Source organism: Colias croceus, chromosome 21 (genome assembly GCF_905220415.1).
Source record: "Colias croceus chromosome 21, ilColCroc2.1".
Lineage (NCBI taxonomy): Eukaryota > Metazoa > Arthropoda > Insecta > Lepidoptera > Pieridae > Colias > Colias croceus.
Window position 1 is genome coordinate 2,361,933 of NC_059557.1, and position 126,006 is coordinate 2,487,938.

The following is a 126,006-nucleotide window of genomic DNA, read 5'->3' on the forward strand; positions in this document are numbered from 1 at the left end:
TCCGACATTTCTTTAATGAATAAATTCTTGAATAAATGGTTCAATAATTCATACTAATCTATCTCATCTCATCAGATGATTTAGCATTAGAGCAATCAACATCCATTTTTCTATTCATGTAAATACAAAAACAATGGTTTGTAGTTATATTATATTAGGTTTGGTATATTTTAATTGAATCATAATAAATATTTAAGTGGTTAAAACTATTACAAATATATCTTAAAACAAAATATTTTTGGGTGGAAGATAAAGCCACTTATTGCTAGTTCAATAAAGATTAAAACTTTAGTTGTGTATTCAGCTTCATGAAAAATTATTTTTTTTTCTTGACGCTGTGAATAATAAGTATAATATGTAATCAAATTATTTCCCTAAATGGTAAAATGATGGTTTGGTTTGCCATGATACCTATTTCTTTTAGATAATCAAAGATATCAGATAACTAAAGATATCTTTAATGTGAAAGACAAACTAAATAAATGTTATGTATCAAGAAATTTTATCAAGTAATAATTGAATTTAATTATTCAATGTCATACAATTTTTCATGACTTTTTTGGGTGATTCTTTCATTTATTTAACCAAGGTAGACATAGTTATTGCCTAAAATATTGCCAACACTACATTGTAGTTGTCGCAATGCATTTATTTACCATGCCCACTAATATTTATACATAGAAACAAACGACATGCATTTTGATTTTGTAATTATACATATAGCTATTATTTTTTAATCAATGTTTAATACAGAAGCATATAATATAAATCATGATTTTAGATTTATACACACAACCGAACATAAGTAATGTGTGAAGCTTGCTAAATAGAGATATTAAAAATTAATTAAAACTTATTATTTAACTCTAAATAATAAATCTCAATAAAAACAAAATTTATAACATAAAAATGTAGGGTACTCACAATAAACTGAAGGGCGGAATGTTGATTGACAGGTGAGCTAAGCGATATTGAAGGATCGGTAGATACCTGCTTCATGATTAATCATTTCTTAAATTTCAATGTACATGATCTCACAGAGTGATGGGTCAAACCCTCTCGGAGCCCGTAACAGACAAGCAGTCGTCGACATGCCAAGACGCCCGCTACCTCGTGGGCTCCTCGTGCATGCAGGGGTGGCGAGTGTCTATGGACGACTCGCATACTCACATCTTGTCTCTGCCTGATGATCCAGGGACTGCGTTCTTTGCGGTTTATGATGGGCATGGGGGTATGATGAACTTTTGTACTGTTTATAAGAATTACTAGTTCTTCTTTATTAATATTTTGTTGCAAGATTTGATTGAATTGTTAAACACGGTACTCGGCAGAACGCGTTACTTTTATTTTTTAATGCATTATGAACGATTGATTATTTATTTATTATTATTTTAATATAAATTAATGTTTCAATCAACACAATGGATTGTGTATATTATAACATGTATAACATGATTGTGGATAGTTTTAATTATGTATTCTCGTTTTTTATTTATCTACTCGTTTTATTAAAGTCTATACATAAATACATAAAAACAATTATATATTTCAGGTTCAAACATAGCAGAATATGCGGGGAAACATTTGCACAAGTTCATCACAGCCAGGCCTGAATATCATTTGGGGAATATTGAAGAAGCCATGAAACAGGTAAGCTACCACTAAAACCTATTTTAAAAATAAAATAAAATGAAATTGTATGTAGAAGTATTTAATTTGCGTACATGTAAATATAAAAAAAACAGTAAAAAAGAAATTGAGTTTATTTGTTACATACAAAAATACATTTCTCTTTGTAATATTTTTGTAGAAATAACAATACAATAACACTTTAAAATATAATATCAGCGCTCCAGGAAAATGTGGCTAAATAACTACAATTTATTTCTGTCGTCTTTTAGCACATCTTCATTTTGAAAATATTTGAAGATTGTGTTGGTCATCTATCTATACCTTTTTACTTATATGGCATAATACAATTCCTTTCCAGGGCTTTCTAGACCTGGACCAAGCCATGCTAGAAGAGAACATGCAAGAGAAAGTCGCAGGCAGCACGGCTGTTGTGGTCCTCATAAAGGATAATACGCTGTACTGCGCTAATGTGGGCGATTCCAGGGCCGTGGCTAGTGTTGGCGGCGCGGTGAGTGATTAAATTTAATTTTGAATTATTTTTTTAACCGACTTGAAAAAAGGAGGTTCTCAATTTTTTTCAGAAGTTTATTTTGAACTGAAAGAAAATGGAAAACTGAATTTTGGTAGAAAAAAATTAGATGTTAATATATTGTTGTTTAAATTTATGTTCAAATTATAGAGCTGAAGAGTTTGTTTGATCGATGCGCTTAACGGACTTGCGGATATAAATAATAACATCATGCTACGACTAATAGAAGAACAGCAACAAAAATGTCACAAAAACTGAAACAATATCCCCACTGCGGGCTATCATAGTATATAGCGTTCCGCGCGCGGCTTCGCTCGCTTTGTAGAACTTAGCAAATTATATAACGTCCTCAAGAACCACGCTATCCATTTGTGAAAACAGATTGAAAATCGATGCAATAGTTTTTTGGGTTATCGCGAACAGAAAGACAGACAGACGTTACAGATGATTTTATTTTATAATACGTAGTGATATTATTCTCCAAATTTGTTACTTAATATTTTTATAACAGGTGGAGTCACTTTCCTACGACCACAAGCCGAACAACAAAGAGGAGCTAGAAAGGATCACCGCGGGAGGAGGCTGGGTCCAATTGAACAGGGTCAATGGGAACCTGGCCCTATCCAGGGCATTGGGGGATTATATATTCAAGAGGAATTATAGGATGTCGCCGCGGGATCAGATTGTTACTGGTTAGTGTCAGTTTTATTCCCATTTTTTTATATTTTGAAGTGGAATTTAAAGCTATAAAAATTGAACTCTACATCGAAAACATTTTTTTTGTAATTCTTGTAAGCTTTTGAGGCACTTAAAAATCGTATTTAATTATAACTATCATCTAATTAAATATTAGACATTTGTTATTACAGATCAGTCATACACAATACAATTTTAAGTGATTGTTTGTATCGACTATCCAATTCAAAGCAATTAAAAAAAGTCGATCGTCGGTTTTTTAATATTGCTTCATTAAAGCTGCGTTCTTCCTCAATGACAATGGTCAATTTTTTTAGTCTTTCTCGTGCCAAAGAGGAGACAGGGTTAGGTTGGAAAAAAAATTATAGATGAGTAATATTATCTATAAATTATCTAACTTTTTTTGTCTCAATCTAACAATTTAGATAACTAATTATTAATTATTATCTAACATTTTTTTTTGTTCTTCCAGCATATCCAGACGTTCAAGTGCGAACGCTGACCGACGATTGGGAATTTATCGTTATCGCCTGCGACGGTATCTGGGAGGTGTTGTCTAATGAAGTGAGTATCGTAGTTTATGTAGAAAGAAGCATTTATATTTTATACTAAATATACTAATTATGTGTGTATACCAATATTATAAAGCTGAAGAGTTCGTTTGTTTGTTTGTTTGAACGCGCTAATCTCGGCTATAGAGTATATATCATCACGCTACGACCAACAGGAGCGGAGCCACGGGGGTGCAACCGCGCGGAGCAGCTAGTATAATATAGAAAACGTTATTTATCATCCTTGTTACAAAGGGTGGTAATGGTATGACTACAATATTATAATGTAACGGACATTATATTGTTTGCTGCTATTGTAAATGGTGAACACTTTTTTTAATGATAGTTTAATCCATGAGTTATCTAGAAAGTCGTTTGATTCCCTCCTATAAGAGTTAGATACGCGTTATAACGCGTATTTCTCTTTCTTGTTACATTCTGTCTATATCCTTTTATCAAATCGTTCTATCTCATTGTCCAGGAAGTAGTATCATTTTGCCGCGCACGTCTCGTGGCTGGTTGGGAACCAGCCGCAGTATGCGAGGCATTAATGCAACGTTGCCTCGCGCCGAACTGCCTCACGGGCGGCATCGGGTGCGATAACATGACCGTTGTGATCGTTTGCCTCGTGCCCTTCCCCACTAAGGATAAGACGGTGAGTTTGTTTAGTAGTCGGTTAGTTTTATTTGGTATAAATTAATGTATTTTAATATAACACTTTTTGTATTTATTTATTTTGTAATTGGTGGTTTTGGCTAGTTGTTTATGCATCAATGTATGATGTTTATGAATATAAAATAAATTAACAATTCGCTCATGACCTACTAAAATTTCACTAACACCTTCACTCACTAACTTACATCTACTTACGCAGTTACACTCACTCATTGACCCACTCATTTTATTCTAGCTATTTATACCTAGGTAGGTATTGCTTTTATAATTGTCATTAATTTTTTTAATTGCACAAACTCAAACACAATATTTTACAATGAGTTTTTACTAGTTCAGTTATCTTAACGATTCGATAAATTGTAGGTTATTACAATTATGTTTCACTCAAAAATGTACTTTATATACAGTGTACTAACGTATAATTTTCAATGCAGACACCATACAAGTACCTCGACACTCAACGCCCCAACAAATATTGGACTCTGGGCTCGAGACGTTTTTCCTAATTGATAATAATCATATTATGTCAATATAAAATCGTTTTGTATGTTTGTCTGTGAGATTTTGGAACTGGGATTCATATTGTGATATTAAATTTAACTTGTTTTAAAAAATTCTGTAAGAGTGAGGTGTGGATGTGTGATCATTAATGTTATAAAAATTTAAAAGTTAGTTCATTGGTTTTGAAATAAATTGAACTGAGTTTGATCGAAATATACACGAAGCAAATGCGATTCGATGCGATTTTCACATGATTTTGTTACTTTTTCGATTGTCAAAATGACTTTAGTCTTAGTTTTTTATGGTATTGTTTTGAGTTATTATTTGTAATACTGTATTAAAATAGAAAATGTAACGATATAACAAACATTCATTTATTATTAGATTATAAATATTGAAGTGAAAAATAATTACTGTCTCGACGTTTTAACATGCATGTGACTAATTATTATTATTTTGCTAAATTAATTAATAATTTAAAGTGACTAAAATTCGCCTAATATGATAAAAACTGTACCAAAGACAATTCATTACTTTATAGTAGACAACATAGAGTATTAGTTTCTAATATTCTCTATGGTATAGAGAAAATAATGTTTGTCACAAATTTTTATAATTGTTATATTATACAGGTTTATAATATTTTTTTAAAACAGGCAAGATACAAAAAATTTAGTCACTTTAAACTTGTTTTCACTTTGTACACCCTTTTTAATTTATTAAACCGCTTGTAATGCATGGTAACACTACAATTTTGTAAATAAATTGCTTAAAAATCATTTGTTGTTTTTATTTGTGTCTTAGTTTCCTGTGCTTTTTATTGGTGTGGGTTAACGCTCGTTTTTAAATCAAATTTTAATTTTATTGAATGTCTTAGCTAAATATAATTAATAACTTGGTGTTGTGTGGTAATTACTTCTAACAATACTATTTGTGTTAAAATGAAAACCATAGAAGTTTCTACTCATGCTTTATATAAATGGATGTATTTTTCATTACGAAAGGTAAGATAATATGACAAGAAATTCTATCGATACAACCATTTTTTTAACTGGGAACATTTTCAACGCAAAGGTGAACAATATTCTGTTTACTTGTGTGTTTAAAATGTGATCAGTGGAACAGATGGATAAGAAATGTTATTCAGAAACAATATGTATTGACGTTAACAGATATTATACACATCAGGGTAGACCTTGTATGAAATCTTATTTTTTTTATGTAAGAGCAGGTAACTGAGCAGGTGGATCACCTAATGAAGTGACACCACCGCCCATGAGCACTGACAAAGTTACCTTTGTGAGGCTGTTACCGGCTGTCGAAGATGGATGTAGGCTCTCTTTTTAAAGGAATTTAAGTCATACACGTGCGGGAATACAGAATGGGGTAGACTGTTCCACAAGGTTCTTATTATCAAATAATAATAATTTATATCGTTTTTTATTGTACAAGTAAATTCAAAATCTGGCAACACAACGTCTGCTCGACGCCGTATTATATGATAATACATACTTAATAAGTCTTTTCTTTTAGGATGAAAGTACTTTATAAAATTATATTTTCAGAGCTCACTACCAGCAGAACAAATGTTAAACGACAAATTTATGGCGAACATGGAAGATCTCTTGTACGTGGAAGACGAAGAAGAAGATTTGAAGTAAATTAAATTATATATTTATAAACAATCGTCAATTATGGTGGACTTTTGTAGTAGTAAAGAATATTTGCCCTTCGTGTCTGTCTAGATAGATTCTGTAGTTCTAATTCTAGGCCCTGTTTATGGAAGTATTTCGATATCTATTGAGTCAGTATTGTTTCTTTCGCCTTCAACTAATTTAAGTAATTTTTCATTTCTTTCTAAAAGAAAATAAAGAGTTTATTTTATTCGGAAACCTAGTATATGAATAAAAGGAAAGGTACGATATTAAATGTCAAAACTTTTATGCCAATTATTGGCTGATATTACCCCGTCCGCCCAGTTCTCACGCACACAACGATAATAAACTCATCTAAGATAAAGCTGTGACGCACACATGCGTAGTTGTCGCTTTTTGGACACAGCTGTTACAGGGTACACTATCTATCTAGTCAGTATATTCAATCAATATTTTATGGCAGGAATATCATTAAAGGGTACATCATTATAGTCCTTTTCACGTAGGATGATTCCTGTGACACTTCGTCGTGTTCCGAATTACGTATTTTATGTTTAAAACGCAAAAATAATTTTAGTGCATAATATTTTTATTTTATGGCGGCATTATTACCAAAAATATAAAAATGAAACATCTTAAGCTTATAAATCAAAAACAGTATTGTTTATTTTAATATAATGAAAAATAAAATAAAATAACACAAAAATATAATACCTACGCAATTCGTGTACATGAAATGGATCGTTGAAAAATCATAGAGTTGGAAAACATAAAATCGGCGCCCATCTTGTGATCGTTTGTCAATCGAGTCAATCGTCTGTACGAGTGCCTCAGCCTTCTATATAAGTTGCATTTTTATATTGATACTTTACGTGGTATTCTGTTATTGTTACTAATTGTTATTGTTGACTTTTTTTTGCTGTTGTTTGCTAAGTTTCCTTAGTTAATTGTTGGCGAAATACCGAAAAAACTAATTTTGGTACTTTATTCAAATCGATTTCATTTCCATATAAAATATTATCGATTATCGGAAACAATTGATACGATTTCAGTATAGACATCTCTACACGTGTCAAAAATCGATGTGTCACAGAAATCATCTTAGGTGGAAAGGACTATAGTAGTGAAACTATTGGTAAGGGTAGTTGTAATTATTGCAAAGTAAAAGATATCATCATCAGTCCATATTTGTTATCACTGCAAGGAAACCTTGAAAGATTAAGTCGTAATGTATTTTTTATTTATTGGGTATAAAAATATACTTACTAAAAAGTATGAGTAGTAATGGTCATAGAAATGGCAAATAATTGATAATTTAAATACCTTCAAAGGACACTCGAGCCTTAGGCTGCAGAGCTTGACCGACCATCAGTGCGTACGTCAGTCGCGCTTGTCATATGTATGGAAATTCATAAAACCGTTCATAGCTAGACCGACCATACGCACGAGTATTGTCATGCGCATTAGTGTCATAGTCATACAATTGTTGATGCGTATCGTCAGGACCGACGCGGACAAGCTCTGCAACCAGCCTTAGGGAAGGCAGAAGTTATTAATTAAAAAATATTAATGAATGACATTTATTTTTTATTAATTGACGTTTAAATGTATTATTATTTTGGACAATTAAAATGAAATTAATCAAACCCACAATTTTATGGGAACAAAAACAATGTAAAGTAAAACAATGTAAGTGTAAATCATAAATTTTATCCTGAAGTAATTTATTATAAAGTTAAAAATGTAATATTGTATATTTTATAATGAAAGAACCTTTGTATTTTTATGATTTGAAAAAAGCGCGCCAAATCGAAACGAAGTGTTGCTACACTTCGTTTAAATGCAATAAACATATAAATAAAATTAAATAAATACTTGAAAAACAAAAGTTCACCATACCATCAGTCGCAAATAGTCAAGACATAAATTGCCTAGTCCATACTGATTTTATTTTTCCATATTTTAAGGCTGATATTCGATTTAATTTTCAGTTAAAGTGGTCCTAGTCCTTATACAGGTGAGAATATTAATTGATACTGGATAAGAATAATAATAATAATGCACAATGATATTTCAATATTTTAAAATTATAGTCATAGGTAAAAAAAAACAAATGAACATAGTCTATACTCTATGGTCATCATTAAACTCTATTCATTTTTTCATTGTCATGTGGTCATAATGTTGTAAAGATCATTAAGCTATGGTCAAAATGTTGTATGTATTAAAAATATGTTGTTATTGATTTGGTTATATTTAAAATGTTAAGCTTGTTTAAAATTTGGATTTGTAGTTGAAGTTAAGTGCATACCTTTTTTAAAAGCGATACAATCCTTTATATAAATTCGTAAATCATTTCAAAAACTGTATTATTATTAGTACAACAGTAAATACACGATATACTGATAAAATATTCTTAAAATAAAAATTATGTCGCTGCTCATAACGAATGTTTAACATACCTACTTTGAATAAATGAATTAATCTACCTCTACAGAAAATTAAAGACTTATTTTTTGTAGATTCAGTAGCAATATGGCATCATTATTTGTAAACAATATAAAAAATATATATTTTATTTTTTATTAAAACAACTGTTAACAATAAAGCAATAATTGTGAATTTACTTTTTCAATATATTAATACAATCAAATGATTTAAAATTAATGCAAGAATAATCCCTCTTTACGTATTAGAAGATATTCTTTTATAAGGCAAGTTTTTCAACAATATTTTTGTGATTTTCTGTATAGTAGTTTTATATTTGTACTGTAATGATGTCATATTATAGGAAGTTATTTTATTTGCATTTTCTCGTGCCAAATTGGTTTTTAATTTATATCATGTTTACTGTAGCAATTTTAATACTCAACCCTTTTATGATAGCCCTATGGCCTATAGCAATTTCTCCATATAATTCACCTAGTCAAATACTTTTAAAATAAGTAACTATAGTGGTTCCTAGAAGGTATTGCGGCATAACATGCATCACGTGGTGTCATGCATTAGATCGTTTAACGGTGCATTTACATCAAACGAACTATAATCTAGAGCAAGAGCATGCTTTCGTGATCTTTTAGTATAAACGAAAACTCGTATTCAGTGTTGTTCAGTATTAGAACTTCTTGCATAGAATCTTTTCGAACGCAATAAGAACAACAAAAAAAATGCGCTACGTCTATTTACACTAAAAGAGTTTGATATAGTGGGGGTAAGAATGAGCATTCGCTCGTTTGATATAAATGCACCGTAAGTCTATGATTGAAATCACTGAAATGAATGACATGCAAACTCTGGCAGCTGATTGATGAAATTAATCATGCGGCATGACAATTATTCAAGTATAAGAATGTCATGCTTGCATTGTCGTCTAGAAACCACTTTATATACAAGTCTCACTATTATCTAAATTCTACTATAGTCGAGCCTTAGATTACAAAATAAAAGACAGATGGAGCGTTGCCGAACTAAACCGAATAATTTATCGTCATTTTCAATAAAGCTATGTGTGCTGTCATTTCGCCGCTGCACTGTACGTACACGGTGCTTCTGTGTGCGTGTAATGTTGCCAGATATTGAAAAATTTCCCAAATTTTTCCCCGACTACGGAAAAAAGAGGGTTATGTTTTTCGAGTTTATGGATGTATGCATAATATTTCTTTGACACGCCCTGCAGTATAGACCGTTGGACCGATTTTGAGTTGTGAGGTTTCATTGCAATGATCTGAATTATTATGATAGTGGCGGTAGTGACGTAGGCTATATACATAAATGAGAAGTCAAGTTTTAATTTTTATTTAAATTCTTTTATTAGGGAAGTCAAGTTTTAATTTTTATTTAAATTCTTTTATTACATAAAGTACCTGCCTACTAAAGTTATATATGGACAAAATAATTGTATTCAATTTTTTATTAAATAAATTACATAAAAAAAGTTTCAATATTAACTATAATAATTATATTATTTTTTATTTTTCATAATATATGAATACGAATATCGGTAGTTTTTAGTCGAGAATACGGGACATCATATATCCATCATGGAGTTCACATAAATTAAATCGCTAGCGAAAACGACTATGACGTTTTTAAGCTTTATAAAGTAACAAAATAATTATTATGCTTATTAAAATAATCTAATAATTATCATGAACCTTTAGTGCACTATACAAATAATCACATTCACGATCGAAAAATCCAACAGCATTACCCTGAAGATCTTTTAACCATTTTACCGTTTTACCTATAAAAATGGCAAATTCATTTTCAAAATACTGGCAACATACGTTGAAGTTTTGTATTCCTTCATATCTGTAAAATTATTATTCGTATTAAAGAAATAAATCAGCCAAATAATCTACAGAAAACCTGTGAAACGATGTTTTATCTTTTTTTTTGTTTTCGGGAACAAATTTTACAGCGTTTTATTATCACAAGACGGCATTTTTTTACTAAAATTGCAAACCCTTTTTGACGTATTGCATGACACTTTATGCGCTATAGCACTGGTGCAGCGACGTATTTGTTTTTGATTTCGTATTTTCTTTGACAAGGGCGACGGGCGGTTGTCATGCTCCATCTGTACTTTATTTTGTAATCTAAGAGTCGAGCCAATTTAATAGGCAACATTTGACGTCTATCAATTTTATCTTCGAAGAGAGGTAACCTGCTTAAAAACATCGATTAAAGTGAATTAATCGATACGGATTTGAAACATTTGTCAATCGAATTTACTAATTTATGATGATTTTTATTCACAAGTAATCAATGCATTCGATTCTAGATCTAGATTTCGATTTTAAGAGTTACATCTCTGGTATTTAAAAAGAAAAAAGGTTTAATGACACAAAATTGTAGCGACGTCAGTTCTTCAAGTCAGAAATTGTTCATTATGTTTAGAATGGTTTATCAGTAAAATGAAATCTTAAAATTACTTCTATCGCTCATTATTATTATAAATATGTAATCATAATTGAAAAAAGTTAAGCAAATGTGCAGATCTAACAAAACGAAATATCATGTTATTCTATGTCGTCGTTACTAGGTTACGTTTTTGAATTTAGTTGAACTGTCAAATGTTGCCTATTAAAATGGCTCTACTATATTTATGATTATTGCATTTTATGTGTTAATTGTAAGGTTATTTTATTTATAAGTACCTAATTATAATTAGTGCAGATACTGTTACTAGTTACGTTGCTAAAAATTATATTGTTATTATGAAATTTATCGTTAGCTTATAAATTAATTTTCCTAGTAATAAGTCAATATTAAATAAGTATATGGAAATAATATAATAGATAATAGTAGAAAATATAATAATAGAATATAAGCATTAAGTATGTAATATTTCATGAATTGGCGCCCTTTGACTTATTATTCTTGGGTTATTTAAAATGTGGAAGAAATTCAGTTTTATAATTTACTAGCGGTCCGCCCCGGCTTCGCCCGTGGTACATATTAACGTTTTCTCTACATAAGAACCATCCTCGTACTTCAAGGAATATAATAAAAAAAGAATTATCGAAATCGGTTCAGCCGTTCTCGAGTTATGGAATTACAACGAAAAGTGGCATTGATTTTTATATATTAGAAGAAGAATAGTGTCGTCATGTCAACTTTTCCGAGTTCCTAGATTGAAATATTTTTTTTTGTTTTAAAAGCGAGTTTCTTTGTTTATAAGCCAAGTTTACAAGTATACAACGCAATATCAATTCAAAAAGTCGTATTTTCGACGTGGTTAGACCAAATAATCATCAATTAGGGAATAAAATAGGCATTAGTCAATAGTAAATGTTTATAATTAAGTGTCTAATTAATCAGTGTTAGTTAAAAGTGTGTACGTAAATAATGTAAAGGTGTGTAAATGGTTTTAAAATAAAGTTGTACATTTTGAGTGTTTGTTTTATTTCTTCTAATTGGTGCCTATTTAATTTTCAGTTGTATTCTATTACAATTCTTATAAATGAATGAAAAAAGAGCGTGTGTGCCGAGCACACGTGTCAGAAGTGAAACTTCTTTGGCAAGATTCAAAGATACCAAAATCGTTGCCTTATTTCATTACGCAACGGTATTGCCATGACGCAAACTTGCACTTCAAACAAAAATACCCAGTAAGTACATATTAAATTATTATGCTTAAAAATTGTCAAATCATTGGTCTCCGTTTGATACATTCTGTGTAAAATTATTCAGAAAACCATAATCGTACGCTACATAGTATTATGTTTATGTCATACATAATATTATCCTTTAAACTCATTAGACATTATCTGTATGATATTGAAATCGGATACACTTAATCCGTGAATAGAAGCGCACGTGAATATCACGCGACTATAAATATCTAAATACATTGGCTCAAATGTTATGAAAATGAACTTGGAGACTGTGTTTTAGCAATTTTATATGCCATCCTCTGCAAACTTGTGTTAAATAAATATAATTTGAATTTTGAATTTGTGGGGCCTGATTTGAATTTTGAATTTTGAATTTGTGGGGCCTGACGCTACAACCGCCCAAAAACATTTGCAGTTGGCGTCAGATCCATTGCAGACCTTACAAATGGATTGACGACGTAAAAAGGGAAGGGGGATACCTAATGAAAGGATTGACGAAAGTTATAAAATGAAGCATAAGGAAGAGTAAGGAAAAGGATACGGGATTCTGGAACTGGCCCAAGCACAGTACCTACCTAACATTCACATTTCACGTAGTTATTTAATCTGTGATTTCACGCCGATTTTCTGTGCGGGCGTGGTAGGTTCCTAACTTCCCTGGTTCGAGCTGGCTTATTTCGAGCCGAAACTAGCGCTTATGAGAAGCTTATCACTAATCAGGCTATGTAAGTACCTATTGATAAAATAATTTTCATGATCGCATTAGTAGTATCTACTTCTGATTTCTGAAGGTAATGCATTTTTCTTATAACGGAAAAGATGTTATAATAGATCATGTAGGTAGATTCAGATCATCCAATTCGAGATCGGTGTCTCAAGCGCGGATCCAGGGGGGGGGTCATGGGGTCATGACCCCCCCCTGGGCTAGGTCCACGACCTAAGTGGACCACTAATTTAATATTATCTTTTTTAAATTTACAACTTAATACTGTTCAACATAATGTTTTTATTGACTTTTGAGACATAAAAGTAATATAAAACAATTAGGTAAATCAATTACAAACAAAAGAGAATATAACAAAAATTAGAGGAAAAGTTAATTAGGGTCGACCTGTGGTCGTGATTAAAGGGCAAAAAACAGGTTTATCGATATTTGAAAAAACCTATAACTGCGGAATAAAGTTATAGTAGGTTATTAATTTTTTTACTACAACTTTTGCACACTTTTCACACAAAACCTCAAATATCGAAATATCCCAGTTCGTGGATAAGACATAAAATGGCATTTTTTTTTTTTTAATAAACAATAGAAAATTACGACAAAAAATCGGCCAAGTGTGAGTCGGACTCGCGCACCTAGGGCTCCGAGCAAACCTATTTTTTTAATAGGTTGTATCTTACAATTTTATTTAAAGGAATTTTTTCTTTATCTTGTGCTATAAGTCGTTGCTTTTATCCAAATTTCAAGACTGTGTTGACGGGAAGTACCTTGTAGGTTTTGATTCCCTTGCAAGTAGTTGCGAGTTACAGAATATGAGGCTCTATTTGCTTTTTCTTCAGATTGCGTTGACATAGAATTTGAATTAAATCACAGATTTAAGTTATTATAGACCTGAGTTCTGATGTGAATATCAATTTAATACATGTAGACCTTCATGAGTAAAGGGATTGTAAGTTTAAAATTATTTAAAAAAATATATTTTTATTTAATTTAATTAAATAATTAGGGTGTTTGCAGTTTTTCCTACATCTGTGCTATAAGACGATACTTTTTAACTCAATTTCAAGACTTTGTGTTTACGGGACAGGGTGCTCCCTGCAGGTATCCTTTGCTAATGTCGAAATCCTACGGTCTACGGTCCCTTGATGCTGTGAAAAATTCAAACGTATAAGCCAATGCAATCAAAAGATGCAGCTGTAAATGCTGAAATTTTTCGCAAAATTCGACATTATCGGCAAGGGAATCAAAACCTATATTGTAGTACTTCCCGTGAACACGAGTCTTGAAATTTATTGAAAGCAATGTCAGCACAGATGGATGAAAAATTGCTAAATAAATAATAAATAAATAATAATACATAAAATTCATTTAAATCAGGCCACATAGCCCATAAAGTGTGGCCACATAGCTAAAACATACATTTCATGCTTATCAACATTCTGAAGTGTCGCCAGGAATCAAAACCTACAGGGTACTTCCCGTGAACACAGAATCTTGATATTTTGTAGAAAGTTACGTCTTATATTACACAGATAAAGGAAAATTTGCAAAAAGCATAAATTTCAAATTAAAAATGTTTGTACGGAACTCTTGGTTCGCGAATCCGACTCGCACCTGACCGTTTTTTTTTTAATCTACGTATCAATTAAATTATCAAAATATAGCTTTTGTAAATTGACCACGACTATGTGACCCCCCCCTGGCACCAAGCGCGGATCCAGGGGGGGGGGTCATGGGGTCATGACCCCCCCCTGGGCTAGGTCCACGACCTAAGTGGACAACTAATTTAATATTAAATTAGTTGTTATTAATTTTTGAAACATAAAAGTAATATAGAACCATGAAACCAATTATAAATGGAAGAGAATATAACAAAAATTAGAGGAAAAGTTATTTACGGTCGATCTGGGGTCGGGATTTAAGGACAAAAATACAGATTTTCTCGATTTTCGAAAAAAACTTTAACTTCGGAATTATGTTTAATGGAAAAGTTGTAGGTAATTACTAATTACAATATTTTTTTTATAACTTTTGCTATTACATTTTTCTCACAAAACCTCAAATATCGACAATTTTTTTAACAAAACAAGGCTCAAGTTTAGATATCAGGTCAATAAATGGTTAATAACGATAGAAAATACAGTAAAATTAGGAAAAAAAACGGCCAAGTGCGAGTCGGACTCGCGCACCGAGGGCTACGAACAAACCTAATTTTTTATTATTTTGTGTCTTTAAATTTTGCTTTTAGCAATTTTTTCTTAATCAGTCCTATAAGACGTTGCTTTTAACCAAATTTCAAGACTACGTACCTTGTAGGCTTTGATTCCTTTGCGAAATTCAAAATTTGCGATAATTTACAGCATAAACGGCTGTATATTTTGATTGCGATGGCTTCAATGTTCGTGGATAAGATATAAAATAGTAAAATTTTTCTTACGAAATAAGGCTCAAGTTTAAATATCACGTTAATAGATGGTAAATAACGATAGAAAATTCGGTAAAATTAGGATAAAAAAACGGCCAATTGCGAGTTGGGCTCGCGCACCGAGGGCTCCGAATTGACCTATTTTTTTTATTATGCTGTACCTTAAAATTTTGCTTTTAGTAAATATTTCTATATCTGTGCTATAAGACGTTGCTTTTAACCCACTTTTAACCAAATTTCAAGACTCTGCGTTCACGGGAAATACCTTGTAGGTTTTGATTCTTGCAAGTAGTGCGAGTTTCAGAATATGCGGTTTTAATTGCTATTTCTTCTAATTGTGTTGACATAGAATTAAATTAAACTTACGTTAACGTACTTCCCATAAACACAGTCTTGAAACTACAGAATATCATCTTATACCACAGATATGGGAATAATTGCGAAAAAATGAATTTTCAATTACCTACATTATATAAACAATTTTTTTTTATAATTTTAAACCTGTAACCTCTTTACTCATGAACGCTGACATGTTTTAAATTGATATTCACATCAAACACTCAGGTCTATAATACCTTTAATTTGTAAAAAAAATAAAACTTCTTTGTCAACGCAATCAGAAGATACAGCCTTAAACGCTGAAATTTTTCGCAAATTTAGTTAATCGCAAAGTAATCAAAATTCAAAACCTACAAGGTAGGTACTTCCCGTGAACCTTGAAATTCAACAAGCAACATCTTATAGCACAGATAGAGGAATCATTTCAAAAAATAAAAAATATTAATTACATAATAATAATAATATGTATAAAAAAATATCTTTAATAACTTTAAAGTTTGTCTGTCTGTCAAGACCCTTTTTCTCAGGAACGCGTGGATACCTCCACGCTGAAATTTATATCAAATAAATTTAGGTACAGTCCCTCCAAGCTGTGAAAAACTCGAAACTGTTAAGCTAGCCCAGTCAAAAGATACAGCCGTTTATGCTGAAAATTATCGCAAATTTCGACATCCGCAAGGGAATCAAAACTTACATTGTACTTCCCGTGAACACAGAGTCTTGAAATTTGGTTAAAAGCAACGTCTCATAGCACAAATAAAGGAAAAATTGCTAAAACATACATTTAAGAGTTACAAGATAATAAAAAGTAGGTTTGTTCGGGGCCCTCGGTGCGCGAGTCCGATTCGCACTTGGCCGGTTTTATTTTCCAATGAATTTCATCCTTCTAACTATAGTATTTTTAAATGATTTTTTTTACAATTTCCAACGCTACCTGATCTGAACAGGAGTTAATTTTTTGAAGAGCCATGTTGGAAACCTAAAAATAATCGCTCAGAGGCAGCGTTAAATTAAAATTATCAATATTAATAGGTGGAAAAAGAGATCAATGTCAAGCGATTGATTTCGAAATTGCCTCCCTTTCTAGAACCATTTTTCTCATGAACGCGTGGAGGAGAATTTCATCTTGCTGAAATTCATTTTGAATATGTAGTAGGTACTCAACTCTATTGTCTCATGCAGTTGTGAATAAATCAAACTACTAGCAAACACGTTGAAAAAGATACAGCCGTTTCTGCTGAAAATTTCGACATTCGCCAGGAATCAAAACCTACAGGGTACTTCCATAATTTTGGAAGTTACGTCTTATAGCACAGATAAAGATTTAAAAATAAAAAATTGCAAAAGTCATAAATTTTAAGTTAAAACATATAAAAAATGTTTGTACGGAACTCTTGGTGCGCCAATCCGACTCGCACTTGGCCGTTTTTTTTATTCTACTATCTACGTATCAATTAAATTTATCAAAATATAGCTTTTGTTAGTCGACCACGACTATGCCAGGGGGGGGTCCTGGCACTAAAGCTGGATCCGCCCTTGCCTGGCACTAAAGCTGGATCCGCCCTTGCGGTGTCTTATGTACGCATATCTAACATGAAATATGTAGAAATGAACAAGAGAGAGTACAATGTACATAATACTGATAATACTAGATAAAATACCTACATTGTACATAATTCTACGTACAATTCGAAATCACCGGTATTTTCTAGCATTGGTGTGAAAATATATGACTTCATTGTTTGCGTGGGTTGATCTTGTCCTTTGATAAATAATATGTAAGTATCAAAACACGTGAATGTTTTTACGAATCAAACATAAAGCTTTAGTTAGTAATAGGATTATTGTATTTATATAAGTGACGGTTGCCGGTTCTAATGCAGGAGTAGTGTCGCGTCAGCCACAGCGATCGCGTCGTGAGTAGACAGCTTTTCATATTTTTGTTTTTAGAAAATTTTAAATTTCGTCGTTGTTTTGATTTCGGGAAATATTAAAAAAAGTTGGCACAGAAGTTAGTGCGAACAGTTACAACTTGTTTATTTTTACCAATGTAAACTTTTTTTTCGTATGGTCCAAAAACTTAAAATTCGGCAACTCTGTACTAAGAAAATCAATCTTGGGATCAGAGTACTGAGTATTAGCTTCAAACTTTTTTACAATCAACTTATTCCTATTTATTATTTATGTATTGAAATATAGCTAACTGACCATAAAAGACCAAGTAACAGCAGCAAATGGGTTTTCCATTTAGATATTTTTTTTTTTCTACGGTTTAACGGATGAGGATCGAATCCTGAACTACGTAGTTAATCATTTATGAATTTCCATCCTGAAACGTTAGCCAAAGTTAGGTTCTCTATTTACTATGAAGTTAAAACGGTAAATAATATACCTAATGCAGAAAATAAACTCAAACTCAAACTCAAATGCGGTAAATAGTAGGTTTCTATGCATATGCTATTAATATAATATAATTTCTATGCATAATGCTCATGTAAAACCAACAAGAAAAGATTAATCAATGAGCAATTAGGGAAATCCAGGTTCAGCGAGGGATTAGCTGTAATATAAAACCGTACGGTTAAACCAATTAACGAGGAATGCTAATAAATAGGTGATGTTAGGACAATCTTTGTATGGTTTCTTCTTCCATCACGTGCGTATCGATAATTCGGTCAGGTTTGTTTTGATATGAATACAATGTTTGTATCCATACTAGTTACTCAGTACATAGAATAAAAAAGTCGCTTTCTCTGTCCCTATTTCCCTGTGTCCCTTTGTCTGCTTATATCTTTAAAACTAAGCAACGGATTTTGATGCGGTTTATTTCAATAGATAGAGTGATTCAAGAGGAAGTTTTTAGTATATAATTTATGAGAATCTTATCATAATTTGTCGCATACTAAAATATACATATTACTTATCTAGTTACCTAATAAAATATAATGTTAAATATAAAAAATTGCAGAGTTCGTTTGCGGGGACGTATGCTGCTCCAATTACCTAATCATTCGAAATCAACATCATGGCAGATAAAACAGACGTAGAAAATGTGAGTAGGTACTTTAAAAATAATTGTTTTATTCTTAAAATAATTTTCCCATTTTACAATTATATTTGTACCGACTTTCCTCTGTTAATTAACTAATGTCTAAAAATAATCATTAGTTAATTTGTATTGGTAATGTTTGTTTTAACCATTGTTTTAATAAACATTATAACACAACAATCTTAGGGCGATGCCCTTGCGGAAAAAATGCGGCGACCCATCAAACTGCCGGTTCTGCCAAAGACGCTTAACATTGAAGAGAAGAAATACCTCATGGCTGTCGAAAGAGGGGACATGGCGAATGTGAGAAGGTGAGAAGCAAATAATAATTTGAATAAATAATAATTCGAAGCTGGATCTAGTATTTTTCGCTAAATATCAAAAGCTGCTTTTAAAAAGTAACAGTTTTAAGGTTTTCAAATTCTTTCAGTGATCGCGTTCATGGTTTGGATAAATATATAACAATTATTGAAATACATACACTTTTGATATTTTATTTATGTTAAAGATAGAGTTTAAAGGTATGAAATAACATAATCCCCAGGTTAATCCAAAAAGCACATCGCACGAAGCACGTAGACATAAACTGCGTAGATTCCCTTGGCCGGGGTGCTCTAACCCTCGCTATAGATGGTGAAAACCTGGAGATGGTGGAGCTCCTGGTGGTCCTGGGGGTGGAGACGAAGGATGCCCTGCTGCAGGCGATTAATGCGGAGTTCGTGGAAGCCGTGGAACTGCTTTTGGAGCATGAGGAACTGATTCATAAGCATCCGTCGCCTTATGTACGTATGAAATATTTTTCTAATCGACAAATCTGCAAAGAAACGCCTTTTAGAGCGGGAAAAAATTGATAATTACTAGGTATTTGTTATTGTAGTAAATATTTAGGCGAGAGAATAGTTTAAATAAAATGTACACAATACAGGTTGTGCTTTTCGATATTATGCAACACTGCACATTTTCAAAATATTATAATATAAACATGCATAAATTATTAAATTCTATTGTTTCATTGACATTTCATCCCACGAAATTTTTTGTGTATTTATTTTGTCATTTTCGAATCAATGATTTCAGGAAAATGACTTTGATTTAAACATCAAAATATAACTTTAACTTCTTTTATTAGAGCTGGCAGAAGGTGGACCCAACCACGGCAATGTTCACCCGCGACCTCACACCTTTGGTACTAGCTGCTCATAAGAATAACTACGAAATTATTAAACTTCTTTTGGATAGAGGAGCGACGTTGCCAGACCCTCATGATATACGGTAAATATAATATTTGAACCTGGAATGATTATTATTGCATTTGCATTTTAACTGGTTCATGAGGACCAACTCCGTTATTTTCGCTCCCTCGACTGTACGGAAATTTTATCAGTAGTTTATGTATCTATATTTTACCCAATGTGTAGTCTAGAGGGACTTGCAAATAATAATCAGCTTTTAATATTTATTAAACTACAAATGAAAACATTTGTTTATAATCACGATGCAGGATTCGAACCCGCGACTTGCATTTCCATTTAAAACATTATTAAATAACAAGGTCTACAAAGCTGTGCGTAATTCTATTTAGTTTTAAGTTCGGTAAGGTGTATTAATCTCCGATGGCCGTTATACATAACTGTCTTTCGTCAACACAACAATTCGAATTACTTTTTAATTCTGAAAATAAGGTAAACAAAATAGTACCTACTCTCTTCATATTATATCAATTATTAACCGAATTCAAAAAAGAGGATGTTCCCAATTCTACCTTATTTATTAATTATTATATATTGTTTTCAATCAGTTGCGGTTGCGACGAATGCATCACAGAGTCCACAGAGGACCCGCTCCGCCATTCGCTTGCTCGCTTGAACGCGTATCGCGCGCTCGCTTCGCCTTCGCTTATCGCCTTGTCGTCTAACGATCCCGTGCTCACTGCGTTTGAACTGTCTTGGGAATTACGGACTTTGGCTTTTGCTGAACAGGTAAAAGGAAAAATATTTAGAAAAAATCAGAAAATGAGATAAGCAATTGGTCGATATTTTAAACGATTATAATATTATGGACTCTTTCGTTACGAAAAGATATGATGCTTCATTTGGTAGAAATTTACAGTTAAAAGAGACTTATTCTATCTACAAATATTGTTATTACAAATTCAGATTGCTATATTACATCATCAAGGATATAGGATCAAATAATACATAGGAATAGCTTTCATGTTGCCTGGATAATTGGAATTATTTATTTCCCTCTAAGTAGCTTGTCATTATTCATAATTTACTCAAATATTATAAAAAAATGCCCTTCTCTTCATTTGATTCAAGACATTATTCTTCCTAATCTTTCCTTACGCAGGAGTGCAAAGCCGACTACTTAGAACTGCGTCGCCAAGTGCAAAGGTTCGCGGTGGATCTTCTAGATCAATCTAGAAGTTCCCAAGAGTTAGCCATCATGCTGAACTATGATCCCGAAGAACCACCCTTTGAAGAGGGGGAACCCATGAAATTGGCTAGGTTGGAACTCGCCGTGGACTTTAAGCAGAAGAAAGTGAGTTTGTCTTGCATTAGAACAGATTTTAGCGCTTTGTTTTTGGTGAATTTTGTTTTATTTTGTGATAATAAGATATAGAGAACTTATGTTTAAGTCATGTTCAGTTAAATTTACCATGGGTTTCTATTTGGAAGCGACACTATTTATATATTCTGACCTACACAGTCAGTAGGTAATAGAGCTTTTGCGATAAATTCATAAAATGTGGTGATTTTCTCAAACTCTACTCTAACAACTACAACTCAAACTCTAACTCAAATTCGTATCGTAATTTTAGGTACTATATACAAATATATTAACTTTTTTTTGATAGGCATAAATGCTTTCTAATCCAGTAGATTACTTTATTTATTATAATATTATAATATTGTTTGTTCATGTATCTTTTACATTATTTACTTTTAACAGTTCGTAGCGCATCCAAAAATCCAGCAGCTCCTTGCGTCAATATGGTACGAAGGTGTCCCCGGGTTCCGTAGGAAATCGAACCTGGAGAAAATGATGATAATCATCAGAGTAGCACTACTATTCCCATACTACTGCTGTTTGTACATGGTAGCACCGAATTGTGCTACTGGCAAACTCATGAGGAAGCCGTTCATGAAGTTTTTGATACATGCCTCTAGTTACCTGTTTTTCTTGTGTAAGTTGATTTTTACTAATTTTATGAATGCAATTAATACGTAACTACTAACTAGTGATTGATTTAACAAATATTAATGGTTTTATTATCAAACCCCATTATTTTCATGCGATGCGATACCTTCACGATACTCACAATAAAACTAAGCTCTGAAGTGGTATTCTCAATTTTCCGATATTACCTCACATCCGAAATTCCGCAAATGCACTAAGTATACCTATTTATATATCGTGTCAGCTATATATGTACTTATATTCAGATATCTGCTATATATATGTATTTGATGTTTTCATGAAATGAAAGTAAAAATGTTCTACTAATGAATTAAATAATACCTATTTCACAACTTCTAAAATTACATAAATTATCTAGGTAATGTTTTATGTGGCTGCTGTGTGATTATTTATCAATAAGATTGGAATTCATGTTATGAATTACGATTTTCGTCTCATTTAGACTCAAACTATTAAATTATAAGACCTATTCAAAAAAATATTATCTTCATAGACAAATATTGCGATTTAACCACGAGTATTTAGTTTCGTTACAAACACAACACACAAAAGATAAGATACAATAATTATTTATTTATTACAGTAATATTAATCCTGGTTTCCCAAAGAGCGGAGGTCCAAGTAGTGCAGTTATTTGGTCCAGATTGGATGGTGAAACAACTTCAAGAGGAATTAAAGAAACAGAGAGGCAATGGACCGACGGTTCTAGAAATTATTGTTCTTATATACGTAGTTGGTGAGTTTGTGCACTTTTGAGATATTGATGTTTGGTTGGAAATTAATTAAAATGAAAGTAATTTTGACAAAAAGTGTGTATTTTTTGAAAACGGTTGTTTTTTTTTCAATTAAATCAGACGAACCGCATAAAGTTTATTAAATCTTTATAATTGAAAAACCGCTAGCAAAATGAAAATGGAAAAATCAAACTCATCGAGCTTTGTCATAGCTTTTAAATATAAAAAAGTGAAATAGAAATCAATTGATAATGTTAACACGATTGACACTTCATTCTAAATTCAAATCTTAAAATCACAATCATCCTTCATTGCTTTTATTATTTTTCTTTCAAAATGTTATTTAATTTTTTTTTTATAAACAAGGTTTCATCTGGGAGGAAACGCAAGAAATGTACACAGAGGGTTTCCGCTCATACCTTCGCAACATGTGGAACTTTATAGATTTCACCCGGAATTCCCTGTACTTTGCTGTAGCAATACTACGTTTTGCTGCTTACTTGCAACAGTCGTCTGAAATACAGAAGGACCCGAAAGTCAGGTTTATACCTCGAGAACATTGGGATGACTTCGATCCTCAGTTGATCGCTGAGGGGCTGTTCGCCGCTGCAAATATTTTCAGGTGTTTTTTCTTTATGGTGACTTTGATGTGTAAAAATTTAAAAAAATAATAATGGCAGACACTTTCAATGTGCAAAAAATGTAAAAAAATACTATTTTTTTAACTAATGTAATGTAGGTACTAGTACTAATGTTTGTATGTGTGATTTATTAAGTATCCATGATTTTTATCGTATATGTACTTTCAGATTTTTAACTTGTGAAAGTCCTCTTAAGTGAAAATATTCGTTCATGATTGTGTACTTTTGGTAGTTCTACCTTAACCCATTGAGCCCCGAGTGGCCTGATCTGACCACGCCACAATAGATTTTCTAGTCTGTGATTCCGGGGGCTGAGTTATTAATTGTTTTAGTATCTTAATGAAAAAAAACAAAATACACATGGCAACTACTAGAAACAATATTAATTTTATTTTGTTTCAGTGCGCTAAAACTAATACACCTGTTTTCCATAAATCCACACTTGGGTCCTCTGCAGATCTCTCTGGGCAGGATGGTGATTGACATCGTTAAATTCTTCTTCATTTATAGTCTTGTGCTCTTTGCCTTCGCTTGCGGTAAGTTTTTATAGTTGGATTTTTCTAAGAGATGATAATTATAACATTTAACGGTACATTCGATATACTTTTATTATGTATTAGCACTGTGAAATCAATTTAAAATATAGGATTTTAATTTTTGGTCAAATATACTTTTTGAGCAGCAAAAGTAGTACTTGTATCAGGTGATATTTCACTATGTATTGGGAAATTATATTAGGCAAAAACCTGCGAAATGAGAACTTCTCTAACTTTATTTAAAAAGCTTTTACCACCAAAATCTATGAAGCCCATTATATCACAGCTTATTATTTAATAGTCTAACATGAATCCAACTTATTTTGTTGTTACTTGTACTAAAGAACACACAATAATTACCAGGTCTTAACCAATTGCTATGGTATTTCGCTGATCTGGAAAAGCAGAAATGCTATGTTTTACCCGGGGGTCTCCCTGATTGGGATAACGCCGGTGATTCTTGTTCAAAATGGCGGAGCTTCGGAAAGTGAGTCAGCGAATTAAGGCTAGAAAAGGGCTAGAAGGTAATTGCTAGAGTTGTAGAAAACATAATTCCTTCAAATATTAAAGATAAATCATATTGTTCATTTAATTTTGCTAATGCTATCTTTGTTGTATAGATGAGAGTGATACATGACATCTTAGAAATAATTTAAACATTAAATAATTTTTTCGTCTAATTTAAATAAAAAATAATAATAATGATATGCATACCTAATTATTCGTCCTGTCGTGATATAATACTGTATTATGTGGTATTAATGATAGCTACAGAAAACAATTTAATTTGTGATGAGAAATTAATAACTTAGCTATTTCCTATATAAAACTTTGAGCTTTAACTTTTGTTTGAACTAACAATAAAAATATTCACTGCAATTCATCAAATAAAACTCCATTACTGTGATTACTACATTGCAAAGTGATTTAAAACTGCAAACTTTTTGTTTGTTCGATATAAAGTTTAACCAAAGTTTAACCATCTGACCTAGTTGCCATGACAATAAACAGTTATGTCAATTTGTATAAACTATTCCACCTATTCCAGTGTCACATTTGTTCCGTGAAATCATAATTTTATAAGTTCTAAAATCAATAAAAATGGGAGAAGAACAGTTTGGTGTTCGTCATGTTATAGGAGCACCTATAGCGACTACAAGATTATCTGAACAGGCCATAGTATGTATGCCGCCAAGGTCTGCAAAGTTCACGTTAGCAGAATGGAAGCTGAGCAACGACATGCGCTGCAGAAATACCGAAGACCAGCAGCAGCTAGCAGATCGCGTGATCAGAGAATCAGAAAGAATAAGAGAAGAAACTGCCGAACGAGCTGACATCATGAAGGCAACATCAGATCGACGTATTGAAGAACGCATCGGTGATATTGAATTCAATAAGAATGAGCTGCAAATTCAAAGGAAAGAAATATGCCTTGAATTAGAAGCATTGAGCGTTTATAAAACTCGTCTGCAAGATTGTCTCGCTTCTCTACAGTCTAATGCTCTTACTATATGCCGTAAGTGTTTGATGCTGAGAGACGGCCGCATTGGTATCGATTTAGTCGTCGATGAGGTAGAACATGCTCTTCAGCAAGAGATTACTACAATTCTCGGTGGACAGAGTCTGCTGAAGCGAGCTTTGGAACAATTAAATGAACAAATGAGACGCCTTCGATCTACTAGATATCTTCTTGATCGAGACCTACAGTATAAACAAGCCGCGATAGATTTAGATCAAGGTTCGCTGTCTCTCAAGCCAACTAATCTGTGCCTATCTATTTACGAAGGCTACGCCAATCTCGATCCAGCGAATATATCAGCTGATGAATACAACGCGTATTCCGCAAAAAACATTCAGTTAGCTGCCAGAGAAGTGACCAGCGCTCGTCCGATTCGAGTCTTCATTGATACTCTGTTAAAACAAGTTATTGATGATCTTTGGGGAGCGTATAACAAGTGTAACCACGAATTCAATGAGCGTATAGAAGATACGAAACGTGCGAAGGCAAAACTCGAAGATATGCACAGAGAGACGACTCAGAAGATTTCTGATATGCAGAACAATATATTGCAGTTGCAAAAAGCTCTAGCTGACAAAGAAGGGAATACTGCATTAGCTCATACAAGACTGGGAAGAAGAGCACAGAGGGTTGGTGCTGAATTAGTACGTGATCCTCCTGGACAATCCCTGTACTATGAATGTGAAATGTTACGTCACAGCACAGAGCAACTGCAGCAGATGCTTCATGAAGCCAATGCTTCTCTACGTTACCTCCTACAAACACAAATCCAGCTCGAAGAAGACATAAATGTCAAAATGAATACGTTGAAAATTGATGAAGTGGATTGTATGACGCTACGCACTACGATGGATTATCATGCTTATTAATTTTGATATTGGGTTTTTAATATGTAGTATGAAAAATCAAGTTTTGCTTCTTTCTTTAATAAAATTTATATTCGATTGTACGTTACGTGTCTTATTTCGTATTGAAATAACGCATTAAAATATGAGTTTTGTTTTGTAAGCTAGATAAAGCTTGTATTTAATTCAAAATAATCGAAGATAATATTATCTACTGCTAATGCAATAGAAGCTAGGTGTCCATAATATGTATCATTAGTTTAAGAAAACATACCATCCCTAGATTAAAACATGTAAAAATGCATTTTAACTCATAATATTATACTTGACATCATTGTGTCTGTAAAAATTTATCAACTTTATGTATTGTCTAAGAACGTATGTTATTTCTTTATTATTTCAATATAGCATTTGTCTGTATTTAATTTCTTTTTTATTAAGATAAACCTGAAAATGTTAATGTTCATATACTGTTCTTGTATCTCTTCAATTAAAAACAGCCCAAAATTTATTTCACAAGCGTATTCGAAGCATCCCAATCACTATTCTGGGCGTCCTTCGGCATGGTTGGTCTGGAAAACTTTGAGCTGGCTGGCATCAAGAGCTACACCAGATTCTGGGGTCTGCTCATGTTCGGCTCTTACTCGGTGATCAATGTGATCGTTCTACTGAACCTCCTCATTGCCATGATGTCGAATTCTTATGCTCATATTGATGTGAGTACTTTTTGAAACTGTTTTTTATTTTATAGGTAACTACAAATTTAACTACAATCACAAGATTGTTCCATGATAAATTTTACTCAAACACCAATTTTTTTTTATCGAGTTACGGATAAAATATTCCCTTTCTGCGACATATTTTTAGTATCATTGATTGAATGTAGGACTTCTTGGTTATAATAGTCATGTTCTGCACTAAATGGTGCTCCAACTTGTTAGAAATGCAATGATATTTTGATTTATTTTGATGTTAAGATTATCATTAATTTTTTAGGATAAAAGTACATTGATTACATGCAACATAGCAGTTACCTACCTAAGTCCAACCTAATCTATGTAATTCAATTAAGGTAGTATCGATTTTAGTAAACGCATCACCCTTATTCCCTTCGGTAACCGTATCGCTGTTTTATCGATTTATAAAATAAATAAAAAATCATTAAAAGCAAAATTCTAACTATATAAAATATGTGAACAGTGCGAAATTATTGAAAACCAAATAGATATAGAAAGTGAATATAGATAAAGATGTGAGATAGAAAGTGGTAGCTTCTAACATGCCATCAATTAGTTTAGACTTCGTTTCCTAAATTTACCACCACAAAAAACCAATAATTTGAAAATATTCAAATCCATCACAAATATTATTTTGTGAGCTTAAAATCAACATTATTCTCATCATAATTTTCTTATAACAGGAACATTCAGACGTGGAATGGAAATTTGCTCGTACTCGTCTTTGGATGAGCTACTTCGAGGATAGTCCCACTCTCCCCCCACCGTTTAATATCTTCCCCACTCCCAAACGGGTCATGAAGCTGTTCAAATCAAAGGATAGTGATAAGAAAGTGAAAGTTAAGGTAAGAGATACTCCTCTGAAGGCCAATTTTTCAATATTTGTAATGATTAAAATTTATCCGTTCATATAAGTTTCAAGAAAGGTTTGAAAAATCAGCCCTTAGATTCTTACTATAATAATTGTATACATACATAAAATATAATGAGATATTATAAATTTATAAAGAAAAGAAAAATAATGAGAATTGTTGTAAAAAAATAAAGTTTGTCTTGTCGAATGCGAATATTTATTATGTAGTGCATAGGTACATACCTATTATCCAAAATTTGAAACATAAGTACAATAATTATTTTACGTCTACAATATTCGCCTAAAACATTTTGATTTGCTGTTATTTCAAGGTTCTATTGCAAAATATCCGAAAGGTAAACACTAAACAGTTAGCCCACGCACGTACCTATTATCACCGTAAAATTTACATTTTTACAGAACATGCTGACGCGCAAATGCGTTGAAAAACATTCCCTTTTAATAATATTCATTAAGTTTTAACACAGCATGTGTTCAAATGAAGCAAGCTATAGAATATCTGTTTGAACTAAAGTTTTCATAATCGTGTTATAGTCGCGATCATTAATCATATTTATGCCGTTAATTTAGGGAGCTTGATAATGATATATTTTGAAGCTCATATTGGGATATGATAGGACGTTTAAGGGTTTCAATTAACAAGAGGTTATTTATGCATGGAATAACTCAAGTAACTTTATGCGGTTTGAGTTAAGTTTTTGTTGCATAAATACAATTAATTCTTTGTTGTGTGAGTATAACATATTATAACTTTCTTATAGCACTTTTTAAAGTCTGTTTAAAAAAATGTGATGATTTAACCACGTTGAAGTAACTTGTTTCGACGTCACAGAGGAATCCAAGACTGGTTTTGTTTATTCGCGAGGAAAAAGAGCGCAACGCACAAGACTTCTTGTTTAGTCTATTCTAAAAATTATTACTACATTCGAAATAATACTAATTATTTCATCGGTTAAGATGACTTCTGCTTTCTGAATTCGAGTTCACAATTACTCCTTAAGGTTGACAAAGAAAAAGAGCACGACGTGCGTTACACAGCAGTAATCCGCGCGCTAGTATGGCGCTACGTATCTGCCATGCACAGGAAGCTAGATGATGATCCCGTTACCGAAGATGATATTAACGAGCTGAAGGGAGACGTGTCAGCTCTGAGATATGAACTGCTGGATGTGTTTGGAAGGAACGGCATGGATGTGAGCTTCACTGATCGGAAGGAAAAGAGTGAGTCGATTGTATTGTTTTTTTTTTGGTAGAGCAATGTAATTTTGTTATAATTGTTGGTAAATAATTGTAATTATTTAAGAGTGTTTATTTTATGATAAATTTGTTAATTTTGCAACTATTAGATTAGCCCAATAAATGACATTAACAAACATAGAGTCTTAATAGTATGTTAAAAATATAGAGTATGTTATTTAGTATCTACAATAAATGCTACAAAATCTAAATTTCTGTAATTTTATTAAAATGTTTATCACTTGTAGTCTGTATGACGAAAAAAAATATTCATAGTGGTTTGTAATGCCTCGATGTTTGTATAAGTTGGCCTAGTCAATTAGTCATATCTAATAACTTAATTTTTTTCCAAATAGCTGTTCTCGCAAAGCGCATGAAGATCTGGGAGCGGCGTTTGATGAAGGACTTCCAAGTGGCTCCCGTCTCCGTGATGGATGAGGAAGGTAGACCAGCTAACGAGGATGCTCTGGCGAGGTTCAGACGCATCGCAAGAATGGCTGCAGCAGCCAACAGCAATGACAAGTGGAAACAGGCGCTTGTTGCTACGGGAATGTCGTAAGTTGTTTGTTGATAGGGAATTGAAAAGAGTCCAGCTAATGAGGATGCTCTGGCGAGGTTCAGGCCTATCGCCGGGAAGACTTCAATATCAATGAATGAGCCAATAGCAATTACAAGTTGAGGCAGGCGTTAGCAGCTACGGAAGTGTCTTAAGTTTGTTTTTGATAGCTTTTTAAAACATTTTTTTGGAATTAAAGTGTATATTTTTTTGAGCGACAATTATATTCTTTTGATTTTGTTGGTGTTTTTTGATATGCAAATATAAGTTTTTTGATAAAAACTACATTGTAAGTACTTTCCAATGCGTTTACAATACAAGATCACTAAATAATGCTCTTCCTAAAATTATAGGGCAATAATAAAAACAATAATTTAGGTCTCAAATCGGCCGATGTCGAACTCGAGAATCATTTAGAAGTCAGCAGAAGCTACAGCAGGCCATGGACCACGCTAAGAGACTGGTTATGAGATCACCTTTACCAGGTGAATAGAATTTAACTTGATTTTGTATAAGTAAAAGATAATCATCATCATCGTCGTAGCCTTCATCATCATCATCGTCATCATTTAATACGTAATATCGACAACGTATAAAATTATTCATCGTTTTTCATTCAATATTGTTTATAATTCAAAAAAACTAATTAAAATCGAACAACGGCCCACAAATACAAGGTAAACTTAGTTCTATTCACATCGTCTATCTTTTACCTACAATCAATGAAAATCACCTCAAAACATTTAAAATACATTATTTTCGTCTAATATTTCAAAGCAGGTATTACCTACATATAATATATACATGCCAAAAACATACTAAAATCAATTTTCTTCTAACTTCCATTATATTTAACAGAAATGTCACGAAGTACAACGCCAATACAGATGCCGGTGTCTCCCGGCCATACCCTCATGGAGCTGATCAAGGATATGTCCGAGGATGTGGGAGCCAGTGTTGATTTGAGGACCCCTGTTATGCCGAGGACTGATGGTGAGGAATAAAAAAAAATATGCATACTTATATTATATTATACACATACATACATATTTATTTTATTTTATTTTATATGCCGGCTGCGAAGCTAGAGAAGAAAATATTATGGATTTTCAGGAAAAATTTAGCAAAAATTTTTTGACGTAATTTTGTTGTTTAAGTATTTTTTACGTGATCAGTGTATGCAAAACTACAAGTCCCTTCGCGCTTAGTATACCAATAGTGGGACACCCTGTATAAATACATAGTTGTATATTCTGTTGCCAGGAAATTATTTATCTGCAACAAGGGAGCTTCTTTCACCAACTCCAACGATGGAAGTTAAACACCAAACAAAGCTTACCTTCAAGGTAATAAAAAACTTCCAAAGTATTTATTTACGTTCATTCTGCTATTTGATTCTTAAGTTACAGTTTTTATAATTAATTTTTAATATTATAAATGCGAAAGTAACTCTGTCTGTCTGTCTGTTACTCAATCACGCCTTAACTACTGAACCAATTTGCATGAAATTTGGTATGGGGATATTTTGATACCCGAGAAAGGACATAGGATAGGTTTTATCCCGGAAATCCCACGGGAACGGGAACTATGCGGAATATTTTACATAGATTGCGCGGGCGAAGCCGCGGGTGGAAAGCTAGTTTTGAATAAAATAAGACCAAAAGCCTTAGTTATATTCGCTCTACATTTCATAACAGACCACAAAAGTACAACATTATAATATTGTCATTTATATTTCTAAACTAGCTGCGCTCCGCGGTTCCACCCGCAGTGCTCCGCTCGTGTTGGTCTGAGCGAGATGATATAATATAGCCTATAGCTTTCTTCGATGAAAGTTTTTTTTAAATCGGACCAGTAGTTCCCGAGATTAGCGCGTTCAATCAAACAAACAAACTCTTCAGCTTTATAATATTAGTATAGATATAACAATTATTTTTGTTTACTAGACTCCATCAAGAAACCCGTCACCTTGTGGAACTCGAAGCAGCAGCCCAGTTTCAGGACCGAGTAATCCTCTTGTTGAACAGAGATCAGGTAGGTAAATAAATACGTAAGTATGTAAAAGTATTAATTGTAATGTGTGCTTCTCTATATGTTCATTTTATCCACATCCTAGTATTACTTTTTATTTAAACTTTTTTTTTAATATTCTTGATCAAATTAATCTTTAATATGTGTCAAATTAAGTGTCGATCTCAAATTATCTAATTAAATCTCTAATATAATAATTTTCTCTATTTTTGACCGACTTCAAAAAAGGAGGAGGTTCTCAATTCGACCGTATATATGTTTATACCTTTTACAGGACATATTGTATGTACTTAAGGCATATAGATATTGTGTCCTGATATCATAAGATTTTGTACATACCTGTAATTTTAAAACAAAACATTGTTTTCATAACTTGTGTTGTGAAGTAATAATTTTTCGACTTTAACATTGTTTTGTAATTTATATACGTTTAAATGGCTTTTATTAGAACCCTGGGGTTGTTTAAAGCTAAGTTTTCTTAAACTAAATATACCTACTGGGATAATTTAAACTGCAAGTTTAGTATGGATGGCCATAATCACGTGGTAAATAAGTAATTTTTAGGTATTAACTTTTAAGGTATTTAATATCTCTATTCGTACAGGAATAATGCTGTCTAAAGGGTTTTTATAGGTTTGTGTTGAAAATATTATACTAATACATACAATAAAAAACATACCGACCGAATTGATAACCTCCTCCTTTTTTTTGAAGTCGGTTAAAAATCTACAACTTTACATTGGATTTATAGTTAAAATAAAAACTATAATACTTAATTATGTATTGTGAACGTAAATTTCATACTATTGAAGTGAAACTTCTTTATCGGGGTTGGAAAAAAATTTAGTGTAACATTTTTCCGTTAAGCGCCATCTTTTACCATGCGTGATTCGACGTATTTCTGTAAAGTTGCATATAGTAAATTATTTTTTGAAAAATAATGTCATTAGTATCTACTAATGACCTTATTTTTCAAAAAAACACGCACACATTTTTATATATATTATATTTCTTTTTTTACGTGTTTATTTTAGTTATATATGTATATTTTATTTCCTATTTTTTATGTATCTGTTTATTTATTTATTTCGTAGTGGATCCAAGCCCGCTGAAATCCAAACGTGTTACAGACCCAACAACCGTGCCAAAGGTTGTTAAAAGGAAACCGCCGACACCGCCGGGAGATTATCAAGTCAGTGCTTAATAATAATTATTAGTGGAGCATACATTATTAATTATTATCATTACTATTTGATACATATACAGATGATTGTATATTAATTATTTTTAGTAATTTTTTTTAACGATTCTAAGAGTCAGTATCTATATTTTTTTATTATTTCACACAACATGATTAGAATAAATGTATTAATTTCAATGAAAATAGAGCTGTTGTCTTGTATGAAATTCATTATTTGAAGTATTCCCAAATACAAAATTCAATTTATTTATATAGAGCTACACTTTTAAACGTTTTCCATAGAGATATAGATATCTAGGTTTATATTATTAACGGAAGAATTCTAATCAATACCCGCGGCCCCATCATTAAAGCGGCTCGACGGAACACAGTGGGGTTTTAGTCGGTAAGAATCCGACATAACCCACGGCTCCTTCCCCGGGGGCCGTGGGTATCTTTGGAAGATTTCCCCACTACAAAAAAAAGGTTTATATTATTAGAACAATTCTCGTAAATAATTTAATTCCATATAGCAGGATGCTTCAGATGTTAAGTCATCTGAAGACATAGCTGTGGCGAGGCCGGTGGCTGACGTCAAACCAAAGGGGTCATTGCCCCCTCCACCACCGTATTGTAAGGCTAAGGTAAGTTATACTCCAAACTCAATCCTATTCAATTTTTTGAAGTGAAACTTCCTTAGGCCCGTTGAGAGTAAAATTTTAAAGTTTCATGACAATACGGTCACGTCATGGAGTAAGGCGACGATTTTGCTATTTTTGAATCTTGCCAAAGAAGTTTCATTTCTGACATGTGTGCTCGGTACACATGCTCTTTATTTGTAATTGGATTATTACAGGTTTATGATAAAATTGAGATTAAAATGTGTCATCTTCCGGTTTTCGTCAAAAACTTAATTCTATGAAAAATCTGCGATATAAATAGATAATAATATGTTATTACAAATCGTATTCAAATCTGATTAAATATTTATCATCTATTCTGCCTCTTTCAGAGTGAAAAATATAATGATTGACCTGTAACTTTACCCACTAATACCTAATTTGTATGTGTACGGTTTTCATAAGTCATTCCTACTGTGTATAATATGACTAGGTATACAAATCTTTGAAAGAGTACAAATTGAAACTTGAATGTAAAAGAATATGAGAATTTTAAATTAATTAATGGCTTTTTTCAATTTAATTTTTATATACTTACCTTAATTTAACTTCATTTTGAAGTTAAGTGTCAGTAAAGTATGTCCCTGTCTGATTATTTTGATACATAATGGACATGTAGGTACCTATGTTATTAGGTAATGCTTTTACAAATTGGGTCAAATTTCGGTAAACTTACTTTTGAGGCGATTAAGTTTTCGTAATTTAGTTAAAGTGATAGATCAGAAAGACAGGTCAAGGCTAATAAACCTAATATCATTCAATATTGTCAATATTTATTTAATAGTTTTCAAAAGATTAAAATTTAAAAGTGATATTATCCTATAATTATATGAACATAACGATCAATATATATAACATACGAACAATATTACGATCGGAAGTTACTGCAGCTATCGCGGCACTTAAGATTAAAAAGGCACCTGGTTCTGACCATATTACCGCCGAAGTTCTTAAATCCCTCGGGGACAAAGGTATAGACTATATTCATTCCATCTGTAATCACATATGGCAACATGGTGATTGGCCAACTGATTGGTGTAAATCGATTATTTTACCTCTCCACAAAAAAGGCTCCACCAGAAACTGCGAAAACTACCGTACCTTGTCCCTCGTTTCACATAGTAGCAAAATATTACTACATATTATAAATAATCGAATTCGATATTATCTCGATTGGCAAATTCCTCAAGAACAGGCAGGTTTCGTGAAGGGCAAAGGCACACGCGAACAAATCCTAAACGTAAGACAGTTGGTCGAAAAAGCTTATGAATTCGATATCCCGCTAGTTTTGTGCTTTATCGACTATAGCAAAGCTTTCGATTGTGTTGACTGGAGCTGTCTCTGGAAGGTACTTGCTGAACTCGGTGTACCCCAGCACCTAATCTTCCTACTTCAATCACTATATTACAATAGCCAGGGAGTTGTAAGAGTTGACCATACTTTGTCCAAGCCATTTAAATTTGAAAAGGGAGTGAGGCAGGGATGCATTCTTTCACCCATTTTATTTAACATTTATGGTGAATACATCATGAGAAGAGTTTGTGAAGATTGGGATGGTGGAGTTAATATCGGCGGCACCAAAATCACCAATCTGCGTTATGCTGATGACACCACGCTTATAGCAAATGATAAAGTCGAAATGACTTCATTCCTAAACAGATTGGAAAGCATCAGCAATGAATTGGGACTAACTATTAACAAAACAAAGACCAAACTAATGGTTGTCGATCGTACAAACAAGATGGATGCGACAAACACGACCAACTTGGATACCGTCGATAGTTTTGTCTACTTAGGCTCCATTATTACTAACAATGGCTCATGTGAACCCGATATCCGAAGAAGAATAGGAATCGCCAAAAGCGCAATGTCTCAACTGCACAGAGTGTGGGCAGATAGAAATATTTCTCTTGTAACCAAACGGAAACTTGTCAATTCTTTAATCTTCTCCATCTTTCTATATGGCTCCGAAACCTGGACATTGCGTAAGGCAGACTACTCTCGGATAAATGCTTTTGAAATGTGGTGTTGGCGACGCATGCTTCGCATCCCATGGACGGCACGTAGAACGAATAAATCAATTCTCAAGGAGCTTGGCATTACCAAAAGACTGTCCTCCACATGCTTGCGACGAATTTTGGAATTCTTCGGTCATATTGCAAGGAGGAGGGGAGACAACCTGGAGAAAGTCCTTCTAACTGGCAAGGTAGAAGGAAAAAGGCCCCGAGGCCGCAGCCCAATGCGCTGGTCAGACCAAATTAAAACGACCGTAGAAACTAGCGTACCTGAAGCTATCCACATCGCTGAAGATCGAGACAAATGGCGTAAAATAGCTAGGAAATCACAACTCCAAAATGATCACGACCCTCAGCAGTGAGGATTTCGACTTAAGGAGGAGGATATGAACATATTAAGATGGCGTTTGTCTCTACGTAACTTTTTACACAAATGAAAAATGTTTCTTTGTGGGACAGTTATTTTGAAAAACACCAACACCAAACAAGTTAATGTCTATAGAACAATGCTATTGGCTGTTTTTCCCTAGTTATATCAGTATTTGTTCCGCTGTATGTGTTCCTATGAAAATATCTAAATATTAACATTCATTGCGGTTTGTACCGTGACTTTGTTGTCGAGGTATCTTGAATAAAGAGGTTTATTATGTTATTCCAGGCGATCATCTATTTTCGAAAAAAAATTTACTCTCACGCAAACATCGAATTCCTATTGATGTTATGAACGTCAAAGATTGTGAGGCCATCCTCATGTTTGTCAATCTTTTACATAAAAACAGCTGACATATTATATATAAACAATGCAATGAAGACGGCCTCTTCCGCATACAACATATTAGGTACATCTCGCTCGCATACGCGAATCGGGCAATTACCGGACTTTGTATAACTTTAAAAGCATCTGAGAAGAAGAATTATTTGATTGTATGTACTAAAATAAAGATATATGGGTATATGTAACAGGTTCAAGCACCGACGATGGAAATCACTCCATGCACTCCAGTGTGCCAACGGGCCTTCTCTCCCACTCAGGGAAAGGCAAAAGAACACACACCAGAACCTAAACGACCTGTACCGCAGGTATTTTTTTTATAATCACCTAATTGATAGTCATTTATGATTTATTGAATTCAAATTTTTGGAAATGGCAATCTTGGAATAAATATTTTATTCAAAATATACCTAAGTATGTATATTATATTATCTAATATTCTAATATCCTACTAATATTATAAATTCGAAAGTTTGTATGGATGTATGGATGTATGGATGTTTGTTACTCTTTCACGTAAAAACTACTGAACCGATTACAATGAAATTTAGCACACATATAGAGGGTAACTTGGATTAACACATAGGATAGTTTTTATCCCGGAAATCCCACGGGAACGGGAACTATGCAGGTTTTCCTTTGCAAACGCGGGCGAAGCCGCGGGCGGAAATCTAGATTATAAAGGCGAAAGTTTGTATGGATGTATGGATGTTTGTTACTCTTTCACGTAAAAACTACTGATCCGATTACAATGAAATTTAGCACACATATAGAGGGTAACTTGGATTAACACATAGGATAGTTTTTATCCCGGAAATCCCACGGGAACGGGAACTATGCGGGTTTTCCTTTGCAAACGCGGGCGAAGCCGCGGGCGGAAATCTAGTTACGTTATATTTTGCTAGTGAATAACTTTGATTTATTTGGTTCATTTCCGTATGTAATTTCATGATAGTAGATTTGGAATAATTTTAAGTTTTGTAGGTAACAAACCATTAAACATTTCTAATAATCCTTCTATATTAATTCTGAATAATTATTAATAATGATTACAGCCACAGTCACCAGTAGAATCTACAGTGTCAGCGAGTACAGAAAATCTGATACCGTCTCCAGATCCTCTGCAGCAGACCAACCTTGATGAAAACATTCGGAGTATCAAAAAGACGTCCAAAACTTGGCTATAAAGAAACTATGATTATCGAGACCTAAATAAATATAATGGAACATCAACTTTTAATAATCTCTTAAATAAATTTTATGGTACAGTAATTCTATCACTATGGTCACAAATATTATTTTTTAAATAACCAATTAAAGAAGATAAAAATAAAATAATTACTATAGGTACCTACCTTGGTACCTACCAAATTTGACAGGTATCAAAAATTACAAAAAAATATATTTAAAATTTTCCTTATTGAGTTATGTTCGATTTTTATTTCAGTTTTTCATATTTAGGTTTAGAGACATTTTTAAATATCTTATAATCTCTGAATTTTGGTTCCAGGAAAATATACCGTTTTACGCTTTATTGACGAAATTTCTAGTTTATTAACATCGCTAAAAATAGTTTCATCTAGTGGAATAAGATAAAATTATATTTTTAATATTGTATATTTCAAACTTGATTCCCTTATCAAGACCGTCCGAATCGCAACAACTATTTTATGACTCCGTATTTTAAATAGAATATTCTAATTATCTTAATATTAATTATAATCAATAATGTTTTAATTCTATTAAAAAAATATAATTATTTTTAGTATAGTTTTGGTGTGCTCTTTATTAGTTTTATGTTTATTTTCAATTAACGTTTTAAGGTAAGTCTTTCAATGCCCTACATAGATCAATTATTAGAGATATTTAGTAACACATATAATTTAAGTTTAATATAGGTCACGAAATATAGGTTTAATCTTACAAAAGTTATCCAACTTTATGTTTACCGACAGTTACCCGTTACGTCTAAAAGTTAATATCAAAAACATCGTCTAATGAAACTAGTTTTTAATCCTTTTAAATAATGCTTACAGCTATTCTAAAGTTTTCTTTATAATTTTAACGAGCAGCAAATGCGGTATATTTTATCATTAAAACTATATCTTGTTGGGTTGCGTGTTAGGGGTTTTGTTCACGAACGGTTTATTTTCTTTCAGCTTTTTTGTCATCAATACAATTAATGCGTAAAAACATGAAGACTAATCTATAAATTACCTTCTCACTATATTATATCGAAAGACTACTTTTAAACATACTCAAGAAGTATGTATTTGGCTTTTAAATAAAGTTTTTTTAATAAATACGGCACTAAAATACTGTTAAAACTACTCGTTTGTAAAGGCCTTAAGGATTTATTTGTACTAATGAAAGGATATTCTTCTGTAATCTGTTGATATTATTATAATTTATTGCATTAAACACTTGTGGAATCGTTAATTTGTTTATATGAATATATTGTAAACTTTTAAATAATCAGATACTTTCCATAAAATATAAACTATTGCATTGATTTTGTTTATCATATTTTTATTAATTATAAAGCCTGCTTGGCTTTCATTTTTGTCATTTTTATTAATATAAGATAAAAAATAAAACACAAAAAATAAGGTTTTTAAAAAGTATATAAACTATATAGTTAGTATAATATAGTGTCCAAACTTTCTCTAAATGTATATTTGAGATTTTATGAGAATAAAATTTCTTATGTCAACGAATTATCTTTATGTATTCGTATATTGGTAGATAACGCCAATAATCCCGAATCACTTTGTTAAAACAAGGGTTTGAAACAAATGAGATGGAATCTGATACAATATATCGTCGTAGTTTCAGAATCGAATTCATGACGTATATGAATGATATACCGTGATTTGATTCCATGCTATTTGTTATATGCCTTTTGGTACATAATAATATGTTACTTATCTGGTTAACATTGGTCTATTGAATTTTTTGTATTGTGTTTTTATTCATACTTGATCTTGATTATTTAATTTTGTGTTCTCTGTGTTGTTAACAATTAACGATAGAATATCTAACATTATATTTTATATTTTTAATGTCTTCTGACTAATAACTATAATTTTGTTATCTTAAGTTATATTTCTAACTAACTAATTGTAACTAATTACTATTCTGATGTAATGTATCAGGAAGGCACAGACTCCTGAAACACAGCGAAAGCTATATTGGGAGTCTGGGGTCTATATTCTGATGTAAGGAAGCTTGTTCAATAAATGATTTTTATTTTTTTTTATTTTATTATTTCTTAATAAATTTAATTTTAAATTTAAGAATACATAGCTTTTGTTAAAATAATTAGATGATATTGTTTCAATTTCCTATGTTGTATAAATAATTAATTATAAAACAGGTGTATGTAATTAATTTTATTTAAATATAGTTGATTGCAGTGTATTTTTAATCTCTCAATATAATATGCGTGATATAATAAGCGATACCTACTGTAATATCTATTTAATAAACACTTTTCCATAGTTTTGTGGTTTTATTTTTATCCTCAATCATATTTCGACTTTAATGTTCAACTAAACTTTAGTTACTAAAGCATAGTGTAGTCTGTAGAGAAGTGCGACTGGCAGATGAATCTCTTCAATTGGTAGATTTTTAAAGACAATCAGACATTTAGATGTGTTACAAAATGAAACATTTATTGTTAGTATCTACCTGGATCGACCCTTTGGTTTACGGCAATGCATTATGCATTGTACCAAGGTGTGAAAAAAATATTATCCTGCCAGATCAATACATTTTTTTCTTCGTCTACACCATGAATCGAACCCTCTCGAACACTCGAACACTCACGCGAATCAAGTTACCTTTCACACATTTTTATATTTTTATAATTTTTACGAATTAAATTATTAATAACACACGATTTAATTATTAATAATTTCTTAGTTATAATATTTATGCATTTTATAATGTAGTATTTTATTGAAGTAATTACATGATGAGCTTTATAAATCCTAATTAATTACTGCCTCCTTGGTACAAGGTTTTTTGTGGGTTCCATTCCCGTCAAAAACAAAAAAGAAACTACATCTATGTACAAAAAATCGATCAGTAAAACAGGAGGTTTTGTAAATCTGTGTGCATGTGCCCCATACCCCACAAGGGGACACTTAATTCATAGTACGGACTGCACTTTTTACTAACACTAGATGTCAATTATAGAAATATTTAGGATCTACATAATCGGCATAGTACCTAGTCAGGTCTGTAATTGCAGTTTAGTCATGAGCAGTATATTGACATAATACAATGGGTGTAACATTAACGATCGATTAATCGGTTACTATGAAATACGAGGCCTAAAATGAGTAAAATGTCTTTCATATCCATTCATTTACTTTAGTTGCTTTTTTTAAATGGTTCACCGTTAATATGTATGTTCAAAGTACGGTGGTTCACTGGTGATTTTAAGTATGATGTGTTGGATTATAATAATCAGTATATTTATTTATACTTTATTGTACATATATACCAGACAGAGAATAACAAGATACAATAATTAAAGAAAAGAAGTATAGTGTAGGAAAGGTGGTAGGTAAATAACTAGACAGTTTAATAAAATCAGCAAACATAAACAAGCTCTTTATTACTAATAAATAACATTAATTCATAATCAACAAAAATATAAACTAGTTGTATAATCACTGAAAATATGGCAATTATTCTATTTATACGAAATTAAGTTAGATCTATTATTTTTATCACTAGAACAAATGCATTCAATAATGTTTGGTGAAGTAACATATAGCTTCGTGCAATCTTAGAATTTATCTTTCGTTTTTACTGTTTTTGCTATTAAGGGTGCTAGCTAAACTATTCATATAACAATCCTTGAGTATAATAAAAGAAATCAGATTAAATGCAAAGTGTAAATAGCAGGCCTCGTGAATACCAAGTGACAAGTGAAATAACATAATAAAATTATCGCTTTAGACCATACAACGTTTAATAAATAGAACCAGTCACTAGAACGAGTATCAATCAAACTACAAACAAACAGTATATCATTGGGACATTCGTATTGACTAAAACAAATGTACTGAATTGAAAAAACGGCTTATTATAATTATTGCTATAACATTTATATCTCACTAATACGTCTATTCTAAAACAGTCACTTCACTTATAGCCAGCCGGAAACGATTTTTCCCGTGACTTTAGATTTTCCTTTATCTGTAACCATTTGTGGGCCGGGAGGGGGGGCCAGGGAGGAAGAAGGACTAGGTTTGGGTTTGGGAGGTTTGGGTTTAGGTTCTTTTGGCTCTTTGGGTTTTTCAGTTTCCTTTGGATCTGTCGTGGTCGTACTATCAGGTTTTGTTGCACTGTGATCTGCTTCTAAAGTGGCGGCTGATAGAATTTGTTCGGGTTTCTCTGATTTGGAATGTGCACTTGGTGTTGGTGTGATCGGTTTTTGCAGGTTTGAGTCCTCTTCTTTAGTTATGTAAAGGTTTTTGGTCGGTGACTCTGGTTCCTCTATCTGGATGATGTGCTCTTTTTGTTCGGGTTTGGCTTCTGCGGGTGCGGGTTTCGGTTCTTCTGGTTTTGGTTGTGGTGGGGATGGTTTCGGTTGGGACGGTCCTGATCCTGAACCTGGATATAAAATAAATATTATTATTTTTTATTCAAAGTTTGAAGTTTTCATGCAATCGATTGATTGTTGTTACTTTATTATTATATATTTGAAATTAATGGGAATTACAAAACGAAAATGATTATATTTGCACAATATTTTATATAAGCGATAGATTTAAGTCATATTTAGTAAAAAAAATTGTTACCACTGCCTTTATCTTCAATGTGAGCTTGGACTTTGATTTCGTTTTGTTTCAAACTTGGTTCATCTGATCCTTCTCGAGCTGGTGATTTAGGTTTAACTGGTGGGGCTGAAATAAATTAAAATACATAAGTAAAAATTTGGATCTACACGATTAATATATTTATATTTTAAGCGAGGTTACACATTAGAAAAACATAATTATAATACTTTATTGTATTTGATTTTACGCGAGTATACATTTACGGTGTTACTAATAAAATGTTACCCATTCGCTATACAATGGATTAGTTATTGCAATAACCTGTCTTGTTTTTATGATTGACGTTTCATGTGAGCAAGATCAGGACACATCTATGGTAGAAAATGGTAGAAATTTATCCATTGTTTAACTTTTTATTAGCAAGGCCGTTAGAAATTGACGGATAGACTTTAACGTACTTTCAGGATAAATAAATCGCGTTTCAAATGCGTTAAGATCTTTTAAATACATACATAACATTATTATTGTAATATTGCTTTGCCGTTGTACTCACTTTTAGGTTTAACTTTACCAGACGCAGTTTCATCTTCAATAGTGAAATCTTTCTCTGAAGTTCCAGATTTCTCTCTTTCACTAAAATCGGACTTTATCTTGCTTCTCATGAATTTGGCATACGCAACTCTTGTTGTTGGAGTTACTTCTGATAGTTTCGGATTGAATTCTGCGAAGAAAAAATTAATTGTGATGTTTTTGCTTTCAACGTCAACAAAACGCAAAAATATAGAAAAAATATGATACAAATTGGATTATTGGAAAGAATTGCAGTAAAAATTTCAAGTTAACAGTTGTATGCATCATTATGAATTGATTATTGGACTTCATACTTTATTAAGCTATTGCATAGCTTCTATCGCAGGCCTTGAGCGCGCTTTATTCTGTAGCCGTAACGTTAGACACGTTACGGCTACTTCTTATATTTTTGTTCGTTTTTGTATGAACAATATAGTTCATTCATACTTTTTTAAGGCCTGTCTCTGTATAATATTCATCTCATTCTAGTGATTAAAAAATTACACTTAAAATTGCTTTGAAATTATTGTTGTTAGTATAAATAACTATTTGTTATTTTGCAATACGATATTTTATCGTCACATTGTAAATTATTGTTAACTAGCTTACCGCCCGCGGCTTCGCCCTCTTTTTCTAAAAACTGATAAATTATATACTGAAACCTTCCTCTTGAAACGAACTATCTAAAAAAACCGCATCAAAATCCGTTGCGTAGTTTTAAAGAAATGCATACAAAGGGACATAGGGACAGAAAAGGCGACTTTGTTTTATTCGTGTTTTATATTATGTAATGATAATTATGATTATCTATTTATACTCACCCAACAATTTCTGTGGATCTATAGTCCTCTCTTTAACGTTATCAAGTATATGCGCTCTGAGGGATTGTCTGCTGCGTTTGGTTTCAGCCTCATTGGTGCTGCCGATCGGATCGCGGCGAATAGTGTTGGTTCGAACCGCGGCGTTCCAGTCGCGTTTTTTGCTTGAAATTATAATAAAAATAAAGTTTTTTAATACTCAATTATTGAACTTAAGGGAAATCATAATTTTAGTTAGGGTAAACGCAGCTATCAACGACCCATTGAAAATCTGAAGGTATTACCGACCTATAAAAGTAATTCGAAATTTAAACGTTTCCAGAACTATTCTAGCTATAGGTAGGCAAAGTTATACACGAATGTATTACTTGAGCATCGTATACTTTTACGATAGTGTGAGTAACTGTGCAAAAAAGAGTTAAAATACGTAAGTTGCTGCGGGGTAGCGTGGACGCAGGACGTTTCGTACTGTTCCGTTGTTCCTTCGGGTAAGTACTGTGATTTATCTTTTTAAGACATTTACAAACAAATGACATCTATACTTTATTTTATATTACTAAATGTCAATGCATTTAAGTGTCAACTTTTCATTTCTCACAACATTTTATTAATAGAAAGTAATTTGAAACGATAAAACTTTAAATTAAAATGGGACGGTGTTAGCTTCACCAGTTTAAGTCGTGGCAGGTATCAACGACCCATAAGTCGGCAATGGCAGCAACGTAACTTTTTGTTTTAATTTTCTTTTATGTTATTGTATCACACTAACACAAGTGGTTTTATAGACCAGTTTAAATCTAAGCTATGAGTCTTCATAAAAATCTATTAGCGACCTAAACTTTTTTGTCTAGTTTTTACCTTTTAGCGTTGTCAATTTATACAAAGTTATGATATTTTTCGAGGATCGATATCGAATAGTTGCAGTAGTAAATCATTGTTTTTTTGTTCAAACAATATGCATTTGTTCATATTTTGTGTGACATTAATCAATTATAATCTATTTTATAGTCTGATGGTCAAATGAATTAAAATAACCATTTTTTTTATGGGTCGGTAATACAATTTAGGTTTATACTTACATACTTTATTACCGACCCATGTGGGTCGGCAATAGCAACTATAGGAAGCTATTACCGATCGAATATAGATTGTTTAGTTTCTCATCTACAAATTCAAATTCAAATTGCTTTATTTGCAGAATGTAGAATAAAGATGTTTGTAGATAAAGATAATATTGATCCTTAAACATTCTGCTCGTAGTTGAGCGTGCAAATATATTTTTATTACTTTTATGAAATAATAGGTGCCTATTAAAAATTATATTTTTTTAGGTTAAATTAACATAAAACATATAATTATATTTTTTTCCAGAAATATGGAGCCACGAAAGCGGCGAAAAGTATACAGTAAGACACAACTCGCTGAAGCAATCAATCAAATAGCATAAGGAAATATCCTAGAGTTTGAAATCCTTAATTTAATATATGTACACTAGCGGTTCGCCCCGGCTTCGCCCGTGGTACCTACATGTTTACGTTTTTTTTTCATAAAAACTATCCTATCTCTCAAGTTGGATCGAATTGTACATGGTGTGCGAATTTTATTATGATCGGTTAACTGGTTTAGGAGTCCATTGAGGACAAACATTGTGACACGAGATTTATATACATATATTAAGATATATTATATTAATAGTATTATGTTGATTAATTTAAAAGTTTATAATTATTTTAGTTCATTACTAAGAAATACTCATTTGTTTTATTAAAAATAACTATACTAAAAAAAATACGAATATATTTGCATTTTTATTTCATTTTATTAAGATCGGTAATCATCATCATCACTAGCTTCTATACATTCCATTGCTGGAAAAGGCCTCCTCTCACATACGATCGGGAATAGCTGCATAAAAATCGTTAATAGCTTCACAGCCGTTTTTATGGGTCGGTAATAGCAACAATCGACTAAGTCACATTGTAAATTATTTTTTACAAGATAATCCTTTATTAGAATGTATTTTCTTCAATAAAAACATTTTTTAGACATAGCACTAGCATATAAAATGAAACTATAAATCTTTAGAAGAACCAGTATACTTAAAAAATATGGTTGATTTTGAAATTGCCTTAGAGGGGTCGTTAATACCTGCGTTTACCTTAAACGGGGCTATTAAGTATTTAATAAAATCTCCGGACTTCAATAGTTTGTTAATTTAGATTTTAGAGCATATCTTTCTAAGTTAAATTTGTCCTATACAATATAATTTGACAAGACTGATAAGTTATTTGAATCAAAATTAAGCAAAAAATATTTTTTTATGGGCATTAAGTCGATCAGTTTCTGAATTACGAATTGATTTGATTAAGGTTTGGGATAGCTTATGTTAGATATGAGAAAATATTTAACGAGAATTTAAATATGATTTGAGACATCTTTTAACTTAATATTTTGAAATGTTATTAAATACTTAATTCAAAAACCAGCCGTTTACCACCATACCACAGTTGACAGATATGTATTACTGATCTAATTTTTACCCAATGAAGGAAAAAGGTGACTTACTTTTCAGGGCTTCCTTTCCTAACAATAGCTTTAGCGATTTGACTGAACACATCCTTTGGTTTAGCCTCTCTCGATATAACATCATTTATTATACCCTCAACGATACCGATCTGGAAGTCCTTTAGAATCCTCCTTTCCATTACTTTACCTTTCTTGCCAGATACTAGAAAAATTATTAAATTTAGTACATTAAGGTTTTATTATAGAGAGGACACCACGAACAAAATCTGTGCAACAAGCGCGGCGAAGCGGGCCGGCTAGTGAGTCATACACTTTGTAGATATTCTGCCTCTTATCAAGTAAATTAAAACCAATCAATGTAACAAATAAATATTCTTTATCTTATAAAAAAATAAATAAAATTATCAATTAAAACCAATCAATGTAAAAAAAAAATGGTTTGAGACGATTGACTCTAACTCATGTTACAAATAGTTTAGTAGCGATGCCCTCTCTAGTACGTAGTACATTACACATTAGTATTATTATTTCATGAATGTTTAATAAAAATGAATTACATGGCAGCTGCAGATCTTGATGAAATTACTATGCTTTTTAAAATGCTATCATTAACTTGGCCTGGCTTGTCTAGAGAAAAAAATAGCCTATGATAAGTAAAAATAATTTTGAAAATCGATTTAGTACTTTTTGAGTTTATACGTTACATACAAAACTGTTTCCTCTTTATTAGTGCAGATGAAATTTCCAAAAAGTGTTCAATTTTTCATGTGCAGTATTATTATAAACAAAAACACGAACAAAAAAATATGATCATCAAACATACTAGTAGTTTCATTCATATTGATCCTGGGTGTCTTCATGCCATTATTAGCCAATATATCAATTAATTCGAATCGCAAAGTGGATATATCCTGTCTGATCTCCATAACGTCATCCTCAGTGACACCCACTTCGTCTCGGGCCCGCTGTTCTGCAGTAACGTAGCGACGGACTAACACACGCATCACTGCTTCGTGCTGGAGACGCGCTTTTTCGCGCGATTTGTTCTGGAATGGTTTTTTTAAGCTTTGTACAAATCATTGTATGAAACCCAATTATATAGATAAAACTATAACAATTATTTATAATTATTCGTCAGTTATATCTACGTGGTAGTGTTAACTGTTGAAATAATAGTATATTAAAAAGCAATAAGAAATAAATATAATTGAATCATGAAGTATATGACAATAGTGTTATTAAATAAAAGCTACTAGGAATTCATCACTATTCAGACTGAAATCAAACCCAAAGAAGACAAAACACAATTTTAACAATAACAACTAAGAAACTTTCAAAAACAAAACCGAAGATACTAACAATAATCGAACCCCGGTCCCGATCGCTGCAAATGCGGTTGATCCACCCAGAAACATGTTTGGGAGTGGGGATAATATTGAATGGTGGTGGGACAGTATCACCATCTTCGAAGTACGACATCCAAAGGTTACTGCGGGCGAACTTCCACTCGATGTCTGATCTTTCCTGAAGGGAATATAAAACGTAATAAAAGTAAAGGAAAAGGTTGGGGTGTGTACTTGATAATAATTAGTATAATTCATTAAGCATTTAATAAGTAATGGTAAAAACGGAAAGGTAAGAACAATATCTTTAAAGTAGAATGTTTGTAGAAATATCAAAAAGTAAATGAAGTGGTAAATGAAGAGGTAAATGAAGTGCTATATTGTAAAATAGATTTTAAAATTAAAAGCTATCTATCTTAAATTTTAATTTGCAAAAAAAGACAAATCCGATAAAAATATGCAAGTAAAAATTCAACCAACATGAAAATGCAAAATAACCATAACTTATTATGTTATTTTTTTATGATGAATAAAAACTATTGCTGTCTGCAATATTTTGTCTGACTTAATTAATAGACGACTTGACTGAAAATAACACAAATTAAACAAAATACAACAACAACTTACCGAAATAATCTGATAAGAATTCGACATCATAGCGATCAACATATTCAACAGGACGATAATATTGATAACGGAGTACGATCCAAATGTAAGCAGTGCCCAGAAACGAGTGAAGCTCTTGATGCCGGTTAATTCGAAACAGGTCAAGTCCACGAGACCGAAGGACGCCCAGAATAGAGATTGGGATGTTTCGAATAAGCTATAAAGGAAATTATAATCGAATATTTTGAAATAAATAGAAAAAAAATATGTGCGTGTACTAGTGTACACACGTAAGAAGTGAAACTTCTTTATGACCTTATTTTTCCAAAAATAATTTACTATATGCAACTTTACAGAAATACGTCGAATCATGCGTAGGTAGGGATAAGAAAAAGATGGCGTGTAACGGAAAAATGTCACGCGTAACGAAAAAATGTTACACTAAATTTTTTTCCAACCCCGATAAAAAAGTTTCACTTCAATAATTAGATACTGATAAGATAGTGTAAATAAAAATAATGTAAACTACATAAATGAACATATCAAAACTGATGAGAATAGTTTTAAAACTGATAAGAATGTCGTAAGTGTAAATAAAAGATTACTGTAATAACTGATAATGTAAACTAGCAGTCCATCATGGCTTTGTTAGTTGTAGAGAAATGTTCATATCAACGGTGAATTTTTGAAATCGGTCCAGTAGTTCCTGACATTCAACAACAACCACCAATTTTAAAATTAAATTATTAGTAAAGATAACATGGAGATTTGAAGATAATAGATAAAAGAAGTGTTTTGATTTATATTAATTTTTGTATAAGTCTGTGACTACAGGCCAAAGCAGAGCTAACAATAACTTGAATAATTTTGCAAAATCGAAACGAGGCTTGAGACATTATTTGTAAAATTATTCATCTGAATAATCTCCTCCTAACTCCTATCTAGGAGTGTACTAAATATGTATAATCTAATCTTACTTCGCATAACGTCTCCATATCGTACACGCTCGCTCCTGGTTGTCGAAATCCGGTAAATCCCCGTTTGGAAGATGGTAACATTTATTCTTTTCCAATTCCGCATAGTACCACATTAGTTGATTCAGACCTACGAACAGGTATTACGTTTGCAATGTAGAAACGTTTTTTAGTTATTTTTATGCAAGTTTTAAATGCATCTTAAAAGTCTCTCTCGTTGTAATAGTAGAGTAAAAGATGTAATCGATAGAAGATAAAAGATGTAATTTAGTATATCTAATAGTATATAAGTATCAAGATGTTTTTATAATTTTAACATCTATTGTTAAGAAATCAGCTAGGTTTTTTTAGAATACCTACATATTTTAAATACATATTACAATATATTGCATAGGTGACATATTATAGAGTAAAATAAAATACCTAAGAATAGCAATAGAGTTGCAGCTAAGTATATATTAATTCTTTAAATATTCCTCAATACGTATTCTCCTTTTAAAAGTTGTTTAATTCACGTTATACAGGTGAACTATATCTTACGACTGATTTTCGTAGTAAAATGTCTCCTACACACTAAAAGACACATTAATCAATTCGTTGTAAGCGATATAAACAATTTATGGACCATTGTATGAGCATAAATTGTTTGTTATACCTAGCCATTATTTAACGTTTGCGAGATTAATGTACTGTTACACGTATAGACTAAGGATTGAATTAAAATGAATCTTAAATGTGTGCAATGCATAGTAACAAATATTTCGTTAATGCATTTGTATAACTCACAAATTGTTTTTTAATATTTGCCTAACTGACTTATCTAAGTTCTAGTTCATTGAGACTTTCTTAGTAAGTTGGTAATATTAAACACTTAGAATTAAACAATAGTGTTTTGAACTAAAGCTAAGCCGAACTGACTTTCGTCTTTACGTGACAGCCGTTTCGAATATAATATTATAGAGCAAGCATAGAGTACGTTATATTCACTTTTAAGATACAATCTATTTAGAAATTAATAAAAGCAATAGAACAAGGTTACCTATTAGAATCAAACGTTTGTTTAAAAAACAAGTAAATCAACGGTTATTATTACACTTATGCAGCAAAATACATACCACATCCAAACGCGAACATCACCAACATATACACGAAGAAGAACTTCATGATATCCAGGATCATCCTGCCCAGGGACACTTGTAGCGGCCCCAGATGGGGGTTAATGGAGAAGATGTGCACCAGTTTTAGGAACGAGATGATATTCCAAGGGTCCTTGCCGCTTTTGTGCTAGCGCTAGAGGTGTAGTGTGTTGGTATTGTGACAAAATACTTACCACATCCAAACGCGAACAGCACCAACATATACACGAAGAAGAACTTCATGATATCCAGGATCATCCTCCCTAGGGACACTTGTAGTGGCCCCAGATGGGGGTTAATGGAGAAGATGTGCACCAGTTTTAGGAACGAGAAGATCATGCCAGCGGCAAACGCGCCTTCGGATAGAAGCATTGGGTCGAACGAGTCCCAGCGCTCGCGGGGGTACCAAGGGTCCTTGCCGCTTTTGTAGTCGCGCTATGTTATAAAATAAATAAATATTTTATAAATTTTATTATTGTCTATATAAGTATTTATTTAAAAAATTGTGAAAATTGTCCTGAAATATTTAAATAATAAATAAATATTTTAGGACAATTTTTGACACACGGCACGATCTGATCCCATACTAAGCTTTCGCTTGTGTTTTGGAAACCAGATGGCTAATAGACGTACATATATAATTTAAAATAAATAGTTATATAGATAATTTACACCCAGACATAGAGCAAACATCTATTGTTCATCACATAAATATTTGCCCCGGGTGGAAATGAAACCCACGGTCTCTGGCTTGGAAGGCAGGGCTACTAACTACCAACCAAGCCAACCGGTCAATCAAATGTGTCTTGATGTTGGTTTCCAGGACGAAAACTACCGTCAAGCTATTCGTAATTTTTTTTAATTTGATATTATTCAATATATGGCATTGCTTTATAAATATATTTTTTAAACAATTGAAAATAAAATAATTCGATCACGAGGCAGGATTCGAATCCGCGTCTTACGTGGCCCGCGGAATTTAAAAAAATATATTCTATAAAAATGTATAACAATTTTTTGTGTAATAGTGACGTCATGCTCTCGATGTTGATATGAATACTTTGACGATAGTTTTAGACACAAAATAAAATACATTAATTCAAGTTTCATAAATCTAAGCAATAATATTAGAATGAGTTATTGAGTGCAAGCAAAGTGCAAGTATTAAATTGAAATAAAAATAGGATAAAATAAAACAATTGTTACAATCTTTATTTAAAAATATATATATCAACACAACCTTACCTGTACAATGTACCACGAGGAAAACCGTAGGCAGATCCAAGCTATGTAAAACATGTTAGTGATGAAATCCACCATGTTCCAAAGGTCGCTGATGTATTCCATCAGACCTCCAGACCACAGTGACCGGATCTCACCCCATATTAAACCTAGGAGATTTTAATGTGATTATGTACTAATAGGCATACTATAGCCTATATGTTAGATATTAATATAATACATATATGTAATTTTATTTTATGTGCAAAATGCATGTTCGATAATGCATGCCGTTCATGGGTTCAAATTAACAATGACACAAGTAGTTTTTTTATCATATTTTACCACTAGCACTGCATCTTTTTTTATTATATTCCTTGAAGTACGAGGATGGTTCTTATGTAGAGAAAACGTGAATATGTACCACGGGCGAAGCCGGGGTGGACCGCTAGTGATTAATTAAAAATCGTATATGACTGAAAAGTAATGTTATTAACTCAATATACGCTCAAAGAAACGAAATGTGAAAAGCACAGCGAATAAGTATTTAATTTTTGTGTGGGAAATATTGCTCTGTGAATAAAATTGGTTTTGTAAATTTGTTTAATAGGTAAATGACTATGAAACTATGAAAATGAAATAATTTGAAAATGCAATATTAACAATTAAGAATGAAAACAACCAAAATGACCTCATACATAATATTTTTAATTTTTAATTGAGTATTTTAATATATAATTGAGCAGCATAGATAAACGAATGCACGGTTAACGGGACAGTTTTTAGCACTTTATATATTCATATTCAGTTTAAAACTGATATAAACTAAACCTTTTATGTCATTAAAAATACTATAAACGCGAATATAAATATTGACGAAACTAATTTAAAATTAGTGTAAACACGTATAATTTATACATCCACAATAAAATATAAATTATGCATGCCAATAAATTCAAATTTACTTGCTATGTAGACGATGACGCAAAATTCTATAAGTCCAGGCAGCGATCCCCGTTCATGCGCTTTCCAGTATTCCACTAACTCTTGCAACCAGGATATTCCAGAATATTCCAAAACAACGAATTCCGCTCTTTGTGACGCCAGTGATAGTAATGCTGTAAATAAACACAAGTTGTATTTTAACTGTATCTGTATTTGCGAATTGGCGCGCGAAAGTTTGCTCCTACGAAGGCGGTTTGAATAATTTGGAATAAGTTTTGGATTCTTTTTAATTTTTATTTTTTTGTTGAGTGCCAGTTCATTTCAATAATTGCATATTTTTTAGACTGGCAATAATAGATAGATATAAAGATTAAAAAAAATTAAATTGAAGTTATTGAATTTAATTTTTTTTTCGTTCAATTTGCTACCAACTTTTTAACACATTTTGCTTATTGTGGTTTGCCAGATAATTACAAATATACTTACATAAGAATAACATGTATGAGGAGCTGTGACAGATGAATTTGACGAAGGGTTTTTTCATAAATCTACCATATTCAGAATCGGGGGCCATCATGTAAATCGAACAATATATGGGGAACATAGCACCGAGTTTTGCAACCTAAAATAAAAATAAGATAGTATATTATTGAAAAATTGTGGTCTAGTTGTATCTAGTATTAAAATTGTGTCTTAAAAAAGTTTTCATATAAAATCGTTTATATTTTTCAAAGGAATTTTACCTGAACACATTGACCGACGATGTTTTTCCGTTTGAAACCAGGGAGACCTTCATACCAGATAGCGCCGAGTAATTGTTGTACGTTAGGATGTGCCACAAACTATAACAAATCAAGATTTATATAATCAAGTTTATAATATTGTGAATCAAAAAAGAGCCGTAATTAATAAGGAATGAAACATTTTTATTGCTTTTGAAATAAAAGTGAATATGGAGGTTATAAATTCAAACTTAGGTTATTTATGGAAGTTTAATAGGTCATATATTATTTCAGAATTATTTTTATTGTAGATAAATGCAAGTTTTAAATCAATTCTATTTCTCACAAGTTTTACATTGCATCAGGAAATTTAATCAATAAAAAAAAAAATTAAAAAAAAACACGCTTAAATTTATGAAATGATTGTAATTTTACCGATCCTTGATAAGTGAACTAAGTATGAATTCAAACTGTCCGTTTAAAGTGGGTCCAAATCGGGTCTGCGTCAGTTACATACAATTTATAAGATTCTTAACTAATTTTTGTCATCTTTTTTTAATCTCACCATTTTTTTGGACTTACCATTTTCTGCTTATACTTAATCGCCAGTTTCAACCGTCCCAAGGTCTGCCGCTCGCCCGGCTCCCAGCAGTCCACCTCCCACGGATTGTAGTTCAGCATGATCTCCAGCTCATGGGATGTTCTCGTGTGGTCCAAGAGGGATGTTGCGAACTCTTGTACTTGTTGTCTTAGAGCCTGGGTATAGACGTATGAAATGTATAATTTAGGATGTTTTGTTCGTTCTCAATCTATAATTTAAGTAAATCATTGTTTTACTACACGAGAATGAAGGAATTTGGAAGAACAAAAAGTTCAATTTATAGGTATAAAGAAAAACTTCGTTATACATTAGCATTATGATTGCAACGGATTTTGTATAGGTAGATAAAACACATAGGTACATTTTATGATAATTACCTTTTTATATACTTTTGAATAAATTCGATTGATACTACTCGTGTGTTACATTTTAACAGGAAAAACATTTGAGAGCGAACATTTTCAGATACAGGAAGAATTCCAATTCCACTTTTTACCACAACAAAAACCTTCACTGGTGAAAATGAAACTAGCTTTACATATATCTTAGTGTTATAAAAACTCAATTTGGTTGGAAAATGTATTTCCGTTATATTTTGTTTATTCTCACATTCATACTTCTTATATAAAGATGATGTTTGACCTACATTTAAAACAAAAACACCTATTTCAAAGAAATTCTGTTTATATGAAGTGTGAATACGTAATTCGATCCCTGAAACCTTAAAAACGTCGCACTTACTCACAATATCTATCAATAACATAACATAGTATAAAGTACAGCAGTCAACCATGAAAACAATTCGATTATATTTATTTATGTACTAATAAAAATAAGCTATGAACTAACCTACAAACCTTTAACCTATTTTACTACAATATGGTGATAGTGTACACTATTTGCGTAAAAAATATTCCGAATCTGGTCTGTGGTTTTTGGGTTCAGTCTATTAAAGGTAAAAATGTAAATATTTCTAGATATACTTGATACAGATATTACATATGAGATGATGACCTATTTCATAGTAGGTAGATTTTGTATAAAATTTTAAAAATATTTAAATTTCCGAGTTTGAAGAAATTTGCCTTGCGAATTGCTTTACTATACTATATTATGTACCTAACATGAAAATTCAATAACACGTAAAGTCTTTTTAAATAAATAAATGTTATTTGGTGGTCTATCTGGGGGCACGGCAGTGCCATCTTTTTCTCGAAGCAATTCGCAACAACCCTCTATCTAGTATCTAGTATATAATATTTAGGTTTATTTATACCTTGTACTCCACGCGGAACTCCGTCTCCATCCGGCTCAAGCTGTTCAGTTCCCATGACAACTGGAAGGCCGTGAGCACCGGGTCCGCGGAGGACAGCGCTATCAGGGAGGGCGAGCTGAGCGCCCGGTACGAGTTGATGCGGGCCTGCGAGTGCCGCAAGGAGTCCTCTTGAGATGATTTCACACACTCGTCGCAGCCGCATCTGTGTGGGCAGGCCTTTAGTTTTGCAGGAGTTAAAGATAACGGAATATTTCTTATTGTAATTGTGTCACGATTCACCAGAATTTAAAGCAAGCGTTACAATACTACTACAATATCATGTATAATAATTAATAGTCTTTTTAATACTCTAGCCCTATTTAACATCCATATTTACTTTAATAAAAAGTATCTAGTAATAATCTACAGTTTACTTATTTACGGTGTATGTGTGTTAATGACTAATTTAAATTTAAAGAAACAGACGTAACGATATAGAAAATTTAAGTTTCCTTGACTCGATTACGGTAGATACAAAATCCTAATTACAGCATAGTTTTCGTTGAACGACACGTGAACACGTTGAACAATATCATTCCTATCATTGTATACCAAGCAAATCATTTGACAACTCCATAGCTTTCTGTCCTCACAATCGCGCCTAGAAGCCCCTAACTAGGAATAATAATTGGAGTTCTGTACCTACTTGACGTCGTGAGGCACGGGCAGCGTGGCGCCCCTGTCCAGCAGCAGCTTCAGGATCTCGTAGTGGTTCCTGTGCGCAGCCAGGATCAGCGGCGTTATGTCTGACGTGAAGGTCGCTGATGAGGGGTCTACTGATTCCCAACTCTGGAGGATTTACATTCAGTTACACTTGGATAAAGTAAAATAATAGTCTAACACTTTACAAACACAAACGGCAACACGAATTGTTAATTTGTTTCAGTCATTTAACCTGTATAAACTTTTTAATGAACCCACACGAATTACACCTACTTCTGCAACCTGTATTGATAATATATACTGCGACTGCATCTGTTTAGAGAAAAATATTCTCAATACACTCACTTCGGATCACTGTGGCCAGAAAGTAGTTTTTGAATGGGATTGCTTACCTGAATTTAAAAGAACTAATGTTAGGCCTATAACTAAAAAAGGCATTAATAAATTTAGAGATAATATTAATAAAAACCTGCCCGTACTGAATGATCAATCCTGTCATAATAATCCTTGTGAAATGTTTAAAAATCTTTTTAATTTAGTTCATAGTGAATTTGAAAAAATATTTAAAGTTAAATCTTTAAATATTACCAAGGATTTACCATTTAGTAAATGGGCGACACCTAGCATACATAGGTGTAGGATTGTTCTTTATGAGTTATATGGTATGAAGCAATATAATAAAGATCCATCTTTTCTTAGTTATGTTAGAAATTACTCAAAAACTTTTAAAATTGTTTGTTTTACTGCGAAGCGTTTGTATATCAGGGATAAAATACGCGACTCGGATAATAAAGTTAAAACAGTTTGGTCTATTATTAATGGTGAAATGGGTAAAAGCAAATCAAGTAATACCATAAAACTTGTAAATAATGGCATGGTTATTGACAAAAATGCTGATGTTGCGCTTGCTTTTGAAGATTTCTTTAGTAGTGTCCCTGCTAGCATTACTAATAATTTAAATTCGTCTTCAATACTTGCAGAGACCTTTTTGAGGGACCATGTTGCGGGGTGCAGTACATTATTTGAATTGCGTCACGTAACTGCTAATGATATTGTTACAGCATTTAAGACACTTAATTTAAAAAATACTTGTGATCTTTGGGGAATGTCCGTAAATTTAGTTAATAATATAATAGAAAATATTGCAAACAATTTAGCTTTCATATTTAATAAGTGTTGTGACTATGGTACATTTCCTAATTTACTAAAGCTTAGTAAAGTTATACCTCTATTTAAAAAAGGTGATCAAGAAGACTGTAACAACTATAGACCTATCTCGATTTTACCAACATTAAGTAAAGTTTTCGAAAAGTTAATATTAAACCAATTGACTAGTCACTTTGCTTCTAATGATTTGCTGCACACCAAACAGTTTGGTTTCTCAAAGGGGCGCTCAACCACAGATGCTGGAGTTGCACTACTAACACATATATATAAGGCATGGGAAAACTCAAAAAATGCTTTGGGGATATTTTGTGACCTCTCCAAGGCATTTGACTGCGTTGAACATTGTACTTTATTGCGTAAACTTAATCACTATGGGATTAAAGGACAAGCTCAGAACCTCATAGCCTCATACCTTCATGATAGGATACAAACTGTAGTTGTTAATGGAGAACGTTCTAGCGGTGCGTCAATTAACATTGGTGTTCCACAAGGATCTATTTTAGGACCCTTCTTGTTCTTGGTATATATCAATGATCTACCTTATTATTTACAGGATAGGTGTGAAATAGTTCTGTTTGCAGATGATACCTCATTAATATTCAATGTGGATAGGCATGACCCAAATGTTGACGAAGTGAACAGTACTCTTTTACACATATCCGACTGGTTTACTGCTAATAATTTATTATTAAATGCCAAAAAAACAACTTGTGTTGAATTTTTACTACCTAACGTTAAAAAGTTGAGCAGAAATATTACCTTGAACGGGGAGGTATTACACCCTACAGAATCGACTGTATTTCTTGGGTTAACATTGGACGAGAAACTACAGTGGGGAGCCCATGTCAACACCGCTGCAGGTAAGCTCAGTTCAGCAGCATATGCAGTCCGAAAGGTAAGGCATCTCACCGATGAAGATACAGCTAGATTGGTTTATTTCAGCTACTTTCATAGTATTATGTCCTATGGAATTCTACTATGGGGCAGGGCAGCAGATATTGAAACTATATTTATCTTACAGAAAAGAGCCATTCGCTCTATATATAATTTACGTGCTCGGGACTCACTAAGAGATCTCTTTAAGAATACTGGTATACTTACTCTACCATCACAGTATATATTTAATAATATTTTGCATGTACACAAAAACGCCGACTTACACACAAGAGTAGGAGATAGACACTGTTATGGCACAAGGAACAGAAATAGAATTGAAATGCCATTTTTCCGATTAGCTAAAGTTAAAAATTCATTTATGGGTCAAGGTATACGCTTTTACAATAGAATTCCTCATAATATTAGAGAGTTTAGTAGTTCTAAATTTAAAACTTATATAAAAAATGTACTAGTTCAGAGAGCGTACTACAGTATTCAGGAATATATGGACGATAAAAACCCATGGAGGGTTGTCGCGTAAAAACCACAGGACAGTTCTTTGTATATTATGATATAATATTATGTATTTAGATATAAGTTACATATTATGTAATATCGACATGATTTTAAAAGAGCAACTATGGAGTTTCTTGCCGATTCTTCTCCATAGATCACTGCTTTCCGAATCGGTGGTAAATGTTAAAATAATTATGTAATGACGATTCGAAAGTGCTACTAAATAGTAGTCTAATTGAATAAATAAATGTTTGAGTTTGAGTTTGAGTTAACAGTTGTATATTTTATACATTTGGGCGGCCATATCACAGTTTCAGATAGCCTTTTAAAATAATACCAGACTAAAAAAAATTCGTTATTCAATGTGTGATTGTATCATTAAATAGAACTAGAAATTAAATGACAGAACATTAGGTACTATTTTTATGAATAGCTGCACAGTGCACACCCTACTCAACCGGGTTGTTTTGTTTCGTAAGAATTTAAAATTTTAATAGTTACTACTTTTAATACCTACTACAATAGGAGATAAATCGAAAAGCTGTAACTTATTATCCATAACTGTATTTCAAATAGAAACTTTAGAGTTCTAGCAATAAAATTACTGATAATAGTTTTATTCTTAATTTATGAACATTCTAGGAACTAACGTAGTTAAGTATAAAGTAAGGCAATTATTAGTCATAGGTAGGTTTTATCTATTTTTATGAATATCCTGGGTGCATTTTAAAAATATTGTTAGTATTTAAATTCTTACATTTATAAGTAAAACATATCATAACTTTATTATACGGAAAGATTTACTTAGATAGATAATATGGAAAGACTATGGAATATGGAAGTAACGTAAATATTTTCCTAGTTGTAGAATATAGAAATAACATAAAGAGGCGAAACTGTAGTCTAGTAGTTTATTTAGAAAAGTATTTCTCAATTTTTAGCAAGTCTTATAATATTCACTTTCAATTCGATACAGTTCTGAAACTCAAACCATCAAAAAGCTCCAGTTTAAGAATATTACACAAATAAAGTTTGCTTACATAGGGTTCTCCAGCAACGTGATGCTCCTCCTCCCACTGCAGCAGCATCTCCACAGCCTCCACGTATTCTTCTTTGATGGCATGAAGTAGTGCATCCTGAACAAATGATTCTGGTTAATAGTTTTATTTCTAAGGAAGAGCAAGTATAATAATAAGAGGAATAAATTCAAAAACAACACGGATGTTTTAGGTGCTTTGCCAGCTTTTTGATAGCATTAAATTTGGCTCTTCTTGAAGGCTCCAATGTCGTCATAGTTTGTTACTGCCATTTTCTTCTATTAAAACTATTTTGATAAGTTTAGTTTGAGTTAAATGTTACAAACAAGGTAACGATTTCTTTACGTAATTCAAATGTTCATAATATTATGGCAATGTGATATTTACTGTAACTAAACACAATTCCATATAAAATTAAAATCCTTCACCGTAGAGTAAAATTGCTCTTAAAAAGTTATTAATCATACTCATATACAATCAAATACACCTTAATGTAATTAATTACGTCTACATGTATGGTATTTTAATAAACAGTAATTTAAGGGACTAGACAGTCCCATGTTCACATTACAATTCCCATTATCATTGTGGCGTGACCGCAGCTACAATTACTAATTAACTAAGTGTTGATTTCTGCATTCGACTGGACCTAGTAAAGTCAGCAGCGATGGCAAATAAATTAAGATTTTTGGACATAAAAAATTGATACTTATAACTCACTCTACTACGCTTGGTACATAAAAAGAATTTACGTAATATTATGTTGATACGTAGAATAGCGAAAAATATTCATTTTTAACGAAGTGTTTTCTCAAAATGAACATTAGGTAGGTACCTACATATTATCATCAATTGTACCTACCTAATTACTAATGAAAATAATATCCTTCAAAAATATTGTTTAAGAGAATACTAACTGACAGAAAAAAAAAATATTTATGTACATATTTTAGCAGCTATAATAAAGTTTTAGTACAGAGTCATTGAACTTTGTATTATATTTAAATACAATGTTGACGTTGCCGACTCTACACGGACTCGTAAATGCAAAGCATATTGCATTTTAATTCTTTAGAGAATACAAGCATTTCCTAATATATTTAAAAGCAACATGATAAAGATATTAAATTAATTTCAAGTATGTTAAACGAACGTTTTATAGCTCTTCTGAAGCGAACTTTAATTTTTCATCGTTTAGCGAATAATGATATATATATATGTAATTGTTAGATTTGCTTTTTTTAAGATAGTAAGAAATCGAATTACGATTTGACGAGAGATTTAGGATATTTTAGCACTTGATTATTTTCTATAAGACCAATATTGATTGAACATAATAAATAATTCATACACAAATCGACTTGGATCTTTTTCATAGAATACCTTTCTATCAGTTTTTACATCCGAACTAGGTACCTATGATCATTGATCATGCACTATTTTGACATAATTTATATATATACGTCCTTAGAACACATCGGTCAAACTAATTACAATTTACATATAACTTAAAACTTCTAGACATCCAGCACATGATGCACTAACGTTTTTATTGGTGCCTGGAGCATCTAATAATTGTGTTAAGGTGTGCTGCACAGTCCTAACGTTATTTTCTCAATATTTTATGCTCACGTAAAATTCTTGAGACTAATTTTCATTTTTTCTGACGAGCTAATCGTGTTATTAGCAACGTGCTTAGCTAAGGTGCGTTTTATAATTTAATATGTGCAGGGATGTGAAATAATGATGTAACATGAGGAGGATGCAATCTAAAAATAGGTTAATAGCATTGGGGTAATTCTATTTTTGATAGGTAAAGTATATTATACGGTGAATATAACTGCATTCAAGGAAATAAAGTCCTGACATTTTATTTTTATGGTGGTTATAAATTACTATCTACTATATTATATTAAATATACATATATATACATCTAATATCAAAAAGGTACTTTCAAAAACAATATCGGACTAAAGTCCATATCATTTAGCTAGGTATAACATTATAGAACATTCCAATCAATTTGGATATAGCCGATAATCGATCTAATTTACTTTGTTTTGCATTTAATCCAGACGGCCTTGAGGTTTAACGACATTTTATACTGCTTCTCTACTGTCAATTGCTTAAAACATGTGGCTAATGTATTTTAATGTTTACATTAGATAAAGGTACCTACTGCAATTTTATGTGTTCTTCCGTATTCGATGTTAAGAGTTGATGACATAATTATGATGCTAATTACTATCTAATTTTTATTAATATTATCCAATTATAATTGTTCAGAAAGTTTTTGAACACTGCAGTTTTTATTGTATTTTTATATTTTACGAATAAAAGTTGAATAAAAGTAAATCAATCAACAAGCAATCCTATTTTAAATTGCGTTTGCGTTGCATTGCATGTTTGTGTTTAGAAGATGTTATTTTTGTTCTTAACTTAGTTCTAAATGTTAATTTGCGATCTAAAATATATTTATTTATAATTCATCCAAATTACTCAGAGCCTACAAATAACGGCAATTTTCCCTTGCAATTATCTGGCTAACCACTATACCAAGGTGTTTTATGGTATGAACTATGAACAGAGTTCTATAAAATAACAGTTTAGTCTCAGAATGGCCATATTTCAATATTTTTGAGCACACCGGGCCATACAAATCTTATTTGCGTCTATTGAGATTCGGAGTTTGAATATAAAGATGTCATTTATGAAAATATACATTCTACTGAAAACTATACACTTGTGATTTCCCTCAGGAATACGTATTGAAAGTCCTTATTTTATTGTTTCGCATTTTCATCGAAAACGTTCAGCTTGAATAGATCATTGTTTTATACCTACATTTTAACCGCAATTACAATTCTTAGAGAGGTGCTAAGTCTGTGTGGTTTTCCGATGTTTAAAAAAATATCTTTTTAATTTATCAAAAAACTCCTCCGCTAAGTTTTCTATTTTATAATCAGCAAAGGCGTAGGTAAAAAATCTTTTTCTTATTCCTACCACGCGTGATTCGACGTATTTCTGTAAAGTTGCATATAGTAAATTATTTTTTGAAAAATAAGGTCATAAAGAAGTTTCACTTCTTCCGTAGGTACACTAGTACACGCACACATTTTTTTTATTTAATAATCTAGTAACTCTAGTAATCTATTAATTTACGTTACCTTAACTTTGATGCCAGCTTCGAGAAAGAGTCGTATAAGTTCAATGTTTTCATTTTCTATAGCGGCAATAAGAGCTGACCGGTTGAGAGGGTCCACACAGTTGATGTCGAGCACGTCTGGCTTCGATGCATATTGGTCTATTAGCCTGGAACATTTTGATATTAAAGTCATGCTTATCTATGTGTGAAGATTCATGTCAAGTCACAAGTGTATCTATTCAATTGGGAGGGTAGGAAACTATGCGTATTTAAGGAGGTAGGATGTATGGTACATTAGAATTTGGAGACGAAGTTATGTCAACCTTGTTTATTACATTTAAATACAGTAGAGATTTATGTCATATTGCGCGATAAGCAGGATATTAAGCTTCTTGGCGCGAGCCATATAGAAATCAATGTCAATATTATCTATTAAATTGGAAGAGATTAAAATATACATATTATTATGTCATCATGCCCTAAAAGTAATTTAGTTATGAATAAAGTTAGTACCTATTAATTAGTATTTTTATTAACATAGAAATAACTTAGAAGAGCATCAAAATACGGTGATGAATATTAGGATATTAATTGGCTGCAAAATAGGTTTTGCAGCCAACATTAAAAAATCTTTTTATTTACGATATCTTACAGTTTTAGCTGCTTACAGCTAATAGCAGTTGTTATTTTAATTGGTTTATAAACGGTTTTTACCATCACAATTTTGCTTCAATATTACTCCCATTAAGTTTTTAAAATTATCACGAAATATCCTGTACTTTCAAAATATTTAGGTCATTCTTTTCGAAAGTACGCAAATTATAAGCAGTTTTACCAGACTGCGCAAAAAAGGCATTCATGCATTTTGTGTGTATTTACATACCTATAGTATCTAAGAGTATAATTATTTGGCAGCTTCATAGCGTATATAGATTTTATTTAAGAGGTGTCTTATGATCGGTGATAGTCAAAGATTTTAAAAAGATTAATGAAAATGGTAAGATAACAATAATCATTTATTTTGCTTTAGCAATAGTGGTTTAGTGATCGTAGAACCTACAGTTTGCGCAATTTTGTAGCGCTTTGTAAAAGAATAATTTTAATAAAATGTATATCTCTCTCTCTCTCTTGTCGGTCCCTCATGTCTGAGGATCGTGGTCAGCATCAGGGTTGCATCTGAAGCGGATGATTTGCCTCCACCGGTTTCTGTCCGTGGCGTCTCTTACGACCGTGTAAAAATTAGTGGCAGATGAGTTTTTGATTCGGTCTGTCCATCGTGTTGGTGAACGACCACGCGATCTTTTTCCCTCCGTGTTCCCAACCACTATCAGTCTCTCCAGATTTTCATCGCCTCTGCGTAAAATGTATATCAAAGTAACCTAATTCATTTAATCCAAAGTCAATCAAATCGTACACATATATCCGGATAAACTCAGCATTACCTAGTAATAACCGTGACATATAAACGAACGCGACAAGCGCACACGTGCTGACAAACGAGATTATGTTTATAGTGATTCTTTCGACGAACCCAACTTTATAATATAGTTTTATTTCAAATATTTCGTGGCTTCTGATTGAATTGAAGTTTGTTAAACAGTTCAATGCATCAGTGAGTTTGGAGGTTTTTGTTATTAATTTCTATACTTAGAAATAATATTGCAAAAGAATAGGAGGCTTCAAAACCGTGCTTTGTAGGTTGTCATAAATCTAACATATAATTCCTTAGATATATTATATATATATTCGTAACATTTGATAATCTATTTCTCTCATAACAGAAAAAAAGTCGTATTATAATATGCCTCAATTCTTTCGGGAAGCAAATTAACTACAGTGTATTTAAGTTTAATTATGTTCTTGAGATAATAGGTACTATTAGTTACAATTTTTACCACAATTACATGAATAAGAACAGGATTTATGTAGCATTGTGCTATAAACATTTCTAAAACAACAACTTCCATATATAAATCTCTAGACAATTCAAACTTCTTTCTAGAACATTCCAGAACCTTCGAGAACGTTCCTTACCGTTTAACAGTCGCGTAGTCACCTCGATCAGCGTTCAGAAGGAAGGTCTTCTCCTCCCTCGTGAGTGGGCGCTCGTACACATTCCGAAGGTCGTTCTGACTGTTCAGCAGTGCCTCCTGCGAGCTGCCGAGCAACTCTTCCTTCGAGCCGCGGTTCATTTTGTTCTGAAAGACAAGTTTCGTTAAATGTGGTAGGATAATGTTAAATTAGATGTCTAGTTGTAAGTAAGACTAGAGCAAGGCATCCATTATAGTAGGGGCATCAATATGCTAATATTTTAAGTGTGTCTGGAAATCTATCTGTCTGTTGCAAACAAAAATAAGTAATGCGGGAGAATATGTTTCAATTAAGAGCGCAATATGCTCTTATTCAATAGTTAAAGAAGTAAGACGTTTTATTTGTTAAAACAATTTTTAGGGATTATTTATTATGGTATCCATTTTAACAAATTTCATTTTGCAGTTGAAGTTAGTAGTAACAGAAAGAATTAACAGCTATACTATAATGTAATTTTGACTCAAACTAGTGTAAAATGGACGCAAATTGTATGTTTATTTTATTTGAATTGCTTCCGATTATATTATTCATATTATGCTAACATAGCTCAATCAGTAAGTGCATAAATTAATATATTATATTTTACGCCCAAATAAAATTATGAAATTAAATCTGAATTTATTCTGTCGACGAATTCGAATATTATTTTTATCTCCATATATTTTATTTAATTCATATATTTATTTATACTTTGTATAACTACAGAGGTTAGAAATACAAAAATACAAAATAAAAATTAAAAAGGTTTCGTATACATATTGGCAATAGGGTATCACACGAGAGGGAGTCATATCAAATAGGTATACAAACCATATATTTATAACATGTACTAGAATATTCACACACAAGTTAGTCCAATAATCCATACTAATATTATAAATGCGAAAGTAACTCTGTCCGTCTGTCTGTCTGTTACTCAATCACGCCTTAACTACTGAACCAATTTGCATGAAATTTGGTACAGAGATATTTTGATACCCGAGAAAGGACATAGGATAGGTTTTATCCCGGAAATCCCACGGGAACGGGAACTATGCGGGTTTTTCTTTGACTGCGCGGGCGATGCCGCGGGTGGAAAGCTAGTTTATTATAATAATTTTATAAAGAAATGTGGGCACAATACGAAGGGTGAATCATTACTGCGAAAGGTGTTATTTTGATGTCAATTGTGACAAGTGGGGACAGAATGGTATGTAAATATAATTGTTTTAGACAAGCAAAATACCCCGACTTTTCTTGTTGTATTTTTATAAACTTACTGCTAGGTGTGTCATAATTTTTGTAGAAATAAATTGAAATAATCGTAGCTTAACTATTAACTATATTCAATGTGTAAATATGTTTTAGTTTTTGTGAAAAGTTAATAGACTTAATTTAAATTGTAGACAACATAAATGCGTAGTTTAAACTTTAAAAAAACTATGTCTATGATTTACTCTTCTTGTTAATACCATATACATTTTTATTTACTAAAAGAAAATTTTTATGTATCTTATAAGTTATGTCTCAGTACTTTTAGTGAAATAAACTATACGTATAAAGGAGCATATCTTGAAGAATAGATCATAATAAGCAAGGTTTACCTCAATATTTTCCAATTTTGTTTCTACCTACATTGTAACAGTCGTTTCTGATGCCTTATGGTCAGTAATTTAATAAATTATAAGTAAAAATTATGGAACCTAAGAATTGATAGTAGTTATGAAGAAAGTTTATCGAAATTATTATTTTATTTTCTTTCTTAAGTGATACAATGTACCCAATGAGTTATTAATTAACAGTAAATAAAAATTAAAACTGAATGTTATATTTGCAATATTATTGAAAATATTAAAACATTATTACAACTGAAGGAAATACACACAATATGGTATAAACCTCTGCTATGAAGATGCTCATAATGCGTTAAAATGATGAAAAATAGAGCTGTATAAAAAAGGAAATCTGACATGTTTATTCTTACGCATTCTATACGATGTGTGGATTTTTGGACAGTGTAATCTTGAATGATTTATTGTGTATGTTTTTTTTTTGTATACAGTCGAGTCGTAATAGAAGCGATATTAAACACAATAAAACGACATTCTTCCATTGATTCTGAAGTAAGTCTGAGTTTTTCTTAGTATTAACTTATTGAGGTACTTAAATATTAAATATCACAAAGCATACATATGAATATGGATTTTTTTAAGAGGAAGTACTTCTATGGGGATATTTATGAAACTTACAATCGCGAAAAAATTGTTACCTATTCGTTTTAATTTATTTTCTCATCAACCCGAAAATCATGTTCAGTAAGTACCTAATTTATTTGTTAAAATAATTTATCATTTTTCCTATATTATACATTTATGTGATATTTTTATTAGTTTTTTTTTTCAATTAAATTGAAAATAAGACTCACCGAATCATTCATATCAAATCGTATTCGAATACGCTTGCCTTTTACTCTTTTGCGTCGCCTCATTTTGTAAAAAATGGTTAAAGTTTCACTTCGCACAAAAAACAATAAACACTCCGTAAATAGTGTTAAAAGAACAAAATAAACAATAAATCTTATAAAAGAGTTAATAAAATTTATAGAGTATTGACTGCGCGCGCGCACTTCTCATAAAAAGCTCTTGAAACTGATAGAATGATGCTATTTCTGATATATTGGCATTTAATGACTCACGATCGAGAGCATTTTTAATGTTTTGACAGCCCAGTTTGATTTGGCTTGATTTATGTTTAGCAGTATATTTTATTTTTGTTATCATCAACTCTGCAATTTTATGCTTTCGAGCTTAGACTCATAATTCATCAAACTCAAACTCAAACATTCATTTATTCAATTAGACTACTATTTAGTAGCACTTTCGAATCGTCATTACATAATTATTTTTAACATTTACCACCGATTCGGAAAGAAGCTTCTATGGAGAAGAACCGGCAAGAAACTCCATAGTTGCTCTTTTTAAAATCATGTCGATATTACATAATATGTAACTTATATCTAAATACATTATATATCATAAGTTCAGTATCAGTTGGCTAAGTACATTTATAAGTAGAATTTACAGCATTTAACCATGAATTTACATCAGTAGGTACAGCACACAATACACAATTTCACATACCACAATTATACATTCCTTTTATTGTCTTCCTATATTTCAATATACGCGAAATAATTTTAAATATAGGTATTTAAATCTCATCTTTTACTACATCCCTACTTAATATAATATTATACCTCAAATGCGAAAGTAACTCTGTCTGTCTGTCTGTTACGCTTTCCCTCTTTCTTTCTTAAACCTCTCAACCGATTTTGATGAAATTTGGCACAGACAATCTTTAGACCCTGAGAAAGAACATAGGCTACCTTTTATTGCGAAACTAGATTTCCGCCCGCGGCATCGCCCGTGTTTGCAAAGGAAAACCCGCATTGTTCCCGTTCCCGTGGGATTTCCGGGAAAAAACTATCCTATGTGTTAATCCAAGTTACCCTCTATATTATGTGTGCTAAATTTCATTGTAATCGGTTCAGTAGTTTTTACGTGAAAGAGTAACAAACATCCATACATCCATACAAACTTTCGCCTTTATAATATATATTAGATATGTATGTACCACGGGCGAAGCCGGGGCGGACCGCTAGTTATGTATAGATTCAGAAACAGCAACATTTTGACATTGTGGTCACTGAACGTCTTGACGGTGAGGGAAAGTAAAAAGTTAAACTACACTTTGTTATGAAACAAATAAATGATTTTTACTTATTTTTTTTTAGTGCAGTGCAGTGTGCAGTTCTTTTGTATATTTTTCCGTCCGCTGAAAGTACTGTAAAGTCGAAGAGAATACGAAATAATTTTCCATACAAGTGGAAATGAGTTTTGATTTATTATTATTAAATCCTTATGATCTATTCATTGTAGTAATCTTATTAAAATATGTGCGTAGAAAATAAAATAGTATCCGTTTAAATTCAATTTACATGTAAGTAATTATTGTTTTTTCTTCATGTAAATATCAAAGGAAGTGTTTATTTCCTTTTAATATAAATTTAGTAATGCTGTAAGTCTATAGACTTGGTTTAAATAATAACGTATGGGAATGGTGCAAGTAAGGGCGTTACCCAGTGCAAGCGTATTTAGTGTCGAGTCATAATAGTATCATAAAAGACCGTGTGTGCCGAGCACACGTAACAGAAGTGAAACTTCTTTGGCAAGATTCAAAGATATAAAAATTGTTGCCTTACTCCATTACGTGAAATTTTACTCTCAATGCGCTTAAGGAAGTTTCATTTCAAAAAAAATATTAGGGAAATCTTGGAAAAGATCTTAACTAATAATACGGAATAAATATAAAGATAAGAAACTTCACTATTTTAGTCGTAGAATGTATCAATCTACCTAAATTATATTGTTACTTATTTGAAATAAAAAAGTTTTGCATTTTTTGTACAGCGTTGATCTTGAATTATACGCTTCGATGTCGATGACATTATTTGTCTTCATAAACTTTCAAATTTTCAATATAAACCTCATGATGCGCCTGCATGAGCCATGACGACAACGATGCCGCAGATTTTCATGGTATATAAAATTAAGAAGCTTAGTTCCATCATGAGTTTTCAATTGTCATTTTATCACTTTGTTATCGACACACAAAATATCTTCAGTGTAATGCCCGGTTTACATTATTCCAGTCAAGCGATCTAGTCCAGTACAGATTGCTTACTGGAAAAATTAGTAACTAGATTCAGTTCAATTAAAATCGCTATAACTCGCACGGTCCAAATTCGTATGAAGCAGGATTATCTCACGTGTAAACAAATTAATAGCCGCTGCTAGATCAAAGGGAACGCCATGTGCTGATAGCTGTCTCGGATAGATAGCTCTTAATCTATTGTTTATGCTACGGTTTATTTATATTTTAAGTTCCATTTAGATAAATCAGTCAAATGTATTGATGAATGTGTGCTAATGTGTAAGTAATAGTACCTATGATGAAGAAAGTTTTATGGTTACGTTTTAGCTCTAATGTAAATTTTGCAGGTGACTGAACTATTCATAGCATAAGATTGTAGTCTACATTTTTGTCATATTAGTTAATACGTCATACACAGGTAGGTACAACAAAAATTATATGGTTAATATGAAAATGACCTTAAGTTTTACTCAATGTTTATAATATTAGAAGTATAGAAGTAAAGTAAAAGTAAAAAGTAGTGTAGTAGAGTAAAGAGAATGTAGTCGCGTTGTATTTACTCTTTATAATACAAGTACCTAAAGTGCAAGATTTATGCAATCATAATATTTCTGAATAAAAAACCTTTCTACCGACGCAGTTGGGTAAAAAGTAAAATGTATTCGCATAGCATAGACTATAGAGCTGTTCTCATCTGTTTTACAGATTGCTTCTCTTTTATGTGGAATCAACTTGTTAGTACAATCTAGTCTAGATTGTACTAACAAGTTATTAATTATAGCCCCGGTCAGTGGACTGTATGTTGTTGTATAGGGTGAGGCGCAGAGGTTCCCACTTGTTGATTAAAACTCGCAGCGATTTCCAAGGTGATTTATTCGGTAGTACCATACAATATTTACAAATCTTACAGCTTAAGTACATTTCTATCCTACTTAAAACTAACGGTGGGTACGATGAGTAACATGAGCGTAAGGGCACAATACGCCCCGCCCACTCGACCCCACTACTGCGGCCCGGTGCCGTTTTCGCTGGGTATAGCGCGCATCACATAGGCGCGCTCCCGTTGCCCGTCGCTCGGCGCCGCCGTCGTCCCTGTAGTTGCCGTCCGCACCAGAGGGTATAGCGCGCATTACATAGGCGCGCTCCCCGTTGCCTGTAGCTCGGCAACGCCGTCGTCTATGTAATCGCCGTCCGCAACAGCCTCCCCCCGGTGAAGTCCTCGGGACGCAGCCTCTTCAACGGGAAGGACGACGACCTTTGTTACCGGTCGCTTTAACAGGTGTCCTCTTGTTTCCACGATGACGCTTCTGACTTCCCCATCAGGTCCGGGAAATATTTTCATAATTCGTCCTCGTGGCCATACATTTCTTGGAAGCGCAGCGTCGGCAACAATGACAATATCGCCGACCTTTAGCTCTTGCTCGCTTCGTCGCAGGTGGCCGCGTGGGTTGAGTGTAGGTAAGTACTCGCGTACCCACCGCCGCCAAAACTCGTTCGCTAGCGCTTGAGCTTTCTTCCATGTTCTTTTTGTTATATGTTCACATGCGCCTACTAATGGCATGTCGGAAGGGCCACCCAACAGAAAATGGTTCGGAGTGAGTGCCTCCGGGTCCTCTGGTGTCACCGGCACGTGTGTTAGCGGTCGAGCATTGATCGTGTGCTCAACCTCCGCTAACAGCGTAATTAATATCTCTTCGTGCGGTTCTTTTTGGAAAAGTACGGCGAGAAGCGAAGTCTTTACAGAACGAATAAGTCTCTCCCACGCGCCGCCTTGATGTGGTGCGCCGGGAGTGATGTAAGGTAAACGCAGGTATTAACGACCCCTCTAAGGCAATTTCAAAATCAACCATATTTTTTAAGTATACTGGTTCTTCTAAAGATTTATAATTTCATTTTATATGCTAGTGTTATGTATAAAAAATGTATTTATTGAAGCAAATACATTCTAATAAAGGATTATCTTGTAAAAAATAATTTACAATGTGACTTAGTCGATTGTTGCTATTACCGACCCATAAAAACGGCTGTGAAGCTATTAACGATTTTTATGCAGCTATTCCCGATCGTATGTGAGAGGAAGCCTTTTTCCAGCAATGGAATGTATAGAAGCTAGTGATGATGATGATTACCGATCTTAATAAAATGAAATAAAAATGCAAATATATTCGTATTTTTTAATTGTAGTTATTTTTAATAAAACAAATGAGTACTTTTTAGTAATGAACTAAACAATTATAAACTTTTAAATTAATCAACATAATACTATTAATATATGTACATATATTAAATTAAGGATTTCAAACTCTAGGATATTTCGTTATGCTATTTGATTGATTGCTTCGGCGAGTTGTGTTTTACTGAATACTTTTCGCCGCTTTCGTGGCTCCATATTTCTGGAAAAAATATACCTAATTATATGTTTTATGTTAATTTAACCTAAAAACCTAAAAATATAATTTTTTTTTAATTTTTTAAATTTAACCTAAAAATATAATTTTTAATAGGCACGTATTATGTCATAAAAGTAATAAAAATATATTTGCACGCTCAATTACGAGCAGAATGTTTAAGGATCAATATTATCTGTATATACAAACATCTTTATTCTACATTCTGCAAATAAAGCAATTTGAATTTGAATTTGTAGATGAGAAACTAAACAATCTATATTCGATCGGTAATAGCTTCCTATAGTTGCTATTGCCGACCCACATGGGTCGGTATTAAAGTATGTAAGTATAAACCTAAATTGTATTACCGACCCATAAAAAAATGGTTATTTTAATTCATTTGATCATCAGACTATAAAAAAGATTATAATTGATTAATGTCATACAAAATATGAACAAATGCATATTGTTTAAACAAAAAAAAAACAATGATTTACTTCTGTAACTATTCGATAGGGATCCTCGAAAATATCATAACTTTGTATAAATTGACAACGCTAAAAGACACAACACTAGACAAAAAAGTTTAGTCGCTAATAGATTTTTATGAAGACTCATAGCTTAGATTTAAACTGGTCCATAAAACCACTTGTGTTAGTGTGATATAATAACATAAAAGAAAATAAAACAAAAAGTTACGTTGCTGCCATTGCCGACTTACGGGTCGTTGATACCTGCCGCGGCTTAAACTGGTGAAGCTAACACCGTCCCATTTTAATTTTAAGTTTTATCGTTTCAAATTACTTTTTATTAATAAAATGTTGTAAGAAATGAAAAGTTGACACTTAAATGCATTGACATTTAGTAATATAAATTAAAGTATAGATGTCATTTGTTTGTAAATGTCTTAAAAAGATACTCACAGTACTTACCCGAAGGAACAACGGAACAGTACGACACGTCCTGCTTCCACGCTACCCCGCAGCAACTTACGCATTTTAACTCTTTTTTGCTCAGTTACTCACTCTAACGTTAAAGTATACGATGCTCAAGTAATACATTCGTGTATAACTTTGCCTACCTATAGCTAGAATAGTTCTGAAAACGTTTAAATTTCGAATTACTTTTATAGGTCGGTAATACCTTCAGATTTTCGATGGGTCGTTGATAGCTGCGTTTACCCTATTTCCAGTTCATTCGCTGTTGTAGGCCATAGTCTTTAAGTTCACTTTCCCATACTTCAATGGCTCGACGTAACTCAGTATCGGCGCCGCGGAAATTAGTTGCGTTGTCTGAGTACATAACTCGCGGCCACCCACGTCGCGCTGCCATACGTCGCATCGCCATTATTGCCGAATCCGTAGTGAGAGTGCCGACTAACTCTATGTGTACAGCCCGTGTTGAAAGGCAAGTAAATAGAGCCCCCCAGCGCTTCTCTCTTCGGCGTCCTATTGTGATCGTCATTGGACCGAAATAGTCGAGTCCGCAATTCGTGAATGGTCGCACGAATGCCTCGGTCCGCTCCGCAGGTAGGTCACCGAAGTTCGGCATAGTGGGCGTGGCCTTCTTTATACGACATGTCGAGCATTCCTTCGCTACGGCCTTAACTGTCGGTCTGACTCGCAATATCCAATATCGCTGCCGTAGGTCGTTAACCACACGCTCATTGTTCGCGTGCAGCGCTCTTTCATGTTCTCTTCGCACTAATAGTCTTGTGAAGCGATGACCGCCGTCCAATATGACGGGACACTTGCATACGTTCGGTATGGCTGCGTGCTTCAAGCGGCCGTTCAGTCGCAGGAGGCCGTGTTCGTCAAGCACGGGATCAAGTTTGGCTAATCTGCTGCTTCGACATATTGACTTTTTGTTCGTCAATCTTTCTATATCTTCTTCAAACTTGTCGTGTTGTGAAGCTTTTATTGCTAAGCGTTCGGCTTCTTCTAGCAAATTAGCGTCGAGCGTCGTCTTGATTTTCTTCGCTCGATTTATAAACATAAGCACATAGGCGATCGCTCGTATGTAACGCTCGTATTTTGAAAAGCGTGTTACATCCGGTACGCTCTGTCGTATGTCGGCTCGTTCTGTGGCTGTGTGATGTTCAACAGCCGCCACTTCTAGCCACGGTGCTTGTTCGGGCCATGATTCCCTCGGTTCGCGTAGGAAAGCGGGGCCGGTGAACCAACGGTCGTTCTCGTTCTTTTCTTCGTTATTGATACGAGTCGCGTCGTCCGCCACATTGTCGGCGGTAGGCACCCACCGCCATTGATTTATCTTCGTTAATTCAGCTATTTCACCCAGCCTGTTCGCCACGAATGGAGTGTGACGAGCTTTATCGTTTCGTATCCACTGCAATACGGTTGTTGAGTCCGTCCAATATGTGTGACTCGCCACGGCTAGTCTATGCTCCTTTAGTATAGTGGACGCAAGACGTACGCCAATTAGTGCGGCCTGCAGCTCGAGTCTTGGAATGCTTTGTGTTTTCAACGGCGCTACTCGCGCTTTACCAGATATTAGCGCTATGCGTACGTTTCCGTTCGGCTCTTCGGAGCGCCAGTAGGCGGCGCTTGCGTACGCTTGCTCGGAGGCGTCGCAGAAAACATGAAGTTCGACTTTAACTCCCCCCGTATTGCCGTACCATCGTGGTATTCGCAGCTTGGTGATGTCATTTAATCGTTTCAGCCAGTCATCGAAGTTAGCGTAGTCTTCTGCCGGTATGGGCTCGTCCCAATCAAGCTTCAGCCTCCATAAATTTTGAAGTATTATTTTGGCCGTGATTGTATAATAACTTATGAGTCCCAGCGGGTCGAAGATTGACATCACCGTTCCTAGCGCTTCCCTCTTTGAAGGAGGTCGACGGCGCTCTTTCACATCGGTGTGAATCCTCGCTAGACATGTGTTAAAGGAAAGTCTATCTTCTCGCGGGATCCATACCATTCCCAATGTCTTATTCATATCGTGGTTAGTGGCCACTAGACTCGCGGTCGCCCGTGTTCGCAGGTCGAACGGCGTGTGTTGTATCACCGTGTCGCGATTACTACTCCACCCAGCTAATGTGAAGCTAGCGTGGGCGTGCACATGTATGACCTCCTTGATTGTTTGTATAGCTTCGTCTTCGGTCCTGAAGCTATCGACGAAGTCATCCATATAATGATTTTTCGTTATCGCTTCATATGCTAGCGGATGCGATAATCGGAAATCTTCAGCGTTCTTGTTTCTAACGCTGTGTGCGATGAATGGCGAACTACGAGCTCCAAATATCATTGAAGTCATTTTAAACGTTTTCGGAGGGCTCGTTCTATCATCGCCTCGCCAAAGGAAAAGCTGCGCGCCTTGATCTTGTTTTCTAATCTTAATTTGAAGAAACATTTCTTTAACGTCGGCCGTCACTGCGACTTCATTTTCTCTATATTTGTAGAGTATTCCCGGCAGTGACTGAAGTAAGTCGGGGCCGTCTAGCAGCTCGTCATTTAAGCAGACGCCCTTATCTCTTGCGGCCGCGTCGAACACCACTCTGAGTTTTCCCGGCTTGTTTGGGTTAACGACTGCGAAGTGCGGGAGATACCACGTAGTAGTCGCCGGTAAGTCATCGTTTGTTACCGGTGCGGCGTATCCCTTGTTAATGAGATTTTGAATCTCCGCCGTGTATGCATGTTTGAATTCTTCGCATCGGTCCATTTTGTTCTCAATGGATTTTAACCTTTTTCTAGCCATCTCATAGTTTAACGGTAGCGTAGGTTTGTCGGTTCGCCATGGCAGGCCTACTTCAAAACGTCCGTTAATGCGACGTGCTGTTTCTTCAAATATGCGTATAGCGCGCTCGTCGACACTCGATTTTCTTTGTGTTACTTTTATACCGAGTGCGTCGATTTCGTAGCTTTTCTTCATTAGTTTTTCCAATGATTTGTTACTAACGCAGTCATCGTCGTTTTCATACGTGTGTAACACATTTTCACGACTTAATGTTGTTTTGGGTGTGGTGCCGTGTATGACCCACCCTAGTCGTGTGAGTGACGCTACAGGTTCGCCACGTTTGCCGGTTCTCAGCTTTCTTGATATAATCAAGTCCCAGTTATCGGACCCGATTAACAACTTCGGTTTGACTTTACCGATGACGTCTTTCAAAGGCAATCCTTTTAAATGATCGTATTTCAGCGTGTTCGCGCTTATTGTTTGTCCACCTATTGCTAGGTTTGTCATTGTTCGCACACGGATCGCGCGTGACGCTCCATTGTTTTGTCGGCTTATCTTAATTTGCACCGATCTACTGTTCATGATGTCGCTTGACGCCCCCACCCCGCTTATTCGTAGGGGTTGCGTAGGTCCGTCTAATTCAAGCTCTCGTGCGAGGTCTTCGTCGATCAATGATATTGTTGATCCCTCGTCTAATAAAGCATAAGTTTTGATTTGCTTTTCACCATCCGATTTTATGTACACCGGACATACTTTTAATAAAACAGCTTGGTTGTTGCTGTTAATAGTAGTCGAGAGTACAACTTCAGTCGGTTTCTCTTCGATCGCTATTTTTTCTTCATGTAACATCGGGTGATGCGGTTTATCGCACCCGTCTATGTCGCACCTTTTATGCTTGCACCGGGATCGCAGGTGCGTGCTAACAATGCATTGAAAACAGGCTCGCGCCTTCTTCATTCGTTCCCAACGTTGACTTAGCGACATATTTGCAAATTCTTTGCACTTTGGTGTTTCATGCTCGCGCCCGCAACATAAGCAACTTATCTTTTTATCATCGTTATTAGTCGCATAAATGTTCGCGCGGCGTAGCGGTCGACTCTCTCTTTTTTCAACTGTTGTTGTCTCTGTCTTCTTACTGTAGTTGTATGTAAGTTGTAGATCCGCTTCTTTGATGAGATAATTCGACAATGTGAGAAATATGGGCTCATATGTCGTGCCATGTGCTTGACCGTAGTCCGTCCACCGTGCTTGATAGTGCAGGCTCAGTTTATTTAATATTTCTCTGACGAGCATCGTACTATTAACGTAGCTTCTATCCTCTATGCTGTTTAACAGCCAAGCTATATTTTGTACTTTCACGGCGAATTGGTTAAGTTCTACAGCCGTCGTGCCGGGTCGCGGCAGCTTCTTGATCTCATCCATTGCACGGTCGATAATTATTTCGGGTCGACCATAGCATTGGTTAAGCGTTCTCATTATTAGCTCAGGATCGTTCGTTGTGCTTAATAGAACCGCAACAGTGTCGCGTGCGGCTCCCGTTAAACAAGCACGTAACCTGGCTAGATTTTCAATGTTTGTATATTTGTACAGTCGCGTCGTGTCCTCGTACGCGGCCTTGAAGTACAGCCATTCTGTTACGTTTCCATTGAACTGAGGTAAATCGAAGCCTTGTCTTGGAGGCGGCCTTTGTCTCGTCAGCTCCTCAAAGACTTCAGTTAGCTTTTCTATCCCGCGATCTCGGGATCTTGCTCTCGGTGTTCCGACTTTCGTTGTGTCGTGTTCTACGACGGGTGACTCATCTCTACGTTGCCCGACCGTCTCTTTAGTCCACGCGACTTGTCGCGATGACTCCCCCCGTGTTGGAAAGGGGGCGTCACCGTGTCTTTGTGGCATAGCGGTCGCTTCTTGGCTGTGTCTTTTGAGCCAGTCTTGTACTCTATCGGTTGACTCTATCGGTAGCGCGTCCGTTCTGTCAACAACGCTAGCGTCGTCAGCAATTCTCGCAATGTTCGCTTCCATTTCTTTTAGTATTTGTTCTTTTTCGAGCGCTATCATTTTCTTTTCGAGCGCTAGTAGCTTGCTTCCTGCCTCTGCTTGTGCTTCCTTCAGTCGCGATCTCACAGATCTCGTCGTTCTGACTGAGGCCTGTGACTGAGTGTCGTCTACTCGCGTTTCCGTTTCTGCGGGTGCTGTCGTCGTCGTTTCTCGTAGCTCAGACGGTGATGCGGGCGGTCTTGTATGTGTAACGGCCGCTGCATCCGCCTCGTCTGTCTTCTTCGGTCGGTTGCGGGTCATCATCTTCCCTAACGTCCCTAACGTCCCTAGCAGCCCTAACAGCCCACGGCGAGGTGCTGTAGCAACAGTGTTCGCTCACCGTGAGAATGGAAAAGGTGGATGAGGTAGGAAGGAACTACCCAGCAGAGGACGCAAGTGCGTGAGGTTGCTCGAGGACAAGGAGGAACACCTTGCCCCGTCAGCGTGCCTACAGTCCGGCCCTCACACGATCTCGCGCCTTACCGGCGAAGTCGAACTGTACAGTCGCGTTGGATGCGAACTGGTGACTGCGTTCGAACAGTCACTCCCGCCTTGCGGCGTTAACTGTGTGCGCCCGTTTGGCACCGTTAGGTGGGCTAACACACAGCCACGGTAAACCGCGTTAGATAAATCAGCCTCGTAGACACGCAGCGCAGTCGTCGTTCGGCTGAGCGTCTTGTGCTTAAGACTGAAGATACGCAACGTTCGTAGCTCGGCGTATTATCTTCTTTCTTCTTAATAAGCACGTCGTCTTCGCAGTGAAGTTTGCTTCAACAAAATCCGGCGCGTCGATGGACCAGGCACTATTAATTATAGCCCCGGTCAGTGGACTGTATGTTGTTGTATAGGGTGAGGCGCAGAGGTTCCCACTTGTTGATTAAAACTCGCAACGATTTCCAAGGTGATTTATTCGGTAGTACCATACAATATTTACAAATCTTACAGCTTAAGTACATTTCTATCCTACTTAAAACTAACGGTGGGTACGATGAGTAACATGAGCGTAAGGGCACAATACGCCCCGCCCACTCGACCCCACTACTGCGGCCCGGTGCCGTTTTCGCTGGGTATAGCGCGCATCACATAGGCGCGCTCCCGTTGCCCGTCGCTCGGCGCCGCCGTCGTCCCTGTAGTTGCCGTCCGCACCAGAGGGTATAGCGCGCATTACATAGGCGCGCTCCCCGTTGCCTGTAGCTCGGCAACGCCGTCGTCTATGTAATCGCCGTCCGCAACACAAGTTAAAATAAAATGGATATTGATAGACTGACAGAGAAATACACGATTCCCGTTTTCATTATCTACACTAATATTATAAAGAGGAAAACTTTGTTTGTTTGTTTGTTTGATTGTAATGAATAGGAAATGAAATGAATAGGAAATGAAATGAATATCAAAAATTGTTTGGTAAATTTTTCCTGAAAAACCATGTTTTCTTCTCTAACTTCGCGCAGCCGGAATATACCGCTTCTCTAATATGAGCATTTTGTCCTTTAGAATTCATCTATTTGAAAAAAAGATGCGTCTGGAATTTTATAAGTATTTTTTACGTAGTTACGTATACCAACAGTGGGACACTCTGTATATATTGCACTTTAGAAATGGTTCTATAATTGGCTCAGTTGTTGGAAATGAGTCTTATAAGATTATTTATTATTGAATTTAAAATTGCTGTTGTTCATCCTTTTTTGGTAGGAGAAAAATCTTGAGCTCGCGTCACTGACGTAACAATGTTATGAAATTACACATTTAAATACTCAGAAGCTGCACGAGACAATAATACAATTACTTCACATATTATCGCTATGCTGCAGACCAAAGAATCAACCATGAACAGTAGAACATATACCTACCTACGAGATTATGCAACAAGCTGTAGCTTAAAGGCTACAGCGGTCAATAAATAGTCCACGGACACGTACAGGTACCTATACAGATTCAAAATCACACGTAGATTCAGTTATAGCAAGAACAAGAGAACTTGAAGCTGTAGCCTAAAAAATTATAGGAAGGAATATGCCTTCACAGATACACTACTACAGAGGTTCCGGACTAAAACCTATACCAGAGGTATGACTTCACATTACAGTGACTAAAAGCTCTCCTAAATATAGAATAGACTATACAGTATAGTGCACGGACATTATTACCGTTTTGCACAGGCTCCAGACAAAAACAGATATCACACTCCACACCAAAGATTATAGATCTGACCAAAATGTAGACTCGAATTTACACAAAATAGTCCAAAGACTATTAGCGTTTTACAGAGACTCCAGACAAAAACCATACCAATTATCACAGACGGCTCCACTCCAAAGACTAGATCTCAGCTCATTTCCATTTCTGGCTTCCACGTGGCATTCGTAATCGTAAGTTCCACAATGCTATAATTGCAATCGGTTAGTACTAAGGTTATTGTGTCAGGGTAAATACAGTAAGTATTGTTGACCTTACGTAGAGATTATGCGTAAATTGGATAACGGGTTGTAGACGGCGAGTTATTATGTCCAGAACGTGATGTTGGTATTAATTTTTACAATATGTCACTAGGGGGTAGAAGTTGATGGTAATTTGTGACTATAATAGATACTTACTATATTACCACGATTGTAGACTGTAGATAAACAATCGAATTTGTCCGAATTGTCTTTTATCCGTTAAAAATATTCATTATTTGGATTTACTATGAATATTACAAACGAGAGAATATGAGGCTGTGTCGAAGGCAAGATGTTGACCGATGACCTTAAGTTTCACGCAAAAGATAGGTTAGGTATCGTTCTATAGGTTATTTTATTGCTACAATTTTATAACATCGAACTTAATATTTCAAAGTTATATAGTCATTATTATAACGATAAGATAATTTATTGCATTGAGGAGCCTCTGAATATGTTAATATATTTAAAATGCATTTGTGTGTGTTAAGACTCAAATAAGATTAAAACAAAACACGTATATTTATAAGGCAGTGTGAATTTAGAGCTTCTTATACCGTTTCTGCTAATTACCACTATCGTATGGAATTAACAGAATATAAACAATTTCTAAAATACTCGTGTTGAAAAATTTAAATACCATCAAACATTATTCCCAAAACAGATAAGTAAGATGGAAACAGAAAATATTAATTGCATAATATGATGTATTCAGGATTTCTCAATAAATGGACATTTGCTTACTACAAATTTTTAACAAGATGAGCACAATCAGGTATCTGATTATACATCCAAACTTTTGTTACTATATTTTACTATATACATATCTCAAATACCTCAATGATCGTAAAGTTTCAGTAACGACAGCAATCTATCTAGTACACTACAATATACTAACACCATACAACTTGTGAGTACTAAAATAGAAGCACACGTTCTTTTCTTTCTCATAGTCTTATAGTAAAATCCGACACCGCAAAGCCACGTGTAGGATCGTAGCAGAGCACGTGATCATCATAGGATTATGTGCTATGACAGTATCACTATAGTATGTTCTTTTGGAGGCAATCCTGTATTGTATTGGATAGCCGAACTCTCACCGAAGGAAATGGACAGTAGGTCCATCATTTAGAGCTGCTATTTAAAGAAAAGGATTAAGTACTGGAAATCTATCTGAGTTCCATCTTGATTGTGGCTCCGAAGTCAAATCAAAATAGGGAAATAGGACGATCATTATCAAATTATCATCAAACGATTTTATATCTCTTGCTCTTATAAATATGTAAGTTCTACCAGCTCCAGAAAGTTCAATTTGTCAATTACATAAAGTACTGAGAATCGAGACTATTCTCGTCCAGAGATCTTATCATAAGCTAAGTTACTGCCACCTGGATATAATAGCGTTTTATCGCGTTCAAACCGAAGAAAGTGCTAGGTCTAGATTATATCTTTAGATAAATTATAAAAAAAACATAAAGACAATCCGTATAACATATGAAATGTATCTGCCTCATACCTTTTATCTAAGTATTGGTAAGAAATTCTTCTCTTAGAACTATACAAAACTTCTACCATTTCGGGTAATTGACACCCAAGAAGTGTCATAAAGGCATTCAAACAGTACTTCTGGTGAAACTTTGGTAAAGCGAGATAAAAATATCGTTAGTCGATAATCGATGTTTTATTATAAATGTATTGTTAGTATGTGTTATTTGACTGATGTAGGTATGTGAAAAATGTTTTCCACGTTCAAGTGAAAAACTATTTTTTCTTATCTTTATATTATTGATCGTATTTAAATAAGAATAGATTGTTTGTATTAACTTATGATGATAAAATACTGAACTTATGTATTTAGCATAAAACAGATAGAATTTTATTGTTTCTTGTTTCAAAAATTAAAAAAAAAGAAAAAAATACATTTTTAAATGATTTTTGTACAAATAAGTAAATTTTCTACCTTAAACTAGACTTACCTAAACAATATCCTAATTCATGATGGCCACAAGTCACCACAACACTAACGCGGCGGTTGTCCTATGGGACAATAGCTAACAATATGGTAAGTGAATACAGTAATCGAATTTACAAAGTGGGCTGGCCCTGGCGGTAGTGAGGGGTGGTGTCGATAGTTCTTCACGATTGTAATGACACACGGTGTAGTAGGCTGTTATTTATAACTATAATTTACAGGATCGGTGATCGGTGTGTCATTTGTGATACCGGAATAAAAAGTATAGCCTACTTCTATGTGTTTTGGATTTGGTGCTGTAGGTTAGATCCTCTCCTGTCATTTTTAAAGATTAACGTTTTTATGTTCAGTGTATTTAGCAGTATATAGGCACAGAAGGAAATTATGTGTATTTGATTTCCTAATTGTTATTTCTTAATGATTGTATGGAATATTGTTGTTTCGAGTTGAAATAATCAATATTATTAATTTAAATGGGAATATTTCAATTTATGATAAGCTGGAAATGTTATAACAACAGAATAAAGGGCACACCCACCTGTTCTTGAATATTATATACATCCTTTATTATCAAACTACTAGGAGAGGTTATGTGTACAATATTTATGACTTATTATAATTATTGGTTCTTATGAACTTAATAAAATCTTTTAAACTTGATTTTGAAGAAAGCCTTCATGTCTGATGTTTATAGCGTATTTTTGTACGCCAGTTTTTAAGCTGTTATTAAGGATCATCTCGATAGTTATAGATATAAACTTTCAATTATTAAATGACTATACATATTTTCTTATTATCGAAGTAAGTTCTTTATTGTATCCATAAAATAAATCAGTCACAACAAACAAAAGTTACGACTACGACAACGCTACGAATTCATAGCTACGGCTACATAAAGCTCTACATACACACATTCGCACATCTCACCACAAAAACTATGTATGTGTATGTGCACTTTTTATGTGTACTTTGGCATAAACTACATCAGTACTATATATTTTTTTAATTGTCGATAAAAAATATCACCGCACATCACTACCGCGAAAGCCACACTAATGCCATTAATGTAAGTCGACTACGTCCGATATGTTGATGTTTAATTTTTTTCCGTCGCGCATACGACAGTTTTGGCTGTGGCTATACTACTATAAAATATTTTAATCTTGGCATATGGACATAAGACTTATGGCTCAGAGGTTAAAGCCTCTAACTTAAGAGTCCGTGGTTCGATACTTGATGTAGAGCGTATATTATGATCCTTATAATATTATGAGGCCTGTGTCCTTATAACAATTTATAGGGCCTATATACTGATAAAAATTTCGATACGTATGGTTATTTATCCTTATTTCTCTGTACATATATTTAAATTACACTTAAGTGTGTTCTTGGAATTGCTTACATATAGATTATTGAAGAAGTGGAAAGTATTTACTTTTTAAAACGATCTCTTCCTAATAATCATCAACCAAATTGCTTTTAAAAATACTCTTACTTAATTTGTTATGTTATAGCAATAGTCCACAATATGGGTTACTATTTACTCTAGGCATTAAACGATTAAATCGTTACATATCTCGCTCAATACATTATTTCTGAACAATTCACTTCTTTTCGCGAATACGATCAATTGTACATAACAGGTGAATCTGTAAGCGATTCCAACCCAATAAATCTATCAATCATAGCTGTATAATGAACATAACAAGGTTACATGTGGGTGCTAAACTTTTGACACCTTTACAAGTATGTTGATTCATGATTGACGACTCGTATGTCTGAATGTTGAACAACTCAGTATTTTGTAGGATTTCTTTTTGGTAATGTTTGTGGTGCTTGAAAATTGTTTTGTATTCAGTATTTTTGATTTAGTTAAACAACTGTGTTGGAATATGAATTACAAAATAATGAATGAAGGCAGGATTTAAAAAAATGGTACTGGTTGATGGTGTTTGAATGAATTGTTAAGGCAGGATTTTTAAAAATTTGTATAATGGTATTTGAATAATTGTTTTGTTTTGAGTATTTTTTTCGATTATTGCATTTTACATGTATTCCAATATTGTATTGAAACGATAAGACTAATAAAGAAGCATTCTACTAGTGTTTATTGTTTACTTTATTTAGTGGTTAAGTAATCAAACAAAAACCCACGCATTGTTCCTGCTTATCTTAGAAAACTTTCATGTATGAGGATCATTTTATGTCTCTATTAATAATGAATGATTGGCAATGTTTGAACTTTTATTTAAGTTATCTTTTTTTCAAGCAACGTCAAAACATTTTGTATAAAAAATGATAGGTACTTGTTTACACATCCATACAGCTAACTAAATTTTCGGTTTATTAAACTGAGGTCTCACTTATTTTATAATTATTTAAATTACCATGCAATTTTCAGCCCTGTTTATTATGAAAATTCTGTGCCTCCAGTGAATAAGGGAGTAACACGAGTTATTCCCTTTGGTTTTTATTGCACCATTGGATTCAGCTCGTCAAAATACACAACATATCAAAAGGACATATCTCTAGCTGCATCCTAACCCATTTTTTCGAATGACCCAAACGGTATAAGTAGGGTGTGATTAACGGTATAAGTTACCTTATCCATCATTTTAGGCAATCGCAAAGGAACTATTCGTCTCGAGTCAAAATAACCCACGAACACAAGGACGTATGTGTAGTTATACTTTTTGAATAAAGACATAATTCATTTTGTTCCATCCGTGCTAACACTATTTTAGTATATAAACGCATTTGTGTCATTTTTCTAACATGAGCATAAAGGAACAACTCTTAGTGTCATTGGTTCAAGTGATGACATGAGATAGTTTCGCATTAATGCCGTGTTGTAATTGGTCTATTTGAATACTGCACGGAAACAACAGACACTATTTCCTTTTGCTTAATAATATTTTTCAATCGTTTTTTCAATAAATATGCAACAATAAATCTTTATATTTAAAAAAAAGGTATTTATCAATCAACTTGGAATACTAATAATATTTCTATGGAAATTAACTATTTTTTGCAATAGATAAAAATACAGTTTTAATTAACACATTAAGTGCATTTAATGATATTATACTCTTTGTTTATATAAATACAGAACGATAATTGAATTATCTAAAAAAGCCAACAAAAATGTTAAACTTATATTTTCTTCTTATAATTGGGTAAGTTTTATAAAAAATAACTAGTTTTTAATCTTTTTTTTTTTAATTTAATCTAACCAATAATACTATAATTATAGACGCATAGAAAAAAAAATTATAACCAGTCTTGTAGAGTCTCTTCAAGTCGTATTTGCATCCAAGGCACCTTCAAATCTGTGCTTAATTTTTTCATAAAATCTCTGCGGCTCATTGTTTTTTCTTTATTTATCTATATTATTTTGATATTATAAGATATAGAAATTGTTAAAATTTCATATCATGCCGTAAAATATCGCCACAGACCACCTATAACTTTCCCTGTAAGGTAACTGAACATACAGGAATATGGTTTTCGAGCTTCTCTTTACTCTTTATAGTGCTTGTATCCTCAATGTATAACACATATTCGTTTATAACCACCAGACAACATCTCAGCCACCCAATCCTCTTTCTTGGAGTCCAAATCCAGCGGAGGACAACAGTCATTTACTAAAATTGAAGGTTTTTCGTCCTAGTGTTAAAGTTTTCTGGATCCTATTTTATACTCACTATATAGTATATAATACTATATCATGTAAAACGTGACTTGGAAAAAAAAATATTCAAATAAATCACAAAATAATTTTTTTTAAACAATCGTAAAAGTTACGAAAAGCCCAATTATACGTCAAAATGACGTACAACATCCTCTGTACTACAAAATGGCGGAATTTACCGGGAAGAGCCAACTATGTACTGCTAGGTCTCGACGGCTAATGAGTTGTTTCTGGATTTCGAAGTGATTCGATGGTAAATATAGAAAAGACAAAGATATTTCGCCGCGGTGTACATCAAATTCACGTAGATTGGACTTCTAGGATTAAAGGCATAAACACCTAAATGTTGTTTTGTTTTTATTATATCTAATAACGTTAAAAAATCCGTTGATTTCACTCGTTATTCAAGCTACATGCATGGTTGTTCCACTAAAAGGCTTCAATTGAGTCATAAAGTACACAAATTTCAAGCATGATAAGTCGCATTATTTCTATAAAACCAAAACTGGCAATAATATAAGTCGTGTTATGCGACTATGAACATAGTGCTTTAGGGCATAAGTCGTTATATTGCAAAGAGCAAAAAAAAAATTATGTGAATACATTGAGTTATTCCATGAAGTACTCGTTCATAAGGCCACAACTACAAAAAAACACGAAAAAAGTATATTTATGGGGTTGTTACAATATCTGTTCATATGTAAAACTAAAGTCTAACATCATATCTTACCCATACAAGCTTAAAAATTTGAAGTTATAAAGATTTAGTATTGATATATAGTTTTTTGTCTCTCCTGAAAAGTGCTGTTTTTGAGTTATTCCCTTATTCACTGGAGGCACAGAATTATAAGAGCGTCTCTTACGAAATTATGCAAAGCGATAAGGTCATAGGTGCTCCTACGAGCGCGCGGTGAGTCGATGAGATTTTCGTGTTTATACGAAAGTTCAAGTGTCACTACTAGTCTATAATTATAATATAAGTTACCTATGGAACATATGGTTAAGACTATCTATTCTTTACAGTATTTGTTGGTTGTTAATTTAGTAGATTTTTAATCAATTATCTATCTATATATTATTATGAAAGGAAGTTCAATGTTCGTCGGTATTTATATTATTATTTTAGATATTAATGATTTCAGACAACTTCTTCTAGCAGTAAGTCCATAAAACAATGCCTTTTTGACCGACTTAAAAAGGAGGAGGTTCTCTTTTCAGCCGGTATATTTTTTAATGTTGTCCATTTATTGTTCTTGTTCTACTTGGTTAGTACAATAAAGTAATTTGGTACGTTCGGACGCGTGGCAAGCAGCCCGGCAAGTAGCCCGGCAAGCAGCCTGTGCGCTTACGGTACAAACAAATAAACACGGGCGCACGCACAAACAACATGTTTACGCTTGTGCCCGTGCTTGTGCTCGATGAATGTCACTTTTAACAAACCCATCTAAATAAATAAATGCTTGTAATTCGCTTCGCTGCATGTGCATTTTTCGCTAAATCAATGCTGGAGTGGCACTGGCGCTGTAATTAGCTTAAGACGGGGCCAAACGGGGCTTTGCGAGTAATGAATGTAATCTCTTTATGTGGTTACTCAATCAGTTATTTATTTGAAATGCACATTTTTTTATTGAGCTGATTGACTTCCTGTGTTCTAATTATATTATGAAATCTTATTTAAATATGTATTTTTTATGTTCAAATGAGAATAATTAGATGACGCGTGGTTAAACAAAAGTAGGTAAGCAAAGCTTTGGACCTCCCCTTAAAAGTGATGACGTACAAACATTTTGTTAATGTGCATGATGAAACGTTTTTCCGAATAAATACTTAACCAATATAAGAATCATTATCATAATGGAAATTATAGAAAAAAAAACAAATGTAACTAGTTAGTTGCAGTTAGGCGAGTTTAGTTCAATTTTGATGCAATTTAATCTCATAAGTCAAGGCTATTTATAATAACTTCAAGCCTCAGGAAAGCTTGTTATGTATCGTTTTGTAACTAGGCTAAATATTGTTTACTTCAATATATAATATGTATTACTTACTAGCTGAGCTCCGCGGTTTCACCCGCGTGGCTTCGCTTCTGTTGTTCTTAGCGAAATAGTCTATAGCCTTCTGCCTTCCTCGATAAATGAGCTATCTAATACCGAAAGAATTTTTCAAATCGGACTAGTAGTTCGCGAGATTAGCGCGTTCAAACAAACAAACAAACTCTTCAGCTTAAACAAACTACGAAGTGTAGTTAGTCGCTTTTCATACCGAATACTGTAATAACCGATTTCTTATTTTTAGTGAAATATTTAGATTATTGTCCAATTGAGTGCGTCCCAAGTTATTACGATTGCCTTTTTTTTTCACATAATATTCAGGATCTTAATACTAGTGCAGGATGCAAATGGCTACAGTCTTTCTGTTTTGTCAGAAGAACAAGATTTAAATATATGAGAAACTTAATATAGGTACTGCAAAGTTTAAGGTATTAACCTGACATAGAACTGAGCGGTCACCCAGCAATAAACTGACCGCGCATTATGTTGCTTAACCTACATATCTAATGACCCATTAGTTGAGTTTAAAGTCTAACCAATTATATTGTTATTCATAATAATAAATCATAAATATTTTTTTTCAGTATCGACAGCTACATTTGAAGGTCAATGGATTTTGATATAGTCATTTCCTTCTATTTTGTTTATAGCGATTATTTTAAACAATTATAGATAGTTGATATTGTCTTTTTTTCAACATGAATAGCACATTGCCACTCGATATATTATAGACTGGTAGCTTTCCGTCCGCGGCTTCTCCCGCGTTTTCAAAGAAAAACCCGCATAATTCCCGTTCCCGTGGGTTTTCGGGGATAAAACCTATCCTATGTGTTAATCCAAGTTACCTTCTATATGTGTGCTAAATTTCATTGTATTTGCGTGAAATAGTTACAAACACACACACACATCCTCACAAACTTTCGCATTTATAATATTACTAGGTTTCCGCCCGCGGCTTCGCCCGCGCAGTCAAAGAAAATCCCGCATAGTTCCCGTACCCGTGGGATTTCCGGCATTGCGTCATTTTCCCGGGACAAAAAGTAGCCTATATCCTTTCTCGGGTATCAAAATATCTCCATATCAAATTTCATGAAAATTGGTTCAGTCGTTTAGGCGTGATTGAGTAACAGACAGAGTTACTTTCGCATTAGTATGGATTAATTAGTAGGATTAGTAGGATAATTAAGTCATTTTTTACATAAAAAAAATAATCTAAAATAGGCAAAATTGTTATGTAACACGATATTTTTACAAGGTCCCTAGTGACTCTTAAGTGATAACCGGACCTATACAAACATCTACAATGCCATTTAGGCCACATTGTTGTCTTTGCATATTGATTTTGATCCTAAACGCTTGTAAACAGGATTTCATCATTTTTTTATTTATCTTTGATCTTCAACTACGAGCAGAATGTCTAAGAACCTATAAAATACCTCAGCTATGTAACTACGCATTCAGCAACTAAAGACAATTTGAATTTGAATATTTTTCATTCACCTTTATTTATCCTAACCTTTCTTAAGAAGACTACAATTATATAGCTCGTCCAATATTAAAAGGAAACCATCATAATTAATCAATTGGCAATATTTTTAGCATGAGTAATCAACAACAACAACAAAGCAATTATTTCAATCATTAAATCTAATTGTAATTAATATTGAAAAATAGAAACTAAACTGAAATGAAATACCAGAAAAAATGAGTATCAAAGTGAAACCTATTTCCTGGTAAAAAGTTAATAAATAGCCAGTACATTTTCATTTTCCTGACCGGATAAAAACCCAGTTATTGGCCGGAGGGCTTAAGGCTTTTCATTTAGATGCAAACGTTCTTTACGGAGGCATTTGTTGCAATTTAGTGGCGCCCTCTTTGCCCCCTCTTCAATCTAATTGGGTGAGCTATCAAGTTTGTATTGTTATCTTGTTATTGAAAGAACGAATCATGATTAAAAGTCCTGGTTGTGGTCAGTAATATAGTATAATAATAATTATTAGAAATGATAAAATACATATTGATGGACTACTAACAAAAGGATAATAAGTAGTCATCATAGCTCAGAACTATATTTATGATGGATTGATGAATTATTAACAGAAGAATATGTCGTCGAAACTTATAACTATATATTGATTAGATATTTCTCTCTATTAATTCTATTATTTTCATTAATTGTGCAAAAATATTGACACTCAAATTCAGACATTTATTTATTCAATTAGACTTCTTCTAGAAGCACCTTTGAGTGGTATTAATAATTATAATAATATGAACGTTTAAAATTTGGTCGTTTACTTTAAATGTGAAAATAGTTGTTTAGCACCATACAAACATTTTTTACCGCCAAATAAGATTTTACTTCGTATAATTCCTACCTTTCAGTTTCACGCGTAGTTTAAAATACCCCCGAGTGTTATCTAGTTACAGGCTACAGCATTCGTTAAGACCTCTTGTTAATTTCCTGTTCGTTTTACATTGTTTCAATTTAACGCTAGAGGTATTAAAAATGGCACAATTTCAGAATTTTGGAAGATTCTAGAATATTTCGCTACGTAGATAAAAACCGCCAAATTACGAAATTTAGGAATTGCAAGAGTCCTAATTTTGATGGATTTTTCACTTCAGTTTTAGTACAATGATTTTGAAGGTCATTATATTTTGTGCTTTCCTTCGAAACTCGTTAAAGTGTCCTTATGAATATAAACGGAAACCCTTTAAAATGAAATGGTTAAAAAAGTTGGTAACTCTATTGGTTTTACTTTCGCAGTCTATGTATTTTTAGCTTGGTCTTCCTTTGCCGCTTTGCAATGCTTTTGGTTCCGCCAGGCAAGCATAATTTTGAATTTTTATAGAATTACATCATTTAACACCATGGTTTAAGTGATTATTAACATAAAAATTTTATTAAGCATAGAAAAAAAAAATATATCACGAGGCGAGATTAGAACCCGCGTCTTTCGTCTAATTTCTCATTTATAAAGCAATTGAATGTTTTAAAAACTAAATATCAGATTATAAACTGTTCTAGATATTTAGAGATAGAGAAGGTCATTTATTATTCTGTACAGTTAAGTAGGTATTTTAGTGCATTGAAACATCCTGTCGTTATAAGTTATTACTGATTGTAAAACAGTTCAAAAGGTAATAATAGGATTAGATTTGAAAGTTAAATAAAGCGTGGATGTGGAGTAAAAAGGCGATAGTGTAAACTTTCCTAATCACTATAGAGTTGGCTTAAACAATGGCTCTGCTATTGTCACATGTTGTAACCAGCTACGTATTGGGATTAATTATTTTTAAATGTCACCTTTATCACAAAAAATAGGTTGGATCAAAATTGTAATCTAACACTTAATTATTGCATAGTTGGGATAAGCCAAATATGTATTATAATAGTTACACATATAATACTAATAGATCTAGGGGATCTAGACATTGTTCAATATTTGTAGTAATGTATTTACTTTTATGAAAAGCTATAAAAGGCAATAATAACATATACATTATCTTACTATTATTGAGTTACCCCATTTCGCTCATCTTGTTTTTTTGTGAATTATCTTTTAAATCTATACGTGTTCTCTCTCCCTTATCTTACCTATATCTATCTCCCTTTTGTTATTCCTCTTTTCTACAGACCATTTTGACTTTTTTTCCAAAGGGCCCGCAAGGGATCTTATTTCCCAGGGTTCCATCCCATATAAATTCGGCCCTGTATCAGAACTACTGATTTATACCCACGCAGGTTCCAATGCATAACAGAGGCTTTGGTCAAAGGTCTGATTAATTATTTCTGATGCTGTGACGTTATGGCTCAAATAATGGCACATTAAAGGGATAGTTGCGTGTTTCGTAGGTTGTGCCCTATGTGAATTTACTGTGGAAAAAAAAGGATCGAAATTTTGTGAAGGTCTTTTTTTTATTTTTTCATGAGAAAACTAAGAAGGTATGAATTTGCCTGCTGGCTTTTTTAAATTTATTTTTTGTTAATATCGTGTTTCTTCTCTTCAATGAATAATATAAATAATAATAATCTCTTCATTAAATAACCTTTTTTGACCTTGTCTGAGAAGGTATATTATTTAATTAATGAACATAACTTGACACTGACTTCTCAAACAATTGATCACAGATAATTAATAGAAACCTATGAAAACTAATAGGTAATAAATCAACACCCACAAAAATGATAAACATACTTACATAAATATTTCCTAAAGGTTGCGTTAATGTATCCAGCTATTATAATAAAATGACCCTCTAATCACTTGGAGTGACAAATAGGGCTCAATAGAAGATTAATGTTATGACATGGGTCTATTAAGTAGTTATTCACTATCCATACATGAACTAGCGTTTAACGTTGTTAACTTATGTATAATGTCCTTAATATTCTTTCAATAACTTCTTCTGAGATACATGTTCAGAAAACTCTATCTTGGTGATAATCATCACTTATAACTCATAATCGGCTGAACAGATTTTTGTTAGATGGTTTCGCCTCAAATGAAATTAAAATAATAAGTAGTGACAAATAATATAATTCAAGAAAATTAAAACAGGTATTATTGAAACAAAGTAGGGTTTTGTAATAGAAAACAATCTAAAACTAACTTATAAATTAATAATCGAAAACTAGTCTTTCCACGCGGATTTCCATTTTTAAATATAATTTTCCGCCAAAAATACTTCGAATACTTCCATTGAGATACACATAATATGGAGACGACACCGCCTACATCACTTAAATTCCGCTCAACATACGCCATATGGCGTAACTGCACGCTCATTTTTTATTTGTTTTAAAGTGAAACGCATCAAATATGCCTTCGTGTGTGTTACGATATTGCACAAATAATAGAAATAATACGGGAAAGTGCAAAGGAATTACTTTCATCGGTAAGTATGTACCTAACTAGATAATAATTTTTAAAACTTAGTTAGAGCAAAAAAATTCGATTCGAAGATTTTGTTCGTGGTGTCTCCTCCATACGAAGTAATATTATCTCAATGAATAACTTCTTCGAAAATTATACATACCCGCGAAAAAGCAAATAGTTTTCCATATTAGCAATTTTAAACAAACTATCCAAAATAGTACCTACCTACCTACTTCAAATTTTATAATAATTGTAAAATTTATCCTAAAATAAATTTGGGAAATCCAAAAGTGCACGCCTCATAATCTCATCCTTTACAATAAAATTGATTATTTATAAAGGTGTATATAATATAAGTATGTAGATACACTTGTTCTCATGTGCCAATGCTCTTGTACTGTCTCAAAACAGTTGGAAAAGTAAAGAAAGCGGTACCGTAATAATTGAGCTATTTTTCTTGTGGCCCCACCTAGATGTGAAACTGCGCAGGTTTAAGGGACTGACTACCAACTTATTTTTTTAAACCTTGGCTTATAGTATAAAGAATCGAGTTTATAATGGTGAATTTTGAGTACACTATAAATATATAAAAAAAATAAAGAATAAATATAGATATAAATACTAAAATTATGGAGCACAGTCGATATTTTTTTTTGTTTATTTAATAACAATTAAACCACATCGAATCAGACCCTGAAAAATGAAAGGGTTCTATTCCTGAGCATACTCAAGCGTAAGAGAAAAAAAAAGACTCGATTAGTAAAGTATTTCGGTCGCTATCGTGTTAACAAGAAAATCCTCCGCACATACAGACACACGGACGTCCAAGACAGAACTTTTTTAAACTGTTTTTTAACTAGTTTAAATAACAAAAATGACATCAAAAATATCATGAATGTTAAAAATAGTGTTTTTTCTTAATATGTGTGTGTATGTATTATCTTACAAGTGCAATGTATGATACACAAAGACATTTTAAGTTTGAAAAATCAGATGTTTTGCGCGAAGTGACAGTAGTACCCACCTCAACGCTTCGCTTATGAGGCGTGCAATATCTTGCAAATGTTTAACTTCACAAAATCTCAGAACAAAATGCAAAGTCAACCAGAAATGGAATGACACTTGAATATTAAATTACAAACTTTTGATTTAACACACGTCACGTGAAGCAATTAATATTAAGATGGCGGAAGATTTATGAAGAATAGGCATGACGAAAGATTTTGAAATCCTCTTCCATAATGTGTTTATACGTTTACTATACAAGAAAAACCCTATATTTCGGTAATATACTTAAATTTAACGAAGATAAAAGCCATTTTTCAAAAAATATTTATTAACTGTGCCAAAACAGCTCGCAGGTGTCATGGCGTAGACGTGACGTCACTCTTTAGTAAATACGTAATTATTTGTACGCATTGCGAAGAAAATTAAAAATTTTGCGAATTTCAAAGTTTATAAATGGTGTGCAGTATTGCAGTGTGAATCCACATAAAAATAATTCTCAAAAATGTGTTAGTAATTATTTCAAGCGAGAAAATAATAAGAAATGATTGTAAAAGTTTGCGCGAAGAACCCTGATACCACGTATTTGTGAATTCGCAATTATATTTCTGTTCTGAGTCGATAAAGCATACGTGAAACAATAGAAAATAAATAAAAATACGTACCTATTCTCAACATATTCATAACAACAAAATACATCTGACGTGAGTTGTTTACTTAAGCGTGACGTCATGCGTGTTTTAGTCAAAATGGCCAACTGCAGAATTTCAATGTTTTATTTTATTGATAATCTCATTAATCTTAATGTTTTTAAGATTTTTAAGTCACTATACTTAATTAATTTATTATACATTTTCCCTTAAAAACACTAATACGATCATTTATGGATACTGTCGTCATGCCTATTATTGTCTATGGACATGAAGACAATGCTTTTGAATATATTTTTTTTTATTCTAGTGCGAGGCTCAGGTTGGATTTATGAAAGTTTTAGCGTACAAGTAAAATAGAAGTGAGTTATATGAATTTTAGAAAATCTAACGTCATTTTTGTCCAAGGTATTATTCACTGTTTCTTTCCTTTCTAAAACAGACAAATCTATATTTTAATTATATATCCTCAAAAAATATCGAATCCATTTGATTCAAAATCTTTAAATAGATTATTACTATTCCTAGCATAACACACCTTACGTATTACAAGCTAACATTTTAAGCATGTTTTTAAGTTAAAAGTATAAAAAAAATATACCGGCCGAATTGATAACCGCCTTTTTTTTGAAGTCGGTTAAAAATACTAATCATGTACATAACGCATAACTGAGCTTTAGGTAGCATAACGAAGTGCAGTAACACGATACTTACAAAGTAAATGACCAATTAAATTCTCCAGTATGGCTTTTCTACGCGATGCTACAAGTTAATTGTCGTCACTCGAAGCTTAACCGTATTTATGGCTCTAATGGCGACATTTATTTGATTTTTCATAATAATCTGCTGTCTAATTACTGGTAATTATAATTAATAATAAGATAATTAACGTTAAATAAATCTTGCATGAAATTGAATTTAAAATAGCAAATATTAGTCTAGATTTATCGTCACACTAAACATGATCCTATCTCCTTGCTCCTAAACTAAGTCAGTGAATATACGTGAACTGAATTTGCCCCATAAGGGATTGGGGCAGACTCGGCCCCATACCCTGGGGCAATGGGGCATGTTTATTCATCTATTAATCTTTAATTGACTTGTGTAACAAAATAAAGATGCCTGAAGTAAACAATGAATGAAAACATACAAAAACGTCGACAACGAAAGTTTCGGGAATTAACATTTTCCTGCTTTTAATTATTTAGAAATTAATTTTTATATAATAAAATAAAGTTTACTTATAGTCAATTTTATACAAAATATAGACTGCTAGATTTCCGCCCGCGGCTTCGCTCGCGTTTTCAAAGTAAAACCCGCATAGTTCCCGTTTTCGTGGGATTTCCGGGATAAAATATAGTCTATTACTGACTTGATTTACCTTCTATAGGTATGTGTGCTAAATTTCATGAATCAGTTCAGTAGTATTTGCATAAAAGAGTAACAAACATACACACATCCTCACAAATTTTCGCATTTATAATATTACAAGTCTATATAACTGCGTTAAAAACAACCGACTTCAAACTTGCACTTGCCAACATTTACAAATACAGACAAAAATGCTCATAAAATAAAAACTACTGGGCCTATCCGAATAAAATTTTTATGGGACCAATTCGACACCATCCCGCATCGAACAAAAAAAGAATCACGTAAATCGGTTCAGAAACCTCGGAGTAATCGGTGTACATACATAAAAAAAAAAAAAAAACATACCGGCCGAATTGATAACCTCCTCCTTTTTTTGAAGTCGGTTAAAAAGTAGGACTGAAATTGTACAGAATCGGCTAAGTAATTTTGAATTTTAGCGACGACATATTGTTGAGTTATTTTTTTATATTTATTTAAATAGTGTTAGCCTAGTTAGTGTGAAAAAATAAAAGTTGAATAAAATGCAAAAACCGAATTTTGTTTTCTGTACGCTATGAATGAATTTGAATTTAAATGTTATTTCATATAATATTTAAATTTGGTTTTGTTTAATGTGTTTGAAAAATTAAATGAGTTGTAGTTGCTCGAAAAATGATTATTGATACATTGAGTTAATATGTAGGTACTACGTACCGTTTGATGTGAAATAAAACGAATGTATACAGTTTTATATAATTCACCATTTATTTCCGTTGCAACAATTGTTTAAATACACCTAAATTGACATAACATTTATCATAAAATACTTTAGTTTATAAAATTTAATTTACATGCAAGTATCCGAATCGAGTTAACCCAGCCTTAAGAATCGAATACTCACACTAAAAATGAAAAAGGTTAACAATATATATACAAGTGAATACATTTATTTTAAAATTGGAATATACAACGACCTTTATTAGAAACAATATAATTATAAATGAAATCTCCATGCTTCATGGGGCCGTTAAAAATGAAACGGATGAATAAGCGCTTTATGCTTAAAACTCGTTTAACTAGCACATGAGTAACTATACTACATATAACTATATGGTTTACTTTAATGAAAGATCCAATAATTAAGTTAATGCACCGTGAGTATGCCTTTATCATAATTGATTCAAACATGACTCTTTTGAGTTAACTGCGTTTAAATTTTAAGTATCTGAAAGTATTTTACTCATAGTTCATTTCGGCGTTCGCAATTAATTTGGCACCGTCCGTCTTGGTGTGGAGTTTTGGCACTGCCTGTAGAAAAATGGAAGAGCTAATTACGCGTCACAATCATGACATTCGACTGATCTCTTCTTTCTTTCTTCTTCAACGTCAGCCACCTCTTCGCTGTCCCTGCCAAGTCTTATAAAATGATCTCGAGCTCTATTCTTCCTTTGTGGATAGCCACTGACGAATAGTTCTGAGCTCTGTTCATAGCCAGGTTTCTCTTCATCTGCGGACCTTCCGAGTCGGATGAATTTTGGGTCGCGGCCGAGTCTGATAAAGTTGGAAGACCTTTTGGCCGGTTCGTAGTCGTCTTCGTAGCTTCTAAGGAGGGTTATGAGGTCGTTTGTGGTGAAGGTGAGGGGTTGTGATCTTCCGAAGCGAAGGAAACTGTTACCACGTCGTGCTGAACGCTGTAGGCTTTCTCGGATGTCTGCTGCTGATGGTTCGGGTGGGTAGGAGCGGCCAAATCTGTGCAAAGAAATGAACGAATGTTATTTACACTCAAATAACAAATTGTTAAGAATTAGAGGACTAGTTATAACTAATTCTAGAAGAACATTATTGAAGCTCTATACAAAATATTTCACGAATCGTAAAGTCAAAAATAAATTATTAACTTTCTGATAATTAAATTATTAAATTCACAGAAAGGGAGTAAAGTTTATACATTTCGTTAATACATAAGTTTAACTATCGCTAACTGAACGAGCTAGGTAATACTGCATGTTTAAGAGGAATTGCTCTTAATATCTATATTATTTATTGCATAAGTTTAATCTTAGGTGCATTTATCGATAGGTGCTGCATGTTCCGTTAAACCGATTTACATTTTGGCAATAATTGGCTTTTTGCTAATAGATAAAAAATAAAAATATTCCTGCAAGACCTTCTCTTTCCTGGTCCGTTCATGCAGTACAAAGGTTACACTCCATGGCAATGCCTACCACTAAATGTATATATGTCATCTACCAGCTACGAAATTTTTGTCATGGTCTCTTCACCCATTACTTTTAAAACTACAACGTCTAAAAGAGCATTCTCATTTCTAGATCACCATATAACCCCTTACCGAATCATACTCCTATCGATGGCACTTCTACGCCTTGCTTCCAGGTCTGGTGAGCGTCTCACAGGGTTGGCCACCACACCAGCCATGAGGAAGAGCAAAACACCCGCTGCTATGTGCTTCATGTTTTTCATTGTATCTGTAACAAGGAATTAACAAACTTAAACATTTATAAATTCCTACCTTTCTGCCCGCGTACCTCGAGAATCAGGCTATCCTTTGGTGAAACCAAAACAGAGTGAAAATAAGTTCAGAAGCTTTCGAGAGTATCACGAACGCGGTATAAGACTTTGTTTAGTGATACTTTGAATTGTTATATCTTTATAGAAGTGCGTTTTATTTTGAAAACCTATCTCTTTAATATAAAAGGAGAATGACCACGGGTGGTATCGGTAAAATTTGAGTTGTGCCACGTATTCGTGATATTGTTAATTCCTATTTGTATTTATAATGATCATATGTATCACTATTAAGTCTTAATTATACCGGATAAATTGAAATAATATTAAAAGTTTGTGTTTTGAAACATGTATGACCACGTATGGAATCGGTAAAATACTAATTGTGTCACGTGTTCGTGATATTGTTAATTCCTATTTGTATTTATAATGATCATATTTATCACTATTAAGTCGTAATTATACCAAATAAATAGAAATAAAAGTAAAAGTTTTTGTTTTGACACATATAATATCTATCTCTCTTGCAAGCGTCCTGCGTCTTATGTCATAGTTTCTATTTGAAATGAATCTTGAATGAATGTGTTCGACGCAATGTTCGACGTAATTTATTTTGAAATAGGTAATGTTTATTACGATTTATTTTTCACATTTGTCTTGTAAATTAAAATATTACCTATGTAATAAATGTAAAACTTAACTTTCATCGTTAGTTTAAACTAGATAAAGTATTTTTTTGAAGTGTTGAATAAAACTATTGTTTTATTTTTATTGTCGCGAACTGCGGCTTATTTATATAAAAACTTTAATCGTTTCTAAAAGTACTAACATCAAGCTTTAAATTGAGCTATATTTCATCTTGACACAATAAGTTTGATTGCGATACCAAGTGCCATAGTCACTTGGGCAATCTCCTTTAACGAAAGAAAATTATAAGTAAATTTATGAGTCGAATTTTGATTTATTTAAATGTGTAAATATACAGTACAATTGCAAAACATTCTAAACTATCTCTATAAACTTGTGACAATACTGAGTCATAAAAGTTAGGAATCCATGTCCTAGGAATATCTATTACTAATAAAATATCAATATATCGTTCACGATGCATGAAACTGCAGTGGGGGAGTTATAATGTCAGGTTACCTTATTACCGACTAATAGATACGTAACTAAGAATTTCTGATAGTTATGCTACAGGAATGTTTCAACAAAAGTTGGGCTCAAGAAGAGTCAATGCCCTCTTAAATCAACGATATCACTATCACTATATTATAGTATAAAGCAAAGTCGCTTTCTCTGTCCCTATTTCCCTTTGTATGCTTAAATCTTTCAAACTACGCAACGGATTTTGATGCGGTTTTTTAAATAGATTGAGTGATTCAAGAGGAAGGTTTAAGTATATAATTTATTAGGTTTTAGATAAAGCGGGCGAAGCCGCGGGCGCAAAGATAGTATTTGTATAAGTGCGTAAATGCGTACTTTTATTTTTCTATCTAGAATCATCAATTACTTGCCCTATTTATTTATACCATTGAAAACCATAAAATTATGAAATATCTACTTAAAGGGTATGTACATTTAGTACATACTGATCGCATGACGCGAATCTATTTTATTTTGAAACTAAGCAAAGGATATTGTACACTTATGAAGTTGTAATGTAAAACCCGCATCGTATCATCCTTTATTGTTGAAGTTAGCTCAAATTCAACCATAAAACCTGATTGTCATTCTAAAATACAATTCCATCGAACGTTAAATAAATTTACAACTAACTATATATTTCCGCGTATCGCAAAGTTAAAGTTCGGAAGTATGGGAACTACTGCGACCCTAGGTCAAGGTTGGTAACGCAGACTCCTAGGCACCGAGGAACAGATCACCGTTGAGCTATAAAAGTAGCGATTTTCATATGTTTTTGAGTATTGCTAGACTGCTATGTGACTCAGCATAGCGACAAAATTCATATTGTAATAAACTGATGTCAGGACATAATAATAATCGGAACAATAACACAGAATATATAATAGTAGGTAGGTACTACCCAATAAGTTCATCATTATAATTGTTAAAATCAATTGAATGACACTATTATTTTTTAATGGACAGGCTTTGGAATTGAATACATTTTTAACTCATCCTTAGAGTGCAACTGAACTTTATTTCATAGGAAATAACATTTAAACCTAAAATAACGTATTTAAATAGTTTTCCAACCCACGCATATTCCTTAGCCCGCTATGATTGTTTAGTTGAACATTTCAAGCGTGGTTTTCTTAACGAGACCATTAAATACGGTAAATTTGAAACACATTGAAATTGGAGTTACCTTCAGTTCTTTACACGCGTTTATATAAAATAACGCAAGGACGCAGTTTTATTTTATGTTGCTTTAAAGAGTGCATTAGCGAGATTTATTGTGTGCACTATTCACACTTTAGTATGAGCTAGGGGAGGACACCGACAGTGTACGTAAGTAGATATACATCAAAAACAATTTTCACACAATTTGTTACTCTTTTGAATGTGTGTAGATTGTAGCTTATACAGGATGTCCCACTGTAGGTTATAGTTTTGCATACGCTGAGTACGTAAAAAATACTTATAAAATTCCAGACGAAGTTTTTTTTTCAAATGATGAATTCAATATATGCCGGCTGCGCGAAGCTAGAGAAGAAAACATGGATTTTCAGAAAAAAATTCGAATTTTTTTTTTTATGTAATTTTGTTGTTCAAGTATTTTTTACGAGATCAGTGTATACAAAAGTATAAGGCCCTTCGCGCTTAGTACACCAATAGTGGAACACCCTGTATGGATTAATAAGTAGCTGCTTCGGGTCCATAATATGTGGATATTTTTATTTTAAGATATTAAAATAATGGGAGAAGATAAAGCTTAACTGATAAAGCTTCTTTCGCGCTATATAGTGAGTATGAAGAGTATGATGAATTAACTATTGTGGTATAAATCTCTGCTTGAGTTGAAAAAAACACACTGCGCGCCTGGAAGAGATCACTCCTTAGTGATAAGGCCGCCCTCTGTGCTAGTTTAGCTATAAGTTTTAGTTTTATGTTATTTGTATAACTAGCATAGTAAAGTGTTATAAATAAATAAATAAATAAATAAACACATGTAAATTACTTCTCGTATTTAATAACGAGTATATAAAGGAAATATGATTTGTAATTTATGAAGACTGTTTCTAATCGTTAACATAATATACTTTATTGGTTAAATAAAAACAGTAAGTATTTTTATTTCCGATTCCATCTAGCTTGTATTATAAAATATTGCTTCCTATTTGGTTATTAAAGTCAAATATGGATGCTGTATAAATGTAACTTTATTTATATTTTGTTAATGTAAACGTTTGATTCTCAGTGTACTTACGCATCAAATCTTTCAATTAATATTGTTGGACTAGTCTATACATTATATAAAAATGAAACCCGTTTTCCTTGGTTACGGCATCACGCGTGAACGGGTGGACCGATTTCGATAATTCTTTTTTGAAGTGAAACTTCTTTATCGGGGTTGGACAAAAATTTTGTGTAACATTTTTGCGTTACGCTGTAGGCGTGACATTTTTGCGTTACGCCGTAGGCGTGACATTTTTGCGTTACGCGCCAACTTTTTCTTATCCCTAAGTTTCACTTCTTACGTGTGTACTCTAGTACACGCACACATTTTTTTATTATATTCCTTGAAGTAAGAGGATGGTTCTTATGTAGAGGAAACGTAAATATGTATCACGAGCGAAGCCGGGGCCCGCTAGTAGGTAATAAATATTCTGTATGTGTTGAATATATTATGTATAGGTTACCTACATACAAAAAAGGTTACTTATTCTAAATCTTACGGCCAAGTCTCACAAACATGCGATCAATGATACGAATGCGTACATAAACTGCTTTGTGACCAATTGTATCAGAATAGGTTCATAAAACATTAATTCCTTACTTGTATCATGGACGAATCTTGTATGTTTATAGCAGATGATATGGCGGAATCGTAATGGCTACTTGATGGACAAATCATTGTTTGTTTATGGTATAAAATAGATTTTAAGATGATCGAAAACGTATTTATGATATATTTTATCGAGTTTTAATGTTGGTCGATGTGTGTGAAACTCTATAGGTCAAGTGAATTTGCTTATAATGGTTTAAATATTTTCTGGTATTTGGTACCTTATGCATAAAACTAAAATGATGTCATTCTTTAAATATTGGCTAGTTAAACTGCTATAAAATCTATCTCTTGATATACGGCTTAAATAACAGTGAACTACACCGTCAATAAGGCATTTTTGTGATGAATCTCAAAGTAATTTCACAATTTTAATTAGAAAGAAGCTCGTTACATTAAACAAAACTCGAAACATAATTATTTATTGTGAAAAGAAAAAATTGAATTAATTTAATAATCTTTCTTACAGTGTATAAATCTAATGTTATGCTATGCAATACTTGTCAATAAATATTGTAAGGTGTTATCTTGGTGACGTTGTCTTCCGCCCTCGTTAAATAATAGGGTGAGGTTAGAATAATGGAGAAGATGGTATTCATAGATATTCAATTATAGATTATTCAAATCTTGATTTTTATTGCAAGTAGGTAGGTGTAAATATATTTTTTTATAGTAATCATTTATTGCTATAGTATATTTATCACATTATAAGAAAACATAATATTAAGTAAACGGAGAAAGTAATCTATAAAGGTGTTTATAAAAAAAAATGTGATACTTTATCGAAATAATAAAGAATTATTATAATATTACATACACTACTACCACACTCTAACGTTTTAGACAGTATAGTAGTAGATTAGAGGAAAATAGATTTTTTTGTGTATTTTAAATGGATTAACATAAATTCTCTGAACCAGTTTTGAAAGTTATATTATCTACTGAATTTTTAGTTGTACATCAATATAGGTCGGTTAGAAACTGGGAAAGCGGGCCCTAGTTATGTAATACAGAAACCACATTTAAAGCCCTTATATCGACTTAACCATAACAAATTCATGATTTTTAAAAGCATTTTCTTGTTGACGTCATAAAATTTGTCGTTAAATTGACAGCTTGGTATACTTTACGTAAATATCCGATTGCTAATAAAATGAATTATAAAGACGTGTATTCATTCAAAATTGGAATTCTATTATATTCAAAATAAATTATATTGATCGTTAATTTGTTGTGCCTAAGGCTCTTTATTTTATTCAAACTTTATGCTATGTGCGAGTAAATATATTTTTCTGTACTCAGCTAATCGATAACATCTAATACATATTTTCCTTTCAAGTATCCGTATAAAGTTGACTTTATAATTCTTAATTATATTTAATTTTTTTCACAAATGATTAAAACTGTAACTCCCTTTGTAATAAGTCAGATAATACTTATGTTACTCTACAAAAGTCTTGTAAACATTAAGACAAGGAACACTGAAATTAAAAATGTCTTCCAACGTGTAATATTAAAATGCAGTGGGCGAATAGTTAGGTACCTACTAATTTTAAAACCTCATTGTTTTCTTTAATATTAATTAAACTTATTTAGAGTAAAACCAGAATCTTTTTATTAAGCTGAAACAATAGGGATGAGAGAAATTTTCTGTTTATGTATGTACGATTTACATGTAAGTTTGTTAATTTTATATTTTTTGGTGACAAATAAAATATTTGTAAGAGTTCTTTTCATTTCCATTTCTTTCAATTCTATTCTACTTTTTCATATCTACCTTTTAAGGAAGAATTGTCATTGACAATTACGTTATTAATCCTGGTTCGGTGTCTCTGGTTTTATCCAATTCGATGTTTGACTGTAGAAGCATTTTTTGTTAACTAGGTTATCCACCGTTTTTATTTATAAAAAAAATAAATAAGTGTAGGCACATATTTTTCAATGTAAGATATCATACAGGAGATACAATACAATTAGTTAAAAATTAAAAATATAAATTGCAATTAATGTGCCTCTCAAAAAAATCTCATTCCTTCGTTAATTTAGAAAATGGATTTAAGAAGTGCTAAATTATTGCTGGCAACACTACTTATCCTGTAATTTGTTTTAGAGAATTATTCTTAACTAAATAAATGAACTAGCAACACTAAGTACTTACTTGGTGAATAGCCAAACTATATCATAATGTTTCTAACTTTGTAAGAGCATCATTATTTATGTTTTGAATTACATAGCTTCTTAAGCTATGAAAAAAAAAATATGTTTTTTTTGTTTAAATCTGTTTTTGTGCCAATTCGTTGATAATTCTTATTTTAAGTAAGAAATGTATTTTAACAGATGTTGTGATATGAAAGAGATGAGCTATACGGAATTCAGCGAGAGTGAGAAAGAGCTATAAAGAAAATATAATTGATAGACTAAGTGCTATTTTACTAGCTTTCCGCACGCGGCTTAGCCCGCTTTGCATCAAAATCCATTGCATAGTTTTAAAGATTTAAGCATACATAGGGACAGAGAAAGCGTTTTTTTTTATATTAGATAGTGATTAGTGACTATATTATATTCCGCATACAAACACACAGTCATAAGCAATTAATTTTTTTCAACAAAATGTAATCCTTTGCTGTGTTATTTTTACCTAATTGTATAAACTATAAATAAATTGATATCATCAAAAGCTTTTCCAGGCCAATTTACTATTTTTAAAGGCATTTATTCTATAATTTAGTTTGTGTTGAAAATTATTATTTTAAACGCTTTAACACCAATATTTTTATACGCATGGTAATTCACTTTAAACAAAGATAAAAGGGTAAAAAGTAGAATAAATTACGCAACATCTATAATATTATGGGTAACTAGCTTTTCGCCCACGGCTCCGCCCGCGTTTTCAAAGAAAAACCTGCATAGTTCCCGTTCCCTTGAGATTTCCAGGATAAAACTTATCCTATGTGTTAATCCAAGTTACCTTCTTTATGTGTGCCAAAATTCAGTAGTATTTGCGTGAAAGAGTAACAAACATACACACATCCTCACAAACTTTCGCATTTATAATATTAGTAGGATAGGATGTTAATACTCTATTATATTAAATCAATTTTTTTTTCCTCAAAAACGTATTTCATTCCACTTAATATGATCTTTTATATTTATGTTATTATTCGTATTCTTTTTTTAAAGCTTCAAATTGTTTATAAGCGAATTAATCCATACTAATATTATAAATACAAAAGTAACTCTGTCTGTCTGTCTGTTACTCAATCACGCCTAAACTACTAAACCAATTTTCATGAAATTTGGTATGGAGATATTTTGATACCCGAGAAAGGACATAGGCTACTTTTTATGCCGGGAAAATGACGCAATTCCGAAAATCACACGGGAACGGGAACTATGCGGGTTTTTCTTTGACTGCGCGGGCGAAGCCTCGGGCGGAAACCTAGTAGCTTTATAAAAAGAAAACGTTTATTTGTTTGTATTCAATTCCGCCATTTTAATCTAAGTTTATCATACGAATCTCATAAATACATAAGTATAAAATAAATAGCTGTCTCATTTCCCGCTAAACATACTTACACATTAAAAGTCTTTATATATCACACGAGAGACACCATCCGTCCTAACAATACTGCATTGTCACTTCTCCACAATAGAAATATCAATTATTTCATTTAATCCAAGCTTAAACGCCACGTTAAATGTGTTTATAACTAGCTATAATATATTGTACTGTATTTTATATAAAGTCGAATACGAAGCATTTGTTAATATCTCAATATGTAAAATTCTCGTATTTGTAGTTAAACCACAGAATACATAATAGTAGCTAAACGCTACAGAACGGACACTCTCCGCCTCCCGCCAAAATTAAACACTTACCTCACCCCGCACGATCAGACATGTTATGGTACCCATTTCCCCGCAAGGACGATACCAACGACGTCTTTAGACGAAACGCAACGAAGATTGACAACATTAATCAAATTGACTTAAAGCAATTTTATTATTTTGGATTTGTGATTATCGTTTTTCGTAGAAAATGGTTAGATATTGTGCTGTTTACGGATGTATTTCATCAGAAAAACGCGAATTTTTTTTTACGCTAGTCACAAATGTGCCAACCATAAAGAGTTTACACACACATTTGCAGTCTCTACAGTGTGACTGTCAAAACTATAAGGGCGTATTCAGAAAGAAAGCTTGAAACTTATAAGCGCTTATAAGCGCTTATCGGCGCTTATCAGCGCTGGTAACCCGCGTTGGAAAATATATGAACATGCGCCGATAAGCGCTGATCGGCGCCGACAAGTTTGTTGAAACTTGTTGGAACTTGTCGGCGCCGATCAGCGCTTATCGGCGCATGTTCATATATTTTCCTGCGCGGGTTACCAGCGCCGATAAGCGCCGATAAGCGCTTATAAGCGCTTATAAGTTTCAAGCTTTCTTTCTGAATACGCCCTAATTTTGTATGGAGTGTCCGGGGTGTGGTTAAACTCCACCGAAACGGTATGTATGACCGTTTCTCATGAAAATTTGTGTGCATAATACCTATTATGCACACATAGGTCATAGAATCAGACAACACATATTTTTCACACCCCTAAGTGATAAGAGTAAGGGAGAACAACGTTTGCCGGGACAGGAAATATTTTTATTATAAATACTGATATTCGTATGGATGAATAAATATGTATGTGTTTTTAAAATTTCAATATTATATATCATAAATATGTACCGTATGGGAGAATAGTTACTAAGCCACAACTAACGGCTGAAAAAGTCTGGATTTAATTCGGTATTAGGTATTTTTTTTACTTAATAATTGAGTTTTAAAACTTTGGGTTATAAATATGATTCAATATGTTTAAAGGTTAGAATTCCATCAATGTATATTACGTTAAAAGCAATAACACGTAGGAAAAAATTATGCAAAATTTGGGATTCGTGGGATCTTTGAAGACGGGTTAGATAGGATGTCATCTTATTGAATTTTTAATATTATCGTATCTTTAATCGGGTTTAAATATAAATGAGCAACCGTTGAGATGATCATATAAGACAGGATTTAATAAATGAATGTCTTTTGCTCGTTATTTGAAATCATCATGATAAACGATTTAACACATTGATTAGGGATTCTGAATGTTATTATAATAAGATAAAAGGTCTTCTTTCTTCTTTCAAGGATTTCTTCTTTCGAGGTTCTTCTCTCAATACTCAAACATTTGAATAAATAAATTTATTTATTACTTTATTGTACGTATATACCAGACAGAGAAAAATACAATACAATAATAATTTAAAATGAAACTAACATGAAGGCGGACGGAATGGAAGGAAATTGAACACATACGCACGAAAAAGCGGCCTTATTGCTTTTAAGCAAGCAATCTATTACATTATATTTTGTTTTCTAATTAAATATGAGGTTCATGTTTTTAAAATTTTAATATTATACACATTGCACGTGTAAAAATCGTAATTTGCTTTTTGGTGACTCTGTATTATGTAAGGTTTTTCACATACACTTTATTTATTAGTAGTAGTTGTGATAGTGCTATCTGCTGGTCGTAATTCTAAGTTATGATGATCTACACGTACCACATTTAATAAATCTACATTGTGTGAAAACAAAGATGCTTTTATCATCACGATGTGTGATCCATATATTATATAATATTCTCTAAAATAGTGCGAAACGACGACCCATTTAACCGAGATGTTGATAAATAACAGTTTATACTTTAGTGAAATACGTACAGGCACATTTTTTTATTGCAGATAGGGAAGCGCTTGACCACAAACTCGCCTGATGGAAAGCTAAGATGTGATCTAAGATGGTACACGCTTCCCTATAAATATATTAAAAGGTACCTAGGTTATTTAAGATTTGTTCCAGTTTTTAATCAATCTATGCTTAATGTTGTTGTGTGTTACCAATACTAATATTGAAAATATATGTATTTTTATCCGGGTTTTATTAAAGAGCCCTTCATAAGCAAACACAATGATATTAATATACGACAGATATCACATTGGTCCAGATAACCGAAATGCGGTTATCCGTAACCAAATATTTTAATATTTTTTTAGATAGACCTTGACATAAAGTAGGATTGGCAATAATCTTATTTTTATGCTCAATTCCCGATATATTTTATGTGATTCTGTTTAATTGAAGACTGGGTAAGTAGTTTAATTACCCAGGTTTGCTTGTATGAATATAAATATTTATAAATTAAACTAGCTGTCCCGGCAAACGTTGTTCTGCCACTCTTATCACTTAGGGTTATGAAAAATAGATGTTAGCCGATTCTCAGACCTACCCGATATGCACACAAAATTTCATGAGAATCGGTCCAGCCGATTTGGAGGAGTATAGTAACTAACATTGTGACAGGGGAATTTTATATATAAGATAATCAAATACGTGAACCATGGAATAACTTTAATTGTATATTCATATAATACGCATTAATGCTTTACAGAATTAAAACTTTAAAAAACATTTTAGAAGCAACTTTACTCAATTTGCAATTTATATGCTCTCCTTTCCTTTTCTACCAATTACATATCTTCGTTCCCTAGCACAATGTTTTGATTATAATTCAAAATGTATTTGTAAAATTGATACCCGAGTTTCACAATATTAAATTAAAATCGCCCGTTATTAATCTTCACATGTTTTGTTAATTTGTTTATAATTTGTTATTATAAGCCGTAGATATGTATTTTTAGACAAAGTTTTAAAACAACACCTGTGTGTGTGAATTTATGAAATGAAATTAGGAATAATGAGGGTCCAACCCTCTTCATGCTAAAAAATGTATTGGAAGTAAACTGTTAATGACATCTATAAAGGTTTTACCCTACAGGATGTATTTTGTTAGTTTGTTTACAATTTTTTTTAAATTAGTTTGTTAAATTCATTAAAAACAACGCAATTGAAATATATATAAATTAAATGTATAGGAGGGTTAAAATATTCAATGTAGGTAATTAGTAATTACGACTATTAATGTTTTAAACAAGCAATATCTGCAGAGACGTATAATAATTAATATAGATAATTACTAAAAAAAGATGTATATTTCCTGAATTAATGAAGATATGAAGTTAAAATATGTAATATATAAAAGCTCTTTTACTTTTAGAAATTAAAGACTTTTTAACGGATTTTAAACGCGACAACGACGCGACGTGACCACGCTCGCTGTAAAGTGTTCGAAACGTCGGGAAATTAATAATATAATGAAAATAATCGCGTTTAAAATCCTTTAAAAAGTCTTTAATTTCTAAATGTATCATACTCGCGTAAAATCAAGCTCTTTTACTTATTATTCAAAATATGTTAGAGCTTTTGTTGATGAGTGCACAATGCTGAATCATATTATGCATAATGTGAACCTACCTCTATATTTGTTTTTATTGGGAGTACAAAAAGGCTATATTTCAATTAATGAAGCATCATATCGTTGCTTTACCTTATTTTAACTCGCTTTCCAAAGAGTTTTAAAAGTATGGTTAAATGAGTTTTCCGAAAAGCTTCAAAAGTAAAGTGAAATAAGTTTTGAGAATTTTATTTTCGAAATTCAAATATTTTGGACTTTTAAGGGTTTAATTTACGGTATTATATTAAAACGTATTGTGTATTATTTACAATAATAAATAAATATTAAACAGATAAAACCCCATGTCTACAAAATGAGTATGAAAACATATTATAGTGACAACGCACTTAGACGCCTGACGGGTGTGAGTGCAAAAATAGATATTAATGCTTCCATATAAAAGCATTGTTTCTTTGTTTCATTCTAAAACATTCTATTTTAAAAGTTAATACTTTATTCGATTGAAAGTAAAAAAAATTAAAGCTCAATTGTGGTGTTGAAATACCTAATTATTTTAATTTTGTAAATTGATGTTTTTTAGTAGGCAGTTAGTTACATTAGAATTAGTGTTGGTAAAGAGAGTTAGGTAACTATTTGCTTACAGAACTAGAGTATATTACAATATATTATGTATGGAAATTAAATAAGAGTTGGTTGAAAATAAATAAAAAAGTATTAATAAGTGAAAATAATAGATATTTTTCAACATTCCATTTAAAAATCTTTCACAGTTACAATTTTTAACTATACTGCAATAATTTATGAGTCACTAGCTTACCGCCCGCGGCTTTGCCCGCTTTGTCTAAAACCTAATAAATTATATACTAAAACCTTCCTCTTGAATCACTCTATCTATTAAAAAAAACCGCATCAAAATCCGATGCGTAGTTTTAAACATTTAAGCATACAAATGGACATAGGGAAATAGGGACAGAGGAAGCGACTTTGTTTTATACTATGTAGTGATGATGATGAAGCATTGTTCACGTATTTAATACATTATGTGTTCTGGTTGATTAAATATAGAGGCTGATTATCAGCTGTACCAGGTATTAAAGTGACCTGCTTTTAAATAAAACTAAATACGCATTTGTATTGTAAACAATAACACTGCAGTATGCTGGAACAAAATGTAGATATTTACTAAAATGTGTTATGTATTTTTTTTTAATGGCCGTAAAGCACCTGTAACACAACCAGTGTTGCTAGTTTATAGGCTTCTTAACTATAGATGGCTTAGCTGCTCCTTTGCTTTAAAAAAATTTACAATGCAAGTACAAAATTATACATGTATTGCACATAAGTTAATACTAGCTTTCCACTCGCGGCTTCGCTCAATTTATCTATAACTTAACAAATTATATGACTTCCTCGAGAACCACTCAATAAAATCTCTTCCGTAGTTGTAAAGATCTATATTTTATACTAATGTATTTTATGATCCATGTTTTATACTACGTAGTGAAGGCAATATTTCCTTTCTTTCAGACATAGGCTACTTAGTTTGGTGTGATTTTCTATCTCTTTCGCACACAATTATTTATTATGACCACCATATATTTTGGGTTTATACATATAAATTACTGTACTGCTTTCCCTTATGCATGACTTACAGGAAAATTTATTTATACTGTATCGCCCTAGAATTTAATTAAACGAATTATAACAGAAACATCTTAACAATGTAAAGGAGTTTATGAATTGAAGAATTGATGAAGATTCTAATTGAAATTAAACGTCATTGTCACATTTACAGACGCTCGATTATTTAACTATCTTTTAATTAACCATTTGTTACCGAAATTAAGTCAATTTTTATCAAATACTAGCGGTCCGCCCCGGCTTCGCCCGTGGTTTTATTGTGGTTTGGTTTACGTTTTCTCTACATAAGAACCATCCTCGTACTTCAAGGAATATAATAAAAAAAAAGAATTAACGAAATCGATTCAGCCGTTCTCAAGTTATGCGCTTACCAACACATTTTGCGATTCATTTTTATATATAAGAGAAGATTATGAAACCTATTTCTTAGATTGTAAGTTTATTTGAGTTTGAGTTTGAGTTTATATAAATAATTAGTATTAGTCAGTACCGCATGGTTAATCATGTAATGGTAATTGATGAATGTAATAATAAATAAATAAAAAATAATTAATAAATTATGATGAACAATGGAGATATATTATGACACGTTAAATACCTAATAAAAAGATCGGAGGCGTATGTAAAAAATGTTTTCACAGCTGGTTCTTATATATATTCAAACGAAACTGGGTTATTTTCTTATGTTAATGTTTAAACGAATGTTTAAATCAATTTAAATGACCTTACTGTTAAGTGTGGAAACGTGACTCGAAATGGGTACATAATTATATGAATAAATTGCATTTTAATACCGTTAAAAGACGAGATATGATGCTGATTTCAAAAAATGTATAATAATTTAAGTATTAACTGTATTCGTATTGAAATTTGTGTTTTTTTTTGTTAGACAGTCAATATATCGACGAAGACTAATAGGTAACATCACGTTACGACCAATAGGAGCGTAGCAGCAATGAAGAATGGTCCAAAAATATTCCTTTCAAGGGTAGATGGAGTATCGTGAGCCAGCTATTATTGAAGAAAGCTAGAGTAAAGCTTTCGAAACGATTTTTTTTAAATAAACAAAGATTTCAATTTAGATAAAGACACAAATAAGTTTTTTTTATTCTAGATAGGGAAGCGTAGAAGGGAAGTTATACTAAAGAAGGGAGTTTATAGAAACCAAAACTCCAATCTCTTATTTTGGTTTCCAGAAAAATGGGAATACGGGAAAGTTTGTCTTCTATTATAATAAGTAGGTATTTTTTTTTATTGCAACCCCGGCAATGGAGCAGGCGACCCACTTGATGGTAGGTGATGGTCGCCGCCCATGACAGTTCACAACATTAGGGAACGTATTGCCGGTTTTTAGGTGGAAGAAGGCTTTTGAGGTTGTATTCATAATAAGGTAGGTATTCATAATAATATGTAATATGAAGCCAATTAGTATATGTACCTACTATACTGTAATGGTTCTTATAATTAAAACTCGGTATCTTCAACTGAACATAATTATAACGCACTAAACATGAAAAGATATAAGACAACAAAAGAAATATTAATCTTATATTATAAGAATCGCAAAATGTGTTGGTAAGCGCATAACTCGAGAACGGCTGAACCGATTTCGATAATTCTTTTTTTATTATATTCCTTGAAGTACGAGGATGGTTCTTATGTAGAGAAAACGTAAACATGTACCACGGGCGAAGCCGGGGCGGACCGCTAGTTAAGAATATAAACTGCAAATAGTTTATCTTAACCATAACCATTTATTTATTTCCACATAACGGAAGGTAGACAAAGTCAATTTACATTTGCTATAAAAACAAAAACATCTTGTGCAGTTTTCTGTTGAAAAGGAATGTTTAATACCAACACGAGATGGCCTGAAGCGTTTTGTATAATAACTAAATAATAATATTTTTAAATGTTCTATTTATTCTTGTACAAATACAATAATAAATAGATGAACAGTTTATAATTGTAAGTATTTTCATGAAATTAATTTGAGTAGTATTAATAAATTATAATTTTCTATTTTTATTTTTAAGTTACTTTTGTTTAGAACGTAGGCATAATGTTAAAATCAAGTGGGAGGAGCCACTGGCTCCTGAGACAGTGTTTTACTGATACAGGAGCCTGGATTCATATTCAAGCTGTATTTATTATTTTATTTATTTAGAAACTTTGTCAAACATATTTTCAATTATTGACATGAAGATCTGTATTACTCGAGACTGTATTATTAAAGATACAAATAAAACCGACTACTCACGTACCTGCAGCAGGGGCAATTTTTAAATTTGACACTGTGTATAGGCAAGCAGGGGCAATTTAGAGAACAACTGAAATTGCTTCGACCGCCGACAAACCGAGATTGTTCCAATATTGCCCCTGCGGCAGGTACGTAGCTGGCCTAATCCTACAAATTTTAGAAACATTAAGGGATTTTAATTGTTAAAACGCAACAATTATGCTAGAAGAAGTAATGAGGATTCGAAAACGGTTTAGAAATAAATGAATTTAAATTAATTTAAATTCAAAGAACCGTATACATATTGCTTTTCATAAGTTTATATTATCCTTTGATCCGGTTTGTGAAACATGTAAGGGTTTTGTTACTAAGAGAATAAAATGGTGATTTTTAAACGTAGGTATTTATTAATTAAAAACTCAGTCTAGACTTTATGCAGCATTTGAAAATCTATTTGAATATGTAGATAATATGTACTTATGCATTATGTTGGAAATAATAATTGAATGTTAATTTTGTACATTTTAATTTATTTTTAACTTGTATACCAAATCTTGCTTAAATTTTGACTAGATTTCGTTACGACATATATTTTATTAATTAGACAGTGATAAGATAAGAACATAGTTTTTTAAATTGTTATTTACAATTATAGGTAGTGTTTTATCTTATACTTGTTATAATTTGTTTTTTAATATTTTGTTGCGATCAGAACATAAATTTTCGATCAATGTTTGTTAATACCTAATGACCACTGAATTCCAAAACTACTAAGTCGTTTTGGGGAATTCTCTCATAGCTAATAAAGCAGTAGGTAGCTAATAAATAGAATACGGATTATTTTCTTTGATTAAAGTTAATGTTAAAATAAATTGATTGTATCCAAAATCCTTACATTTATATTCTAAGGGTTTGGTGTATTTAATTAAACGTTGTTTCATTTGATTGGTGATTTAAATAATTTTGTTAAATCGGAAAATACTAACCTTAAAAGAGGATAACGTTTGGAAAAGTAAAGATTTGTGACCGATTTAAATTGCGGTACGCATTTGAATACTTTTACAAGGACCGTGATAATGTATCTATGGTTTTATAATGATTAAATTGTGTTGTTTATGGGTATATTGTATTTCAACGGATAACAATTATTGCGTTACTTATTTTATTTATTTATTTAACACTTTATTACACATATTATTTTTAGAAAATTTAAAAGCTAAGTCTCATAGTTACAGCTTTAGTATGTGTAACGGGGCGGCCTTATCTACACTATCTATACCAATGTTATAAAGCTGAAGAGTTTGTTTGTTTGTTTGAACGCGCTAAACTCAGGAACTACTGGTCAGATTTGAAAAATTCTTTCGGTGTTAGATAGCCCATTTATCAAGGAAGGCTATAGGCTCACGCTAAGACCAATAGGAACGGAGGAATGCGATTGAAACCGCGGGGCACAGCTAGTCACTCATATTACAATAAACAAGAGTAAATAAACAGATTTTCTAATCTAGGAGTCAAAACATACAAGTACTATTTTAATATTAATTTCTGAATAAAAACATAATTAAAATGGGCGTTTTAAATCCTACAAAAAACTCTTCAAATCATGTGATAAAATCTAATGATGATAATTATAAATTACTAGCTGTTCCCCGTGGTTTCAGCCGCATTGCTCTGCTCCTGTTGGTCTTAGCGTGATGATATGACCTATAGCTTTCCTCTATAAATGGTCTATCTAACACCGAAAGAATTTTTCAAGTCGGACCAGTAGTTTCCGAGATTAGCGCGTTCAAACAAACAAACTCTTCAGCTTTATAATATTAGTATAGATACATCACAAAAAATACGTAACAAAGTTCATACGTTTACATATATACTCTAAGGCCCTAAAGTCCACAGGTCATCCAGGATACCTAGATTGGAGATAATTAACCATGCAATGAGGCACAGCTCACAGTAGCCTGTTTACCCCACCTCGTTACTTTACGTTACGTTTACTATGCTAACCTAGTAGACATGCAAGTCAAAGGTTTCATTGGAAGCTCTAATTACAATTAAACAATCTATATACATATAATAAATCTGTAGAAGGGTCAATTCTGTACATTGAAAATATTGAAAAAATAAATAGCAAAGGGTGTTACTGAATCGACACCAAACCCAAACATGTGATTAAAAAAAATTTTGTCTGTCTGTCTGTCTGTCTGTCTTTCTGTCTATCTATCTGTCTGTCTGTATGTGAAGGCATCACGTAAAAACTTACGGTTCGATTTCGATGAAACTTGGTATAATTATACCTTATTACCCTGGGCATAAAATAGGATACTTTTTATCCCGGAAAAAAACGTAGAAAATCTTAATTTTCCTTAATTTTTCCGCGCGGACGGAGTCGCGGGCGGAAGCTAGTTATCAAATTAAATTAAATCTAGAAACAGGGGTTTAAGAATATGTTCGTTATGTATAAATTTATAAAGAATAGAAAAAATTCGATCACGAGGCGGGACTTGAACCCGCATCCTTCGCGCCATTCCGGGGCGGATGCCTAATGCCTATGCTCAGGCGGGTCACGAGTGGCTGAGTTGGTTAGGCATCCGCCCCGGAATGGCGCGAAGGATGCGGGTTCAAGTCCCGCCTCGTGATCGAATTTTTTCTATTCTTTATAAATTTATATTTATAAAGCATTTGAATGCCATAAAAACCAAAAAATATAAATTCAAGAAAAGGTCGTGTTCCATCGTTACAATATTGTATTCACTGAAAAGTGCTTCATATTGGTTGAGATGGTTGTTAAATCATCTCAATAGATGGCGCGCGGTGTGTCCCTTAAGACACATAAAACTGAAAGGATAGAATAAATTTGATTGCTCAGGCGGGTCACGAGTGGCTGAGTTGGTTAGGCATCCGCCCCGGAATGGCGCCAAGGATGCGGGTTCAAGTCCCGCCTCGTGATCGAATTTTTTCTATTCTTTATAAATTTATATTTATAAAGCATTTGAATGCCATAAAAACCAAAAAATACAAATTCAAGAAAAGGTCGTGTTCCATCGTTACAATATTGTATTCACTGAAAAGTGCTTCATATTGGTTGAGATGGTTGTTAAATCATCTCAATAGATGGCGCGCGGTGTGTCCCTTAAGACACATAAAACTGAAAGGATAGAATAAATTTGATTGCTCAGGCGGGTCACGAGTGGCTGAGTTGGTTAGGCATCCGCCCCGGAATGGCGCGAAGGATGCGGGTTCAAGTCCCGCTTCGTGATCGAATTTTTTCTATTCTTTATAAATTTATATTTATAAAGCATTTGAATGCCATAAAAACCAAAAAATACAAATTCAAGAAAAGGTCGTGTTCCATCGTTACTTAATATTGTATTCACTGAAAAGTGCTTCATATTGGTTGAGATGGTTGTTAAATCATCTCAATAGATGGCGCGCGGTGTGTCCCTTAAGACACATAAAACTGAAAGGATAGAATAAATTTGATTGCTCAGGCGGGTCACGAGTGGCTGAGTTGGTTAGGCATCCGCCCCGGAATGGCGCGAAGGATGCGGGTTCAAGTCCCGCCTCGTGATCGAATTTTTTCTATTCTTTATAAATTTATATTTATAAAGCATTTGAATGCCATAAAAACCAAAAAATATAAATTCATGTTCGTTATGTTTTAGAAATATGAATATGTTCTAAAAGTTACATTCAGTTGCTATAGTAAATTCATTGTTTTTGTCAGTTAGAAATCAAGAAGGACCTTTAAACCCGGATTTTGTACAAACAAAATAGAAAAATGTCTGGGAGAAATCGCTATTTAGCGATAAGACCAAGACCATTACTATACTGTACCTACTTATCAAATTTGCACAAGAAATATCATACAATCTGTTTAATAATTGTCTAATGATATAAATTTATAATGATTTCAGATTATCACCCTTTATATACTGAATGTAGGTTAAATTATTAAATTATAATCAAGTTATTTATGTAAATTGTATTAAATCCTCCACTATGTCCTTATTTGATAGATGACTAAAGTTATGTGACCGTATAGGGATCCATCTTATAGGCTCTTTACAAAATAAAGATATTTAAATATTTTTTTTTGAGAATTATGTAAATAAGTTTTATCATCACTACATTGTATAAAACAAAGTCGCTTTCTCTGTCCCTATTTCCCTATGTCCCTTTGTATGCTTAAATCTTTAAAAATACGCAACGGATTTTGATGTGGTCTATTTTAATAGATAGAGTGATTCATGAGGAAGGTTTTAGTATATAATTTATTAGGTTTTAGACAAAGCGGGCGAAGCCGCGGGCGGTAAGCTAACTACTATATATTTTATATAAAGTATACTAACTGTTTCTAGCGGTTTTACCCACATCACTCCGTTCCTCTTGGTTTTACCGTGATGATAATATCTAGCCTTTCACAAAAAAGGGCTATCTAACACTGAAATAATTTTTCAATTCAGACCCGCAGTTCTTGAGATTAGCGCATAATAAAACCAAACCAACAAACTCTACGACTTTATAATATAAGTACAGATTTTTTAATTTAGATACATAGTACCATGACGATACAAATGTCCGATTTCTAAGCTCACGTTTTGAGCATTGATTTGTCGATTGAGTAATTTAAACAATATGTACTCATAAAATTTTGTATCATTCTATAAAATTACGAAAACTTTGCAAAGAAAACCGTACTGGTTATACTTCGCAATATCCCCTCTGTTATAATAACAATATAAGAGAAGAAATATACTTAAAAGTTTTGCAAAATGTATTTCGCGATTATTAATCGTAAGGAATGTGATTTGGATGCTTTCGCAATGTTAAAAAACATGTAACTTTGGGAACTTTTAATTATTGACCTTCAAAATATGTGTTATGTGTTAAGTTTACGGTTTATTGGTAAGTTTATTTCTGTATCAATCATTTAAAAGTATACTAAGTATGATGATAAAACTTTTCTATGTCATTGTAAAGAAACTAGACAATCCATACTTCCATATCTACTAATATTATAAATGCGAAAGTAACTCTGTCTGTCTGTCTGTTACTCAATCACGCCTTAACTACTGAACCAATTTGCATGAAATTTGGTTTAGATATATTTTGATACCCGAGAAAGGACATAGGCTACTTTTCATCCCGGGAAAATGACGCAAACCCGGAAATCCCACGGGAACGGGAACTATGCGGGTTTTTCTTTGACTGCGCGGGCGTATAACCAGCTGTTTCCCGCGGTTTTACCTTCATATCTTCACTCCTATTGGCCTTAGCGTGATAATAAATAGCCTCTATGCTTCCTCAATAAATTGACTATTTAACAGTGAAATATTTTTTCAAATCGGACCCGTGATTCTTCTCCCGTGAGTCAGCGCGTTGAAGCAAACAAACTCTTCAGCTTTCTTAAAGTTTTAAAATAAATATTAGTATAAATTTAAAAAAAGGTTTATTACTAAGTATAGTTCAGTATTAATCATTTAAAAGTATAGTATGATGAAATCATTCTTTAGAACTTATCTTTAGAGCTATTTCATCATAACTAGTCAAGTATCTCAGAAGTATGTACAATGTATGTATGTAATAAATTGAATTATGCGAGGGTAACGATAAAAATGTTCATGTATTGAAGTTTTGGACTAGTTCCAAATTCGATGGCTGCGATAAAATAAATTTATGAACGAACTGACGGAAACATACATTGGAATCAGTATGTGTAATCGGAATAAAGATATTAAAACCATCATGAAGATGGAGGGTTGTCGCGTAAAAACCACAGGACAGTTCTTTGGCATATTGTGATAATATACAGTTACATATTTTGTAATTAAATTGTAATACTGACATTATTAAAAAGAGCAACTATGGAGTTTCTTGCCGGTTCTTCTCCATAGATACTGCTTTCCGAATCCCACCGATTCGATAAATGTTAAAAATATGTAAAAATATGACGTTTCAAAAGTGCTTCTCGAAGAAGTCTAATTGAATAAATAAATGTTTGTTTGAGTTTGAGTCATGTTTGATAATTCCTTAGGATTTTGTTTCTTTTTAAGTTTTTTTTTTTGGTTCTATATTAATCTATCTATCAAAAGTTTTAATCCAACTCATATCAAAAATATTATTTGTAATTGTTTTAACTTTTATTAATAAGGGCGAAAGGCATTCACAGCGCAATGCTTTTCGGCTTTTCGTCGTCTTCTTCTCCTTTTGTCCTATTTTATCTGTTCTATAATACCTAATCATTATATGTAGTATCATATTATATCTGTTAAGCATATTTTTTATATTATAATGGTCTGATTGTTGACCTCATTTTGATAAGAGTCCAAAAGAATAAAATTAATGACCACAATCAATTGTTTTTACTTGGCACAGGACTATTATAAACTATTTTGCCTTGAAATCCATACTAATATTATAAATGCGAAAGTAACTCTGTCTGTCTGTCTGTTACTCAATCACGCCTAAACTACTGAACCAAAATGCATGAAATTTGGTATGGAGATATTTTGATACCCGAGAAAGGACATAGGCTACCTTTTATTGCGAAATATGTACCACGGGCGAAGCCGGGGCGGACCTCTAGTTTGAAATAAAAGACACATTATACGAGTGAATTTATCATTTTAGATTGTAATATTTATCACTGAAATCTGTATTTACATAAAACTCAAAAGTCAAACATTTATTAATTATTAGACTTCTTATAAAAAATCACTTTTGAATTCAGTTCAGTGAATTTTTAAATTTTACCACCAATTCGGAAAGCAGTATCTATGGGGAAGAATCGGCAAGAAACTCCATAGTTGCTCTTTATTAGGATAACACTCACAACTCAAGAAAGGATAAATGGATTTTAATCATAATATTTTTGTTTTTTCCTACGCTTTGATTAGATAACAACTAAATAAATTAAAAAGGAACTCACAGAATAACTCTTTTTGGGCGGAGACGGGCAAACAACTAGTTGTATACAGGCTTGTATTTCGATTATTTGTTATGTAATAAACCTGACTATTATGTACTATTTATGATGTATGCTAAAAATAGTTATCTTGTTTTCAGAATTTGACGTGGAACTGAAAATATTTATATGACGTAAAAGAACATGTATTTTTCTATAGAAGTGTAGACATGCAGTTTTAAAGTTTATCTACCTAACATATGATTTGAAACTTGTAAAAGTTTGATTTCGCTTCACTACATAGTCGCTTTCCGCCGTCTATGTGTCTGTATGCTATCTTTAAAATTACGCAACAGATTTTGATGGGTTTTTTAATATAGATGTAAAGTTTTACTCGAGAAAGGTTTTAGTATATAATTTATTAGGTTTAGAAAAAGCGGTCGAAGATGCTGGTGGAAAGCTCGTTAATAATAACACATATTAAGTTAATTATTTGCTTTTTATGATTCCAAAAATTATTTAACCTAGTTAAAGTAATGTTGAGTTGATGCTTAAGTTAGATAATTGTGTTATAGTCAAACTATATTGAACTTAAAGCTCTCTTCTCCATTAGTGAACAAGTTATTATTGTAATTACATTTTGTATATTATTAACATTAAGAAATAATTAATTATCAATTTTAACTTATTTCCATTAAATTTTTGCCTCCTAAGACACGTTTTATTTAAACCAATCGTGTTTTGTATAAATATACATTTGTATCTTAATTTTTTTTTATTTTTAGGGCACTCAAGCCATTTATATAACTTAATCTTAGATGATCATTATATTAGTGTGTTTAATTAATAGATTTTTAGTACTTAATAGAAATAATCATAACTTTTTAAAATATTTTATAAACTTGAATAATAGTTACATTGCTATAGATTAACAATGTCTATTTAAAAAATTAATAATAAATGTTTTTACAAGAAATTGCTAAAGAACCTTTCGTTATTAGATGAAATGGTTAGGCCTAAAGCGTTAACTTAGCTTAAAAATAATACGGAAGTGACCGACTCTTACGCATTATTTAACGATAAATTTAAATTAAATTTATTTGAGAAACTACTATGATAATAGAATTGTAAATAGTAATTTTATAAATCTTGCATTATAGGTACTTCTAAAAAATTTCGTTACTATACTATAGTTACCTTATACACAAATGTATGTCTCTGTTTACTTCTATATACATACTTCTATATATCTTCTATTACACTTAATATAAAATTAATCTATTAAATAAATACATAAACTTTAGAACTCACCGTATACACTACACTCGCGTAACTTTGAACGCGCGTAGCACGTCTACGGCGTAGCGGGACAGCTACGGTTTTGCTTTACGATAAGCTCACCCGTAGCTTATATGTGCGACGGTGGTGACGTCACTTTGAGATGTCAAGAGCATGGTACGTGGGCTTGTGGTCACAATTTATGGTGTTATTGTATCCTTTTTCTTAAGTTGTGTAATTATTTACTGGACATAGTATTTAAAGTGACCTGATATTCCTTTGAAGGTGAACCATTACTCAGATCGTATTGCTTACTTAAGTAAAGTTAAAAATCTTTGAGCTTTTGTAAAAAATGTAAATTAAGAAACTCTTAATATATTGATAGAAGAAGACTTTTTCGCCTAATTAAAAAATATATTCCTATATTGGCGGTCGGCAGCCAAGTTGTGAGTGCATTCGACTTGCATTTAAAGCGTTTCGTGACCATTTCAATTCTCCTACTTTCTAATTAATCTGCTCACTATCTACATCACCACTGTTCCAATTAGTCAGATATTCACCAAACCTTAACAACGAGGAACCAAACACTTTGACGACATTTACGAGCGTGGTTGAGATTATGGCCTAAACTCCACATCAAGCCTTAACCCATATAATATTACACACAGTAATAATAAATAGATGTTAAGATCTTTTTTATCCTGTCGAATATTTTATAATATTGTAACAATCGCGTACGTATTTTCATTTGATTTTTATAATAATATTATAAAATACTAGCTTTCCACCCGCGGCATCGCCCGCGCAGTCAAAGAAAACCCCTATAGTTCCCGTTCCCGTGGGGTTTCCGGGATAAAACCTATCCTATGTCCTTTGTCGGGTATCAAAATATTTCTGTACCAAATTTCATGCAAATTGGTTCTGTATTTAAGGCGTGATTGAGTAACAGACAGACAGACAGAGTTACTTTCGCATTTATAATATAAGTATAGAAGTATAGATTCGAAATTTCAGATTAAAGATTAATTTTGTTTTATAACTACATAAAATAAATTATATATATGTAAATATGTTCAATTTGTATATTAACAGAATTCCTAAACATGTAAGTATAATTAAAATCAGAGCTATTGTCTGTCTTTAGGTAGTGCTTTACATTGTCTTATAACAATGTAGGTAGGTATAATCATCTACGTTAATTTAATAAGGATTTAACTAGGATTAGCTTTAAAGTATCATCTTAGTTTCCTTGTACATTAATTCATAAATAAGTCTTAAATTTTCCATATTGTATTCTGTTCTACTAAAATAATAAAACTTAAGTCAAGAACCACGTTATTCATTGGCGAGAACAGAATGAAAATTGGTGCAGTAAGTACATAGTTTTTGAGTTTATCGCGAACAGACAGACGTAGTGGAACACTTTCTTTGATAATATATAGTGAAAACATAAAGAATACATAGATTATACAAATATATTAATTCCGTTTACAGCTTCTAACAGGCAGGATCATACCTATATAATGTGGCTTCTCTAGACCTACAAAACTTCACCAATACCATCAAAATAGGACTGTTTTCTAGATTTTTTTCCGATGATCTTAAAGTTTTATAAAAAATAAATTATAAATGTTTGCAACCAAATTTCTATGAGGTGCATTAATATGTTGATTAATGTTTATGTTCTAACGATCTAAGCGATAAGCTACAAAAATCTAACAAAATTATCTTTCAAGCGTATAAGGTAACAAACTTTTTAAATCAGTTGAAAATTATACAGCAACGTACACAGAAAATGCGAAATTAAAAACGGGACAAATGAAAGATTTCCAACGTTGAACATTTAAGCTACTAATTTTGACTTAATAGTGTCTTATCTGTATGTATTTTATGTATTATCAAACGTGATTTTTTTCGCTTTGTAACAGATAACATTTTACTATTTGTTGCTCTACATACTCGAAACTTTATTTAAAAGTCTCATTAAAATCGACACAGTAATTCAAATGACTTTGTATGACCATATACGTGCAAATAAACAGATTTGATTTGATTTGATTAACCAGAACATAAGGAGATATAAATAACTTTTTTATCTCAATATAAAGTAATAAAATAGGTAAATAATTTGCTAATTTTCATATTTATAACTGAATTTTACACTCACACCACTCATTCCACTTTAATAAAAATCGCATAGTACAACTCTCTTAAATAAAATAGACCTTCGTGTTTTAAAATGAATGAACAAACAGTAGACAACTTCATATATTCTAATATTCGAAAATATATTAATAAGGAGAACTTTACAATATGAGAAGCAATAAAAACTCAAATCTTATGTATCTACAAAAGTTTGGAATCACTTTTTAAGTCTCATACCGGCTTAGTTACTAAAATAATTAAATACACAAAATTGTATAAATCGCTCGATTTTTGACAATTACTGTGTACTAGCGGTCCGCCCCGGCTTCGCCCGTTGTACATATTTACGTTTTCTCTACATAAGAACCACCCTCATACTTCAAGGAATTTAAATAAAAAAAGAATTATCAGAATCGGTTGTTGATATTTTGGTTGTTTATTTTTTTTTCAGAATTTATTATGTACTGGCTGTTCACCCCGGTTTGGCTCTGATAGATACCTATTTTCTTTAAAGTTTTATAAAAGTTATATATATATATATATATATATCTTAAGTTTTATATATATCTTAAGTTTTATATATATCTGTAGGTTTTTATAGTTCATTACATAAGAAATGTAAAGATTGACCACTTATTGTAATAAGTTAGAATGTTGACCATTTCACACTATGCAACGTTGAAAAATTAATTCTAAATTAATTATTGAATTCTGAAACAATACGCATAAATTTTATATTAAATAAGCTAAACAAGACTTTAAAATGTTCTTACCTGAAATGTCTTTACACAAATGGCGTCAAAGTTTTTATTTTTAAACACTTCCATATTTTACATTCGAGTAACAGACAGTTAACAGTTATGTCTTGTTATCATGCAATGTGATAAGAATCAACTGCAAATACAACAGGAAATATTACCTACACGTGTCATAATAACTTCGCAAAGTTGTCTACTACAACTGTTAGTATTTTTTGTAATTGTTAAAAATGATGTGTTGTTTAAATCACATAATCGTAATCAATATTTTGTGAAAGCTATCTTTTTTGTAAGGTAATTCGAAGAACACATTATCAGTTCTAAGAAATTGTGTGCGACATTATTTTAGAAGTCAGGGGGTGTTTGTGCTTCTTTTGCAAATAATTGGCATAATACGTAAAAGTTAAATATGCTCTGAAAAAATTATTAGATCTTTTGTAGAGCAAAGTGTTTAACTTTATACGTCTTAACTCTAAATCTTAAGTAACGTATTGTGTAGTAACGTAACGGATAAGTGTAGGGATGCGTTCCTACAATATTGTAGACATATTGTAGTCGTAGTCAACAAAAGAAATAGTGTGTGATATTAGTTTTAGCTCTTTTACTGTGATATAGGATTAAGTTGAGTGTTTTTGTGCCGTCTTTTATTGAATTGGTTATAATAATTTTGATTTAAATTTTATAGTATTTTTAAGCAATTATTTAGTCATTTAATTGTAATTTATACCAGTATTTTTTTTATTTTTTTTTGTATTTCACCAGTAAGTATTTTATATTGTATTTTAAAATTATTTGTGCAAAAAAAAAAAAAAATCTTAAGTAACTCTACACCATTATGTGACTTGGAAAGATATGTACATTGGTAATATGTCAACAAGTACACAAACCTCTGAAATTCATTAACTTTTATAGGAAATAGTCTCTTAAAATCCCTGATTAACAGAGTCTATCCATCAGTTTTTCGTAACGCAGCAATTAAAATTAACATAACGAGGATTGTAGTAAAAGTATCTCAGTGGTCTTAAACGCAAACACAATAAAGGGAGTCACATAAGTCATCAAAGTTTGGTTATCTATAAAACCTACTTCCTTGATGTTAGTTCGTTCACCTCGCTGTGGAGAAGCAATCTCAATCAGTAATTTTAGTACTACACGAATATAGTATCGTTAAATGTAAGGATGCTTTTCCACCAGAGATCTGCCATGCTATGTTGCTGTAGAAGCGTTTGATATGATCCACCAATCATATTCATTTATGCAATTGCTCTGGTGCTCCAGTGCTCTAGTGGAAAAACACCCTAATGATATCGTTACATAATTAAATCTATAGTAATACTAATAATATTATAAAGCTGAAGAGTTTGTTTGTTTGTTTGTTTGTTTGTTTGAACGCGCTAATCTCGGGAACTACTGGTCCGATTTGAAAAATTCTTTCGGTGTTAGATAGCTAATTTATCGAGGAAGGCTATCCGCTATAGGCTATATATCATCACGCTACGTCCAACGGAAGAGGAGTCACGGGGGTGAAACCGCGGGGAGCAGCTAGTACCTATTTTATAAATTGTTTGAGTGCTTTAAGAAGGGGGAAACTGTAGTAATTATTACATGCAATGTCTCATTTATTGTTGAAATAGAAGAGGAATAGTCAATGTGGGTAGTCGCAACTTTTAAAAATACGATACTTTTTTAATTTATCTTCAAAATATATATCGAGGTTAATTATTTCAATCTGTAGGTATTCATATATGATTCTGGATTCATTACTGATATATTCTCATTAGTGAAGGTCCACCCACATTTGATATCTACTGAATAAAAATG

At 32.7% G+C, this 126,006-nt stretch overlaps 6 protein-coding genes across 7 annotated transcripts; 3 read left to right on the forward strand and 3 right to left on the reverse strand.

Moving 5' to 3' along the window:
• The first annotated feature begins 683 nt into the window (after positions 1-683).
• On the forward strand, positions 684-7,685 carry LOC123701240 (probable protein phosphatase 2C T23F11.1). Its single transcript, XM_045648651.1, has 9 exons — positions 684-956; positions 1,041-1,231; positions 1,553-1,650; positions 1,991-2,140; positions 2,673-2,853; positions 3,330-3,421; positions 3,890-4,063; positions 6,150-6,730; positions 7,361-7,685. Exons 1-8 carry the CDS (start codon positions 943-945, stop codon positions 6,243-6,245), a joined length of 996 nt encoding a protein of 331 aa, XP_045504607.1. The 5' UTR covers positions 684-942; the 3' UTR covers positions 6,246-6,730; positions 7,361-7,685.
• Positions 7,686-17,731: 10,046 nt separating this feature from the next.
• LOC123701241 (transient-receptor-potential-like protein) lies at positions 17,732-37,719 on the forward strand. Of its 2 annotated transcripts, none has more exons than XM_045648652.1 (24): positions 17,732-17,759; positions 18,812-18,895; positions 19,079-19,203; positions 19,437-19,674; positions 20,022-20,164; positions 20,691-20,871; positions 21,245-21,436; positions 21,848-22,082; positions 22,680-22,832; positions 23,197-23,452; positions 23,874-24,007; positions 24,371-24,494; positions 26,892-27,087; positions 27,792-27,953; positions 28,984-29,203; positions 29,575-29,773; positions 30,153-30,259; positions 30,633-30,767; positions 31,038-31,120; positions 31,721-31,808; positions 32,900-32,997; positions 33,519-33,629; positions 36,644-36,760; positions 37,508-37,719. In XM_045648652.1, the coding sequence occupies exons 2-24, from the start codon at positions 18,869-18,871 to the stop codon at positions 37,637-37,639; spliced, it is 3,456 nt and encodes a 1,151-aa protein (XP_045504608.1). In that variant the 5' UTR covers positions 17,732-17,759; positions 18,812-18,868; the 3' UTR covers positions 37,640-37,719. The 2 variants fall into 2 exon arrangements, with proteins under 2 accessions (XP_045504608.1, XP_045504609.1); XM_045648653.1 differs by having other exon boundaries at positions 17,733-17,759; positions 33,522-33,629.
• LOC123701242 (tektin-1) lies at positions 25,072-26,408 on the forward strand. The gene has a single exon (XM_045648654.1). The coding sequence runs from the start codon at positions 25,109-25,111 to the stop codon at positions 26,393-26,395; it is 1,287 nt and encodes a 428-aa protein (XP_045504610.1). The 5' UTR covers positions 25,072-25,108; the 3' UTR covers positions 26,396-26,408.
• A 3,682-nt stretch (positions 37,720-41,401) lies between the features above and the next one.
• On the reverse strand, positions 41,402-81,803 carry LOC123701261 (transient receptor potential protein). Its single transcript, XM_045648679.1, has 21 exons — positions 81,741-81,803; positions 64,464-64,627; positions 62,452-62,596; positions 59,287-59,382; positions 55,671-55,813; positions 54,986-55,187; positions 53,691-53,864; positions 53,130-53,228; positions 52,873-53,008; positions 52,407-52,559; positions 51,466-51,611; positions 50,415-50,655; positions 49,088-49,214; positions 48,132-48,327; positions 47,521-47,685; positions 46,985-47,207; positions 46,201-46,363; positions 43,639-43,799; positions 42,801-42,968; positions 42,269-42,373; positions 41,402-42,080 (listed from the first exon to the last, which is right to left on the reverse strand). The coding sequence occupies exons 2-21, from the start codon at positions 64,619-64,621 to the stop codon at positions 41,614-41,616; spliced, it is 3,468 nt and encodes a 1,155-aa protein (XP_045504635.1). The 5' UTR covers positions 64,622-64,627; positions 81,741-81,803; the 3' UTR covers positions 41,402-41,613.
• Positions 72,785-77,590, reverse strand: LOC123701547. The gene has a single exon (XM_045649051.1). The coding sequence runs from the start codon at positions 77,588-77,590 to the stop codon at positions 72,785-72,787; it is 4,806 nt and encodes a 1,601-aa protein (XP_045505007.1).
• Positions 81,804-96,196: 14,393 nt separating the features above from the next.
• On the reverse strand, positions 96,197-121,375 carry LOC123701299 (FMRFamide-related peptides-like). The gene is made up of 3 exons (XM_045648722.1): positions 121,316-121,375; positions 97,720-97,855; positions 96,197-97,118 (listed from the first exon to the last, which is right to left on the reverse strand). Exons 2-3 carry the CDS (start codon positions 97,848-97,850, stop codon positions 96,701-96,703), a joined length of 549 nt encoding a protein of 182 aa, XP_045504678.1. The 5' UTR covers positions 97,851-97,855; positions 121,316-121,375; the 3' UTR covers positions 96,197-96,700.
• Positions 121,376-126,006: the final 4,631 nt, after the last annotated feature.

Coding starts and splice junctions, on each gene's coding strand:
- LOC123701240 (XM_045648651.1), top strand. Junction 2,141..2,672: donor TGGCTAGTGTTGGCGGCGCG/GTGAGTGATTAA, acceptor TTTTTATAACAG/GTGGAGTCACTTTCCTACGA. Junction 3,422..3,889: donor GGGAGGTGTTGTCTAATGAA/GTGAGTATCGTA, acceptor CTCATTGTCCAG/GAAGTAGTATCATTTTGCCG.
- LOC123701241 (XM_045648652.1), top strand. CDS start 18,869: ATGGCAGATAAAACAGACGTAGAAAAT. Junction 22,833..23,196: donor TGTTCTTATATACGTAGTTG/GTGAGTTTGTGC, acceptor TTTATAAACAAG/GTTTCATCTGGGAGGAAACG. Junction 30,260..30,632: donor TATGAGATCACCTTTACCAG/GTGAATAGAATT, acceptor TATATTTAACAG/AAATGTCACGAAGTACAACG.
- LOC123701242 (XM_045648654.1), top strand. CDS start 25,109: ATGGGAGAAGAACAGTTTGGTGTTCGTCATGTTATAGGAGCACCTATA.
- LOC123701261 (XM_045648679.1), bottom strand. CDS start 64,621: ATGAACCGCGGCTCGAAGGAAGAGTTGCTCGGCAGCTCGCAGGAGGCA. Junction 46,364..46,984: donor CAATATGAATGAAACTACTA/GTATGTTTGATG, acceptor TAATTTTTCTAG/TATCTGGCAAGAAAGGTAAA. Junction 42,969..43,638: donor AGATCCACAGAAATTGTTGG/GTGAGTATAAAT, acceptor TTTTCTTCGCAG/AATTCAATCCGAAACTATCA.
- LOC123701547 (XM_045649051.1), bottom strand. CDS start 77,590: ATGATGACCCGCAACCGACCGAAGAAGACAGACGAGGCGGATGCAGCG.
- LOC123701299 (XM_045648722.1), bottom strand. CDS start 97,850: ATGAAAAACATGAAGCACATAGCAGCGGGTGTTTTGCTCTTCCTCATG. Junction 97,119..97,719: donor ATCGATAGGAGTATGATTCG/GTAAGGGGTTAT, acceptor TTCTTTGCACAG/ATTTGGCCGCTCCTACCCAC.